Source organism: Trifolium pratense, linkage group LG1 (assembly GCF_020283565.1).
Source record: "Trifolium pratense cultivar HEN17-A07 linkage group LG1, ARS_RC_1.1, whole genome shotgun sequence".
Taxonomy (NCBI): domain Eukaryota; kingdom Viridiplantae; phylum Streptophyta; class Magnoliopsida; order Fabales; family Fabaceae; genus Trifolium; species Trifolium pratense.
The window spans coordinates 19,778,734-19,898,143 of record NC_060059.1 but is presented as its reverse complement, the minus strand read 5'-3'; the positions used below and the strand labels follow the sequence as shown (position 1 = coordinate 19,898,143).

Below are 119,410 nucleotides of genomic sequence, written 5' to 3'. Positions count from 1 at the left end.
AGACTGTTTATATGTATTAGCAATTTTTTTTATTGTCGTAATGTATATTGCGAAAATATGATCATTCAAGCATTAATTATCATCTGATGCATCATGCATATCCATGCATTTGATCAAAACAAAATCTTCCTCGCAAACAAGTGACTTTCCGTAAATGATTTGTAAGAGTTCACGTTGACCTTTCCAATTAGGAAGAAACAATGAATATCTTGTGTTAGATTAATTCAATTTGATGAATTAGATTTTTGAGTGTGATTTAATTAAATTAGTTTGAATATTCTAAGTGTAACTTGAATTCTAAAAAAGAAGTTTAACCGAACTATATTTTAAAAAGGGTCATGTTAAACAGTGCTCTCGGGCACTCGTTGAACATACTAAAAGAAATAAATGATAAAGTTAATGGAGAGAGAATAACTTTTGATATTATTAAAACATTGAATGTACAATTTACGAGATAAAATTTTCATATTTACATCCTTAACTGGTGTCCGGGGGCACCATTTAACATTTTCCTTTTTTTAAAAAAAAAGGTTAAAATGAATTAAACAAATAAAATTCAAACTCGTTGAATTAAAATTTTGGATTTATCTTAAATAATTGCTATTTTTTTTAATCAATTGCTATTGTTCTTGTTCAAGTGTTTTTTTAAGTGTTTTCTTTTTAATTGTTTTCTTTGATCTTCATAGAATTTGACATACTTATAGGTAGGGGTGTAATTGGACCGGTTTGGATAGGTTTGAGTGAATCTAATGTCCGAACCAATGAACCCTCGATTGGTTCGGTTTGGTTCGGTTTTTAGTGTTTTTCAAAAATAAATCCGAACCAAACTCATTGGTTTGGTTCCGATACTTCGATCGGTTTTATATCGCATTTTTTTCGATGCATTATTTCCGATGTATTTACATGCTATTATGTGGTAAAATACTCAAAATCAAGAACTAAGACAAAAACAAGTTATATAACTAATAGAGTTGTAACATCAAAATCAGAAATAAAAAAAATGAGAGAGATGAGGGCAGAGCAAAGATGAGATGAAGCTTAAGATGAAAATAGCGGAGAAGCTTGAGATGAAAAAAATACATCATACATCAAACATAAAAACAAAAATGGCGTTTGAGATGAGGTGAGAGGTTACCGTTTGGAGAGATGAGAGCGGAGAAGCTTGAGGTGATAAGAACAGAGAAGCTTGAGCATGTGATTTTTGTGGCTGTGAAGATGAGAGTGATGAGAGCGGTGGCTGTGTTTTTGCGTTAGGGTTTTGTTAGAAGAAGTGAAGTGAGTGAGCAGATTATTTTTTTTAAGTAGGATTGAACGTTTCTTTTTTAATAGATGTGTGGGCCGAGTTGCACTAAAAATTAACTTTTTTTTGAAGGAAAAAGACTTATATCATTTCATTATTAACTATGTTACCAATACATATGGGCACATCAATAAAGAGGTGGAAACTAGCTAGAGATGTGGCCACCCTTGCTAAGGCATGAGCAACCTCATTGGCTTGTCTCCTAATAAACTCGATACGAGAGTTTCTAAAATAAGTGTTATAGACACGTACGCAATCCTTAATAATATCTCCGAGCTCGGACGCGTTAGGTTACTATGGAAACTAGTGACAACATTTCTTGAATCAAGTTCAAAATCAACATTTTCCAGCTGCAAGTCATGGACCCAATTGAACTTATATATATATATTGGTTTGGTTCGGTTTGTTCAATGGATCTTAAAACTGGAACCGAGAACCGAACCAAACCACATCGGTTTTCAATTGGTTCGGTTCGATTTTTAATCCGAACCATAAAATTCGGTTTTTTTTCGATTTGGATTAGTTTGGATCGTCGGTTCAATTGGATTTTTCTGATCCGCTTACACCCCTATATATAGGCTTATTGGCGCGCTATGGCTTGAATGTCAATTAGGCTTTCACAAATCGTAAGGCCATAATAAAAAAGGTCAAATGTATTTAAGGGTTCTTTAATTTTACAAAAACAGTTAAATCTTTAAATTTTGGCTTAAAAGTGTAATGAGTCCCTGCAATTACACCAAAATTTGGCTTAAATCTTTAAATTTTACAAACGTTAGAAATAATGGAAGAAGTTAACAGAGTGTCACGTGGCCTAATCAATATAAGCCATGTGGCACAATAAAAAGCATCATTCAGTTGATTTTTTTATTGTAAAAAAAAAAATAAGTGAGAATAAATATTAATATTAATAAAAAATTAAAATTAGTCAAAAAAAATAATAAATAATTAAAAATAATTGCATAAAAGAGAGGTTTAGATATGGCCTTCTTCTGTTTCAAAAAATAAAAAATAAAAAATGGTCTTCTTCTTCATGAGCAGCAGCCATGGGAGATGTGCAGTATAACATATTCATATTTATTTTCATTAACAACAATCAACTTCATCTTCTTCATCAATCACCACACAACCACAACCACGAATACCACCACCACCACACGACCAGTGCCATCTCCGAGTATTTAGAGGTCCTGGACAAAAAATAAAAATGGACCCCTTATAAAAACATAATATATCTAAATCGTAAATAATTTCAATAACATCAAAAATAATCATTCAACAACAATAACATCATCATCAACAACAACTATGATATGAACTATCTTTTCCTATTTCTAATAATGAATAAAGAAGAAATTACCAATTTAAAAACGAAAACAATTGATCAATTAAATACTAACCTTGAATTTTGATTTTTTTTCTTAGGGTTATGATTTTCCCCTTTAGTTTCAGTGAGAGAGATCGAGAAAGAGAGGAGAAGGAGGACGAAAAAATTCCCCTTTAGTTTTCATGGTGTGGTGAAGAAATTGGGTGATTCGGTGAAGCCGTGAACTTGAAGGGAGGATGAGAAAGTGAAAACGCTGAAGCTGTTAAAGGGTGAAGGGGTGAAAGAGAAAGTGGTTTAGACGCAATAAGTTAATAACCATCCTTGCCTTGATTTTTTTTTTGTCTAACTATGCTTTGTTGTTGGGCCATAATTGTTATTGGGCCATTATTGTTGCTACGTAACCCCCCCCCCCCAATATTACTACCTATTACCAAATATTTTTTTTTTGTGGCCCCCTTTTTTTTGTGGCCCTGGGCTGGAGGCCTGGTAGCCCAGGCCCAAAACCGGCCCTGCACACGACCAAAAGCAGTGTCCTAAACGCTTCAGCTGTTCTCAAATGCGAAATCAGTTGCTAAACCCATAAGTTAAAAATATTGATTATCTGAAACAGGATTTTGTAAACGCAATTTGTGTAAGGTGAGTTAAGCCTCACATTTTTTGAAAAAGTTAAAGTTGATCATTTTATAAGTGAGAGGATTCATGAACTTTATGCCTTAAGGTTTTGGGATGTAATGTCCATCTCACCTATATGGCTGCTTTAATTTAAGCTCAATATGGATGATTTCCAGACTCCATTTGACTAAACAATGATATCAGAGCCGATGGTTCGTTGAAGAGTTAATCGGCTCCTTGTGTCGAAAGTCTTCCTAACACATGCGGTGAGGCAGTCCCGGTTTTGGGTCAAGGCAACCAGGCCCCCAGCCCATGGCCTCAACATTTTTGGGGCCTCAATTTTTTTTCAAGCCCATCATTTAGATTTTAGGACAAGTATTTGTTACGGAGAAAATTAAACAAGAAATGTCAGTTGGCGCAGTGGTTGGTGTTTTGTTCCTAAGTCGTTGTAGGTTGGTGAGGTATGTGTTCGATTCCATCCAGCGACAAATTTTTTTCCTTTTTTTCATTTTAAGATTTCAGAGAAAATGGGGAATTGAACCAATAATATTAAATATTGTTTCAATAAATGACCATTTATGTTTTAAAAAAAAATAAATGACCATTTAAATTTTAAACAACTATTGAATTGTGTATACGTCAAAAAAAAAAAAATGACACAAGGAATTTTAATAATATATATCAATTCATACAATACATCACATAAACTCTTTTTTTTTTTTTACAGACAAACTATTTTAAAAATTGTTTTTTTTACTACAAATACAATCACTCTATTTTTTTTTAAAAAAAAACTATATATAAGGGGTCCATTTTTATCATTTGCCCGGGACTTCTAAATACTCGGAGACGACCCTGCGGTGAGGTAATGCGTGTGTGCTGTGGCAACTATGAGTTGAGTTAAGGGCCACATTATTTGGTTAAGATGTAATGTTCAACTCACTCGTATGGTTGCTCTAAGCCAAATGTAGATGTTCCTTCAAACAGCCGTTGTGATCCAAAGGTACACCGAGAGTCCTGGCTTCACCACTAATTCATCTGCTCTTTAATTATCTTTATTCTTTGGTTTAATTGTTTGGATTCTTTTCTATACGTACATATGTACTAAATTTTTTTTATTAAGTATTAGCTAAAAATTTCACTTGTAAAATAAATAAATAAATAGAGTGTTAGAATTTACGAAGTGAGATAAAGTCGCAGAGATCATATGTACTACTAGATTTATTTTAATCAGATTGATCTTATTTCCTAAACATTTATTCAGATTCATTTTAGTTGTCATTATTTTTTTTGTTTTACCTACATTCAATAAAGAAATGCATTATAGTACCAATTTCTATGTTTTTTATCTTCTTTCTTAGTGTCTCCCCCTTTAAGTGATACAGAGATCTTTCGTGAGTGAGTGCTTTTCCCAACACTAATTAAGTAGTATAATTAAGATATACAAAATATCAGTTTTGGTGTGCATGTAGCTTCAACGTCGAATCTCTCAAGTAAAATCTTAGAGGATCGTTGGGATATACCGGCCTGGGATAATTTTAATGCCAATAACAACAAATTTTGTAAGCACTTTTTAATTCATTAATTTTATAGTGCCTTTCTGAACAATACATACGTCAACATATATTTTAACACATGCTTTTCTACATTCTATCTTTTCTTGAATAAAGTAGAAATATAATAATACGCCCAAAAAAAAAATACTCCCCTACTTCCTATAATATCTTTGGTAACTTAAAAGTTTTTACTATACTGCAAATATATATCATTAATATAACTCAATTAGCTAGTAGCTGCAAAATATTGATGTGCAGAAGTTCTAACATAGAACTTTAATATTGGATTGAAATTTTTTTCTTAATATATATTTAAGAAGTGTTCATTTGAAGTTAGGATCCTCTCTATTTATTATTGTTTTCATTTATTCTATTTTTCAATTTTTAAAATATTTTAAGGTATATAAGCTCATTTAATATAAAATACAAAATCAAGAGGATCTTAAACTTCCGCTTTTGCATTATAATTTCTAAAACCATATAATAATTGAGAAAATAAAAAAAATAGAAAATAAAATGAAGAGGATCTCAACTCGTTCACTTGTCCATATTAGGCTATTTGATCTCCAAAAAAAAAAAAAAAAAACTAATTTATATTTTTCGTCACTTGATTTTAGGTTTCAGTTTGGTCAATTTTTTTTGTCTCTTAAGTATATAATTTGGTCTTTTAAGTTTTTTCATTTGATTTTGTTTCCTTAAGTTATGAATGTTGGACAATTTAAAAATTACAAAGCGTTCTTACCATAACTGTGTTCACAATGGTTTTGCTGACCACAATGGTCGGTAGGACCATCGACAGTGGTGATAAGTTGGACAATTGATGATAGTGGTAAGTAAGACCTTAAGCAAGACCTTCAAATTAGTTATTGGAAACGATGAGTGTATTTGCATACACTTCAACGGTCAAGTCAGTTTATGTTGAAAGTGAGAGTACTAGGTTAGAATGATATTATATACAAATTCCTTAGCATATATAGACCGTGAAATAAACTTTATAATAAGAGAATTAGGGTTTTTGGACTCTAGAACCTTCTACTAGACAGTTTTTCTGATGGACAAATGTAGGTCAAAATTGTTGAAGACCTTCGATCAACTGAACCTGACAGATTTACAGGCCCTACTCTGTTGTGCCTCTAGCCTCTAGGACATGTCTACGGTGTGGTCTGTTTTGTCTAGAAAAAAAAATACCACAAACAAATTAAAAATATCATTTTATTGATGTATGTTTATATATCAAAATATTATTCACTTTATCATTAATTTTATTATAAATTCTTATTTTTCAATTATATATAGTATCTTCAATTATAAAATACGTACTTATTGTTTTTTTTTTTTTTATCTTTTGACTAAACGTACTCATTGTTTTAAAACATAAACAAAATGTTTTTTATGTATAATAAAAAAAACTCCTTTAATTTATTTATTTATTTATTGAAAAAGAAAATCATGGACATAAAATTGACAAATTCACCTAACCCTGTCGTCAAACACATTTCTTAAATTTCCTATTCCACGTCACTTAATTGGGGGCTGAATTGGTTCAATGATTGCTACTATTTGCTAGGATTCCCCAAATTTCAAACTCAAACAAGATGCGTGAGCTTCATTGATTTTGCTTCCACACATTGTTTGTTACCCAAATTATTACTACTCCGTGTAAAATGTAGTATTAGTAATCTTTATGGGACTGATGGTTTTTTCAATATCTACAAACAAAATCGTCTTACATCGTGTAAAATGTATTATTTATTAATCTTAATGAATGATGTAATTTATTAATTCAAATACTCCTACTCATCTATCCCTCTGTCCTATAAGCAAAAACAAAGTTTTCACACTTATTAAGAAAAGTTGAATATGATAATTTAAAGTATGATTTTTTGTGTTTTTCTTGAAATAAGTTTCATTGGAATATGTAAAAAGAATTTTTATTGGTTATTGATTATGAGAAAAATAAGAGAGAGTAAATTAAATGCAATTTGCATTAAATTTCATGAGAATAAGTAAAAGTAAACCTTGAAAATGATAAAAGTAAATTACTTTTGCTTATAATTTGGGACAAGAAAAAGTGATTTTTTTTCTTCTTATAATATGGGCGGAGTATATATATATATTTCATTATCCATGTGAGTTTAGTTTAGTTGGTAGAATGTCATATTTATATACAAAAGTCGAAGTTCGAACCACGTACATCTCACTTATCTACTAAAGATGTAGTTCTTCCCCACTAGGCTATCCAACAAAGGAAAAAAAGAAGAATAGATAAATTCCTGCCGATGCATATAAATTGTGATGCCTCTATTAAGTAGTTGAAAATTTCATTTATTCTTTCTAATCTTATATATAAGCAAAGTTTTATTTTTTTAGATTATTTAATAATTAATTCAATAATTTATTGTATCAAGTCTATAATATAAATTAATCTAAAAGCTCAAAATTTGTTTTTATATATATATATATGGTGAGTTCTAACATGGAAGACTTGATGAAGTCTTCCATGGTGCACAAGTAGTAAAAAACATCATAACGAATACGAATTTTACAAAATTCACTGTTGGATTAAAAGTTTATATCATATAGATCATCCATAATTTTTTTTAAAGAAATTAAAAATCATTTGATATGTCATTGAGACTAATCAAGATTAACGGTATTTAATAAAAATCCATAAACCGTTAATTTTGATCGGTCTCAATAACATATCAAATGATTTTTAATGTCTTTAAAAAAATTTATGGATGATTTATCAATCCAACGGTGGATTTTGTAAAATTTGTATTCGTTACGATGTTTTTGACTACTTGTGCACCATGGAAGACTTCATCAAGTCTTCCATGTTAGCCAAAGCCTATATATATATATATATATATATATATATATATATATAGATAGATAGATAGATAGATAGATAGATAGAGAGGTATTAGTATAAAATTGATCACCCATATTACAAAGTAGAAAATAGCCACTAGGTGGCATGTCCAAAAATATTCCCAATCCTATTCAAAGAATACAAATGTGGGATGTTTGGGTATCCTCCCCACTAACAACCTTTACATGATTTCTAGACGTGGACCCTCATACCCACTAAAAATTTCAACATAATTAACTCAAAATGAAAATGATAATAATACCCAAATATTGCTCATAAAAACCATTATATAAAGCCATGTTATCAAGAATAACCATGTATCTCAACACCACCTTATCACCCTTCATTATAGCTCCTCACTTGTTCCTTTAGCCCTTTCTAATTCCTCTCAATTCTCAATCACTTAATTCAACCGTGCTTATTGAGTCAACAAATATTGTTCACAATATATGTTTTAATTGTAGCACATTCAAAAAGTATATGATACCATAATCATAATAAAAATAGGCACACACATATATATATAAGTAGCATAATTTTATATAATTATTTAAATTGTTCATATATAATTTTTTTTTTTTTAAACTCAGCATCCAGCTCAAGAATCGACTATGGGTAACGTAGACTATGATTACCCTTGTTCGGGAATGAACAACGTTGATGAGAATCATGTGCAACGTGTGGAAATTCCACCTCCTCAACCATTTTTGAAATCTTTGAAGTATTCAATGAAAGAAACTTTCTTTCCAGATGATCCTTTGAGGAGGTTTAAGAATCAACCAGCTTCTAAAAAGTTTGTGCTTGGTCTTCAATATTTCTTCCCTATATTTGAATGGGCACCAAGTTACACTTTTCAGTTCTTGAAATCTGATCTCATAGCTGGCATCACTATTGCTAGTTTGGCTATTCCTCAAGGCATTAGCTATGCCAAACTTGCCAACCTCCCCCCAATTCTTGGACTATGTGAGTATTATTATTAGTGTTAATTCATTAATTTAATTATCCATAATACTTGATTTTTTTTACTAAATAAAATTTATTACTATAATTCGTAACAAAATGTTTTCAAAACCAAACCGGTTGTTAAACCAGTATAGTGTTAGTTCAGACAGTTTGACTAGTTGGATTATTTGTTTTGATTTTTCAAACATTTTTTTACGAAAACAAAACTATCTCATATCATTAAAAACAACATTGTAATATATTTTTTTTTTACTAATCAATAATATAAATTATTGAAAAAATAAAATTTGTCCAAAATATTTTGTTGCTAGATTTATTGAGAGAATCTAAAGATTGAGAATTCATGTTTTTTTTTTTGAGATATTCTAATATGTACCTCAAAAAAAATGTATAATGATGAATCTTTATAATTTTTAGCAAGAAAATAAATTGTATAACTAAAAAATGAGAAGTAGATATAATATTTTATTAAAATTTACTAAATAATAGGTGAGTGAGTAACTCAACTGATTTGAATTAAGGGTTAAAGATTTAAGACGTAAAGGACTCGAATTCATATCCCGATGAAGAAGAAATACTGCCGTTTCAAAAAATTTACTAAATTTATAAGAGTTCATATTTGATGTTAATTTTTTGAGGTTGATATAACCTTTTTCTTCAAGACATATACTCCCTCCGGATATAATTATAAGCAAAAATCACTTTTTAGTTTCATTGAAAAAATAATGTATCCAGTCTATGTTATTGACCAATACATTACTAATTGTATTCGGAGGGAGTATATATCTTGCTAATTTAACTTTTTGTTTTTATCAACGCAGCCCTATTCATGCATAATTAAATATTTATATATGTTATGACTATTTATTCATATTGTGTAGATTCGAGTTTTATACCACCTTTGATTTATGCTATGATGGGTAGTTCAAGGGATTTGGCAGTTGGAACAGTGGCAGTTGGATCTCTTTTGATGGGTTCCATGTTGGGAAATGTGGTTAATCCTAATGAAAACCCAAAGCTTTTTCTCCACCTTGCTTTCACAGCTACATTCTTTGCTGGGGTTTTGCAAGCTTCATTGGGTCTCTTTAGGTAACAAATTCTACAAATCAATAACTAATAATTAATTAATACACCTCTAAAGATCATTGAAAAGTAGTAATGTGTCTAAATAAAGTAATATGTTGTCACTTGTCATGAAGTAAATTACTTTTTTTTTGTTTTTTGAATGAATAAAGTAAATTACTATTGAGATTATCAAATGTTACTATGTTACTGGATACGGAAAAATAAATAAAATAATAGGAATATGGAAAAGTTAAGAATATTTTTATATCCCAAAGGCATGGCAATATTTTCTGCCTCCTTTTTGTGTTTTGTCTTGTAGAAAGATATTGCCACTTTGCACTATGCAATGAGATTCTCCTCATTTCACATCACATATAAGTAATTATTATAAGAGTAGATAGATTATACTCTCATCTCCTATAAGATCTTTATATATACAACAATATATTTTTTCTCTCTCCCTCTTTTTAAGTAAGGTAATCCATTGCATTTTTTCAAAAATAATAAAAATGATACAACTAGGAGATAATAAAAAATATTATGGGTAGACCATAACTCAGACGCTCGAGCAAGATTATGAGTGAGTTTATTGGTTTATCTTTAAATGAAAAATATGTTGTACCTAGCATTTAAAGAGAGAAGGGGTGTACATGTGGATGACAGAGTACTTTAGCTCATTTTTATACATACAATCATTAGTTATCGCATTCATAACCCGTTGAAAATTACTTTTAAAGATGATCCTTTCAAAGACATTAGACAAAAATAACGGCTACGGTGTGCTTCAAAGCCGCGGCTTCGTATTCGATTGTTTTAATATCAAAAGGTCATATCATAGTATGACCTTGAACAAATAAACCCAAGCTAAAAATCTGATATCATATTCTAATTAAAAACTTTTCTTTAGTAGAGACATACCAAGAGTGTTGCAGCGCCAATTATAATCACTAATCAATCATGTTAGAGAGATTTTTTATTCTCAGTTCCCTCCTCACTCGAGAGAATTTTAAATTATATTTTTCTCCCTTCTTATATTAAAAGCTATATTTTTCTCCCTTAATAAAATCTACACTTTTTTCTAAATAAAATTACACTTCCTTCACTTGAGAGAAGTTTGAATCATGGATTTCCTTCTCATCTTCTTCTTCAACCACTTCTAAAATTACACTCTCCCCGCTTGAGAGAAGTTTTAGCGTCTATTAAATTTATTAATTGAACCGTAAAATTAGAAATTATTAAATAAATCAATTCTTGAGTATGAGATAGATAGTTATATCTGAATTTCCTATAATATTATTGATGGTAATAATATATATAAGAAGTGGTGGTGCAGGTTAGGGTTTATAGTGGATTTCCTGTCACATGCAACTATAGTAGGATTCATGGGAGGAGCAGCCACGGTGGTGTGTCTGCAGCAGCTGAAATCGATACTAGGACTTGAACATTTCACCCATGCTGCTGATCTTGTATCAGTCATGCGCTCTGTTTTTACCCAAATTCATCACGTACGTATAATTCTATACTTTTCAAGTTACATTATTTACTTAGTTTTTTTTGAGAAATTATTTACTTAGTTATCAAGTTAAATTATTGTCAAGTAGGATATATATTAATCAAATTTTGTCATCGCGAGCAAGCTCAACAGGTAAAACATTGCATATAACATGCAGATAACGAGTTTGAACCATGACTAACTTATTTAACTTAAAAAGCAAAATTACAGCTACTAGAGAGCACAAAAAAAAAGTAGTTCTCAAGTTTTAAATTAAGTTTAATTAAATTTGGTAGGATGTCATGTAACGTCTCTGACTTAGATTTTGACTCCAATCAAAAATTTGTTTCCTTATTTATTTATTTGGTTATTCAGTGGAGGTGGGAAAGCGCAGTGTTGGGATTTTGCTTCATTTTCTTTCTCCTTGTCACAAGATACTTCGTAAGTACTACCTACCTAACACATATTCATTTGCATAAACTATAAACTATAACGTTTACTCTAACATGCAGCACTTGATTAAATTAATCAAGTGGTGCATGATGAACAAGTTAGCAATTATATTATAACGAATACGAATTTTACAAAATCCACCGTTAGATTGAAAGTTTATATCATATATATCATCTATAAAAATTTTGAAAAAAATTAAAAATTATTTAATATGTCATCGAGACCCATTAAAATTAACGGTAGTTAATAAAAAATCATAAACTGTTAATCTTGATGGGTCTCAATGACGTATCAAATGATTTTCAATTTTTTTCATTTTTTTTATAAATGATCTATACGATATAAACTTTCAATCCAATAGTGAATTTTATAAAATTTGTATTCGTTATAATGTTATCATCCACTTGTGCACCGTAGAAGACTTTCTCCACTTGTGCATGTTAGACTTGCCCATGTTTACTATTCAATTTTTTTCTCCAGTAATCTAGTGGTTAGAAACTCCACCTTTAAGATGGATAAATAGGGTGTTCGGGGCTCGAATTTCAGCTACTACATATAATATGCGACGTCCCTTACCAAATAAGCTAAGCTCGTGGGGACCTATTCAATTTTTTAATATATGTAAAAAAAATATCAGTGCAAGCTTACAAAAGTATTAATTAATTACTAATATTATCAATTCCATTTGAAAACTTGCATGATCTAGATTTCTTTGGTTGCTCAACCTTCTCCCCCAAAAACCATATGTTTACATCAAGAGCCGTGACTATGACTATGAACAGATTAAATTAATTAGATACATCTAACCTTGTCATTTCTTTTTCCTAGCTTGCATTAATTATTTTGCTAGATGTCTCTGGAAATGGAATTTAAAATCAGCTTTGATTGAGATCAATTTCTTCCCTAGCTAGTTACTTTTAGTGATAATTTAGATTAAAGTCAACAAATTTTTTCAGCTGCAATTGACGTTAATTATATTTATATCATTTGTTCATGCAGCCATGACAAAAGTAGCTAGCTAGTAGTATCATACTGTATCCTATAAATTACTATTAATATATGATAAAAAAGTATAAAACTACTATTCCATCTATCATACAATTATTTACCCTTTAAAATTGAAATTGATGTTTTGTAAAAAAAAAAAAAAAAAAAAATTTGAATTGATGTAAAGGTGGTTAATTTGTGACGTTAATTGAAATGCAGAGCAAAAAACAACCAAAGTTCTTTTGGGTGTCAGCAATGACGCCGTTGGCATCCGTTATATTGGGAAGCTTGTTGGTTTATTTCACTCACGCAGAGAACCACGGCGTTCAAGTGGTGAGTCAGCATTTCTTTGATTATTATTATTTTATGTCATCTCAGGTGTAAGACACGTTAGCTCAAATGTATTTTATGCGAGTTTTTATGTGCCGAAATAATATTTCTCTTAGTATGATTAGTTACCAAAAAATATGATTTTATCAAATTATTAGGTATAAATTATATTTAATGAATTTGCATAGTATATCTTTGTCACAACGCACTTATTCAAAGCACATAACCAAACAGTGTTTGAGTGGTATTGGGTCCAACCAATAGCACCCATGTTCAATGAGTATTCTTATCCTGTAGGACATGCTCATGAATCATTCTTCTAAAACCATCACCACATATACTCCACACTAATAATAATTAAAAAATCTTTTATTGTAAACAAATAATAATTAAAAAATCTTTTATTATAGTACATTACACTTCATGATGCAGCTATAACTGCGTCATGCAGTTATAGCAATGAGCCGTCCAATCTGAATTGAATGGCTGAAATTGATTACTATGAAATTTTTTGACAGTAATGAATTCTGATCCGTGATTGTTCAAAGTACATCTTGATCTTGATATTAAACATGCACCAAGTAAAATGCTACTATTATTTTTCTATTTTTGAGGAATTATCTATAGAAAAAGGTAAGGATCTGATTCTGATTGGCATGCACATGTTGTTTAAATTTTCAGATAGGAGAATTGAAAAAAGGACTAAATCCACCATCACTCACAGAATTGGTGTTTGTGTCACCATATATGACCACAGCTATCAAAACTGGACTTATTGTTGGCATTATTGCTCTTGCAGTAAGTACTATATATCTCCCTTCAAATTCAATATTTCCTTTATTGTCTAATACACTTTGTTACACATGTAACATGTGACATGTGACTTAACATGTGTGAACAACATAATAAAGACACACCCCAACTCTAAAATGTCACATCCTTTTACCAAAGAATAATAATAAAAGGAAACTAGACAAGGAAATAACTAACTTTATATTTTAGTGGAACTTTTTTTGTGTGTGTCAAATTCTATCATATGGTCCTCCTCATTTGATGACAATTATTTGCACATAAGTCAAATTGTGTCTTCAAGGGACAAAATTACTTAAATGCACACCAGATCACATGACCTTCATCAATAGTCATAAAGCATTGTCTTTCTGTCTATTTTGATAAACAACTTAATTTGGTGCTTATTAAGTTCTTATGGCATAATCATTTATCGTAGAGTCAAACTATTTTTCTATGAATTATAAACTGTTTTCATAAGCTATTAATGGCTGTCTAAAATTATGTTTGCTCTATTGTCTGTTTTGCTCTCCTTTTGTGAGTGCAAAACTTGCACTATGCGTAGAGTCAATAATGGATGTTACCTGGTTGATCCTGCCAGTAGTCATATCCTGTATAACTTATAGAAATAAGCCAAATCACTTATCATATAAAGTCAAACTGTTTTCGTAAGCTGTTATGTAGAACTTATAGAAATAAGCCAGAAGAAGCTTATGGACATATCATAAAATGATTCATTTAGCTCGCCCAAACGGTCGCATGTGAAATGTCTTTCTTCCAATTAACTGTCAAAACACAAATACAATACAGAGTCCTAGATATGCTAATTTGGTTAATGTAAGATTTCAACAGGATCTTGAATGATGAATGTTGATGATATTGTTCAGGAAGGAATAGCTGTGGGAAGAAGCTTTGCAATGTATAAAAATTACAATATTGATGGAAACAAAGAGATGATAGCTATTGGAACCATGAACATAGTTGGTTCTTTCACCTCTTGCTACCTCACAACAGGTAAACATCATCACCAAATGTTAACAAAAACATATACCTTTTCTACATCAATTCCTGGCATTAATGGTATAAAAAATTATGACTCTTTCAGGGCCATTTTCGCGTTCGGCAGTGAACTACAATGCTGGATGCAAGACTGCAGCATCCAACATTGTGATGTCAATTGCAGTCATGTTGACACTGTTATTTTTGACACCTTTGTTCTATTACACTCCTCTGGTGGTACTATCAGCCATAATTGTATCTGCAATGCTTGGACTTATAGATTATGAAGCAGCCATCCATCTGTGGAAGGTTGATAAATTTGATTTTGTCGTCTGCATTAGCGCATATATCGGTGTTGTTTTTGGCAGTGTTGAAATTGGCTTAGTCATAGCGGTATGTATCAATGATCTCTTTGTTCTCACACTTCTTATGTTACTCACTTTTGAGTCTGCTGATATACAAGTTTATGAAATTAATGTGTTTTCTTATGCATATTTAGGTTGCTATATCAGTACTTCGGTTACTGCTGTTTATTGCAAGACCAAGAACATTTGTTTTGGGAAACATTCCAAACTCTATAATATACAGAAACATTGAGCATTATTCAAATGCAAATCGTGTTCCCGGAATCCTAATTTTAAAGATTGATGCACCAATTTACTTTGCCAATGCAAGCTATTTAAGAGAAAGGTGAGCTACCTGAAAAGTTGGATATTTTTATCTAGCATGTAAAATATCATGGCCTAGAATAACTTGACACACAAGAAAACTGTTATATTTTATAGGATCTCAAGGTGGATTGATGAAGAGGAAGACAGAATTAAATCTACAGGGGAAACAAGTTTGAAGTATATTATAATGGATATGAGTGGTGAGTATTATTTCGGAAATATAATAAATGTATCTAGTCTATATTATAGACTAGATACAATGAACCTAACAAGGTGAATTTTGTTTATATTTTGTCACGGAGGGAGTAGTACAATAACTGAAGCATTTAAATAGATTATGCTATACCTAACCGACCTGATTAACGGGCGGAATACAATATGTACAAATAAATACAAAATGTAAAATCATTATGCAGTTAATGAAAACATGGTTATTTGAATTTTCAGTCTAACTTGCAGTGTAATTTTATTGGCAGCTGTTGGAAACATTGATACAAGTGGAATAAGCATGCTTGAAGAGATTAAGAAGATAGCTGAAAGAAGAGAGCAACAAGTAATTCTTTCTCTCATATCATTTACTAATCATGAACCAAAATTTTCTTATAGACTATTCATTGTAGCATTGTTTTTTGATCTTGAAATATTTCCATTTCTATGATTGTAGCTTGTTTTGGTCAATCCTGGAAGTGAGGTGATGAAGAAACTAAATAAATCCAACTTCCAAAAGGACACAGGTGGAAATTGGATCTATCTTACAGTGCAAGAGGCTGTTAGAGCATGTAACTTTGTGCTCCATTCAAGCAAAACAAATCCCAAAAGAGATGAATCAGAGGGTTGGAACAATGTCTAAACTATATATCTATGGATACTTTAAGGAGCTCAGAAGATTGCTTGTTTTCTTCTCAGTTATGTATTATTAGTATATTATTATTACAATATGTGGCATGAGAGTTTGTGAATCATGCCACTAAATATTTAGAGCCATAGGGAAATGAAATATGTATTGAGTCTTCAATTTTCTCAACTTGCATCCTATTTCCTAAGTTGGAAGAAATATACTACATAGATTGTTGAGTCCTTATTATGCAACAATATGGTTGTTAAACTCTTCAAGTTTAAAGCATTTACCATGAAAATTAAAAATGCCCTTTGAAAAGGTTGTGGAACTGGAACTGATTAAAGAAGGTTACTGATCATCAGTTTTCGAGTTTAAATCATTACAGTGCAAAGTGTACTGTCATACTATCTCTAGGGCCAATTAGAGATCGTTTGGGTTATAGGGGGCGCGACCCAATGTGTAAGTCAGCCCACTAGACTATGCTCGGCCTCGCCCGGATAAGCACTAGGCTAGTATGACGTGGAGCTGATTGATAGCTGACAAGGCGATGACACCCAATAGGAGGAAAATGTGGAACCGCCCTTGAGAGAACAGGGGAGATTAATTAGTAAAACATGGGAGAGGTAGACTCAGCCACTACTCCACCTTATTCTCTATATATAGGGGGATTATTCACGTATCAGAAGAAAGGGCTAAGACCTAACCTCAGAGCATTTCTGACTATAGGTATTCACATCAATAACCTTCACAAGAACACAAAGAAACAAAAATTTCAACATTATTAAGTTACACACTTATATTCAAGTACTATCAAAATATCACAATAAATCACAGAATGAAAAAAATCCTGGATTAGGATTTAGGAGTGTTGGGTGAAAACAAAATCCTTGTTTGAAGGTAAAATCTGATATGATATAAGTGACCAATCAGAAAAAAATAACTTTTTACATATTCCACTATATCCACACATGCACTAAACCAGAAATAAAGGAAGGGATTATTCAAAATTTAACATAAAAAAAAATAAGAAAAAGAAATAGCAAAGTTCCATCTTAGCCTCTTAGAAATACACGAGGCACAGAAATGTATAGCAGGATCAAAATATGATTTGTATGGCCTTAAAGCATCTATAGAAAGGAAAATATACAAACAAGAAATCTAATGTATCATATCATATGGAGAAAGTATGGTAAAAATCAATCTCCCTTGGTGGGTGGTCTTACACACGCACAAAACGGTGATTTCTTCTTCTTTTGGTGGTTGGTTCTTGTTGCACCATAGAGATAATCCCGCAGACGTACTCTCGGACTTCGATCATCCGTTCTTGTTTTATCTTTGCTTTCATTGAGTTTCAAAAGAAGAAACTGTAGTCTTTGCACCTCCAACTGAAGTTGTCCTATTTTTTCAGATCCTCTCTGCGCCTGTTCTGAAACTCTCCTCCTGCTGACATTTCCAATCTCATCTGACGCTGATTCAGCCGTTCCAGATGAAGACAATGCACCCTCTTCTACATTCTTGATCAACTTGCGGTTCGCATCAAACAACTTTGTGACGGTCTCCTGAGAAGCTTCAAGCTGCCCTTTAACCGTTTCATACTCGGAACCTTTCCCCTTTGTGCTCTTCTCAGTGCTTTCCACTTTCTTCATCAAGTCTTGTATCGTTATTTGAAGGTTTGTTAACTTCTGTGAATCAGAATCAAGTCTTTCCAAAACCTTGCTCTTGTTGCCTTCTTCACGGGGCCGTGACAATCTTCTCGAGATCTCTAACTTGTCCACGCTCAATTCCTTTTCCACCAAGTAATCTCCTGAAGGATGTTTGTTGTTGGTTTCCTTGGCTGCTCCTCTTTGACGACGATTTTCTACCGGTTCTGCCGCCATCTTCTGTGTCTTATCAGATGTTTCCCATAACTCAAGCATATGATCATCAGATTCAAGAGTTCCTCCCCTACTTACTCCATATGAGGAACATTCAGATATTTGATCAAGCATTATGTCTTTTGGCAGTACTTCAATCTCACTTACAGGATTATCTGGCCTTGACTTCCCCATCTTCTGTTCATTCTCCTTTGGTTTGAAACTTCCGTTTATATTCTTAACTGCCACTGAAATTTCATTGATCCTCCTCTGCAGGTCTTGAAAGTCAAGGAGTGGATCTGATGCCGTAACAGTATGATCTTCATCTGTATGTTGACCATTTTCAGTGTATTGGTGATTCACCAAATTTTTAACCTGGAAATGGTGATTATAGCACGAATAAAATCAAATTATATCCTTAAAAAGGCAATAATAGTTGGTTATAATAAGTTGAAAAGAAGGAAATTCATTTCGCTTTATCACAAAATCATTAAGCAATGACATGGCATAAACATAAAAGGAAGCAATAGCCAACATTTCTGTTAACAATATAGGGTTTCCATAAATAGATGGTTTCATAAAACTCAGAACAACCATTTGTCAAAACCCAAATGCACAGAATGTTTTTATACAATAAAACAAAACCATTTCTTCCTAACAACATAAAGTATTATTTAGTTGAAAAATGATAAGTATTTTACAGAAGTCTAAAATAATATGTTAATACCTCCGGTTTTTCATGTTTTGCATGTCCAAGAGTCTGCATCTCCAGAGTTGTTACACAATCATTCAAAGCACCAATAGCTGGGACATAAGCAGCTAATTGATCATAGAGTCTCCCGTTTTCACCTTGCAACTTGCTAACTAATTCTTTCAGCGGTTCACTTTCCATGTCTTTCGACTTGTTTGTGTGCTCAAGATCCTCGCATGTATCAGCTAGCTCACTGGCCTTCCCTTCAAATAGTGTTTCATTGACAACAGAAATCTGCAGTTCAGCATAGAGTGCTGCAGCCTGAGTTTCCCATTGTTCAATCTCATTCATACGTTCATGCACTTCGTGACTTAGCTTCTTTTCCTTCAGTTTAGTTTCTTCAAGTTCTTGGTGTAGGCACTTCATTTCAGACTCCAGTTTCTGGTTCGCTTCGTGAAGGCATCCAAGCTCTTCATTTTGACGATCCTTGTCTGAGGACAATTTGAAAATTTGATTTGCTTGCTCTTCAAGTTTCACCTTGGCATCCTCATATCTAACCTTCAGATCTTCCGCCGTTCGTTGCAATTCTTTTTTCTCAGTGTGTAAAGCATGAAACGTCTTGGCTGTTTCCAAAAGCACTTTTTCCTTTTGATTCAACATTTCCCTTTCATTACTAATCTGACAAGTCAATTGATCATTGACAGATTCAACTAAATCCAATTCAACATTTGACTTTACAAATAACTCTTTAAGATGTGAATTTTCCATTTCTGCATTTTCTAATTTCTGTGCCATTGTTTTCAATCTCGCCTCAAGGTTATTATTTTCAGAACAGAGCTTACCAAGTTCCTGACCAAACTGTCTAAGTTCCCGGAGTTTTTCAAAGATAATATTCTCGTAAACCACAGATATATTAGATTGAACTAATCTCTCATGGAACAGGACACAAATTTCTTCTTCCAAGTTACCCTTCTCCTCACCCAGATCTTTAAATCTTCCCATCAAGGAGTTTTTCTCTTCAAGTATCGTGCAACTTTCTTCCTTTAAGCTTCTGTGGCTCTTTTCAAAGTCCGATAGCTCTTTGCGTAGATTCTCTATTTCAGATGTCATTCCTTCCATTCTCTCTTCTCCTTTGCTTATTGTCAACTTCAACTCCTGATTATTTTCCAATACGTTTTGGAACTCTATTTGCAATTCAGTGAACTTCTCTGACTGTATCCTGGACTCCTCATCAAGCGCACCTTTTTCTGTCACAAGATTTTCTACCTTTAGTTGCAACTGCTCAAGAAATGTAATCAGAACTGAATTCTCAACGGCCAAGTTGTGTCTTTCATCGAAAATTGTGTCAAAAGACTTTTGTCTCTCCTTAAGTTTTCCATGTATATGGTTCAGGAGAGTTTGGTCTTCATCAAGCATATCTTCGAAGAAATTTTTGCCGTTAATGTCAAGAGTCTTCAACACCTGAAGCAGCCCAATCCTTAGTATTTTAATTTTCTCAGACAAAGAATCCACATCATATTTCTTATGAATATTTTCAGTCTCCAACTTAGAAATCATTCTGTCGGACATTTTGGACGCTTCCAAAAGACTCTGGCACTCGACTAGAAGGGAAAAGTTCTTTTTCTCCAAATCTTGGATAAACTTCTGCAAGATGAAAATTTCAATGTGAGAATGTATAGCTCTATCCAGTTCCTCATTGTATTCCTCTTTCCGGTACTTTGCATCTTCTTGCATAGTATGAATTTGCAATTCCTTGTTCGCCAGTTCATCTTCATTCAACTTCACAACTCTGCAATGTTCTTCCCTTTGGGAATATAGGGAAACCAATAGCTCTTCCACCTTTTTAAGTGCAGACTCCCTTTCTCCTTTTAGCTCCGAATGCATTAATTCCAATTCACTGTGTTGTTTTTCAAGATCTTTCAGTGTTTGGTGTGTTGTGTTCAACTGTGTAAATAAGGCTTCTTTCTCCGAAAAGATACCGGACTTCTCATGTTCAAGTAACTGGCATGTGTCTTCTAAGATCTTGGACTTTCCTCTTAATCCATCAAGTTCAGCGTTGACATCAAATAGTGAGTTTTCCAAAAGGTTGTTATTTTCTGTGAGCTTCTCCAGCTTTTCAGTTGTGGCTTGTAATTGAGAAAACAAGGTGGCCTTCTCGGCAGCAAGAGCTGATTTCTCCACAAGCAGCGACTGGCATGTTTCTTCCAACACATTTACCTTTCCTCTGACGCTATTCAATTCAGCATTCAAGTCTGAAATGGAATTCTCTAAAACAGAATTTTTCTCCAAAAGTTTCTCCATGATTTCCAATTTTACCAAAAGAGCTGCTTTCTCATCTTTGTCGGCCTCACATGTCTCCTTCAGCTTTGAGTTCTCTTCTTGCAAATTTTTCACAGATGCGCCAAAGCACTGAGGGTCTAAGTCAGCTGACCTGACCTCCTCGATTATAGCATCGTGTTTTTTATTCATATCGTTAAGCTCCTCTTTAAGACAGTAAATTTCTTGCTGAAGAGCGTTTCTTTCATTAAGTCGCAGCTCAACCTCCTGTTCAAGTTTCTCTATTGTCTCTTTCAAATTCAATATCTCATCCTGCAAAGTTTTTATAGACAAAGATGAAGAAATTTTGAGCTCATTTAGAATTTTGTTTTCCTCATTCACTCTGTGCACTTCATCCTCTAGAGCCTGCTTACGTGATTCCACATTTCCGAGTATTTCCACTTTACTGTGAAAGTCAGAAGCAAGAGATCTAAGCTCTTCCTGAGATTGAGAATGCAAATGCTGAAGAGTTTGGAAAGCAGTTTCAGCCTCAATGAATCGCAGTCTCTCCTCTTGCATGCAACTCCAAAGTTTACTCAATTCTTTCTGCTTCTCATTAAGTTCTTCACTTTGAGACCCCATCTTTTGTGCCAAAGACTGTAATTCAGAATGTAGAGCGTGATTTGATGTTTCCAAAAGAACACACTTCTCCTCAGAACTATGTAACTTTTCAGCCTCTTCTTCTATCTTAGAATTTAACCTACACACCTCCTCTTCAGCACAAGAGAGTTTATGTTCCAAACTGGAAATTATCTCCAAGCATTGCTGATACCGGAGAGCAGCGTCTTCCTTCTCTTCATTAAGTTTAGTAACTTCCAGCTTCAAAACCTTGATTTCATTTTCAGCTATATTAGCTTGCTCATTAATCCTTCTAGCGTTCTCCTCAGATTCTTTTAATCTCTCCTCCAGTTTCGATATTGTCTCCAAGCACTGTTTATATTTAACAAGGGCAGCTTCCTTTTCAGCTTCTACTCGAGCAAGGTCCTGCTTCAACGACTCAACTTCAGTTTCAGCTCTAGTAGCACGTTCATTAAATTCTCCTGCATCCTTCTGAGCAAAAGAAATATTTTTCTCCAGATCGGTTATTTTCTCCAAGCATTCCTGGTACTGAAGAAGACTAGCTTCCCTTTCAGCCTGTAATTTGATTACTGCGTCCTTCAAATCTTGAACTTCGGCTTCTGCTTTGCTTGCTCGTTCATCGAGTCTTTGAGAATTCTCTTGTGCAGAAGATACTTCTGATTCAAGATTAGACAATTTCTCAACACTCTGCCGATACTGAAGCAAGCCAGCTTCCTTTTCATCTTCTAATTTGGCAAGGGCTTTTTTCAAGGCCAAAATTTCTGCTTCAGCTTTTGTCACGCGTTCAGACTCAGACAAGACTTGATTTTTAGTGCCATGGCTTCCATTGTTTTGCTCGCCACTCTCCTGTGTCTCTAAAAAATTGAGCCCCCTTCTAGCATGCCCATCTGCAAACTTTGCATGCTCTCCAGGGATGAAGAGGTCGTTGAGCTGTCTTAAACCTGTCTTGTTCAAAGAAGAATTAGGCTCTTCACCATGCGCTCCATTTCTTTTGATAACATGAGAATCCTTTTCTGAATCCTCTGAGTCAACAAATGCATGCGAAGGGTGATGTGTTTCTGGCGTGCGTGGCTCAGTCTCCATGGGCGGAACCGCAGAAAAATCATCTGTGATCATCATAGGATTTTGATTAGGAAATGCTTCAGACATGGTCCGATGGGCATGGCGGATAACTCCAGTTGCATGATCATATCTCTCAGCCAATGCTCGGTATGCCCTATAAAACTCTTCAACCATTTTCATAAGCTCTGGGCGTTTTTTATAGTACATTTCTGCTCTCCTGGCAAAGGAATCTGCATCTTCTTCAATGAGCTTAATCATTTGCTTCACCTTGACATCCATATCTGTGCAAAACAAGATATCATCGTGATAAGTACAAAGGATGGATGATAACAAAATATATATATATGATCATAACCTTCTTGGAAAATAAGCTAATAAATCATATAGCTAATAAATTATATAATTTAAGTTGTGATAAAAGAAGCAGACGTGGTTTAACATATATACAGACTACTGCACGAACTGAATGCAACTTATCCCCAAAGGAAAGAACCGACATTTTCTAAAACAAAATAAATCATGTCTCCTCATGCTTCAACATCTATAGCTATAAAAGGAAGAGAATTTAGAACAAGATTGAAAATAAGAAAGATGATTAAAATATACATGTAAATAAATACACACTTGCAGTTTTGAAAGAAAAAAAACGCGCCCATAAAAATTCATATAACGGCTTTATAAAGTCTCAACTTGAGTGCGTCATATAACTGTCAGAAAATTCCAAAGTGAAACTTAAACAGATATAGATCAGATTATACCACTTTACCAGACATTGATAAGATATACTTCTATTGTCCATTCCACAAAATACTACCACAATAATTTTAAGGCAATATAGCAGCCTCAGTAATCAAGTATGACGGCAAAAAAAAATTATGCTCAGTTAAACTTCCTTTGAAGTTTAATGTCAAAACATCAATTTCCCTTATACGATAGATAAGAAAACAACAATAAACAATCCTCGTGAGCTTAGCTCAGTTGGTAGGGACATTGCATTATATATGCTGGGGTCAGGGTTCGAACCCCGGACACCCCACTTATTCACCTTAAGGGTGGGAATTCTAGCCACTACACTATTTGTGAAGAAAAAAAAACAACAATAAAAGGTGCAACTCAATAATTGTGTTAATAAGTTAAACAGAACTACTACCAATTACCAAGTCGAAAAGATCAGAAGCGTTACCTGTAAGATTTTCTTGGAGCCATTTTGAGTTCTTAGGACTTATGTGGCTATCCCACCACCAAGAATACATTCTCCTAGAATCTGCGTGAGACCGATTTGCCATCACGGCTTTGTCTTCTGATGTTGTAGGAACTCAATCAATCCTTGAAATACATGAAGTGAAGCAAAACCTCCACATGAATATGCTTTTGACTACAAAGTCAACCAAGTCATCACAGTTTCTGCTTCTGTGTATATCCATTGGAACAAACAAAATGAAAAGATTATTGATTGCTCAGTTTCAGATAAATCAAAGTCATGATTTTTTATTTTATCAAATTGATCTGAAGGAGTAAAAACAATAAAATTGAATAACTAATCTATCTGGTCTATAATATTATAGACCAGATATTCAATGAATCTAAAAGTGAACTTTTGCTTATAACTGTGGCCGGAGGGAGTACCTGATCGGTTAAATTTGGATTTTGTTTCTCAAATTCCAAAATTGAATGAACAAAATTCTGATATTCTTGAATGAGTACAAACAACCTGATCATCCAAAAATTCAACAGAAAATGACAAAATATCAACCATCAGAATTCGGCAATTCCAACAACAACAACAACAAAAACTATAATACTTTTGTAAATCAATAATAACAGTTTTGTTTTGAAGCATTAAAAGAATACAAATCAATGATCCATTTTCAAACTGTAACCAAAATTATGATGAATTGATGATATAATAAATCAGATGGAAGGAAACCATATAACTGAAAAACTACATAATCAATCAAATCAAATTGATGAAACTGAAAATTAAAAAATAAAAACTTAAGGTCAGTGTAATAAACTGTAAACCTGAATTGAGCAGAGGAAAAGAACTCACACACACAAAAAAAAAAAAAAAAAAAAAAAAAACATAATTCATTTATGATGTTAACTCACCAAAAAGAAAGTAAAAATGAAATTTTGAACAATTGGGTTGTGATTTCCAATGGCGGCGATGAACAAGTTCAGCTCTTTTTATTTTCTCTGTTTTTCATTTTTTTTTATGTTGAATTTTATGTGTCAGTCACCCCATCCCAAGATGTTATTTAGATCTCCGTGCCTTGCGCACAAACACAGCACACAATGTTGTCTGTCTCTCTATGTTTCACTCTCTCTGTGTTTATGTTATGTTCTCTCTCTCTATTTTTTTTCTTTTTCTCTTGGCGTTTTTTTTTGTTTTTTTTGTTTTCTCTCTGCGTTTTGATTTTGGTTAGCTGGGTTGGTGGCAATCTGTCCCCTCACCAGCGAAGAGACAAATTGGCTGCAAAAGGTGGGTGGATGTGTGGGTGGTAAATTAAACTCAAATATGATTCATCGATTCTTAATATAAGAAAATTTTTATTTTTTTAGAGAGGGAGTAATATTAATCCTTCTTAAATTATCTACTTAATTTTTTATTTTATTTTTTTGACTAGACTTTTTATTTTTTAAGCAAATATTTATGAGTATAGTTTATAACTTTTCCAATTTTATCACTGTGATTTACTTGAAAAAAATTAAATGTTAATTAAAAATATTTTTATTATATCACTTTATATTTATAAGTTAATCTAACAGCTAATTTTATCAAATAACTTATTAGTTATAAGTTCGTCCGCTATAAATTAATTTATCGATATTCAACTATTTTTTATGTCATTGGTATTAAGATTTGTGAAAAGTTACTGGTCAAATTCAAATGCATTGAAAACACTTTTTTTTCGTTCAGTGTTTAAATAGAAAAATGAATTGTATTAGGTGGTGAGTGTATAAGGTATGTTTTGATAAATTACGACTCAAAATTTCTTTTCAACAATTTCGGTCAAAAATATTGTCTTTTGAAGATGTTACCATTTTTCGTTAAGCAATTCTTTGAAAATAGTATTGAAGGTGGACTTGAACTTTTAACTTTTAAATTCTTTGAAACATAAGTTATATGTTTATTGTTGGTATGTTATATATTTTTCTTGACAAAAGTAAGTTATATGTTTGACCATGATATATCTCTACTAAGGAATTTGTGCGGTATATAAGAAGAGTTATTTTCTCTAATTAAATTATTCTTTATACGTGATAATTTGAAATCAAACTTATATATAACCACCTACTTAACATTTCAATGTCGTAACAAAATTGGTTCCGACAACTCTAATGATTTTAAAAATTTAGATGATAATAAATGTATAATAGGTGTTGCTAAAAATAATTCTAGTGTGCTGGATCACAATTCACAAGATAAAAATTTATGATCACTGTGAACAGTAATATTGAGAATCTATGTTGATGTTTTAGAAACAAGCTCTGAAGACTCTCAGAAGCTATCAATTTTCAGAAGTTGTAGAACTTCAAATGATGATTTACTCAGACTCTGAACAGCAAAGTTGCTGGCATGTGTCAGAGGATGTTACCTATTTCCAATGATTGAAGAATAATCATCAAGACATCTGACAGTACAAATGATGGAAGAATAATCACACTACATATCCTTTAAGAATTGAGCGTATTATACTATTGTACTATTTTACTCTAAATGGTAGAGCATTATTTCTTCAAGGGTAAGGTAGTGAAATTATATTACTACTTGTGGCAAAATATTCAAAATTCCTCTACAAGGACCATATTATTCTCATTGACAAACATATCTTCTCAAACGGTAATTTTCAAACGTCTATATTCATTTGTCTATAAATAGAGAACCTCATCTTGAAGAAATGACTACTGCACTGCACAATATTGCAATGCATACACAAGACTAATTATCAAGCTCTGAACCTCTGAAATATTCTTTGCAAACATTTTGCATTCTTATAATCTTTGTATCTTAGAATTAAGTGTTATAGTCTTGTAAGCTTTGTAATTTTGTGAACAACATATCAAGTATTCAATCACATCTATCTTAAATTATTCAAGTCAGGGAAATCTCTTGTTTTAGTGCTTGAGTATAGGAAGTCTCTTGTCAGTGAACATGAACAATAAAAGTCTTTTTTTTTTTACGCAACAATAGAAGTCTCTTGCTTATGTGTTTGACCAATTTGTAATCTTTAGTGATTACAGTGAACTCCCTTGAAAGAGCAAGAAGATTGGAGTATTATCGAATTGTGAGGAAAATCAGTATAAATTTTGTGCGTCTCTCTTTATGTTTGTTTTATCCGCTGCATATCTCTTTAAAGTCTCAAACTCTTTAAATTAGAAAAAAAAAAAAAAAAAACACAATTCAACCCTCTTGTGTTTATTTTCTTAGATTTTTCAACCTTAGACTAATTTTACATCCCACTTTCTCATTATAGTTATTTAATTTAATTCTCTTGACAAATTATAATTATCATTTTAAATTTAAATCATACCAGTCAAATATTCATCAAATCAATTCTTATTAGTAATTAATTAGCTGACTTAGATCATAGATCAAATTATATCATCCAACCACAGCCACTTATCAATATTTCATAATAGATAAACTAATTTTAATATTGTATCAGTACTAATAATAATGTATATTATCAACTAAACAAACTCAACTTGACTCGATATATAAATCAGAACCTCTTATAAAAATTAAATAGCCGTAATTAACAAATGTGGGCGGTCCCTGGAGTATATATATTAGTACTTATTATCAAATAATAAAAAAAAAACATAAATGATTAAAAAATAAGGATTGAAAATTATGTGAGGAAAAATGATGACACATACACTTGGTTGGACACAACCCCAAATGAAAATATTTGGGCACAAATACAAAACCAAGAAAAATTTAAAAGAAAACAAAATTAAAATATATCAATTAATGTGACTAAATATTTTTTATTTAATTTTGTTAGTTTATGTGAGTGTGTCCAAATAATATTTATTTAGAGTTGTGTTAATGAAAGACTTTCTCGGAAATCAAATATGGTATAGGAAAATAGGACTGTGCAAGGGATAGTGACTTGTTGTTCTTACTCATTCATTATTATACAATAGTTAGTATTATATTATTGGACACAGTTGGTGTTGTGGCTAAAATTAAAGGCAATGGCCGGTGATCCATCTTTATAGTATGGGTCACCCATGACTCATCATCACTAACTATTGCGACTCAAGGGTGGGAATTTCGTTTTTCAATGTCACATTATTTTCGTGGGGAAAATGACTCACTTGGAATCTTGTTCATTTGTTGAAACAAATGTATGATTTAGTAGGTGTTAGTGTTACGACTTATGAGCATACAATCTACAATATTTTTTTACTATATAAGTGTTAAATTCCTTTTAAGTTAGTATCTAAAACAAATTGCTAAATAGAGTATATCCTATCAAATTGTACCCAAAAAAAAAAATTGCTATAGATTGTGTAGCGCCCAGTCCCGACCACAAAAAATGAGAGGAGCGGAGCGGTCCGTTAAGGCGCGGAGAGTGTAAAGTTTAGGCCGAGGGAAGGACTCGGTAGAGATCCTGACCATCAGCCCACCCGTACATAACATACACTCTAAATAAATACCTATCACAACCCAAAGGAAAGGAAAATAAATCCGACAAATAATTTTATATCATTATATTTTAACAAAACTTGTTTATTTTGATACAATTTCTTAAGTGTTGCCACGAAAAAAGTGAACAAAGAGAGTTTATGTGATTTTGTTCCGGATTAGGCTAGGGCCTATAGATTTTCGATTATCCAAACTATACTTATAGCTTAATAGATCATACAATGAATAAGCTCTAAAATGCATGCAATTACCATTCTCATTTGTTGAGAGTGGACCTCCAAATTTTTCTGCCCTGCCAATACTTGTCCACAAGACAAGGGTCCAAGAGAAGATTCTACGTTCCCCTAAACCCTAATTTTTTTTAAATATAAATTTGTTTTATGAACTAAGTCAAATATATCATATGTAACCCTAAATACTTATCTCATATGTAGCTTTAAATATTTTTCACCGGTATTAACGATGACTAATCTGCACACAAGGTGAATTATATTCTTGAAATAACACTTTTGGAAACTTAGTATACGGAGGATAAATATTAATCTGGAGATTAATTCCACTATTCAAATTGTCACTTTTACATAACAGCATAGTTATATTTTTTCAACTCCATCTAATAAACATAACACATATTTATCAAACAGTCAGTGGAGTGGTGCATGCATCGATAATTTGTGATTGATATTACATACATTAGGTGGTGTATTTACCTTTTGTCTTAATCTATTTATTATCAAAGAACTTTGAAACAACTATTCACAATGCTCTTTTTGTCAAATTGGAAACGTAAAGAATGGGTTAACCATGGGTCCTCCAATTTACATTAGTCCAAACTTGGATAACAAAATGTATAGATATTGTTTGATTATTATTAGAGATAGGGATGGAGAGAGGGGTAGAGTGGGCACAATGCACATGTCATGCCAAAACACTTCATTCATAGTGTACATTGTTGTCTATAGTGAGATGTGAAGGAATATATGATGTCTCAATCCAAATTCCCAAACGTGGAAGATAACAAAAGCCATCCAAAATCCTTTCATTCTCATCAACATCATGATCATGTTGTTGTGATTTTAAAGCATGATGATCATTATTTGAATGCTAAGGACAAAGTGGGTCATACATTTCTTAGTCCAACAACTGTTTTATGTTCCTTCCACGGTACCACCCCATGTGTAGTGTACTCTCTCTCCCTAATCCATCACATACAGCTTCTTACTTTCCTTCTTGTCGCAACAGTTCCTTTATACGGCAAGTGAGGAACTTAGTCGCAAGCCTAAATTAATTATTCTTAAGTATACATATAAAAATAATAAAAAAATAAAGATGATGTGACAAATTATTTATCTTTAAATTTTTCTCAATGATGTGTGTGCGCCTAAATAAAATTGATTTAGAGTTATGCCTAAGTTAGTATTTCCCGACTTTAAAAGGTTCAATCACGCGGTTAATAAATTCGAGATTGTTCAATAGAGAATTTTTTATTATAAAGTCAATATTTACACTTTTGAAAAATTGAACACACCTTTTTTAAAATAAAATTTACATTTAATCCAAAAAAAATAAATTTTTCATTTTTTTATTCTTTAACATGTGTCTAACATTTTCCTAAAGTTAAATAAAATAATTATCATGTGATTCAAACCATCTAATCTTAATTGGATGGTTATGAGATGTTGAAAGCAGCCGATTACATCCAAATTTCAACCTGACTCCCCTTAATTTAATTCCCATTTTTTGGGATATAAAAGTTAGGGTCATGCTAAAAATGAGAAATTTGAGAAAAATAAAACACCCTCCTTTACACGTCCGTGACTTAAGAGTGAAAAGATAAAATAAGAAACTAATAGGACGTGCGAGAAGGTAGTAGGGTGACAAAAAAACTCTCTAATCTAATATGTAATTGTAAATGGACATTCTGAAATAAAGTCCAATGTTATTTGCTTCAACAAATGAATTTTTCTCTTCCCACCCTCGATGTTTCTTCTATACCCCTGTTTTTCGATTTTTGCCCCTGTACAAAAACTTCGGGACGCGTTTTTCGTAGTTTTTCTAGTTTAAATTCGGAAAAAATTTGGAACACACATTCAGAAGTTTTTTCCATGGTAAATTTTTGTTGGAAAATACGTTCCGAAATTTTTATTCAAGGGAAAAATGGAAACACAGGAGGTGGGGGGAGAGATATTTTCAACAAATGAATCTTCTAAATTAAGGCCCAAAAATTTTAAGCTAACCCTTTGGGCCCTTTATATTACAAGGTTTGTCCCTCCATAAATTTTATGTGAAATTTTCCCATGCCCACCGACCCCCTACTGTAATTTGTTTTTTCTTTTGGCAATTTCATCCTTTTGAATTCTATATATCCGATGAGTTTTTTCTGTTTATAGAATTCAAACACATCATACATATAATTCAAATGCATCTGTTTCATGAGATCAACCTATTTTAAAAATTCGACTTTGTTTAGTTTTTTAACATTATTTCGACAGTTCAATTTAGTTCGATTTTTTTCTAATACAGTTCAATTAAGTTTGAACTGAAATGCATTATTAAATGTTTGATTTGATTTATGATGTGAACCGAACCATCAACACTCTATATTGTTATAAAATCTATTTGTAAAGTGAAGAGTGAGACTGATTTTTTTTATAGACGACATTTGCAGTAACTTACTCTGATATGTTTTTAAGTGAGAGTAAGTTAGCAACCCCTATATATATACATCTAAATATATAAATGTATAAAATTAAATATATAAATTCGCATGATTTGGCAATGTCGTCCCTATCCATTTAAAGATTACAATATTACATTCCAGCACATGACACTTATCACCAACACGAAGACATTGCGTTGAGTTGCGTCAATGATCAAAACACTAACTCAGTACTAACACTGTCTAAAATAATAAAAAATTCATATTCATATATTCACTTCATTTCTATGAATGACAATGCAATAACAAACCATGGCTTCAACTTTGTTATTATTCCGGCGAGATGCTACCACCAAGATCAAAACCAACCTCTTCCACTTCAACTACTACCACGTGCCCACACGTGCCTTCTCAGAACAACGCATACAAAAAATTCTAATAGCTAACAGAGGTGAAATAGCTTGCAGAATCGCTAGAACTGCAAAGAGACTCGGAATTCAAACCGTCGCTGTTTACAGTGACGCCGATAAAGACTCTCTCCACGTCGCATCTTCCGATGAAGCTATTCGAATCGGTCCTCCGCCTGCTCGTCTCAGTTACCTCAACTCTAACTCCATTCTTCATGCTGCTTTGCGTTCCGGTGCTCAGGTATATATAATCATCAACATTCTTCACTTCAATTCATTTTCTTTGCTAATTGTATGATAATTGATTGATTTGTGTGATTGATTGTTTAGGCTATTCACCCTGGATATGGTTTTCTGTCTGAGAGTGCTGATTTTGCTCAACTCTGTCAAGATAATGGTATTACTTTCATTGGACCTCCGGCATCTGCAATTCGTGATATGGGTGACAAGAGGTATCGTTATCGATTTATCATGCATTTGTTTGTAAGTAACTGAATTGAATTCAAAATAATCGCAGCTAAAGCCACTAGGTTTGGTCCAGTGGTGAGGAGTTTTGGCAGTATGCTAGAGGTCTGTGTTCGATCCTCAGCTCAATTGTAAACCAAAAAAATAAAATAATTGCAGCTATCTCTTTCGAGTTGGATTTAATTTGTATACACTGACTGTGCAAAGCCTTTTTAGACATGCATCCAATTAAATTATGCTGTGTAGGTGTTTGTGTAGATAGTTTAGGAACTAACCTATAAAAGTTGCGCTGTGATGTGATTTGATTGGATGCATGTGTAAAAAAGTTTTACATTGTAAGTGTATAGAAATTAATTTGGTTTGAGTTTGTTTTTTTGATAACTTGGAAGGGAAATGCAATGTATTAGTTAGAGATATGCTATGTAGCATTGACGGTTGAGATGGAAAGTGTGTCCTATTAGAGATGTAATTAGTTATTAGTTAGTTGCTTACTTGATCTCTGTATAAGTTATGTAACCCCTTTGAAGTAAACTCACTTTCTAATTGTTAATCCTATTTAATTTTATAGTTTGTGTATATGTTATCTCTTCCATGACATCTATGAAGTCTTGTAATTGTAACATGTTGGTGTTCGACATGTGTCGGTCTCCTATATCGACACACACGTGGTTACATTCGAACACTTTCGCATTTTAAAATTATTAACGGTGATTATGTGTCAGTGTTGTGTATGGCGTTTGTATATGTGTGAAACATTATTAGCTGATCATTTGTTTTTGGAATGAATTAATCAGTGCATCGAAGAGAATAATGGGGGCTGCAGGGGTGCCGCTTGTGCCTGGATATCATGGACATGAACAAGATATTGATAAAATGAAGTTGGAGGCTGATCAAATTGGGTGTCCAATTCTCATAAAGCCAACTCATGGAGGTGGAGGAAAGGTGTTTCCTGGTGCTACATTCATATATTTATTCCCTTTCAATTTAGTACTCCCTTTTATGATCCTTCGTTTCAGGAATGTGCTAATTTTCTTTCCTGTATACTCAATTTACTCTCTTACCTGGATGTTCATCGTAGTACTGAATGATAGTGTTTGCTCATTTTGGAAATTTTGTTGCCTTGTGCATTTTGTCCAATTAATGGTAGGTTTTCACATTGTTATGTCATTCTCATCTTGGGTTGCTGCTTTCGTGGCGTTGTTATTGATTCTGTGAACCTGATTCATCCTGTCTTCATTTATTGGTTATAGCACAATGAGTATCGTAATTGTAATGTGGGTTACACTTTTAGGTTCCTATATGTTTGAGAGTTGAAAATCTATTCTAAGAATTGCACATTTCTTTTATTATCGAAAGTCAAAACAGATGTCAAAGAGATCAATAAAGACAACCTTTGTTGCTCATGAGGTTACAGTTTCATTCTATTGAAATCCGTACAATGTGAATATTGTAGGGTATGAGGATTGTGCACACGCCAGATGAATTTGCTGAATCATTCCTTGCAGCACAACGTGAAGCAGCTGCTTCTTTCGGTGTCGACACAATTTTGCTGGAGAAGTATATTACAAAGCCAAGGCACATAGAAGTCCAAGTAATTATATTGATTTTATCACTCATCCTGCTACGTATTTTTAGAAGCTTCATTGGCTGCTTACTTTTCTTCTGAAAAATTCAAAGTGCCTCATAGTGGATATTCTTTATCTTTAGTCCTGGGACTTTTTTCAGTTCTTCAGAACTTAAAGGGAACATTGGAATTCCAATAGCGACCATTAATAGAAAAATGTCCATTTGTCTTGGACTTGAGCTTATAAGTTATAACACATTTCTTTGTTTGATATCATAGATATTTGGGGATAAGCATGGGAATGTTCTACATTTGAATGAGAGAGATTGCAGTGTACAGAGAAGACACCAAAAAATAATTGAAGAAGCTCCAGCTGTAAGACTTACATTCCACAACCTAAATATTTGTTTTTGTAAGGTTTTACTATAGCTGTGAACTTGTAATTACACATTTGCAGCCAAACATTTCTGCTGAATTTCGAGCACACTTGGGTCAAGCTGCTGTTTCTGCAGCAAAGGTATGGTCCTTTGGTTTCAAAATGCTAACCAGTATTTTCTCAGGCACTTGCAATTACTTCTTTAATCTTTGAAGGACCTGAAGTCGTCGGTTCGTTGTCTTCTACCAAGAATGGAAAACTTGTAGATAAGTTGTATTCAATGCTTAAGATGAAAACATCACAGAATGTTAAAATTCTATACTTAAAATTTTCAAAAAGGAAGTTCCATATTGGGTCTTAGCAATAAGGTTTATTTATATGTGTAATACATGCATAGTATTTACTATTTACCTCTCAACTAATTTATTTATATAGTTGATTAGTTAGCAGTTTATAAATAGTTACTCTGGTATCATTTAGGACCTATGGAGTATTTCATAAGTCAGCAAAGTTGCAAAAGTGTGACGAAAGGAGGTTAGTGCGGCATTAGGGGGAAGAGGGAGAACTTTTCGATTTGGACTGTGTGACAGAGGACTATCTTCCTTTTAAGAGCCTTGGCTCTGCACTCTTGTAGTAATTACTCCTGATTTGGTTTCATTCAGTCATTTGGGGGCTAACTTTAGGTTTCTGTTATTCATTCTGTTTTGGTATCTTAACAGTAGAGGAGTGCTAAGAACACTCTCTCTAACACTCACTTTCTTATTGGGTAAAATCAATGTGGGTCCCACACTTTGGAAATGGGTCCCACATAAAGTGGTGGGATACACATTAATTTCATCCAATAAAAGAGTGAGTATTAGTGAGAGAGTTGAAAAGAGAGTGTTCTCGGCATTCGTCCTTAACATATCTTTGCAGTTTTTATGACATTGGTCGGCTTTAATTTTTCTGGTTTATTTTTGTGCTTGGTGTTGAGCATCAGATATGGTTATGTGGGGTTTCACTGTGCTTACATTAAGACAAGAATTACTAATAATTAATCTTTTCCTTTTTGTTTTAGTTAACCCACAACATCACGTGGTTTGAATATCTTCATTCTAATCAATATCATTTATTGATTTCTTGTTTTTTTCTGATGGCTGAAGGCAGTTAACTATTACAATGCTGGGACAGTGGAGTTTATAGTCGATACAGTCTCTGGCCAGTTTTACTTTATGGAGATGAATACCCGTCTTCAGGTGCTTGGATTGATATTTACCATCATTTTGACCTAGAATTGTGGCTTACCAAAGTATAACATGGGGCATGTTAGTACAGGTTGAACATCCTGTCACAGAGATGATTGTTGGTCAAGATCTTGTTGAATGGCAAATCCACGTTGCCAATGGAGACCCTCTTCCATTGAGTCAATCACAAATACCAATATTAGGTATTCAGTTTTTCCTGTCTCTCTTCATTTGGGGGTGGGGGTTAATATATTCGTTCCCCTCCTGTCTCTAAATTTGGTTACTTTCTTCTAAGACACGGTAGAGAAAACATCAGCTTAAGAACAAAATTTTCTGCGTGACTGAGGTGATTGGAAGTCGAGTATTAGTAATATTTACTCCTAAATTTTTTTAAATTCTTTTCAAGGAGTTTTTTTTTTTTTGGGGGGGGGGGGGGGTGGGTGGGTTGGGTAGCTCAACAGGTTCGAGTTAAGGGTAAAGGAGTAGAGGAATCAGGTTCAGACCCCAGTGAAGGAAAAAAATACTAACTTAACAACTAATTAGTAACATTGACCGTTTCATAAAAGAAAATGAAGAAAAAATTCTTAATACTATTTATGATTAATTGCTGGAGATGGCCATCTTAGTGACATGACATCCTCTAAATTTTACCCAAGAATTACACAATAAGAACTGGATTTTCGGAAAATGAGATCATATAGAATGTTGTATAAGCCATCAGTTAATGATTTTGAGCTTGTTAATTATTTATTGTACTATTGTGAGATCGTGTGTAAAGTTCTGTCTTTTATGCCTAGACTTTGAAGTTTATCTGTATTATTATAATTCTATGCTGTGAGAGCAGGTCATGCTTTCGAAGCTCGAATCTATGCTGAAAATGTTCCAAAAGGGTTTCTTCCAGCAGCTGGAGTTCTACACCATTATCACATTCCAGTCTCATCTGGAGGTCAGTTGTGCAAAGTTAACCTAGTAATTAATTTATGGTTAATCTGAAAATTTATCCTACTTTCTACTGTTGGAAGAGCATGAAACTCCATGTTAGATTTGTGGGACTTTCCTTTTTTAGTAACTGAAAATTTACTACCTTGGCAGTCCGGGTGGACACTGGAGTTAAAGAAGGAGATGCTGTTAGTATGCACTATGATCCAATGATTGCTAAGCTTGTGGTGCGGGGAGAAAATCGTTCTGCAGCATTGGTCAAACTGAAGGATAGTTTGTCAAACTTTCAGGTATACTTAATATTTGTGTTGCGTTTGCTATAGCAAATGTGATTTTATCATGATTGTAATTGAGGCTTAATTTGAAAATTTACTGTTTTTGGTATTGAGATTATACAACTTGCCCTTTGTTAGACCCTGTATTTGTTATCTTTGGGTCCAAGGGTCAACATGGTGGGGTTGAATAGTGTTAGATAAGTATGAAAATCAGACATTTCACACCACTTTTCATAGAAGAATGAAATTTAAGTAATCTTAAATCAACTATAATTCCTAGCTGCATTCCATCTTTTACAATACGTAAATTTCTAACATCTTGCACAGGTTGCAGGTCTACCAACCAATGTCAACTTTCTTCTAAAGCTCGCTAATCATTGGGCATTTGAAGATGGCAATGTGGAGACTCATTTTATTGATAATTACAAAGAAGATCTCTTTGTTGATGCTAAAAATTCAGCATCTGCCAAAGAAGCATATGAAGCTGCTATACGCAGCGCATCCCTTGTGGCTGCATGTCTCATTGAGAAAGAGCATTTCGTATCAGCCAGAAACCCTCCTGGTATTGTCTCATTCTTGCTGTATAATGTTCTAGTTTTTTTCTTTCTTTCTAGGTAATTACATCTGTCAGTATGTTCAGGTGGCAGCAGCTTACTCCCTATATGGTATGCTTCACCGCCTTTTAGAGTCCATCATCAAGCTAAGCGTACAATAGAACTTGAGTGGGATAATGAGTATGATAGTGCTAACTCTAAGGTCCTGAAGCTTATTATCACTTACCAGCCTGATGGGAGGTACCTGATTGAGGTATCGCCTTACATATGGAATAGTAATTTTCTCTACATTTTATTGTGCACCAAATTCTCTAAAAATTGATTCAAGATCGTATTATATACTTCCAGACAGAAGAAAATGGAAGTCCTGCTTTAGAAGTTAAAGCAACATATGTAAAGGATCTTGATTTTAGAGTTGAAGCTGATGGTGTAATCAACGATGTTAACCTTGCTGTATACTCGAAGGTATTTTGCCTTTCTCTGCATAGATGATTTTGGAGTGTATGTAGATTGGTTTGGTAAAAACAAAATTGCTGCTATATTTTCTTGATTGTCAAATATAAAATTTTTGATATTCTCTTTATTTCCTTCCCTCTGGATTTAGGAGCAAATGAGGCATATTCATATTTGGCAAGGGTCCTTTCATCATTATTTCCAAGAGAAACTAGGCCTCAAGTTGTCAGATGATGAGGAATCCCAACATAAACCAAAATCTGATTCATCTAGCATTCCTCGAGGGGCTATTGTGGCACCCATGGCAGGTTTGGTGGTTAAGGTTCTAGTGAAGAACGAGACAAGAGTAGAGGCGGGACAACCCGTGTTAGTATTAGAAGCAATGAAGATGGAGGTTTGTATGGTTTCTCAGTAAATGTTGGAAACTTCTGTGTTTTTGTTTATCTATTTAGGAAGTTATAACCTTTGCACTTTCTCTAGCATGTTGTAAAGGCGCCATCATCTGGCTATGTGCACGGGCTTCAAGTTACAGTTGGTGAACAGGTTTCTGATGGTAGTGTTCTTTTCAATGTAAAGGTTAGTTATCTATGCTATTCTTCACATTGGCCATGTCTTGCATATACTAGAAATATTATTGGCACTTTTATTATGCTTCATTAAATTGTTCATTTACATTATCTGATACATTGTTCTTATACTAGTCGATTACCATCCTTATATCAGTTTGACTTATGGGTTTAGCTATCATGAATTGAAAGACGTTCGTTTAATTTATCTGATAAACACATTGGTCATCTGCTCCGAAACATGAAACATGAAACTTGAAAAGAGTAATCGTGTTCATGGCTGATATGTTTTGGATTATAATTTCAAATTCTAATGGGATGCTTGTTCAAAAAAATTCTAATGGGACACTTTCATTTTGTTGTATCTTTGTGTCTTTATCAGTATCCACACCTATTAGGACATCAGTAGTGTAAATGTTCATTACAAACCATCTTGAGAGTTTTGCATATGGGCAGGATCAATAAAATTATACGTCAATACAGCTTTAGCCGGCAATTTGGTAACGAGACCTGATTCTGGATGGATGATTAAAAGTGAAGTGATTGTGTGTGCTTCTACAGAGACTGCATATGCTGCTTACACAGATGAATGTACAACACCTGCAAATTGATTACTTGTTGTAAAAATCTGTGTAATCCAAATCCTCAAGTTACAAAAGATGAAATAAAACAAAAAAATGCAAGTAGTTCCTCCAGTTATTAATAACACTTAGAAATTGCTTCATTTTTATATTTGCTTCAATTGGGAGTCGTTGCCTGCTCTTTCAATATATCTCAATTTATCCTTCTTCTCCTAGGATGACTTTTCTTTTATGCATGATGGATTAACACTTCAAATTATGCACTACTGCAAATCCAAGACACATGATTAATTTATCTGAATCGGGGAAACAAAGATTACAACAATTAAAGAAGTAGGAAATTTTATGGATTTGTTTTTATTTTAGTTATTTCAATTTGGTTTGGATCTCTCCTGAGGGTGAGTTGTTTCCTTCTTCTAAAGGTCGGACTGACCATGGCTTGGTATTTGTGTTTGATACAAAGAAATTTTATGTTATCACTCATCAAGATTGCATCACTTCGAAGAGAAATAAGATGCAAGTAACAACCTTTTAATTGAATAATCAAGAAATTACTTAATTAGGAAATCCGATAATAATTTTGATAATTCATAAATTCTCAGTTGGGTATTTTCAATCATTTTGATTGACAAGTTTTATCCCATTCTACCTTTGAGTTTGCTAAAATTTTAATGGATGCAAAGACGAGATTTTATCACATGCTATCTTTGAGTTTGCTGAAATTTTGATGGATGTGAGTTACACTAAGTTATTCAGGTAGACATGAAAATTTCAGGTTAAACATACAATTATGTCTACATGATGAGATCTCACCAAGACGATACAAGTTAAACTTCTGTAAATACTGCAGAATCTTCATTAAACATACAATTATGTCCGCATGACGAGTTCTCGCTGAGGCGATACATAAAGAAACTTCGGTAAATTAAACATACACGGTAAATACTGTATTTGAGAAATTTGCTATGTGGGGAGATGTAGTCAAATGGGATCGAGAGGTTGAAATTACCAACAATGTCACTATTAATATCACTGCTACGTGGGGAGACGTAGTCAAATGGGATCGAGAGGTTGGAATTACCAACAATGTCACTATTAATATCATTAGGTCAAATAGAAAGACTGAAAAAGAGAAAGAAGTGACAAGTTAATTTTGAGTTGTGACAGAGGTGAACAATATGAAGTTGAAAGTTCAACAACAAATGCAACTAAAAAGTGTGGTTGTCCATTCAAAATTAGAGCATAAAAAAATGTTCCAGGATTGAAAGTTGAAGTAAAATGTGGATTTTTCATAACCACAAACTACCTGACCAATATGAAGGTCATCCTCGTGTGCGGTGTTTAACTGCAGACAAGAAGAAACATGTTGTAGATCTGACAAAGCGTCATGTAGCACCAAGACAGATACTTTTGTAATTTAAAAAGCAAATTCATAGAGTTTTACTCATATGACCCAAATATATAAGAACAGAAGTATTTAACAAAAAGGGGAAAGAGGTTCTAGAACAAAGATATAACATCTGTTAAAGTTGTTAGATCATGCAAAATATGTCTGCCGGATTAGAAGAAGAGATAATGACTCAGCTGTTTTGAGAGATATATTTTGGGCACACCCAGATTCGGTCAAGTTGTTGAGCATATTTTTGATTGCTTTGATTATGGACAACACATACAAAACAACGTACATAGACAACCACACCAACAATTTCAAGTAGTGGTTGTCTGTATCTGTTGGTTTTGTATATGCTGTCCATAATCAAAACAATCGAAAACATGTTCAACAACTTCATTGAATTTGTGGATGTGCCCAAAATATATTTCTCAAAACATCTAAGTCATCATCTCTTCATCTACTCCAGCTGACATATTTCGCATGATCTAACAACTTCAACAATTGTTGCATCTCTGTTCTAGAATTTCTTTATTCTTTTTGTTGAATACTTATGTTCTTATATATTTAGGTGATATGAGTAAGACTCTGAATTTTGCCTTTTCAATAATAAAAGTATGTGTCTCGATACTACATGACGCTTTGTCAGATCTACAACATGTTTCTTCTCGTCTGTAGTCGAACGCCCCACACGAGGATACCTGCATATAGGACATGTAGTCTGTGGTTGTGAAATCCACATTTTACTAACTTTCCATCCGGAACCTTTTTTTGACGGTGTTGCTCTAATTTTGAATGGACATCCACTTTTTAGTAGCATTTGTTGTTGAGCTTTCAACTTCATATTTTTCACCTCTGTTACAACCCAAAATTAATTTGTCACTTCCTCTTTTTCCAGTCTTTCTATCTGGCCTAGTAATATTAAGAGTGACATTGTTGGTAATTCCAACCTCGAGAGCCCATTCGACTACAACTTCTCGTGTAGCAAATTTCTCATTAGTTGTGAATAATAAGATTGAATTGTACTACATAAGATTGAATTGTACTACCCGTCTGAGAACTCATCATACTTGTTTTAAGCGGAAAAAAAACCAAACCGAAAAACATAATGAAACTTTTTAAGTTCTTTCTGGGCACGCATTACAAACCGAAACACTTTTTCAAAGTGTAAGTGTTCCGGTAAACTCATAAAAATTTCAACCGAAACACATTTGTAAAGTGTTCCTGTATAGACAGAAAAAATTATAGAAAATGTAACAAATCGGAACACTTCTGGAAAGTGTTCCGGTAGAAATTTTGGAAAATGTAACAAACTGAAATACTTGTTAAATGTTATCTGGTAAAATTATCAGACCGGAAAAAAAAATTGTGTACCGAAACACAATAGTGAATAGGTGAATAAGACTTCCGAAAAAGTTGAAATGAATGGTGAAAAAATTTTGTAAAAAAATGATAAATTGGGAATAATTATTAGGTAATTTGTGGGGGTGGAGAGTAAAATGTAGGGCTGAAAGGAAACATTTTCTAAGGCTTAATAATGTGCAACCCAATAAGTCAATAACAAGTAAATTGACCTTATCTAACCCATTTATGCAATTAGGCCCATGTGGAAATCTATTAGTAGTGAATTTCCCTTCCCCCTCCAAAGTCTCTCGCACCCGCTGATTTTCCTTAAAAAGCTTCTCTAGGTCTAGAATCTGAACTGAGTTAGTGGCCGGTGGTCAAGGTCTTGGCCCTCTCTTCTCTCAACTATCTTATTGTCGGTTCTTTTCAAATATTCTCATCGTTGTTCTTCATGAATAAGAAAATTTCCCTCACAACATGCATCCCTAGTATAAGGGAGGAACTTTATCACCCCTACCATGACTTTGAATCTACAAGTTTGAAAGAAGAAAAAAAACCATAGATTTTTTTTGACAACCATAGATTTTATGTTGTCCAAAACTACAATTTCAATTAGAATCATCCAAAAGTACAATTTGAACATCATAATATTAACAACGTATTTGACACCGTGTATGTTTATCTCTATCTCTCTTACTTTTTATTTTATACACTTGACACATTTAAAAAATATGCACAAATTACACTTACAACAATTTGACAACAATTTTTTGTTGTACAAACATCATTTCCCATTTTGAAAATATGTGTTTTTTAACAAATGTAAATGGGAAAGTTCCTCCCCTAATATAATTATTTCCATATAGTGTCATAAATTTCATATGTAATTGTTATTCTACAATATTAGAATTCCAACACTCGTTTTAATAAAATAAAATAATTCCAACACTCCATAGCTCATAACTTGTTAATTGTTAAAGCACCTCAAGGGGGTAAAAATTTTAAATATGAAAAATAATTCCTTGCACAACGTTCTAGTAATTTTTCTTCTGGTTGTGCTAGTCATTTTTCATCTGATTCAAAAAAGGGGGCATAATTTTATCAAATCTCAGTCATTTATCATGTAGAATGGTTTCGACTTAACAGGTGATATTATAGTAAACATCTCCAACTAAACCAAATCCTTTCAGTACAACAAAATGACACAAGATAGTACCTTTATACAAGATGTAGTAGATTCTAGCCTCGCATATCAAGTATCAAAACCAGAATAGACTCCATTGTCCCTCAACAGTCTCTTCTCTTCTTCAACATAGTTTTTCCCCCTGCTTGCTTGACCAAGATCCCTTTTCTTCTTTTCCTTCTGAGAAAAGGAAAGATTCTTCTTTTCATTCCTTGTAAGAACAGTTGGCAGCTGCTCTCCTAGGGAAAGAGCCTCTCTTGTTTTCTTTCGCTCTTCATATGTTTCTTCAATTTCCTTGTTGACACGCTTTTCCTTTCCACTGGACCAGGACCAATCTTTCTTTGTGTCATCTTCTTTGGGTGGAGGTACCTTTAAGACCGACGGCCCACCTTTATACCCGTATCGCTTCAGGGCATCAAAGTCAATTGGAGCAGTTTTCTGCTTTATAGATTTACCTGTAGACATGAAGCTCACTAAATTAGTAAATAAGCAACAGAAGGCAATGACATTAGTGAGAATTTTCAAGCCGACAAAGTTTACAGGAAAATGAGTATGAAGCTATCGTAATATAGATTTCAGAAGCTAATAACCTTTATGAACTAACACTAATCAAGTCACAAAATATGGTCAAACAAAGACAGAATGATATATTGCGAATGGAGGTTTAAAAACCCCAATATTCTAAGTCACTGTTTGCTGGGAAAACTCTACTCTAGTTGCTAAAGAATTTCTGTTAAGACAAAAAACATAGTATTGCATTAAGCATAATTGATTGCAAATTTGAGTTAGTCAATTATTTTTTAAGTACTCTGATAGTCTGATTTAGGATATCATTATCTGTCTACCACAACTGTATAGCAGGGTAAGGAACCATCTTGCATTGCACTGAATGAAGTACTCTGATGGGTATATATCCCCAACAACTAAATCTAAAACAGTGATCACAATACAACAGTAACAATGAAAACAAGAAATCTCTTCTGCAATGGGGCATCGTCAAATTGTGCAATTTCTTTTCCATAACAGTATTCCTCAAGTATCATTTTGCTTTAGCCAGAACTTCTATTCTATTGCATTAGATGCCAGCCACAAAATAATCTTCAGGTAATTACTACCAGTATGCATGTTTAAGAATTTTGGAGGCTGCAAATGAGAAAACACAATTTCCAATAGTTTTTTTTTCAACGCAGCTCAAGGCTTACTTACATTGGAATCAATTATTGAGGGGTCCAAAATCTCATACAAACAAGCTTTACATAATTAGACTGGTTCATCAGTGTCATTTTATCAAGTTATGAACTAATCCACCCTTAGATGAAGCCCAATTTACCCTTATCAGACATATTCAAATCAAGACCCCAAGGAACTAGCAACACCAAGGTTTCATAGCTTGGTAACTATTTTCTTTAGTCTTCCCTTGCGCTCCTTGTGCTTAAATATTTAATATTATTTAGTATATTCAGAAAAATGGTTTCATAGGTTGGATGAGTGTCAATTCATATTCTAGCGTTGAGATATTTACTAAACAGACCAGCAACACAAACACTAATTGTGGGGCACAATCACATTAAGAACTATGCACATCCTAAATACTATTTACACGCATCACACACTCTATAGCACTGCCACTTCAGAATGAACGCATGATGTCCAAACACCGACACGACACCAACTCATCAAATTATTACCAATATCAAAGTGTCGGTGTCATGCCTGGTGTCTGTGTCAGTGCTTCATACAACACACACAAATTCATTGCTGTCAACAAAATCTGCTAAATGTCCCACACCACTTAAACAGAAAATACAGCATAGCTATAAAAGGCTGCAAATCAAATACCTTTGGATTTTTTCCCTCCATTTTCACTATCATGTTCAGAGTCTGAATGTAAAGATGATGATTCATCTGCAGATGAGTCATCACTCTCATCATCACTCCATGGCATTGTCCTCTTCATGGTATGGTATATTAATTAAAAACCCTGTTAATTAACATATAAAACTATCATTAAAATCTGAATATCCAAAACTGATAATAACAATTCAAAATTGCTACTCTACAAATAAACAGTAATTAAAACAGTGTTTTTAATCTAAACATAAAAACAGACAAAAACTTAATTAAAAAAAAAATAAAACAAAAATCAATTATTAGGAACTGATGAGGTTGCAATCAAATTTTGAGAAACTGTTGTGAAACAGACAAGTAAAAACTGCGCGTGCAGTAACATAAGGGGAATAAGCAGTCATGAATTTTGGGGGAAAAAGGACGCAAGAAAAAGCATAAAGCTGGAAACATGAAGAGATTACCGAGAAAGCAGGGACAGTGATTCTGTTTCTACTTTGTTGATGGTTTTGAAATTGGAATTTGGATTTCTGATTGTTGCTGCTACGTCCTCGCAATCATAAATCCCAATTACAGATTTTTAGGGTTTTCCATTGCGATTCCAATGCTTTTTGTTAGTTACACCTCATCTACGTACTAGTTACACTCTCCAATCCATTCACACAATTTTTTAACTATAATGTCCAATATACCCTTGACTTTATATTTATTTTTTAAAATCCACTTATATTTTTGGCTTAATTAATAAAATGGTCCCTTAAAGACATTTTTGGTTTCAGATTGGTCCCTTAAAGAAAAAAAGGTCCAAATAGGTCCCTTAAAGAAAAAAAAGTCCGAATAGGTCCCTTAAAGACATCTCCGTTAATCAGTTTGGTCCCTAAAAAGAGGTCTAAATAGGACCAAACTGATTAACAGATATGTCTTTAAGGGACCTATTCGGCCTTTTTTTTCTTTAAGGGACCTATTTAGACCTTTTTTTCTTTAAGGGACCAATATGAAACCAAAAATGTCTTTAAGGGACCATTTTATTAATTAAGCCTATATTTTTTCATTAACATTTTTTATTTTTATTTTTGATAATATTTTTTCATTAACATTTCATTGTGTATATTTTTTGCATTTTCGGCTCATTTATATTTATATATTTTTTTGGTAAGCTATATTTTTGCTATGTTCAAGTTCATAAAAAATTACATAAAAAAATAAAAGTTCATTAAAATTTAGTTTTTTTACGGTTTAAGTTTAGAGATATGGTTTGGAGCTATTCTTACCTAGGCACAAGCCTAAAGTAATTTTTCTTAGGCACATATACATAAGTTAAAAAAAATTAAAAGATAAAAGAATTGATTAATATAATATAAGATGATGTGACTAATTTATTTATCTTTAAATTTTTTTTCAATGATGTGTGTGTGCCTAAATAAAATTGATTTGTGGTTGTGCCCAAGTTAGCATTTCTCTATGGTTTGCGAATTTTAAATTTTTATATGTTACATGAACTATATTCGCATATAGGTATCTGAATTTAGTCCATATATCATTTATAAAATAGAAATTCATTTGTAGTACATGAAGTAATTTTATGTCTTTCTACATCATCTTAATTCTTGCCAATAAACGTATCTTCATTTTTTATAATTGTCGATTAAAGGTTTAAAATAGATTTTTCTGAATTAAATAATCACTTTAACTAAAATATCATCTTATGTTTTTTAGAAAAGAAATTGATATCATCTCAATTTTTTTAATCGTTCCGCGACATCTTCTTACATTTAAGAATTGGGTTTCTTTAATCATAATGTAAATGAGCTAAGCTATTCCTAAACTCTTTGGACCCAGCTTGCTAAATATTCGATTAAACTCACTTGTTTATTTAAATTAAATAAACCACTCAATTGTTATTTGGTTTAATGGTAATTGACACTGATTTTGATAGGGAGGACCACAGTTCGATCCCCGCAACTGCGATTAGGAGGGGGCTGAAACCACTTGATGTCAGAGCTGACCCCCGAACCAGATTAAACTGGTGGTAAAAATAAAAAATAAAAAATAAATTAAATTAAATAAACCAACCAAGTTTAAGATTAGATCGATTAGCAGCGCAGCTTGTTGCTCGTTTACCTTTCATTCAAGTGTAATTATCTTACATCCCTTCTCTTAGCTTTCAGTTATATCCCTTTCGATACATAGGATGTAAGTGTGAAAAAATGGCAAAATTTTGTAAAACGTCGTTCGCATACTACACTGCAAACCGCATTCAAAAGTGAAGGACACATGGTCAAATGTGATTGGCCACGTATGTGGTTGTGCCATGGCTCTAGTCAACCAGAATTCATTCTAATTTCTATAAATAGACATCATATGTGCCTTTTTTTTACACATTCTCCCTCGTTCTCTCATATTCTTTCATTTTTGTTTACTTTGTTGTGTTTATTTTTCTTATTGACCGTCATCTCACGGACCATGTCCTTCTCATCTAGTCGAAGTCGCTCAACATATTTATGACCTTGAACATTTGAGTCATCTTGTGATTGTCTTTCTCATTGACAACATTAAAACTCCACTGTCTACTGCTTAACAAATAACTCTTCACTTTAAAAGGACAACCATATTAAAACTCCATCTTGTGTTTTGTTCCTTGTGAACGTACTTCCTATATATACCGTCTCTTTGACATCCAATCGTAACAAATGTCTTTCTACCATTCCCCCCATAATCATACTTTGCAATCACACCAAAAAAAATCCTAACTTGCTAAATCATGAACCCATAAAATCATCCTTTCTCGATCATCAAACTTCCTTTCCGTCGTTAATTCGATGCGAAAATCAACCTTAGATGGTTCGTCGGCAGACTTTGCATCAACATTATGTTGTTCTTCAACTTTATGTTGCTTGAACCCACTTGGGGTTGGTCTAGTGGTGTTGGTTTGGGTCCTTTGAGTATGCTCCTCTCAAGGTCTTAGGTTCGATTCCCCCTGGTGCCAATTTCGGTGGGCTAAGTCCATACAGAGCAAAAAAAAAAACTCTCGTTTTAAATGGGACCCCCGCAAATGGACGGTGGGATTGGCTCCCTTGGATTAGTCGATCTTAGAGCCGGATACCAAAAGTTTTTTTTTTTAAAAAAATTCTGTTGTTTGTCTAACTTAATATCAACTTTATGCATATCCTCTTTGCTAGCCTTTGAATCATCCATAACAATTACTTAAATTCGAAAAAATATAACAGTTTTTAGTCCTAGAATGGTTCGCTAAACAGGGTGCAAACGCTCTCATACTAGTTCGCACACTAGGGTGCTAAATGTACCGGTGTGCAAGTCATTTGACGTGACTGAAACAAAATGATTAAGAAATCAAATGAGGAAGGTTTTAGAGTGACATTATATTTGCATTCAATTCAATGTGATGTCTGTACGGAGCTCCTTGATGCTTGGATTGCGATTTGGAAACAAGAATTCGTAAAAAATGGGCATTTTTTTGAAGGGTTTGGAGGGGAAAAAAAGTTGGTGAAGTTGTGTGCTGTTTATGTCTGAAGGTTCATGCATGTATATATAGGCACCATTCGCTATGTAGAATGCAAAAGTCTGGAAGGAGTTCGCATGGCACATAGCGAACATTTTTTTTCCAAAATTCTCAAGGTGGTTACAAGTGAGGTGACTACATTTTGAGGGTGACCCAACGATCACATCTTTGTCACACTCTCTTTCTAGGATGCGAAACAGTATTCGCACCCTACATTACGAGTGGGTTATTCTGAAAATTTCAGGGGCACGAGAGAAATAGTAGAGGGCGCGAAAAGAAAAAATCATTCATCTAAGTGCTCATTTTAAGCTTACTTTGAAAATAATAATAATATTCTCTTAATCAGATTTTGAGCGAAAAAGACTCTTTGATTTATGGATTGAAACTAGATAATATTTATCAATAACATCCCTAACATTGTAGCAAATCCCCTTTCACTTATAAATCATCTTGATTATTTGTTTTCTCCTCTTTAAACTTTGACTCAAAAAATCATTTGGTTAAGATTTTTCAACTTATATCACCAAGTTTCTTAAAGGGTCAATATATTTGCCAAAAAAAATCATTAAAATAGGATTTTAAATTGGTTCAAAAAGAACCGATTTATAAAAATAAGGCGGTGACATTTTTGCAACTATATATCATCCTGATTGTTCTGTCTTTTGATACAAATACAACTATTAATTAGTATTGGTCACTGTCATCACATAATTTTTCCTTGTCACACACAGTAGTACTCTTTGTTCCTTGTCTGTCTTTTATGCTTTTGATCATCACTTGCATATTTCTGAAGTGAATTTTTCAGCTCTGGACTATGAATGAAGCACATGCACTTTGTATGCAGCGGCAGTGAGCCAGAAAAATGATAGAGTATGTGTAAAATTTCACATGCAACATAATATATATATATAATTCAACAAAAAATCTCAATTTTTCCTTAAACTAACCCTTAGGGTGCGTTTAATTTGCTAAAAAATAAGGGACCAGACATGACAACTTCTGTTGTACTGTGTTTGATTTTAAAACTGTTCCTGATACTGGAAAAAACTGGGGGCCAAGGGACAGGATAAAAATTGAAATTCTTGTCCCCAGAGAACCACAGGACAACTTTTTTATCCTCAGCACAACTTGTCTAAAATACCAAAATAACATTTTATCCACCAAACATCGTACAACACAAATATGTTCAATATCTTAACTTTTGTCCCGTGGTGTTCTGTCTTGTACTGTTCTGTCACGTATTTATATTTTGCAGATCAAACGCACCCTTGAACATCTCAGTTTTGAATTTTTTTCTTCTGGTTTTGCCATAAATTAACCTCTAAAAATCTCAGTTTTGCTCTAAACTAACTCTTAAAAATACCAAAATTTTTGGCCAAAGAGGCTTGTTGGGCCTTGGCTCCGCCCATGCTTGTATGATTAGGCGTGTCGTCGTATCCGACACGCGTCGATGTTCTATACTCGTATGACACGTGTCGGACAGTTTCAAACATGTGTAAAAAAAAATCATTTTCTCCTTTACTCCAACAGTTCTTAGATCGGTGTTCAATACCTATAAGACACTAGCGTGGGAAGAGTGTTCCCAAAAATTAATTTTTCACTCTAATTTTCACCCCTCAATGTTTTTAGTCTCATAACCCTATGACTACATCACTGCATGTGAATACTAATTCTAGAGAGTGACAGTGGTCCTGCAAGAAAAGCATATAATTCAGAATATTTGCCTATCAAATTAAGTATGGTTAGTTAGCAATGCTTTTTATGTATATATAGGACATGTACTATAAGTTCAAGCTAAATTATGATTACTTATTCTTCACTTTGTAAGATTCTGAAATTTTGTAAGTCAATTCAATTTCAGACTGCTTATCATTATTCCATTGATTCGTTACTCTTATGGATTTCACTCAAGTTACTAATTATTTTTGTGCTCATGTTTCATCAACACACATGCTGCAATATGAATACCATTGTGGCATAACCAATATTAATTCCTTCCCTATTATGTAGAGTAAATGAACTGCTACATCGATCTATGCATTGATATTTATATATTTGTTTTAAATTTGGTGGTTGTATGTTGTTATAAGTAATAAAGTTTACAATAATGTTTGGAATATCTTGATGCAGTTAGGTTGTGTAACATCCATGAAAGAGACATATAGTTCAAAATAACATGGCGGGATGTTATGCCATTAATAACAATTCTATCTTCTTTCTTATTTTTATTATACCACAAAAATTGTGGCTCTATCTAATTACTTTGATTAAGACAAAGCAATATGTTAAGTAAGTTGCAGAAAAAATTAGTCAATATTGGACTAATCATAATATTATAATGATCAGACTGTGTATGAAGTACCAGAACAAGTCTAGCTGGTATTTCAAACCAAGTCAGTTGCGATGGACCTGAATATATATATGCTTATAAGTGCAGACAATCTTCATATGATAAGTCGGTTTTGTAGAGTTGAGTTATATCTAACTCTCAATTTTAAGATGGTATCAGAGCCTCTTCCACGATCCGTTGGGCCGCTTCCTATCAGGTTATTAGTGTTGGGCGTGAGGGTGTGTTAAGAGACTCATCGTTGCAAATTTGCAATATGGCCTGAATATATATTTATAAGACAATCCTCACGAGTCTCACATCGTTGCGATATAGCCTAATATGATGCAAGGTCTAATAGAACATGGTGTGTATCCATTGGATAGATGAGCTTTCGGTTATTTGTAATTTAAGCTTATGACTAGAGAATATTGGCAGTAGTGAAATTCTTTTGTTCTGTTTAATCAATTGGAGTGGCTGAGACTGAGACAACTATAAACACTGAACTTACAACTATTAGTTTTGAGAGAGCCATATGAATTTGTTTTGTTTGGTAAAATTTTCTAGAACACTTAAAGAAAATATATCATTGGCCTCATTATTTTCTTTGCTATATAATTTTGTTACATTTTTTATATAGGAAAAGAATACAAAGTTTCTTTTAAGAAAGATATACAAAATGAAACAGTCATTGGCCTCATTATTAAATGAAAACATAGGAAAAAAATGATGAAAACTTTGAAAATGATATATATGAAAGACAGTGACAAGATCTTTTACCTGGGTTGCTACTTGCTAGCTCAATGAAATGTGGACAAAGCTTAGGTAAAAAACAAACCTCATTTTCTACCCCACATTGAAGTGAAAAGTTTCACATCAGTATCAGTCTTATATGCTTTTAGTTGTGCCACCAATAAATAATAAGAGACTCTAGTCAACTGAAATTAAACATTTTTTATTTTTAGGACATTTCTTTAAGTTTTCAAACAAACCACAAGTAATTTATGTTTCTTAAGTTGGCAACAATTCTGTCCACCTTAATGTTGGCTTCAAAAAGCATACAATATATATATATACATCCTCTTATCCTATCCTGGCCTCACACCAAGGTTTTTTTTACTGTCTTGTTTCTCTTCTGCTCTATTTTGTCACTTGGATGTTTCCCTCACTCTTTATTCCTTTTTCTATACATTTTTTCCTCTATGTTTCTATTCCAATTGACACCAATAATGATAGTGTTGCTTTTTCTAAAAACAAATAGTGAAATAGAATTTTAGATATGATACACGTGCATAGATTAAATTACACCGATATAATTTTATGCTTTTCAATAAAATTGTACTAGTTTTATCCTGTGAGTTTACCTCAGTTAGTAGAACATTGCATTATATATGCAAGGGACCGAATTTCGAATCCCGGTCATACCCACTTATCCACCTTAATTTCTAGCCACTAGACTACTTGATAAAAAAAATTGTACTAATTTTATTTTACAAACCTGACCGTTAGATTGAAAATTAATATAATATCGACCATCTATAACAATAAAACTAATCAGTGAACTTAGAAGAAGGGAGATCGACACTTCGGTCTGCGGATATTCTAGTGTATAGATGGGTGTGAGGGAAACATGCTTATGTAGATTTGATTGGAGTTTACCCACTTGTAAAATTAGGGGTTAGGGATTTTACTATGGAACGGGCATTCACTTCCAAGAGAATGAAACTCGTGACTGTAAACTTTAAAGATGTAGCACTACAATTAACACTGAAATAGGCATATCAAGAGAATGAAACTCGTGCCCATAAACTTTAAAGATGTAGCACTACAATTAACACTGAAATAGGCACATGATTCAATCACATCTGAACACAAATATCTGAGTGCATGAAATTCTCCACTATCACCACGAAGTATTTAAATTGACCTTGCATGTCCTTGCTCGTCTCTTGATTTGTGGATTTGCCAACTCTTCTGCTTTAAATTCTCCGAAATCCCTTGTAAATTTGTGACAGAATGAAATTTTGCTCGAACCTGCTGCTTTTAATGCAACACCGTAGATAAATTTTCAGAACAAATTAATATGATCAACTCTCATCATGTTCCTTTGATCTACAAAAAGAGTCATGGGCCTTATAAATGTAATCTTGACCAATGCTAATATAGGCAATGTGTATGCTCCTCTTAAGATTGAATTTAAAGACTCCCTTATAAATTTCTATTTGTGACATGGAGATTTGGGGATAATATGTATCTTAAAAATGCAAGGAATTTGGGATGAGAAATGTTAAGAAGTCTTACATCGGTTACGGAATTGTATGAATATATGTTTATAAGTGAGGACAATCCTCACCTTATGTATCGTTTTGGCCGTAAGTCCTCTTTCTCTTTTTCTGAATGGTGTTTAGATCCTATTGTATGTCTTCAAAGCATACTATAATTTGCTTTATATTGTGAGGGATTGAGTACCCCTTTGTACTCCTTTATAATATATTGTTTGCTTATAAAAAAAAAAAACTCCAAGAGGAGTGCTAGCAACACACTCTTTAACAAACACACTCCAACACACTCTCTTTTATTGGTTGAAATTCACATGGGTCCCATAAAAAAATGTGGACCCATATCCAATTCTCAATTCTAAGATGGTATCAGAGGCTCCTTCATAATCCGTTGTGATGTCTGCTATTAAGTCTTTGATTGAGTCATCCACCAATTATATATGTGTCATAAGCCTAATAGTGTTGGATGAAAAGTTATTTTAAGAAATCTCACATTAATTATGATAAGATCCTGAATATCAAAATAAAAAGCAAAAACAAAAGGTTTTTTCTAATTAACCCTCACATAAATTGAGGGTAGGTGCCCTATGATGATGTGGCACCAATGAAATTCATCCACATTTATTTAAGTCAAACATAATTAATTTTTTACCATAAATTATTTTGACTACTTTTATTTTCAATTAATTATATTTTATGTATTATATTCTATGAATTTATATTTTGGACCTAATTACTTTTGATTTGTTTGCTTCTTCTTCAAATTGTATTACATCTCAAACAACTTTCTTCTTCGCGTAAAAAAAAAAAACTTTCTTCTTATCGTCAAAAAACTTTCTTATTCTTCTTAATGCTTTCAATCTCTGCCGCAGCCTCCACCACCATGTTAGCATTCTACGGCTCCTCCGCTTTTGTGTTATCCGATGTCAATCTTTACTGCAGCTTTCGCCACCGATCTACCGGATTTATTCAAGATTCTAAAACTTGTGATTTTCAATTTCTTAGATGTTATGTTTTTTAGCGTATTTTTTCCTGTTTTTTTTCCTTATTTTTTCCTGTTATGTCATAGAATGTGATTCCTATACATCGTCATTTTGTTTTTGTTTGCTTTGGTTGTCCATATCGGGAAAAAATTGAAAACAAAATAGTTTAGAGAAGACAAAACGAAATTAGGAAGACAAACTAATTCTTGAACTTGTTTAGAAGTAAAAATATAAATAGTTCATCTGAACTAAAAGAAAGGTCGGACCATTGTCGGAAAACATACACACGGGAGCTCGCCCGATCACAAGTGCGGTCTACCTGAAATTTATCCGATCAAAATGAAAAGGTTCGACTATTATAAGAAGACGAACTAACTCTTGAACTTGTTTAGGGTTTAGGGTTTAACTATTGATCACAAGTAAAAATATAAATAGTTCATCTGAACTAAAAGAAAGGTCGGACCATTGTCGCAAACCTAAACCTAATTACTTAACCTAATTTTTTCCCCTCTTTTTTCTAAGATCAACATCATGTCAACCAACGTTAATCTATGCAATGATTTAAAGAGATTGAAAAAATAAATACTATATACTCCCTCTGTTTCAAATTACTTGTCGTTTTAGAAAAAAAAAATTAAAAAAGTGTATTTTTGCACTTAATTTCTTATTATACCTTATTTTAATTCACCAATAAGCTTAATTTGTTTTTTTCCATGCATTTTATCTTTCCAATAAATTTAATATGTTATGTACCAATTTTTAAAAAAACAAACATTTTTTTTTTGAACTTAAAAAAACAAACTTTAATTTTCCAAATATATAAATCTTTTACGGTTTCGACTACTCCTAAATATTTGGAATTTACATGAGTGACTTAGATAGTTAACAATTTTTTTTTCTAAAACGACAAGTAATTTGAAACGGAGGGAGTATTTACACCGGAATAGCATAAATTATTTGTTTTGATTTTTTTTGAAGCATTATTTGATTTCATTTAATAAATGTACAAGTGGAATTGTGTATTTAAATTAGAGATATTAGTTTTTTTTTCTTTGTTGTTTTTGTTCTCTTATTATTTTTATTTAAACTAACATTGATATATATTTATTTTTTCGAGCCTATAACATTGATTTTATTTTACTAATAACATTGATATTTAATTTTAGAATCAATATATAATATTTAGAAACAAGCATTAATGATCAAATTAATTCTAATTATATTTACACATTGTCTAAAATATAATTAAAGAAAACTAGTAACATAAAATATAATTAATTGAAAATAAAAGCAGTCAAAATAATTTATGGTAAAAAATTAATTATGTTTGACTTAAATACACGTGGATGAATTTCATTGGTGCCACATCAGCATAGGGCAACTACCCTCAATTTATGTGAGGGTAGAGAAGTAGTCACCAAAACAAAAACACACAACAGTTTTCATATATCAATCTCATTATAAAACTACTATTTTGTATTATTATTAAGATTATGATCAAAGAGAATAAAAATCAAATAAATTAAATAAGTAAAATAAAACCTTCCTTGACCAAAAATAACCTTCAAATTTTACAGTTACGAAGACAGTGTAGGATAAAAGGGAGTGGTGACTTACATATTAAGGGATGTTTCAAAGCTGAAAAAGCAAAAGAAACTCATATTACATCCTTGTGAGAAGAAGATACTTTGGCCAAAGTAGTAAAATTTAAAGATATGCATCTTTGACTGCCTCGTTAACCTATCATTTTTTTGCCTACTTAATTCATAATCAACATGGATGGAAAATACACTTCAAATGAATTTTTCATTTATCAATTATTGGATTAAGAAAAAGAGAGAAAACATGAGAGAAAAATTGGAGAAGATCCAAATCCTAAGCATACATATGAACAAATGAAAAATTGTAGATTCGAATTCGAGCCTTAACATTAAATATTACTGCAGTTAATATTTAAATTGTACTTATGAGATAATATTATGAATTCACGTTGTTAGTTTTATGTTTTGATAAGCCCATTTTTTTCTTCCACATATAGTATTATGAATTTAATAAACAAGAAAAAAATTTAGAATCACAAATCTAAAAATGATGCATTGGTCGGAAGACGCTCTCTGAAGGGTTAGAGATAAACTTAACAGTAATGGAACACTTCATTATAAATAGAAGTAAAACATTACAGGATATGTAGATGGATTTTACGAAACTCCGATGAAAGATGAATGAAAGACTACTCTAAAAAGGTTGGAAACTGTAATGTTCTTTATGTTGAGATGTGGAAGAGATGCTTTTGGGTATCAATATTAGGGCTGGGCATCGGTTCGGTTCGGTTTGATTTTCGGCTCAAATCCTAGAACCAGTCGAACCGATGGGTGACATATGCATAACCATAGCGAACCAATTAAATACTCGGTTTGGTCGGTTTCTCGGGTTGACTCGGTTTCGGTTCGGTTCAACGGTTTAAACCATTTTTTAAAAATTTTGTTTTTCTCAAATTTTTAATTAAAATTGGTCCAATACAATTGCAGGTTACTTGTGTCATTTGTTGTTCAAACTTTTTTCCCCCAATTTTTAGGCTTTAAATTTAGCCATATTGTCAGCCCATTATTTTCTATTTTTTTATCCAAATATTTTGTCCAAATCTTTGGTCTAAATTTTTAATTACTTGTTTTTTCAAATGATTATGCTATTAGTAGCTATATGCTTGATAATAATTAATAATAATAAATTAATAACGGTTCGGTTTCGGTTGCTTCATCCCTCCCACTTCCCCGTCCACCACATCATTGGTGACAACTTTTTGAAGTTATTTACAATTTACAAAGTTGACTCTTTTTCATGTTATTTGCAAGTTTTTATTTTATTTATAATTTAAATAAATTATAACTCTTTAAATTTTCGTGTTTTTTTTATTAGGGGTCCGATTTTTAAGATGAAAATAGAGCTCCAAATTATGTGAGACTATTATGATACTATCGAGTCCAACTTACACGTGTTGGTTCATTTAGCTATATGTATTACTGATTTTAATGGATTAGGAAACATGAAAGTAAATAAAACAATATATAAAGATTTGGGCGACATTAGACCTGACCCAGGTATGAAAATACATCGTGATAAATAAAAAACAATCCTAAATCAAACGTAACAGATAAACACTCTTTTCGAGCGCAACCCAGCAAACCTGCGTATGAGCGCGAAATCAAGTTAAAAAAAAATTGTGGAAATTTACGGCGAGCATCCAGGATTAAACAGGTGATGGAACGGCTTCCAACACGGAATCCAGAACCACGTACCAACAACTCCCGAAACGAATCACGGGGACTGTCACGGGGACTGAAACAGATAAGCACCTAGTACTTGAGTGGAGGAAAACTTACCCGTCAAGAAAAAAGAATGTCTAAACAAATTAGTACTACTAGTATATCGTGAAAGATAGATGATTCTGTGTTGATTTTATTCCACCAACTTTTTATTATTTCTTATCTTTTTTTAAAAACAAAATATTTCTTAGGATGAAGAATCAACATCAACTTTCATTCATTTTTAAGATAAAGAATATTTCATTGATTTTTTTATGATAGAAACATAATGGCGGTAGTATGACAACCATGTGCAATATACAGTTTACGATTTTTGTTAAAAAGTAATAATAATTCAAAATAAAAATTATTTATATTATAATTATTATTATCATGTGGAATAAGAAATATATATTTAACAACAATACTTAGGTGTGAATTCGAAACTTCAAAACCACTGAATTTCTATAAATATACAGTGTGACGGCCTAGTGCTCTGCTAGGGTTTGTGTTTACTTCTCCAAGTGAGAAGCTTGCTTTCTTTCTATAGTTCACCAAAGCATCCTTAATTATTAACAGACTTTCACATAGCTTTCTATCCAGTGTGTTTGCCTATGGCTCATCCAAATCTTGAAGGCTTATCATTGCATGAAGAGGAGGAGGAGGGATTTAATTTTGAATTTGATGAAGAAGGGGATGAACAAGGGGATCTACGTTGGTGCCTGATAGGGAGGTTTCTTTGTGAGAAAACCATTCACGTCAATTCCATGACAGTGAGAATGGCTGACCTTTGGAAGCCGCTGGAAGGTGTCACGATAAAAGAAGCAAAGGCTGGAATTTTTCTTTTTCAGTTTGCTCATCCTTTCGATATGGAGGCGGTGCTAAACGGAGGTCCTTGGACATTTGACAACAATATGCTGGTGCTGGAGAGGGTACAGGTAGGAATGCCGATTGAGCATATTCCTCTGAATCATGTCACCTTATGGGTCCAAATCCATAACCTTCCGTTGGGGCTGATGAAGGAGAAATTTGGTGTTCAATTGGCCAACTATATAGGAGAATTTGTGGAATATGACAAGAACAATAATTCAAGTTTCTGGAGACAATATATGCGGATTAGAGTCAAGATAGATGTCCGACAACCACTAAAGAAAGATACCAAGGTGAAGAACAGGGAGGGAGGTTGGAGTATTATAAATTTTAAGTATGAAAAGTTGGGAGCTTTCTGTTTCGTTTGTGGAATTCTGGGCCACACGGAGAACAGGTGTGTGGTTCGTTATGCAATGGAACAAGATGATGGGAGAAGGGAATGGTCGGCAGAAATTAGAGCGGAACCACGGAGACAAGGTGGTCGTTTAACTTCACGGTGGTTACGGGAGGAAAGGGGCAGCAGAGATATTCCGGCAGGAGGAGATACAACTGTACATCAAAGCAGTCCGGCAGGAAATTCTAGTACGGGTCCCACAAGCTCTGAAGTGGCGGCTGGTCCACAAAACAATGACACTAATTCCACTCTTGCAGCCGTTATTCCCAGACAAAGTCAATTAATTGACAATCATGAAACACTGGCCCACCACCATTTACCTAGTACACAAACTAATCAAATCCCACCTTTCACCATTCAATCCGTTACAAAACAAATTAATCCCATAATACCAATTCATATCAATCCTAAAACCGCTCCATCATTAAAGCCTGCCGCCAGCTATATTACTTCCTCATCAAACTTGTGTCTGCCAACTTTAACAAGGCAATCAATACCTATAACCATTAGCCGACCTGAAATGGAAGTAATTGACCAACCATTAATGCCTAATCATTCTCTTACTTTCAATAGCCAACCATTCAAATCGGCCCCACCACAATTAACCCCCACCAATCAAAAATCCACACGAGGATCCGCCCACCTGTCTTGGCCCATCCGTAACAATCCCAAACCCATACCCGAACCTACTTTGACCCGACACAGTTCCAAAAATATCCAAAAACAAACAAAACCAACCACGAACCCGACCCAAAAATCAGAAACCCAAACACATGACCCGAAAAACATGGAAGTTATGGAGGGACAGAGTGAGAAGAAGAGAAGGAGGGAGATGGAGAATTCATCAAGTAGTGCAACATTGACAATATCGGAGCATTTTTTAGCGGCAGGTCCTGGCAGCCAGGCCTGCCGGGACCAATGAAAATACTCAGTTGGAACTGCCGGGGATTGAGCACACCGAGTGCAGTTCCTAATCTTTGTAATATTGCTCAAGGGCACCAGCCAGATATCTTGTTCTTGTCTGAGACGCTGTCTAAGGCTCATAATATGGAGCGGATACGTGTGAGATTAAATTACAATTCCTGTCTATCGGTAGATGTTGAAGGTCGCAGTGGAGGCTTGTCGGTTATGTGGAAAAGTAGTATAAATTGCAGAGTGTTGAATTATTCAAGGAATTTCATCAACCTGATGGTGGAGGAGGAAGGAAAAGGAGAATGGAGGCTAACATGTTACTATGGTTACCCGGAAAGGAGTAGAAGAAGTCAAGCATGGGCGATGTTGCGGGAATTACGGGATATGTCGGATTTACCCTGGTGCATAGTGGGGGACTTTAACGACTTATTGTCCCAAGAAGATAAAAAAGGAAACCACCCTCATCCTAACTGGCTATGTAATGGCTTCCGAAATGCAGTTAGTGATTGTGATCTCACAGACATTCGGCTGGAAGGTTACCCGTATACTTGGATGAAAAGTGTTGGCACTCCTAATATGATCGAGGAGAGACTTGATAGAGCAATGGTAAACTCAGCGTGGCTGTTAATGTATCCGGAAGCCAAACTTGTGAATATCATCGCCTCTCATTCTGACCATAGTCCCATTCTACTACATAGTACTCCTATGGAACGGAATGTAAACACGTACTCCTTTAGATTCGAAAACACTTGGCTTCAAGAGGAAGATATTGGAGATGTAGTGGAGGAAGGCTGGGGCCGAGAAATAGAAACTGACATTACTACTAAAGTTGCTCGTTGTGCTGATAAGCTCAAAAGATGGGGAAGGAGGAAAAGAATGAAATTTAAGCAAGAGGTGGCTGAATGTAGGGATGAAATGGAGCGGATACGTGGTAGCAATGACCAATTTAATTCAGTTCGATACAAAGAAGTACAAGAGGAACACGTCAGAATGTTAATCCAAGAGGAAACTTACTGGAAACAAAGGGCAAAAATGCATTGGCTAAAAGAGGGAGACCTGAATACGAAGTTTTTCCATATGTCAGCTTCAGCAAGAGCTAGAAAGAAGAAGATTACAAAACTCATGAATGAAGAGGATGTTGAAGTTGTAACGCAGCCAGAAATATGTGAGGTAGCGTTGAACTACTTCGATCATTTGTTTAAAGCTAATGCAACAAACCATGACCCGATATTGTCCTTGGTTGCACCGAAAATCAGTCAAGAGGAGAATGAGAAACTTGTGGCACCCATCACCAAAGAAGAAGTACGGCAGGCTTTATTCCAGATGCACCCGGATAAAGCTCCAGGACCCGATGGTTTCAACCCAGCTTTCTACCAGCATTTTTGGAATTTGTGTGGCAATGATATCTATGAGGCTGCGAAGGGGTGGTTGGAGAGAGGCTATTTCCCCTCATCGCTGAATGAGACTAACATTTGCTTGGTCCCGAAGTGTGACAATCCTATCTCTATAAAGGATATGCGGCCTATTTCCCTTTGTAATGTTCTCTATAAAATGGTGTCCAAATTGTTGGCAAATAGGTTGAAGGATTGTCTTGAGAAGTGCGTGTCAGAGGAACAATCAGCCTTTGTTGAGGGACGTTCAATTTTGGATAATGCACTCATTGCCATTGAGATTATTCATGCGATGAAAAGAAAGACAAGAGGTTTGAAAGGAGATCTAGCTCTTAAAATTGATATTAGTAAAGCATATGACAAAGTTGACTGGGGTTTCTTGCGAGGTATGCTTGAGAGGTTGGGGTTTGCTAATAAGTGGATATACTGGATGATGCTATGTGTTAGCTCGGTTACTTACTCAGTTTTGGTGAACTATGAAAAAGTAGGGTCTATTTTTCCAGGAAGGGGGTTGAGACAAGGAGACCCTCTTTCTCCTTATCTCTTCATTCTAGTGACTGAAGGCTTATCATCTCTAATCAAGGATTCAGTTGCGCGAGGAGATATACATGGAATAAAGATTTGTAGAGGGGCACCCCCGGTGTCCCACCTTCTTTTTGCTGATGATTGCTTCTTGTTTTGCAGGTCTAATCTAGATGAAACTAGACATTTGATGAACATTCTCAAAACATATGGCGAAGCATCGGGCCAAGAGATCAATTTGACCAAATCAGAGGTATTTTTTAGTAGGAATATTAGTATTGCAGCCCAAGAAGACCTTTCTAGAATAATGGGTGTTCGTCATGTGCTTGGTACCGGAAACTACCTTGGCCTACCGTCTATGATTGGGAGAAAGAAGAAAGCTATTTTCTCATATATCAAGGACAGAATTTGGAAGCGCATCAATTCTTGGAGAGGCAGGGCGTTGTCAAAGGCAGGGAAAGAAGTGATGATCAAGTCAGTCTTACAAGCCATACCGTCATATGTAATGAGTATCTATCTTCTCCCGGAGTCTACTATACAGGAAATTGAAAGAATGATTAATTCTTTTTGGTGGGGAGGCGGAGCAAACAACAAAGGTATCAAATGGTTGGCTTGGGATCGTATGACATACTCAAAAGCTCTTGGAGGCATGGGATTCCGAGACTTCCACCATTTTAACTTGGCTATGATAGCTAAACAAGGTTGGAACATCATGACAAAACCTCATACTTTAATGGCACAGATTTATAAAGCAAGGTACTTTCCTAAATCTTCTCTTTTTGAAGCACAACTTGGGCATAATCCTAGCTATGCATGGCGTGGTATTTGGAAATCTCGTCAAGTCCTAATGAATGGTTGTAGGTGGAGTATAGGAAATGGTGCCAACATAAAAGTCATGAGTGACCCTTGGCTTAGAGAGAAGGATGGAATTTGGGTCCAATCGCCGCAAACACAAGGTGCGTACAACATAAGAGTTAATGATCTTATGCTTCCACATATGAAAAGATGGGATAAGGATAAAATTGAGGCTATTTTTCCTTTGGAAGTAGCAAAGTGCATTCTTGATATACCTTTACTTGATGAGATTGTGGAGGATAAATTAATCTGGGCTGACAGCTTACATGGTCTCTATAGTGTCAAAAGTGGATATAATATGTTGCTTAATGATACAGGTAGGAGTGTTAATGATCTACACCAAGATGGGTGGAATTGCTTATGGAAAATACATGCTCCTCCAAAGGCCAAACACTTAATTTGGCGAATATGTAAAAAGTGTCTCCCTACTCGAATCCGGTTACAAGAAAGGTGTGTTCCTTGTCCTACGGAATGTCCTCTTTGTAATAATAATGTCGAGGATGATTGGCACTTTCTATTTAACTGTAGTGATAGTGTTGAGGCAAGAATAGCTGCTGGTTTGGACTGTATAATAGCAGACCGAGTGAGGCACATGAGCACAGCCGAGGAAGTGCTCTTGGATATCTGCAAAAATGAAGATAGAGATGTTGCTGGCAAATTTGCTATGCTGGTGTGGTTACTATGGAACAATAGAAATAGTAAAGTGTGGAATGGTGAACATGATGGTGGGCGGTGCATAGGAGTAAAAGCATCTCAGCTTTGGCTTGATTGGAAGATAGCACAGGATATTCAACAACCACATGCACATCACGATGAACAGCAGCAACATGTTATTAAGTGGCAGAAGCCTCCTTTAGGGTGGTTTAAGTGTAATGCAGATGCCGGTTTTCATAGCGACTCAAATAAAACAAGTGCGGGCTGGATTTTGCGAGACCATACGGGCCAATTTGTAATGGCAGGGACTTCTTGGAATCAAGGTAAATGCTCTATAGTTGAAGGAGAGGCATTGGCATTACTTGAAGCAATAAAAGCGATGGAGCAAAAAGGCATCAATCATGTCATATTTGAAACAGATTCTAAGAATGTAGTTGACGCTATTTACAACTTACGTGTTGGTAACTCAGAGTTTAGTACCATCATTTGTAACATTAGGAATGCATTGTCTTTAAATTCAAACTTTGTGGTAAAGTTTACTAAGCGACAAGCGAATATGGTGGCTCATACGTTAGCTAGGACGGCCATTTCTTGGGCTAGTCGCTATGTGTTTGATGTATTACCTCTTTGTATTTTTCCCTTATTGAATAGTGAAATGATATAAGTTTTTGTTTGTCAAAAAAAAAAAAACAACAATACTTAGGTTTTATTTAAGGGGACAACAGGTATTTAGTTAAAAACGAGTACGTACAAGCTTTATATAAAAAGGTCAAATAATGGAGCTTTCATTCTTTTTTCTTCAATTATTGTCAAACAAAATTCTTTTTTCTTCAGACTCCTCCCTTATGATAGAAACGGTTAGAATATATTGATTTTGTCTCTATCATCAATTGCAATTTTAATAAAAAAAAGTTAGAAATATAGTTATTTAAGTTTTTTTTTTTTTACAATCATATAGTTATTTAAGTTAAAATTGATTTTCTTTCGAAATATCATCAATTTGACTAAGAGAGGGTTTAGATGAGGGATTTTAATGAAGTAATGTAATTCTTTTTAAGGAATTTAAATTCTTCTCCTATGTAAATTTTATTGTATGGATGAAAAATTTGGAGATATAGAGAATAAGAATAAGGGCAAATAAAACTTTCTTTGCTCCCTTTCTTCAGGGAATCTGAGTCTTTGTGAACATAGCTCAGTTGGTAAGGACATTATATTCCATGTAATATACATGGATTGAAGTTCAAATTTTGATACTTTCACTTATTCACATTAAAAAAAAATTATACTACTTGACAATATAAAAAAATATGGAACACAAACTCCTAACTAAACCCATTTCCAATTGATTGTCTCGTATTCACCGACTTGGTTAGCTTTTTTTTTAAGAATATATGTGGTGAATTACACTAACATTCAATAAAAATACACTATTTTGACACATAACTCCACTTTTATAATTGTATTCTATTATTAGTTGTCAATATAAAACTATTATGTTCGGAAAAAAAATGTAAGACTAATTGATAATGACAAATTGAAGCATAAATGTTAAGGATTTGGATCCTTTTCAATAAAAAAAATTCTCCTATCATCTCTATTTTTTAATCCAATAATAAATCACAAAGAGTAAAACCACACTTAAGAAGAGAGCAAAGTGAATAAAATATCTTGGTTACCTAATTCAGATTTGTTATTGTTCTCATTTTTAAAAGTGTGCATTATCAAAGCACTTTAGGCCCAACTTAAATATTTATTGAAAACTAATGTCTTACATACAAATGATTCCTAATACTACTAAAGGATAGGAAAAGAACAAGTGCATATTTTAAATAACATGGTCAACAACTTAATTAAGCAAGCACAAAAGAGAGGAATCTTTATGATTGATCAAATATAGGCAATAATACTAACACACAAGCTATTAATAATTGACAAAATCGAGACTCCCCTAGATTGGTGTTACTTCTCTTCTTTCCTCTATATTTTTTTTTATGCAAAAGTACAATAGGATGCTAAGTTTATTTTGAGACAACCACATGGACAAAATCCTTGACAACCTATGAATATAATTAGGACCTAATGTTTAGGTTTATATGGTAGTTAGCAGATGATTAAGCTCAAAGCTTTCTGCCGTCAACTCTATTAGTTTAATCTCAGTAGTTTTTTCTTTCATCATTTCTTGAAACATTTGTAGTTGTGGTATTTGAAATTTTAATAGACATTTTTTTGTCAAACTAAATTTAGTGACAAAAAATGCATAGAGAATTTAACAAGAGAAAAGAGGAGAGAAGAGATTTTAAAATTGTTTGTATTTTTAATTTGACAATAGAAAATATTTGAATGAAGCAAAAGTGTACAATTATACTATTTAATTTATTTAATATTATTGTTATAAAATGTCATTTAAGTATGAATATGAAGAGAAAATAATTGTGTTTTTCTCTTCTCTATACATTCATGGAAAGACGGTTAAAATTAACTTTCCTTTTTGACAAATGGTTAAAATTAACTTAACAATTGATTATAATATAATATAATTTAATGTTTATAATTTATAGGGACTAAAAATAAAATTTGGTATATTTAGAGGGATCAATAATGACATATTTATGTAACAAAAAAACGACATATTTAACACTAAATTTTATTATAAATTAAAAATATACTTTTATATTTTTATTGAACAAGCCAAATGTACTTTTATATTATTTTACCTTTGCAATTTCGCCCATTGCTATAGCATGGAGTCAATTTTCAAGTATAACAAATTGATTAGTGTACATGTATATTTTAACGTGTGAACTATATATATGACATTAATAAATTTAAATTACTTTCTTAAATATAAAATTGATTTTTAATTAAGAATATTCTTTTATGTCATTTTAAATTTTATCAACTAGTTGAACTACTAATTTTACCAAATATCTCAATTAATTTATGAACTATAAACTAATTAATACCTCCGTCCACCCCTTTGGAAAATTTTCTTGTCACTTTTTATAAGATCTTTGAATTTTCAACCACATTACTTATTTTTACCAAACATACCTCTAACTATTCTACTCTTAAAGCAGATAAATGGGTGTTTGGGGTTTGAACCTCAGCATCTACACATAAAATGCGATGTCTCTTACCAATTGAGTTAAGCTCATATCTTTACACTAAATATCTTGATAAAATATAAAAAATGTTCTTTATTAAAGAATAAAATCAACTTATCAAGACTCGTGATTAAATCAACAAAATTCTATATTTAAAAACGAAAGTAATATAAACTATCAACCATCAATCATTCACAATTTTTACTAAATGTAGAAGCTAAATAGTACTCGTATTAAGCAAAACCCAAAACAAACACTACACGAACAATTGGAGAGAGTAGTAGGGATGACAATGAGTGTCCATGAGTGCGAGTTTGATACTACCCAAACACACATCCATATATTCGGGTGTCACCGAAACCCAAACCCAAATGTTGTTCGGGTGTGAAAATGAAACTCACACCCACACCCGATGGGTTCAGATTTTTCCACCCAAACCCGAAACCGGTAACAAGAACACGCATAATTGATTATCTGCTCAAACCCGACCCGAACTATATTTGATAAAATGCAAAATGTAGCATAATTTGGTAATATAGTTTGTAAATTTCAAAATAGTTTTTTTTTTATAACTAAACAATTCATCAAATGTTATCATCATTACAGCATGCACCAGTATATCATTCAAACACTTAAAAGGGAGCAAAATACATAGGGGTAAATAGGTAAGTTAATATATAAACAGATGAGTGAATAAGTTTCGGGTGTGAGTTTGATACTACCCAAACTCACACCCATATATTCAGGTGCCACCCAAACTCAAACTCAGTCAACTCGAATTTCGTCCGTTGACTTGAATTTTGGTTCAGATAGATCTATCGGGTTTGAGCTTTCCTTCCGTTCCTTATAGAGTAGAGTTGCTTGCGAAAAGAAAAAATCATTGGAAAATGTGGACTTTACAATCTTCCATACGTGCCATGTTACTAAGCTAGGAGTATTAAGATTGCACTTAAGTGCTAACTCCATTAAAGTATGATTTTTTATTGGGTACAGCCATTAAAGTATGATTTTATACTATAGTTTCACTTCACAACATCCCTAATGGCCTAACGAGATCCTATATTTATGCAAAATGAGAGAATAACTATTTTTTTAAGTTAAAAAGAAAAATAACTAGTTTATTGGTTAACATGAGTTAATTTTATGTTTAAAAAAAAAGAAATTGAATTTTTGTCCTGAGAAATTAATCTCTTCATCTAGGACATTGATATGTACACCGTACCATGTCAAAAACCAAATTGTATTGAAATCAGTAGTTTCCCCACTTTTCTTCACCAAAGATTCTCTCTAACCTTAGCAAACATATACGTACTCGTAGCCTTGTAGGAGTACTGTTTATTACATTAGATGAAGAATTATAAAACTAAGATTTAACATTTGCTGTAAACCAAAAAAAAAAAATTAATATTTGTCTCACGAATTAACGTTTAAAACTCTTTTAAAAGAAGGGTTTATATTTAGTGTCACCTATAAATAAAATATTATCTTTCAATAAAGACAACTTACAAAGATACAAAAAATAAGTTGACATGTAATTATTTATCATACCTCAAAAAAAAAAAACTTTACCATAAAAAGCAATTATTTTGGTAGATGCTTCAAATAAAAATATAAAAAATTGAGAAAAAGTAAATAACAATCAATTACATCTTCATTTGACGTCAACACCGTATTCTTTTTCTAATATCATTTCACACATTTTTTATGTTTCTATAAAATTTTATTCTCTCTCCTCAAAATCCATCAACACTAAAATTGAGCGTATTTTATACTGTGTGCGGTATACAATTTTGGTTTTTGAGTATCCAATTATAAGTGCTTTTACACGCGACAATAAATTATCTCAAATTTTCTTTCCTCGTATTTTTATGCGTAAAATTATCACTTTTAAATTCATCTTTTCCATTTTTTCTCGCTCTCCTCTCCCAAATCAAGGGCCGAAAAAAAAAAAAAAACCGCATTCTCATGTCACCTACTCCAATCTTCTCCCCTTATATACATACAGTACATAAACATAATACATTGTACTTTTTTTTTTATATATATATAATAACAATAACTTTTTAATTAATTTTAGTCAAAAAAAAAACTTTTTATTCAATTAATTAACTAATCTCTGAATCCCATCTTGTTTAATTACTTTTGTGTAATTGAAGACCAAATGTAAGAATACAGTACTAGTGTTGGAGTATTTATATTATATAAAGATGAAACCTTACTTTACTGACCCTATTTGTGTACAACTACAAGTAGCTTAATTTTACAAGTGCTTATTTTTAGTTTATTTTAGAGAAGATAGTTTGTGTGTGTGTGTTTTATGTTTTCAGAATCAGACAGAGCATTGTGTTTGTGTGTAACCAACAATATACTACTACTACTAACACCATTCTCTCTCTCTCTCTCTCTCTCTCTCTCTCTCTCTCTCTGTGTAAGATTGTTGTGTTGTTGAACAAAACAAGTTCCCAAGGTTGGTTGGGTCGGACATTGGATTTGGGGTTTAAAAAGTCCTCGAGAGAGAGAGCGAAAACTTGTTGCTTCAACTTTATTCTTTTCTCAACTCAACACATTGTCTCTTTCTTCTTCTATTTCATTGTTAAGTGTTTTTGATTTTTTCTACATTGTTTCTAAATTGTGTAACACAAGATCATCACCAAACCAATTTGTTCTGTTCTGTTTTTTCATCATCAAAATCAGAACTACAGAAAGAGAAACAGAATTCAACTCAGACCCGTATTCTAAGGGTTCTTTTTTTTTTTTTTATTACTACTTGTTGTACTTTCTCATTCTACTTTTTCAACTTCATTCAACAAGAACAAAAAAGCTATATGAATTTGTACCAACAAGTCAACAACAATGAGAGATGAAAACTTCAAGAAAAGCAAGGTTTGTTTGATATTAATGCTTCTTCAAATTTATTTGCATTTTCTGTGTGTTATGTTCTCTCATTGTTGTTCATGTTTTTCTTATGAAGCTTTCATGGCCAAAAACTTTGGTTAAGAAATGGTTCAATATTAAGAGTAAAGCTGAAGATTTTCAAGCAGATGATGATGATGTTCTTTATGGAGGTAATTAATTAATTAATTGCTTAATTTAATGTTTCCCTTCAGTTAAATAATGTAATTAATTCAAGCTTATTGGATTTGGAATCTGAGAAGCTTATATTGTTCTTCTATTACAACTTGATTTGTCTTTGTTTAATTAATTTTGCTTAATTAGTTCAATTAGTCTTCTTCAACTCGAAACCCGAGATCGGCACCTTGTTGTTGTTGTTACAATTCTACTTTTAATTTTGTATTGTGTGGTTTGATGAATTTACCAGTGGAAAAAGCACAGCTTTATTTACTTTATGGTTTATCTTTTTCAGGTGTTGATGAAGAGTGGAGGAACAACTATTCAAAGAGAGAAGAATGCACTAACAAGAAAAGCAAAACAGGTTCAGTTTTTACTCTTTTTTTAGGACCACACCATTCCTAAACCCCACCTAGAAAAAGATCAAATTCAATTTAGTGACCACTAATCATCTTATACTGTTTCACATATCTTTTTGTCTTTGTCTCCTTCAGACTTATGATAATTTATAATATTTAAATATACAGAAAGAACAAAGAGAAGACACTCGGAAAGAACGCGGCGATGTAAGATTGATCACGATGCAGCTCAGGTTACGGATGTGAATAATTATAGGTATATATGTTTGTTTAATTTTTTGTTTTGGTTTTCACCACCGGTATCTGGCCCACTGGACTGCCTAATCTCGTTCGTGTGGCATATGTTTGTTTCATTTTGCATAGTTGTTATAAGATTTTGATTAATTGGTTGTTATCTTATTGAGTTCTTTCTTCTGTATGCAGAATCTTTGCCGCAACTTGGAATGTAGCCGGAAGATCTCCTCCAAGTTATTTGAATCTCGAAGATTGGCTTCATACTTCTCCACCTGCTGATATTTATGTTCTTGGGTTAGTTTCTGATTATGTAAATTTTAATGTATGTCTTCTTTTTTAGCTATATATAATAATGTTCATAAATAATCTGAAATAATTTGTCTTATATTTTATTCAGGTTTCAAGAGATAGTACCTCTCAATGCTGGAAATGTTTTGGGGACAGAAGACAACGGTCCTGCTAGAAAATGGCTAGCTCTTATACGGAAGACACTGAATAGTCTTCCCGGAACAAGTGGTGAATGCCATACTAATTCACCTCTTCCAGATCCTGTTGTAGAGTTAGATTCTGATTTTGAGGGATCGATGAGGCAGAAGGCTACCTCTTTCTTCCATCGAAGGTCGTTCCAATCTTTGAGTCATAGTATGAGAATGGACAATGACTTGTTAGTGCCACAGGCATGCCTCGATCGCCGTTTCAGCGTCTGTGATAGAATGATATTTGGTCATAGCGCAGGTGACTATGACCCTAATTATAGATGGGGGTCCTCAGATGACGAAAACAGTGAATCTCCTGTTATATCGCAGTATTCACCAATGTCGTATAGAGGGTTTGCCTCTATGGAGGATAGAGATAGACAAACAGAGAACTCGAGATATTGTTTGGTTGCTAGTAAGCAAATGGTTGGGATTTTTCTAACTGTTTGGGTTAAAAGCAATATAAGAGACGATGTTCGCAACATGAAAGTGTCTTGTGTTGGCAGAGGGTTGATGGGATATCTTGGAAACAAGGTAAATTTTATCAAATTACTTTAAGAGGATAGTTCATAAGGAACTCCGAGCCGAGGTGGAGACAATCTCATTCATTTTCTTTTGCTTTTCAGGGTTCAATATCAATTAGCATGTCTTTACACAAAACAAGTTTTTGCTTCATATGTAGTCATTTGACTTCTGGACAAAAGGAGGGTGATGAGCTAAGGAGAAATTCAGATGTAATGGAGATTCTTAGAAAGACGAGGTTTCCTCGAGTTAATGGCATTGGTGATGAGAGTTCTCCTCAGACTATTCTGGACCATGAGTAAGCCTTTCATCTCTATTCCTTAATCTTTTTCATTCATATGTCTAAACTTTTATCCTGTTCTAGACCTTAACTCGGTTTAATTCGTGTAGTCGAATAATTTGGCTGGGAGATTTAAATTATCGGATAGCCCTTACTTACCGTGCTGCAAAAGCTCTTGTTGAGATGCATAATTGGAAGGTATTGTTAGAGAATGACCAGGTATGATACTTTGTACTTTTACAAAATGCCAAAGCCTTGCTTCATGTCTCAATTATCTGTATTAACAGCCCGACAATTTGATTGTTCTTTCAGCTGCATATAGAGCGAGAACAAGGTCGCGTCTTTGAAGGATGGAATGAGGGGCAAATATATTTTCCTCCCACATACAAGTACTCAAACAATTCGGACAGATATGCAGGTGATGAAAGACAGTCAAAACAAAAGAGAAGAACTCCGGCGTGGTAAGAATACTTGTAGCAGCAAATGTAATGCAGGAAACTAATGAACGTTACTAATACTTTCATTATTTTAAAACTATAACATTGTTTATGTAAATCTGATTCAAATCTTGGTTGATGAAGGTGTGATCGGATCTTATGGTATGGAAGAGGCCTCCGCCAATTATCTTATGTTCGTGGGGAATCAAGATTCTCCGATCATAGACCAGTTTGTAGTGTATTCTTAGCAGAAGTCGAGTCTGTTAGCCGTAACCGAATCAGAAAATGCTCTAGTTGCTCCAGTTCAAGGGTTGAAGTAGAAGAGTTGTTGCCTCATTCACATGGCTACAATTATACCGATTTAACATTCTATTGATGAAATGCTACCAATATTTATTCTTTCTTGTTAACTTGATTAATTGAAGAAACTGATGTACAAAGTGTAACATACAAGGTTAGTTGATTCAATTAGCACAAGTTCATAGATTTTCATTTGACCGTTTCTATCTATCTTCCGATTCCGAATAAAGTTATTGGTTGAGATTCTTGCATGTCTTATTCTTATCCTTAATTGGTTTTGGTCCCCTCCCTCTCTTGTAGGTGGGCATTGCTAAGAGGAATGCTAGCTAGCCCCAGTTGTGATGTAGACATTCTGTTATTCTCAAAGTCTCAAAGAAGGTTGTCCTTTGTCTTCTATCGTTTTCTCGGCATCTCTGAAAAATTTCTTTCTAAAACTCTCCTCCATACCTCTTTGTTGCAGCTGCAGAGTTTGGTTTTTTGTCTACAATCACAAACATTGGATTTTTTTGCAGCTAACAATCTTTTTGGCAGTTTCTTTAATCAATACAAATAGCATCTCAATTCTCATTGAAAATAAGGTAATGTAATTGTTATTTACACAATTACACACTTGTTTTAGTACTTAATGAAAAATTAGTAACAAAATGTGACTTTAAGTCCGTAACACAATGTCAAAAAATATTAAAGCAGGTAGGAATACTAGGCCCTACTATGTTAGAACCTAGTTGAAGCACAGATACTCTTTGAATTAGGCATGTCTCGGTACCTGACACGCATCAGTGTCCAACAGTAACACTGACGCATATGATTACATTAAATTATGTCATTTTCTCAAACTACTATCAACGTCGATGTGTCAGTAATAATGTCGTGTTCGGTGTCTGTGTTTGTGTCGGATGAAACTTGCATAATCATCTTACTCGCTCTTTGATCTTTTGCAGAAACAAAAAAAAGAAAGAATGCTGTGAAGGGTGGTCATTTCTTTTTCTTGTGGGAGGCTAATGATTTCACTGAGAACTATTAAAGTGAATGAGTAAATTTGTAGCTTAGTTTTCAACAATTTTTATTTTATTTAATTTTTCTGAATAAGATGAAAGTTACTACCAAAAGGAAATAATGAAGTGACCACAACATACATTGCTTTATTGGCTTTTATCAGCTAGTAATAATTTGTACCCAATTCTAAATTATGACCCTTTTATTCTTTTGAATTTTCTTTTACTTTGATACTGATTCTAGTATGATTCTTTGGGTAACCTCAACAACTTTTTCCATCAATTTTTACCAAATATAAAATATAGTTGAATTCATCCCATGCTTAATAAATATTAATTGGTTCCCCCTTTATGGTTAAATCATAAGGCTTTGGAATATTTAGTGTTAGAATTTGGATAAATTATCCAAATAAAGAATGAGATAATGTTATAGCAAATGCAATAAAAAGAAAGGGACTACCAAATGCTTTGCTCATCAACTTATGATGACTCTTTCAAAGAATAAATATTCATACCAATAATTATGGCTCAAAGTTAAAGTTGTCAAATCTATGTGTACCATCAAAGATGCAACCCTCGTGTCAAAAAAATAAAGATTCAACCTCTCTGTTTTTCTTTTTGGTACAACAAGATGGAACCTCTCTAGTCTCTATACATATGATTTTTATTATTATTTAATTTTTTTTCCATTTCAAAAAATAAATGGTAATTGTTTTTTTTATTATAATTTAGGTTTTATTAATAAATAACTTTAACAGGATTTTTTTTCCAAATTAGCACTAAAATAAAAAATTTGACAACAATGTCCAACTTTTACAGAAAATTTCTGCAATGTCGTATTTTTTTGAGAGAATCACTACAACAAATTAAGGCCTTTAATAGCGCTTTTTTTAGCTTTTAATAGCGTTTTAAAGCGCTATTACTGATACCGCTATTATAAGTTCGGTGCCTACAATAGCGTTTTATAAGCGCTATCAAATGTCCACTTTTAATAGCGCTTCTTGCAAAAACCGCTATCGTATGTAAGTTGGCGCCATCTACTAGGACTTTGGAAGCGAGTTTTAATAGCGTTTTATTCTAAAAGCGATATTTTATGTCAGTTATTTAATAGCGCCCGTGTGTAAAGCGCTATTATAGTCCTTCCAGCAAACAACTTTTAATAGCGCCCGTGCCTAAAAGCGCTATTATAAGTCCTTTTTCAAATTAAAAAAAAAAAAACTTTTTTGTCTAAATTTTGTAATATACTGTACTTTGATAACAAAAAAAAAAACTAAACAAATTTTATTAATCAACAGCACATAAAAAATAAGTGACGTGCACTACAACATAACCATGTATGGGATATAAAATAATCCAACAACAAAATACAACTCAAAATTTCAAACTTAATCAATCCTTTGCTTATAGCATGTATGAATGACACCACTCAGTTTCTAAATCGTTGATCTAGTACAAGAGAAAAGCCTTAGTTTAGCTCATGTGGTGCCTGAGTACTAATGCTTAGAGGCATATGCAATTACACATAATCAACAGAGTCACCTAAAATGTCTACATATGAGTGCTACGTGGACCATTTCTTCCCATTTAACAAAGTCACTCTGTCATTAGATCTTTTTCAACTATTTGATTTAATTTTTCCTCTGGATGTAGAGCTTCTTAACCTGAAAGTTATTCATAGTATACAAGGATACAAGAAAGAATTTAAATTCAGTGACTCCCTAGGGGTTACAATTGAAGAAAAATCATTGGCTCAGAATATGCTAAACAAATTTGACATACCTCTAGAAAATTGTCATTGAACTACCCATTACATCAAATGTCATTTGACCTTCATCACATCAAGCTAATTCTTTGAAAGCTATAAGACAAGCTTGTAACTCTTTAAAAAAATTACTGCCAAAGAACCAGAAAATCCATCACTTAGTGTTCAAACTTGAATGAAACATAACACATAACACTAACAAGAAAATAAGCTACTCACAAGTCATGTCTTTGGGAGTAATATTGAGAAGTTTCACAATTAAAAAGAAGCATGCTAAACTTTAATATCGGGAGACACCAACCAAAAATATAAAGTTCTCAATGACCTTGCCAAGTGAATGCTCTAATAGGCTAACAAGAAAAACAAGAAGCCAGCTCAAAACCAGAAATATAGGAGAAATTGTCAAACTAGATAAACTACAAGCTTTATTATGATATCATTGCAATGACTTATTGGTTCGAATGAAGCACCTTCGACGGTGGCTGGGCATATCAGAACTGTTGCTGAGTAGATATTGATGTCATTTTGAATCCACAACCCTCAAATTCAGGGCTTAATCATAACAAGACTTTCAAATGTCTTGAAACAAAGACTACAATGAACATGAATGAGAACATGAAGTTATTACTATTATCAATTACTCATGTGATATGAATATAACAGGTCCTATCGAGGCATTTGGCAGTTAAAGAAAAACTTGTGAGCGTTTAAGATGTGCCAAATATATTCAAGACATAAGATAACCCCCCGGTCTCTGCTAGAAGCAATACGTGAAAACTTTGATTGCTTCTGTATCTCTTGTTTATTGTTTTCCTCACAATTGAACATGGTTATGTTCCGAGACTTATCTTAATTTACTAAAAACAAAACATCCAGCACACATAAGTGAGTGATACTTTGTTTCCATGACTAAAGAAGTCCAACATTAGAGAGCATACCTTGACTAAAGAGTTCTTTGAATATAATAATAACTTTGAAGTAAAAGACTAGCTATGTGGATATTAAAAGAGAAATCATCATTTCTAACACAAATTGAATCACTGATGTACATTAAAAAAAGGCTCAAAATACACAGGGTTATCTAAAGCCCCTGCATACATTTGGTCGCACTTATGATTAGAGGAAATGATCAACTAAAAGTGGACAAACAAATTTTATCCTACAATAAATAAGTCCAAATCAAACACTTGAAATTTATAACAACACATAAATTTAATGAGAAACTTATGATATACAGAAAATGGTGAATGGAGTGCATTAACTTAATCAATTTAGGACATGTGCAGTGTAACTGAAACATGTCTAGATTAATAACTTCAGCTCATTCCTACATCAGTATATAGTAACTTAAATAGATGAGTGGAGTAAAGAAAACTTGAAAGAGCAGGCATTCCAAAAACAAATCAGCAGATACTCACAATAGGATGGGCAAGTAGCTCTCTAAAATTGTAGTTGTAGATGTTTTCTCCCAGCAGGGCAGAAAGAGACAAGTGATGAAATGCCAAATCCTAACAGTTCACAAAAAATGGTGCTTTCAATAATATCATATATGCAGATATATAGAAAATATATCAGAGACTACTATGAACTATCATGTAACCTCTAAAGCAGAAGACCATTTGTTTCCCCAATTGAGAAAGGAATTGCCTTAGCTACAATATTTTCCTTAATTATGGGGAGTAATTAGTAAAGACAAAATGATCGTAGGATCTACAACTAATTGCAAATATAACAAAAAGGCTATATCAATATATATCATGTCATGCAAATCTACTATATCCATTGTTACCTTGTTTAATACAAGATTGAGGCAGTTCTTTGCTGCATCAACACTTATATTATTTGACAGAGATGTTCAAAATATACTCAACACAAAAGCAACTAATTAAATTGTTGGAAAATCACTCTATCAATGAATTATCTTCAATTCTACAAAGAGCAAAAAAAAAAAAAGATGGTGAATTAGAGCAAAAGGAGGGAGAAGAATAATATCCAATTTCAAGGACAAAAAAATACAGCTAGCTAGCTGTATTTTTCATTTCTTTACTACAATTATATAACCAACACACTTATTTTCAGATTATTCTTTATTCATAAACCAAATATTAAGATTAGTTACACAACATACGTTTGGCAAAATGAGTTGCAACCCTTCTATCTTGTTGATTTGCTTTCACAAGAGACACACCACACAAATCTACAAAACATTGTTAAAGCAAATGAACTTAAAATTAGAAAAATATAAACATTGCGAGCGAGACTGTGAGGAGAGCTAAATAGAGATGAGAGTGATATTGTGTGAGACTATGAATGAATGAAACTGTGAGCATAATGGTGACGCAATTGTGGGTAGACGCGAGGCAGGAGATGTCATAAACCAAATAAATACTCTAGAAATAAATTAAGTGGTCATTCCATGACATATAAGTTTTCCTTTTCAGCCGTTGATAAGTTGTAAGTAACCATTTCTAACTTAACTAGGCACAAGAAAACAGTATCATACTTTCATAACATTTATAATAATAAAATCTAAAAGATACATGTTAACTAATCAGGGAAGTAGAAACAGCAGAATATCATAAGCTATATTGCTCATAATTGAAACAAAAACACACACTTGAGCATTGGTTTTAAGAGTAAGATTATCATTCACGTCACACTTGATTCTTGCAGTTACCCTTCCATATCAATCAATGTTCTCCAAATTAACACCAACTGCAAAAAAAATCACCATTGTTATGAATTCAAAGTAATAGTATATAGTATAATAAAAAAACTGACTAAAAAAAAGGTCATTACAATACTACTCACTGTTAGCAGTTGGAATTTTAATAACCTCCACAGACTGAGAAGGAATGTCAAATTATGTTACACAAATAATAGAGACAGCAATGTCAAAAATCAGTCAGCACAAAAGTGATCTAGAATACACAGATTGCATATAAAAATTTATTATCAATCAATTATAAATAAGAAAATAAAATCATTTTTTTTCTCACACAGAAGAAGAATTAGAGAAGCCCAAATACCTAGAGACGGGTTCTAACGAGACGAGATTCAATTGCGGTGAATGATGGAGAACGATGAAGAGTTTCTGGGCTCAACGACCTCTAGAACGATGGACGGTGGTGATTTTGTGTTCAACGACCTCTGGAACGATGGACGGTAGTTAATGATGGGGAAGATGTTTTAGGGTTTCAACGAGTTCTAGGTTCTGAGTTCTGATTTCAACAGGTCTTAAGATTTTGGGGTTTAGGATTTCAACGAGTTCGTGAGTAGGGTTGAGTGACGAGGAAAGAGAAGAGTGAGGGTTGGGTTCAATCGATTTAGGAGAACGATGGAGAATGAGTGAAAAATGATGGAGGATTTCTAGTTTCAATTGATTGAGTGAGAAATTCTGGGTTCAATCGGTTAGGTGAGAAGAAGAGGATTCCTAGGTGTGAAAGAAATTTTGATTGGGTTCCGGAAGAAATTTTGATTCCTGAGAGAAAATGGTTCGCGAAAAATAAAATAAAAGAAGGTTCTAGTTAATTTGCCTAATTATTATTTTATTTAAACTAGAAAGACGTATAATAACGTTTTCAAAGAAAGTGCTATTATAGCGTCAAAAAAAAAAAGAAAGTGCTATTATAGACTTCTGAATATTTTGGTTGATAACATATAACAGCGCTTTTAGAGAAAGCGCTTTCGTAAGGATCACCTATAATAGCGCCCGACCAGAAACAGCTATTATATGTATCTCTGTGCAATTTTTAATAGCGTTTTTTGAAAAAACGCTATTAAATAGGCGCTATCATAAAGCAAAATTGTAGTAGTGAATCATGCTGTGTTAGATGGCTACACCGTCACTTCCACCCAAGGTTGTCAGAATCGGACCGGTCATCGAACCGGCGAGCTCACCGGTTCAAGGTTCAATTGGTCGGACCGGGTTCAACCGGGGTCGAACTGTTTTTAATTAAATATATATTTTAATTAATATATAAATAAAAATATATGAATAATTGCTCAATATTTCACAATTTCACACATTAAAAAGATAAAATATCACAAGTCAAAATAAAATAAAATTTATAATTCAAAACAAATTAGAAAATTATATAATAAACTAAATTCAATAACACAAAATAGCACCATAACATCAATTGACAACATACTGCCTTAACAAAAATCAATTCCTACGATGAAAAACAAACTTTTCCTATTCATACGACGTGTTGTTTTGTTTCATATTTTTTTTTTAAAAAAAAGTTAAAACGACGTCGTAACCGAACTATTTTCATGACTGGTTCACGGTCCGACCGGTCCGACCGCCGGTCTGTTCCGGTTTTGATAACCTTACTTCCACCATCTAAGTGGAAATGGAGCAACTCCTTGTGTCACCGTTGGTCCACCTCTTTCTTTTTTTATTTTATTTTTTTATTTTAAGAAGGATATTAAGGCGATACGAATACGATACAGATACATATTCAACAGGAGAAACATCGTCATCTTTAATAACAACACTTCTTTTGTTATCAAAATAATTGTATAAATATTTCTTAGTAAACTCAATAACAACATATCTACCCTTATGAACAATCATGTATCCCATTATATGACAAGTTCTAATTCCATTTGACTGAAGGTCATCATTTCGAGCTTTATCTATTTCACAAATTTGACGATAAGAGGGCGATATATGTGTTAGCTTGGATGTTATTGTGCTACCAACGTTGTAGGCCTTGGAGAACAATTTTCTCTAAACATCTTTCCATAGAGTATCAGAGTTTTATTGCAGGTAATATCTATCTTGATAAACCAAGTTATTAGACTCAAGTGGTTAATGAACTTTTCCAAAAAGTACGGATTTTAGGAAAAACTGGGTTCACTTCTTCTAGGAACCAGAGGGTTAAAACAAAAATAAAAAATAAAAATATCCTGATATGCTCTTGGAGTGGTGCAGTGACAAATAGTGACTATGATCGAGATCCCCATCTTGAAGTGGTGCATATTTGGATATTATTGATATTAAGATATAATTTTTTACTTTTCTTTTTATTTTTCTTTTCTAGGTTAGGTTTATATCCTCTGATGTTTTGTTGTTCCTTTTTCTCTTTAATAAATTTCTAACTTATATATAAAAAACTATTCTTGGTATATTTATTTGTTCTAATTTTTATTTTTGCATTTGATATTTATCTTACCTATTATATTTATTTTTAAGATATTAATTGTATTTGTAAATTTAAATAATTGCAATCTAATATACTTTTTTTTTTATTGACAAATTGTTAATTGTTAGTATATTACAATGTTATGCTAGTTTTTCTCTTTGTCAGAACTTGAACCCTAGACCTCCAACATCTCAATTCTTAACTGAATTAGCATAACCAGTTGAAATACTCATTCCGTCTTTCAATCCAATATATGTGTATCGATATAACCTTACTTAATATCTAACCTGGACAACGTCGGATCTCTAATCTTAGTGTAAATAAAAGTTGAATACAAAAGTTTATATACATCAGTTTTTTAGCGGCGCAGCTTGTTGCCCGGCTACCTTGTAATTTTATCATTATAATATTACAAACTACACTAGTACTGTATATTCTTACACACGGAGACAAAAACACTTTTTGATCTGGGAAGACAATCTTGCAATGTTTCATCTGAGAGGCACTTCATAGAAAAATTAACAATGTAATTTGAAGAGAATCTCTGGCGGGTTTTCTTATCGTGTATTCATGTTTCCACTTTTTTTAGCCACCACCCGACTATAAGACGTGATGCTGCTCCCTGGTTCCAAATATGCTTCTTATTTACTACAAGTATAGCATTTTAAATGTTCTTAAAAAACTCCACAAATTATAACTCAACTGTAAAAAATGTCGACGTTGTTAGTGTCGGACGTTAAAATCGGAATTCAAATCCCGATCACTCTATAAAGGAATGAATAAAGTTGTATATTGCATTACTTTTGAGAGTTTACAAGAGGTGTATATATACACAAGTATAGTAACCTAATTGGAGTAAATTAAGGAACAAATATCTCCAACAATTAAGGTGATTGACTCTATAGACTTTATACAAATCCTAAAATAATAATGATAATAATTAAATACTAATTATGCTTGATATCCCCCCGCAAGTTGGGCGACCTGGAAGAAAGATGCAACTTGGATAGTAGAAACTCGAACCGGGGGCGAAGCAGAGGCTTGGTGAGAATGTCAGCAAGCTGGTCGTTGGTAGAGACGAAGGAAACACGAAAACGGCCACGTTGAACGTTTTCACGGACAAAGTGATAAGCTAAGGCTATGTGCTTCATTCTGGAGTGGAAGACAGGATTAGCACTCAGATGTGTAGCACCAAGATTGTCGCAGTAGATGACAGGACCAGCTGTAGGAGTGTGACCAAGTTCAGTGAACAAAGAGAGTACCCAAAGGAGTTCACTGGCCGTGTCGGCCAAGGCTTTATATTCAGCTTCAGTGGATGATCGAGCAACCGAGCGTTGCTTGCGGGAACTCCAAGAGATGGGGGTGTCGCCAAGATAGAGCAGGTAACCAGTGGTAGAGATGTAATCATCTTTGTCACCCGCCCAGTCCGCATCTGAGTACGCATGAAAGTTCAGGGGAGCAGTCGCGGAGATGAAAATGCCTTTGTCGCAAGAGCCGGCCAGATAGCGAAGTAGGCGCTTGAGAGCCAACCAGTGCATGGTGCTCGGGTTTTGCATGAACTGAGCAAGTTTGTTGGTCGCGAAGGCAATGTCTGGTCGAGTAAGACTCAAGTATTGGAGACTTCCAACTAGTGCTCGGTATTCAGTCGGGGAGGGCAAGGGATCACCAGAGTTTTTGAGCAGCGGAGGAGTAGCAGTTATTGGAGTGGACGCTGGTTTAGCTTCTGTCATGCCCGACTTTTGAAGGAGATCAGTGATGTATTTCCGTTGTGAAAGAAACATGCCCGCAGCGGAAGGAATGACTTCAACACCCAGGAAATAATTGAGATAGCCAAGATCTTTCAAAGAGAAACGGGCAGCAAGTGTAGCAATGAGACGAGACAATTCTGTCGAGGAGCTCCCCGTAACAATGATGTCGTCGACATAGACGAGCAAGTATAGTGTCGCGCGTGGTGTCCGCTGAATGAACAAAGAAGCATCGGCGGTGGAATTGACGAAGCCAATGGAGAGCAGGAATACACGAAGTTCCATATACCAAGCGCGAGGAGCTTGCTTTAACCCGTAGAGCGCCTTCTTTAGGCGACAGACATGATCAGGGAAGCTTTTGTTAACAAAGCCAGGTGGTTGAGCCATGTAGACCTCCTCGTTGAGCGTCCCTTGAAGAAAGGCATTGTTAACATCAAGCTGGCGGACGGACCATCCTTGTCGAACTGCCAAGGCGAGGATGATCCGAATTGTCACTGGTTTGACGACGGGGCTAAATGTTTCTGTGTAGTCACAACCAGGGCGTTGATGGAAACCCTTAGCGACCAATCGAGCCTTGTACCTATCAATGGACCCATCTGGATTTCTCTTGATGCGAAAGACCCACTTACAACCAACCAAATTTTGAGCAGAGGAACGACCAACGAGTTCCCAGGTGTTGTTGCGATGTAGGGCATCAAATTCAGCCAACATGGCGGAACGCCAGTCCGGATCACGAAGGGCTTGGGTAATAGTACTAGGTTCCATCGGGGATGAGGGACAGACATGGAGGTTGAGTTTGTGGATGGGTTTGACGATGTTGTTTTTGGACCGGGTGATGATCCCACCGCCATGGGGTTCAGTGGTCGTTGTGGGGGGAGAGGTCGTTTGTGGTTGTGGGAGCAATGTTGGCTGAAAGGGGGAAGGGGGGTCACGATGATCAAGGGAGAGGATTATGTTACCAACTTTAATCTATAAAATCTCAATTAACAATCCAAAATGTCTTAAGTGAAAGTTAATCGATCAATTATTCCTAGATCGATGATTCATTCCTATCGTCATAGTAAAATAAATCATTGAATTCATCATATAAGTAGCTAATTCATATAAAGCATTAAGCATAAGGAATAATCAAAGAAACTAATTTCGTAATTCATATATCAATTCAAATGAGAATCACATAGTTCAAAAGAAATAATAATCAAAATCCCCTAAGGACCAATCATGAGAATTAGTTACACATAGTAAAATAAAGAAACAAAGGGAAGAAGAAAATTGAACCAAAGAACTAAAATGAGTCACAAGCCTGCAGCCATATTTCAATTCCTCGTGATGCTATTTTCATTCTCCATCTTGTGCACTGTTCCTCCGTTTTCTCTTTCGTTCGTGATGCGTGCCTCTTGATCCCCCCTTTTCCTTCTGTTCCAGCCTTGCTGCGTGTTCCTTCCTTCGTGATGTGTTGTTACCTTTTTCTTAAAAACCCAAAGAAACCTAATGGTTTCTATTATTTTTCTCTCGGGTCAACAACAACAACTTAAGGCCCACGTGCTTTTTTTTTTACTTGGCAATCCGATGCTTTCTTTTCTATTAAGACCAACTCTACACTTAATATTATTAGGATACTTTTTACTTCTAGACAATTGATCAATAATTTCACTCAATCATCAACCTGTTTAAGTGAACAAAGAAAATAAGATCTACATAAAATATCATATTAATAGAGAAAAATATATAATTGACTTAATAAATAAATAAAAACACAAGTTATTAAAAATGACTTTAAATTAAATACTAAACCAATAAAATTTAATTAAAACTTAATTAAAAAGACTCTAAAATAGCGACTGATGAGGATTCATCACTGGTCGTTTCATTGCTCGTTGTATTTGAGGACGAGGATTGGGATGTGGTCGGGGAGGAAATGCCAGACGGGGAGGGAGGCTCAACAAGTGAGGTATCCGGGGATGTGGGATTGGTGCTCGCAGTAGGTGGAGCGATGGTCGGCAAGACGGGCAGTTGGAGTGGACCAGTCTGTGAGGTCGTGGACGTGATCGGTTGGGCCACCAGTGAACGGAAGGGGAATTCAGTTTCGACGAACTTGACATGGCGAGAGGTGTAAATCCGTCCAGTTGAAGGATCGAGGCATAGATATGCATGTTGATCAGCTGAGTAACCTACAAAAACACACATAGTAGACTTTGGAGCAAGTTTATGGTTTGCATAAGGTTTAATCCAGGGAAAACACAAACATCCAAAACATTTTAATTTATGATAATCCGGACTAATGCGGATGAGTTTAGAGTAAGGTGATTGGTGCCCGAGGATTGGGGTAGGGAGACGGTTAATGAGGTAGGCTGCAGTGGTCATGGCGTGAGGCCAGTAGGTGAGGGGAAGGCCAGCGTGGTGAAGGAGGGAGAGACCGGTTTCGGCAATGTGCCGATTCCGCCGTTCAGAGATGCCATTGTGTTCGGGTGTATGAGGGGGAGTGGTGTGGTGACTTATGCCATGAGTACTTAGAAAGGAACGAAGACCAATGTATTCGCCACCATTGTCAGTGTATAGGACTTTTATTTTGTGTTGGTAGAAGTTTTCAACTAGTGTTTTAAATTTGGGAAAAATAGATTGCACATCAGATTTTAGTTTCATGGGATATAGCCATATATAGCGAGTATAATGATCAACAAACAAACAATAGTAACGAAGACCATCAATAGATAAAACAGGGGAAGTCCATACATCAGAAAAAATTATTTCTAATGGATAAGTAGATGTAAGAGTAGATTCATGAAAAGGAAGTTTATGACTTTTATTAATTTGGCATGAATTACAATCTGATTGCGGAAATTTATTTGAACCTAAAGAAAAATGATGTTGAATAAATTTAAAGATGGAAGTTGAAGGGTGTCCAAGCTTGTGATGCCAGGAAGCAGAGGATTCCACTTGGACGGTGTGGGCGGAAGGTGAGGTCGTGGGCAACAGATAAAGTCCATTCACACATGAGCCTTTATGGGTTGTTTGGCGTGTCTGCAAGTCCATGACATAAAAAGAGTTTGGTAAGAAAACAACGGCAGAGTTAGTTTGTTTGGTGAGTTGAGAAACAGAAATGATTTGTTGTTTCATGGAGGGAACATAAAGAGCATTAGACAAGGATAAATCATTAATTAAAAGTGTTCCAGAGTGAGAGATGTTTAAACCTGAACCATTCCCCATGAAGAGGGAGTCGGGGCCAGTGTATGGATGGTGAAGTGCCAGATTTGTAAGGTCGTTGGTCACATGATGTGTTGCTCCACTGTCGAGCAAAAAACCAGGCGAGGATGTGCCAGCAGTAGCGGTGTGGGCCTGGGCCTGGCCAGTGGTGCTCGGAGAAGAACGAGGAGGTGCGGGGACGCTGGGGTGTTGGGTCCGAAAGAGTTGGCAGTCAGCGAGGACGTGTCCCTTGGTGTTGCACCATTGACATCGACCAAGGAATGGTTTGCGATCACCTGGGCGTTGGTTGGTCGGTGCAGGTGCCTGACTGAGTCGAGGCTTGTTGTTGGTCGACCTTGCCTGAGCGTGCAGCGCAGTAACAGGAGCAGGTGATTGGCGTTGAGCAGCAGCAAGAGAGAGTTCCTGGATGAGGAGCTTTTCGAGGAGATCATCAAAGGTGATTGGAGTGTCCCTTGCGTTGACCCCATCAATGACTGCTCGGTAACCGTCATCAAGGCCGCGCAAGACATGGTCGGTCATGTCCTCGACGGAGACAGCAGATCCGAGAGAGGCGAGGAGATCAGCAGTTTGCTTCAGAGAGTGCATGTAGGTCGTGATGGATTGAGTACCTTTCGAGGCCATCCGAAGACGTTCCTTGAGTTGTTTAAGGTGACTGCGGGAGGCTTTGGCATAGGTGTTCTTGAAAAGCTCCCAGAGGTCGTGCGAGGTCTTCGTCTGGGACACCAAGGAGGCCACCTCGTCGGAAAGAGTGGTGAGGATGGCACCATAGATGAGGCGATCCTGGCGACGCCATGTTTGAAAAGCAGGGTTTGGTGATGTTACCGGAGGCGTTGCGGTGGTGGTGATCGTTGCTGTCGGCGCAGGGAACGATCCATCAGTGTATTTGAGTAGATCAAAACCATCAAGGAAGGCTTCTACCTGGAGTTTCCAATTGAGGTAATTGGTAGGGAGAAGCTTGGTGACACCGCTGAGGGTGATACACGCAAAGGGTTTGGAGGGTTCATAGGGGTTAGCTATGGAGCGAGAGCCATCGGAAGCCATGGGAGGCAAAGTGTTACGGCAAACGGAGAAAAAACGGCGTTTTCTGGTTTAACAGGGTAGGGCTGGAACGTTACCAACTGATACCATATAAAGGAATGAATAAAGTTGTATATTGCATTACTTTTGAGAGTTTACAAGAGGTGTATATATACACAAGTATAGTAACCTAATTGGAGTAAATTAAGGAACAAATATCTCCAACAATTAAGGTGATTGACTCTATAGACTTTATACAAATCCTAAAATAATAATGATAATAATTAAATACTAATTATGCTTGATACACTCCACTTTATATATGTGAGTTTTTGATAGTTTTGTCATTTCATCTGTCAATAAAAAAAAAATTTTACAAAAATTATAGTATTTTAATGAAAATCACTTATATTTGTAAATTTTGTACATATTCTTTTCAAAAAAATTATTTCAGGTAACGGATTTGCATATCACGCAAATGTCAAAAATTAGAGACAAAATGTGCATCCACGAAATGTTAAGTAGTTTTTCTTGCCTTCTAGCTACCAAAACAATTTTACCTGTATATCTTATCATAAAATTCATAGCAAAAAATTATAATTGTTCTATTAGTAACACAAACACTATATATCTAGCTATATTCTTTGCTCAATTAATTTAACTAATTAAGAAATTAAGGAATTACTACAAAACACTGATTTGGTACGTTCTACACAAACAAACACAAACACTATCTAGATCAAACGTTTGACTTCTCTAATACAATAAAGTAATTAAGTGGTTGTCATTGTCAAATCTTCTCAGTTTGTTTGTCACTGTCAAATCTGAGCATCACGAGTCGCCAAACAGACCAACAAACAGTTTAACACACCTTAACAAAACAAAGAAAAAAATATACACAAAATGCTAACGAGTGCTCTCTCTTGCAAAACTTTTTAAATTTCATTTTAAATAAATTATTTATTCAAAAATTAAATATTTTAATTTTTAATATATTAACTTTACACATTTTTATAAAAATTTCATAAAAACCTATTGTACTATTTAAAATATTTAAAGACTATCCCGAAAATATTCTTTAACAAAGCCCAAAATATAAATATATAAAGCGTTTACTAATTAACCTTCAATTAATTTTTCTGTAAATCAAACCTTTTATTAATTTTGAAACATTTTCACTATAATTCAACATGGAACAACTCTTATATGAACAGTGCACACAACTCCTATTCATAGAATTTGAATTGTCTTTTGTAATTCCTTCGACCGTCTAAAAGCTATTAGACAATTCTGATTGATCAGAATAATTTTGAACACTGTTTTAATCTCAGACATTTATTTTTTATCAAACGATTGATAATAATTACCGTGTTAACGCGGTAAATATGTAATACTTTCCCCAACTCAAATATATTTGGGCGCATGTGTTGTTTTGTTTGTTAGTCATTACAAAACACAAGCGGCTTTCTTTTAAGGACTATGGTTGAAAGGATTTTAACTTGGATTTAACTTGTAAATTGAGGATTACTGATGACGTATCGTCACACTCTCATAATCCATGCTTATTTGAGGAACATTAGACTTATTTTAGAGTTTTTAAGCAATAAATCAAGAGAAAATCGACTCGGAAACAAGATTACTTGATACACAAGAAAGCAGGAAAATAAGCAGGAAAAATCTCATTTGAACTACACTAGGGGCGTAGCCCATCACGCGCCGCGTGATGAGGGTCTCAGAGAGCCCAAGTTTTCACTCTGATCACGCGCGGCGTGAAGCTTTGATCAAGAAAGGATTGCTCTCTGACTAGTGCCACGCGCGGCGTAGCATTGATCACGCACGGCGTAGGATGAAGATCAGCAACCACGTGCGGCGTGATGGATCTGACGCGCGGCGTGGTTGCAATTCCTATATAAGAAAACTTGATTTTCTGCACCTGGGTTCGAAATTTTCTGCACTGGTTCATATTTTCTGAGATTTTGAGCAAGAACGAAGGCCTGGTCCTAGAACGAAGGGTACAGCTGCAACATCTTCAACACAATGGAGTCAAGAACCATGAAGTTGAAGATAGAGGCTGATCGGAGCACGACGAGGAGCTAAATTCTTCATCGAGGTAGGAGCTAAATTCACAGGTTTTGTGGTTATCGATGTCAAGTCGTCGGTGAAGCTCTGCTCTGATTGTGACACGGGAAAAGGTTTTATATTGTATATAAAGTCTATTGTCTAGGTTGTTTTGTATAATCAATAAATACATTATTTGATTCAAAGATTTGTATAAACACTGTTTTTACTAATTAATTACATTAATATTATTTTGATTGAAGAGTGTAATGCTCGAACCATGACTTTTATAATAACAAACTTTGATTTTCCGCCGCGTATTTTGAAAAAGATTTTACTAAAGGTAGAAATATATAAATAATGGGTTTGGGTCTTACAGTGAAGCACATATTAGTATATATATGTACATAACCACCTACACCTACTTATTATTTCCATTTCATTTTATTATTTTTTCTCTTTATTCAATTTTTTTATGTCACCTTTACGTAATAGTTCCTCGTAAATTATTAATTTTATAGAAATATAATTTGATGCAAGTGTAAATAATTTTTACATCAAAACTAAATATCAATTAAGCTCTAGATTGATTCATGTAAAAAAAATATTGAATAAAATTAATAAATTAGAAACTTAATTATTTTTTTTAAGTTTTAGGTAAATATACCCCTTTTTGTTAAGCTTACACATTTAAATATATTTTTATAGTAATTTATCTATTAGATGATAATATTTTTATGTTTATATTGATGTTTTTTTACAAAAATGACATAAATTTGATTATAAAGGGCAGTCTGAAGCCCAATGGTTTAGCCCGATTATCATATAGACTACATGAGTTTGGTCCAAAAAGGCCTAATTGCATTTTGGCTATGTTTTTTTAGGCTCATCCACGATTGTGGGCTAATAAGCCGACCCATCAGCCCGACCTATTTTTGATAGCTCTAGTAGGAACATTACATTATATATACATGATTCGAAGTTTGAATTATGAACATTTAACTTATTCTTCTTAAAGGTGAAATTTCTAGCCTACTATAATACTACTTGACAAAAAAAGTTAGTTTTGTAAAAGAAAAATGCTAACATGTGCTCAGTGACATGTAAAGAAGAATATTTTTATATTTATATGTCTTAATATGTGACTTAAAAGAACACGTTAACATAATCCGTAGCAAAATTGTTTATCTTTCTACAATACCATTATATTTTTAATCTGTGTGATTAAATAACACTCATTTTAAAAGAGAATGTGTAAGAAAATAGAAGGAGTAATAAAAAATACACCTTGAGATAACTTATGTTTGCAATTTTGATACAATTTATTTATAACACAACCCTTCACACATTTAGGACCAAAATTACTATTTAGCCCTTATTAATGTGGTTGAAGTTGTGTCGTTGTCGTGTGTATAACAAGAGTTCAGAGACAAAAACAAAAAAGATTTTGCTTGCTCCATATAATAGTATTAATAAGTTTAAAATGACTTAATTTCAGCATCTGGAAATAGAAAGAACAAGCCTGCAAGCACGGAGGAAAATAAGCAGAGAAGACTCTATTTGCATTGCATGCACGTGGATGCACCAAATACTCATCGATGTGGCAAAGGTTAGCAGTAATCCTACGCCAACCATGATATCACTACACTCGCTCACTATACATATACATGTATTACATGATATTTTGTACATTTTACTTTACTTATATAGGTACTATACTACTCTACAATTTAATTCACCCGAGTCAGGTCCTGCACTCTCTGCACTGCGTACCATTCTACTACGTGTGTAGTAAATTATTGGAAGAAGTGGTGAAGTAGTAGTAATTAAGAGGAGTACTATTATAAACTTTAAATTGTCATTGCCCTATTGAGTTGAGTGTACTTTGTCAAATTATATTAATTGTGAATAGTTTTTAAAATACAGTATGATTCATTTAATTAACTTGTTACTAGTAGTAATTTAATTTATTATTCTGGCAACTGACACCTTGTTTAACAAGCAAAAACAAGCAGAGATTTCAGATATAACATGAGTGTTGGTGCTCTAATTGTGACATCACAGTTACATTATTATAGTACATGATCAATAATTAAGACCGATAGTACATTAATTGTATGCACGTGCTCTCTCACACTTCATTATCTCATCATCAACTCCAGTGGTGAGTGCGCCTATTGTAATTTTGTCATTCTACTCATTCATAAAGATGACGCGCATAAGTTACGAAGCATAAATACTCCTTAAATTAGACGTATTTCAGTGTTGAATATACCTTGGTGTCTAAAATCGACACAATACCAATATTTATGATCATGATAAATTGTTATTTTCTCAAATTACGTATATTCAAATGTTGGCAGGTCAATATCTGTATCGTGTTGGGTTTCTGAGTTTCATAGCATATATAACTAATAATTATGTACGTGGTTTTTGGATTTTGCTGTTTTGATGATATCAACAAGGTGGCACACACATTTACTGAGTTGTAGGGTAGTGAACATGATGATCATTTCCATTTCAAAATTGCTTCGACCCGTGTACTTTGTGACTGGGTATATATATATATATATATATATATATATTTTATTTTCCTTTAAAGGAATGGTAAATGTATAATTTGTTTTGTTTTTGTTGAGGGAATGTAATTAGTATCTTAATTAGTATATGAGTGGAATAATGGTCAGATGAGATAAGCTTTTGATATCTTAATTCCAAAGGCAAATGAACTTTTATCATACACATAGCTCGCGCTTTCTCCAATTCTCAAGCGTGAGTGTCAATTTGTCAGGAATCAAAATTCTCTCAAACTTTGAACCTTTATACAGAATAATACTCCTAATCCTAATTATGCATCTCAAACTTGTCAATTTTTTGCTTAAATGGAACTGCATTCTTTAGTTTAATGCACATCGTGCGAGAGAGAGTAGCACTTACAATTATTATCGTGAATCCAACCAACTAACTCAAAATTTATTTGAAATTCAATTTGATACGAGTCTATGAATTTTTTGACCGACCCATTGGAGAGACAGTCTATGAATTTTCACTTGTACAAGTGGGTGGAATGAAAACTTGCATGTGTTGTGGATTGACTACCGAGGATTTTACTATAGGAAAGACAGTCCTCAAAGCTATCTCAAGCAAGTATTTGACATTTTTGCCTACGTAGCATTAGAGAGCATGAATCTTCTAAAAAGAGTTTGAAGAGTCATGCATATCAATGTTGTGTCTCATATATCTCTACATGTAGTATTTAAGAAAATTGATTTTGTCATCTAACAATAATTATCTTACATCTTACATGTATGAAATTGAACTCAAATTAAAAATTGAGTTTATTAAATACGTACTCATGAAATACAATTATGTCTAATTTGACATGTTTAATTCATAAATCCACTCAAATAATGAAGTCAATCATGGTGCGTCATTTTTTTTCCTAGTTTTTTCTGTATATTTTCCTAGTTTTTTCTGCATAGTAGTATATATTTACATTTGATTACTAATAATTATGATATATATACTACTACGACACTGTTAAAACAATGATAGAATCATGAACAAAGAAGCCATACGTTTGGCACAATCATATCATAATATAGGACCATTCATCAGAGCTCAGCCCACTATCATATGGTTATAAAGTATCGAGTCCAGAAAAGTCCAAATGTTCAAAATTGGTGCTGTGACAGAGCCCTTTCCTTATTCAGCTGTGTAATTAGAACACACCAAAAAAAAAAAAGAACACACCATTTGATACAAAAGGGTCCCCTCAAATTAAAAATTCTAGTTAATGTTGTGTGAAAAAAATATTTGAGTTATTTTACAAAATTATCTCATACCGCGTAGTATATATGAAGTCCATTGTGAATCCTCTGTTATATATATAACTATTTCTAATTATTACTCCCTCCGTCCCAAAATGAGTGGGCCATTTTGACTATATACACTATTAACATATCTTACTTTGACTCTATTTTTCTACTAGTAAATAAAAACAAATATTATAACATATAAGATGTTGTTGATTCATCTCGATGAGTATTTTCGAAATATCATATTTTTATAATTTTTACTATTATACAATTAAAAATATTAATCGTCAAAGTTATGCATTGACATGCATGACGCAGTCAACTGACTCACTCATTGTGAGATAGAGGGGTAGAAGTTAAAGTCACTCAACAAAATGAATATATTGGTGCGTTTCAAGTGTGAGTGGTTAAGTTCCACGTCAACTATGAATGAGAAGAATGTTGAGTTTATAAGTGAGATACCCATTAACATAATGCCTTAAAAACGTTTTGGGTGGAAATTAGGATTGGGAATAGGCCAGGCGGCCTACAGGGGCCTTCGGCCTGGCCTGTATAAGCCTGGCCTGGCCTGGCCTGATTATTAAAAATGTCAGGCTTAGGCTTTGAAAACGGCCTGTTTACATAAATAGGCCAGGCTTAGGCTTCTAAAAAGGCCTACAAAGCCTGATAGGCCGGCCTGTTTATAATAATTATTATTTATATAATATTATTATTTATATCTTATAAAAAAAATATTATTTATAATTATTATTATTTTTCGTAATCGTATTTGTTATTTTATTAGTGTTTAATTATTGTGTTAATCATATTATTAGCTTTTTCTTAATGTTGTAGAAATTATAAAAATTTAAATGTGAACTTTTTAAGGCCTGTTTAGCCTATTTAAAAAAACTATATAGAGGAGCTTTAATGTAACACAGGCTTTTAAACAGGCTACAAGGCCAGGCCAGGCTTTTAAAAGGCTCAGGCCAGGCCAAAAAAATTAACATTTGATAGGCCGCAGGCCAGGCTCAGGCCTGAAAAAAAATCGTAGGCTAGGCTCAGGCCTGTCAAGGCCTGGCCTGGCCTGGCCTGTTCCCAACCCTAGTGGAAATGTGGTGTCTCCCTCTCTTATGGTCATGAAACATTGATCCTATTGTTTCTCTCAGACTCCCCAACGTATATTTTGTCAAAAGTTTAACCAAATACATGGTACATTAATTTGTGTTGACTCACTTTTACATATAATTAGAAATAGACAAGTACAATGCACTTAAGTGGTTAATGAACTTCATCTAAGATGATTTGTTCGGGAGAATTCGAATTTGATTTTTAATAGCAAATTTATTTTAATCAGATTTTATTTATCTTGTGACCGAACTTTGGGTTACCGATCCCCTTTTAATGAGATCCAAATGGTTAATAAAAAAGAAAAAAGAAATAGAAAAGTACTCCAAGCTCACACAAATGATATAGGACCTTCCATCAGAGCCATACAAATCACTTTTGATTAACTTTAACGGTAAAGAGTCTACACGATGAACGGCTGAGATCATCTACATAAAAAATGTCACCATAGGAGTATCTTGGTTCCATCGTCCCATAGGCATGTCAATTTGGAAATGATTAAGTGGTCCACTTAAAAAAAAAAAGACTAAACTCCGAACGAAGCGTATCTACCCTCCCCCTCGCATGCATTACGGTCGCATAACCAATAACAGTGCATAGGAGTATGTAATTTTGTAAACAACATTTATACCATGAAAAGCTTACAATGTATCAGTCCAAAGCATGCCTTTCTCTGTTTCTTTTTCAATAAAAAAATATTGTTGTTCAATTTCACTAATTACGTGGACGTCTCAAAATATAAACAAGAAAATATGAGTAAAAAAAATTTTATATTTGGTTAAAAATTTAAACGAAATACATTCACTTTTTTGACAAACTTTTACTTATATTTTAGGACGGACGGAATATACAAGTAGTTAAGTATTTTAGGATCATACTAATACCAACTAGTAGTAGTACTTTTGTATTAATTGAAAAATTAAAAGAAATAAATACATACAGGATTAGTTTGGTTGGGAAAAAAGAAAGTAGAAAGAAAGACAAATACGAAAATAGAAAAATGAACTTAAACTAATGATTTGTTTGGTTTGACAGAAACAAGGAGGACAAAAAATTATGGAAAATAATGAATGAATTTGGACTAAAATTGATCCAAATTCATTTATTGATTTCCGTAATTTTCTTTTCTCATTCGTTTTTTTCCTTCAAACAAAACACACCATAAATCTTAATCCAAATTTATTTCTCTATTTTTATATTTTTTTTTAAGAAGTCTCACATCGGTTGCGAGATGATCTGAATATGTATTTATAAAGTGAAACAATCTTCACCTTACAAGCCGGTTGAGTTGGACCTAATACTCAATTCTAAGATGGTATTAGAGTATCATCCACGATCCGCTGAGCCGTCTACTATCAAGTTCTAATCGTTTATAAAGTGGAGATAATCATTACCTTACACGTCAATTTTATAGGATTGACTTAAACCCAATAGTGAATTCTAAGATTCTCTTCCTATAATTCCCAATTTTTTTTCATTCTTACCAAGGGGACCTACGGTTATCATTTTCCAATATGTTACTCTATCGAAGAATCCAATCCTCATAACAAAATAGTGGTAGTGGCTATATATTACGTCACGTGGTAAAAATGATAGTGTAACACATTGGAGATCATAGATTCACGCAGAAACAAACAGTGACAGCGTCAGCAAAGGTTAGCATGGGAATGGGGATGTTCTGCTTCCCAACCTGACCTGACGTTATTCAACGTCCATTGTCCAACCAATTTTTCTGGGAAGTGATTGCAGTTATTTACTCACTTTTGGATTTTTCTTCCACTAAAGTGTTTTTTTTATAAGCAAAATGTTAAAGAGTGTTACTATGATATGATACTTGCAAAAGAAATTTGAAACCTGCAAAGTTAATTAATATTTGATTTTATGGTGATAAAAATTAATTTTAAATATAGTTTATGTGATTGCTTTAAGATGTGTAATATTGTAACTTTTTCATGAGTTTTGGAATTTGGGAATTATTTGACCCAAGTTTTCAAATTTTTTTTTTTTCAAGGAGTTTAATGAATAAAATTTTGCAAATTCACTTTTAAGATTAATAAGTGAAGAATCTCATATCCTTATCCCCTATATATATTACAATGTGTATACCAATTAAACTATGTTCACGGAAGTTTTTTGAATGTTAAATTAATCCTTATCCCCTTGATAATTTAGGCTTATTTGCTCAACAACCAATGAGAACAAGTCACATAAGTAGATTTGCATATGGTATTTACAAGTAACTTGTAACCGACTTTTATTTCACATGCATATAACTTGTTCTTATTGGTTGATAGCTAAATACTCCCAAATTATTGAGGTTTATATTTATTAGCTCACAGTTAAAATGTTACTCAAAAAGACAGAAAATGCAACTCAAAGGATAGCATGTGACAAAATTAGTGCGTATGTAGTAACCCCTTAACATAGCAAATTGATGGGTGTGAAAAGAAAATGAAGATTTGTACCCCTTTTCAATAAGGCACGCCCTGGTTCCAAATTATGGGCTTTTTACCGAGTACTTTTGTGTTAGAGTTTTTCTTCTCACACCCCCCATGTGACTCGCGCCGCCTAATATTCTTTATTTACGGATTTAAAAACCATTTAAAAACCGTTTAATGGTGTTTATATAAAGCAGCCAACAACAACCAAATATAATGAGAACTATGTTACATGCTACGTAAAGATTCAAGCTTAACCTTGAAGAATGCCAATGAGAATTTTCTCTTTCCTTCTCAAGTATGTTAAGCATCCATTTACAGGAGTCAATTTCCATTGGAGGTTCATAAACATCGCATGATAAGGGAATGTTGTATTAGTAAAAAACAAAAGACAAGTAAACAAAAACGAGATCACTGAGGGGAAGTGAGTTAATATGCACACACTTCACTTCATGCATCAAACTCGCACAGTTACAGTTGCATCCAATAGACAAATATACTCATTTGCTTGAAACAAAATTGACTGTTACGTAGTGTATACGAACTATCAGTTTAGTCATTGAAAGCAGCAATAACAAAATGTCAGTAATACAAAATGTTTATCAGAAATCACAAATCCTAGATACTTCCTATTTCCTAGACTTCTTTCTTGACTTGGATGAAGGCTTGGCTTGCTCAGAAACTGCACCTTTGGAGGTAGTTGCCTGGTTTGACTTTGGATTTGATTGATTAGACGAAGCACCAGCGTCGTGCTTGTCTCTAACTACAGCACCCTGTGAGCCTCTAACTTGAGCAGCTCTTTTGTCCTTCCTCTTTGGCCTAAAAGTTGATCTCTCTCTCTTGGGAAGCCACCTTTCGGGATCTGGTGGAGGACCTGGGTTTGTTGGGTTAAACCCTTTAGGATACCTTGGCTTTCTCTTTCTCTTTTTCTTAGTTTTTGTTTTATTCTTTCCTTCCTCGTTCGTTTCAGCGACACCCACATGTGGAGGACCCTCAACTCGTTTAACTCCAGAAGTACGCTCCAAGCTGTCTACATCAATTCCCTTCAATCCAGGTAAGGTCTTTAGTTGCTTTTCGTATAGCTCTGCCTTTACAACATCAAGACGCGCAACTGTTGTTATCAGCCCAACTAGTGCTTCTATGCTTCCCTGACTTTTAACCAGCTCCTCGTAAAGTTTAGCGGCATCCTCTTCCCTTCCATGCCTTAGCTTGAATGAGGCAGCCTCTTGCGTTATAATATTAAGCTTATTGTCCTCGGTCATAGCATTAGACCACCATTTGGTGGCTGAATCAAGCACAACAGCTGCACCTTCAACGTCATTGGCTCGCTCTTTTAAAGAGACAAGGGTGGCAACAGTAGCTGGCATGTGTTGAATATCAGGTATCTTAGTGAGAGAATCGGCTGCAATATGTGGGTGACCAGCCGCAGCAGCAACCTGAGCCCTGGCTAAATAAAGAACCTGCGACTTCTCAGGGAACTTTCCAGCAGACTGTGCCAGTATTTCCTCAGCCCTTCCAGCTTTGTTCTCTCTAACCAAGAGGGCAGCCTGCAGCAATACTGGAACAACACTTTCAGGAAACATGTCAGGCAATGCAGAAACAAGTTCTCGAGCCTACAAATTGCAAGGTAACAATATCATTAGCAGCATGTTCCACAGCCAAGTTCTAAAAACAAATAATAATGATATATAATTGATAATTTAAGGACAAGACACGGATAAAACACCTGGTCAATCTTGTTAGCATGAAGAAGCAACAGAACTCTATTTGCATATATTGCTTCCCTTTCTTTTGCTGAAAGTTTCAAGTCCAATCCATGAGCTAGGCGAAAGCTTTGTATCTCTTTTTCTTTTAGCCGATCAAGTTTCTTCAGGCTATCAGAAACATCTTTTGGACCTCTCAGTGAAACAAGATTATTGACTGCCACTGCAATGGATGATTCATCAGCCATATCTCGTTTAATCATGTCCAAGTAAGCTTCAATAGCATCTTGTTTACGCCCAAGAAGCTGTCAATCAACAATTGATTAAAATTACTGACTCTTAAAATAAGTAATTTTTGCTTTAAAGATAGCCAGATTGTACAGCAATAATTTTTTGAGAAGTTAGAACTTCTACCTGTTGGACATAGCCCAATTGTACAGCAATAGGAGACAACTCATTTTCTATATCTTCATCAGGCCAGTTATCTTCCATCAGGCTCTCTTGACCAATTCTGATAAAAAAAATATGAATAATAACTTAATAAGTATGTCATTCATGGATAACTTAACTTCCCAGGTAATAAGTTTATGAGTTAATAGGTTAAATCATTGAAGTCATGACAACTAACTGATAAGCATAATTTGATTATAGCAATTAACTTTGTCCATGTTTTACAATAAGAAACTTTTACTCAGACCAATGAACCTTGACTTGCCAACAAATGAAGCACCTATTACTAATGGGTAAGTATAAAAATGATTTTTCATCATGACTCAAAAGTACAAAATAAATTATAAACAAAACTCTAAAAATAACAAACACATAACCATGAAGTGCGGTAGATATCACATCTAGCCACTGCTAAGATAGATATATGGTAGTACACTCTACACATCACAAATAATAAAATTGAATATTGTTAGACTATAATGTTACATGTTACGCATGAAAATATTTAAAGTAAATTTGGTCAATTTCATGATTCCCACAATCAAAATATCACATCACCTTCGGCCAGACAACAAGAGTTGTTCAGCATCTGTGTACTTATTCCTTTGAATTAAAGAACAAGCAGTATTGTATGCCAATTCAAAATTGCTTGTTGCTTTAACCCGAAATGAATCCAGCCATCCTTGAACTTCGGATGATCTCCCTGCCATAACTAAGGCAGCAACATAATTTATTTCCAACATATCAATCTTGGACTTTTGAAGCTTCTGGTAGATATTCAAGCATGCATCCATTTTTCCAAGACGATACAATATTTGAGATTCCAAAAGCATTGTTTCATCATTTGTCTCATGTTTTTGCAAAGAGTCCAAAGCTTCATCCAAATTGTTTTGTTTGTATAAGCAGTATGCCTATTTAGACACAACACAATAAAAAAGAATTCATGGTAAGCATTTTCACACTTGCACCATAAACTCAAACAAAGTTTTCCATGAAATGTGTGCAATGTTCCAGTACATATATGTATATACACAAGATTTAATTCGGATTGGGTTTGAGTGCAGCCATGCAGTCGCAAGTTCGTAGCCGTCTGACCAAGATTAGACAGTCCAGATTTCAAACTACAAATTTATATTAAACAAAAAATAAAAGGTGAATTCTTCGGTACACATTTAAATACTGTCTTAATATCTCAACTGTTCAAGGTGCTGCACGTGACTGCACCTTATCCATTTCCATTTAATCCATGCATAATGTCAGTGTAAAGATCTTTTGCACGGTCAATCAATTGTAATCATTAAAAAACCCGACTTTTATCATAACTACTTCTAAAGTCACACATATGATTGACCCGTAATTTGTTGACATTGTAAGATATTTTATACGAACAATGTATCGAAATTTAACTCGTACATAATTGGCTCATGTACATGGACCAAATACCTACTACTAGAAGAATACACTAACATTTGTCCTCATGCTTTCGCTTCATAATTCAATCCCTAATAATAAAATCTACAATCTCATAGCTATAAGTATAACACTATCCTGAGTTCAACATAGTTCTGAATCTCGTCAAATAACCCTATCGGAGTTCTGAATTTCGCCAAATAAACCTATCCATAATTCAATCTAGTTCTGAATTTCGCAAGAAAAAAAGAAATCTACAATCTCAGAGCAATAACCGTACCCTCAAATTCGATTAACGTACCTTAAGCAAATGAAAATCTTCAGGAGGAGTCCGAGAAGATTGAATAGCAGAGATAGCATCATCAAATCGATCATCTTTGATTAGTGCGACGATCTTGCATCGGAGAGCGTCTTCATCGCCAGGTGCAATTGTGAGAACTGCGATGAGATAAAGGAAACTGTTAACATGATAAAATATAATTGATTAATTGAAATTAAAGGAGTTTGAAAATTGACAGACTCTGATCTGTGAGTTTGACGGCATTGGTGAATGAAGAAGCTTGAATGTGCTTGTTGAGTGTGGTGAAGAGATCTTCGAGTGGAGGTGGAGCTGGAGGCTGTGACGGTGTCGGTTTCGGCTTTGGAGCCATTAGGTCCAGTTGTAGCAAGCTCGAAATGAATGAAGAAAGGTAATATTATATGCTGTAAAAGAAAGGATAATTTACAAGTTATTTCAACACCCAGGTCTGTTTGTAAAAAAATAAATAAAACAAGTCCAGGTCTTTGTACCCAACCAAAAGAAAACCTAGATCTCTATCATTGTTGTTAAACAAATTGAGTAGCACCTGTCACCGATTCAGCGTCTATAACAAACATACCACAAACAAATTCTCAGCAGAAATCCTTCACTCCTTGTTCTCTTTCTTCTTATTCTTGAACAACAACAATAGGTGGCAGACACTTATAAAGGGTAATAAGGGAAGATACCTTGGAAAACAACAAATGAAATTCAGAATCGATTCATGTAAATGCAAACGATCAACAGTAAAATGAAAGTGGCTGCCTCATCTCATCTCATCCATCAGCAAGAAGCCAGAAAATTGGTCTCTTAATTGGGTCAGTGATCTTATTCTACAAATTATCAACAGTAGTTTCTTGGCAACTGATTCTACAAATTCCTCTACACAATTAAACATAAATTTCAACAATAATGATGTGAAGTGATGTTTCAAAGACTGGTTATTTTATATGGTTGAAAACAGTGATTCCCTAACAATTATTTATGATAGCCATATGGAATGCTAGAAACTGTAAAGTTTTTGAGGAAAGAAAGAAATGTATGTACCTGTTCACAACTACAACCTTGGCAAAAATTCGAGAAAGGAAAAGCTAGCTTCAGAGCAGCAAATGGGTTAAGCTACAACCTTGGGGATTGAATGCAAATTGCAACACCACTTTGACGAAGGAGGGTGTGTGGGGGTTAGGCGCTGTGATTCGCGATGACTCCGGCACGGCGGCGAACTGGCGTGAGAAGGGACACGCTGATGAACGGAGGGAGTATATATATACTCTTTAAACTGTTGATATAATAAAATCTATAATCTATAAACAAGAATATAAATAAATTAAAGAAAAATGGATAAATCAATTTGTAAAATTTTAATTAATAAAGTGTAATTTCCAAAAATATAAACCTAACATTACGACCGTGAGTTAGAAAATTTAGTAGGAATTGGAATTGAACGTGTTCAGTTATTGTTAGAAATAATATAAAACCATTGATATGGCTCTATCCTAACACCTTAAGGTTTTGGGATAATCAGTTATTTGACATGGTATCAGAGCCTCTATGACTAAATGGTCTAGAGTTCGATCCCCGCTCCCCTCACTTTCTAATTAAAAAGTGGAATTTAAGCATATGGTAGGTGGGCCTATGCATTATCCACGCTTCAAACCCAAGTGGGCTCTTGCGTGAGGGGGCGTGTTAGAAATAATATAAAACCATTGATATGGCTCTATCCTAACACCTTAAGATTTTGGGATAATCGGTTATTTGACAGTTATAAATAGAGCATCAAACAATAGAGTTCTTTAACATTTAGCATTGCAATATGCTAAGAGAAACGTCATAACGGATTTGTAATTCATCGATCAACCCAACACATACATTCACAAACAGAGGTAGTTTTGATTCTCACCAACCTATTGTAAAATAAGCCAAAACAAGTTATATAGTTGCATTGAAGTTTCTGTTTAGATATTACTTCAAGTAAATAGAGCATGATGGCTTTAAATACACACATGACTGATTGTGTCTAAAGCTCAATTTGACTAAAAGTGATAACAGACTAGTATAATGAGTCACAACTTTGATTTATTGCAAAAATAATAATGTATTATACATCCTTGGAAGATCAATATGAAAATCAGGATAAAAACACACCACCTTAGTTTAAGTCATGCATGCATAAGAGCTATACCCTTCTTTTAATACTTGAGTTCTGATATTGTTTGTCAAAGACTCAACAATAGATTCAGTTTTCAGGACAATCTAATATTATGCTACACAATGAACTAAATGGAGGTAAATCGTGAAAATTTTCTTTCATCATGCCAATAGTTTTCACTCACTTTACTCTAGTAGTCAAACTAATCTACAAATATCAAATAGTCTCCTTTTTTGTATTCTACATATTTCTGCATGTATAATCAATTTCTATTAATCATTTCTTCTTGCCACACACTAGGTAATACCCTTAGACACATATAGTATCACAATAATTCTCCCAAATTCAAGGAACTAACCATATTAAAATATCATAGGATATCAATTCAATGATAACCATAACTTATCTTTTCAATAGCATATAGCAGTAACTATTAACTAAGACAAACCAAAAAGAAGGAATTCTACAACATTTTTTTTTATACTCACAAAAACAACTATAAAAATATCATTTGGCTCCAATCTCGGAACGGGATCATAGCTCGATAGGGAGGGTCCCTGGTCGGAGCCACCGCGCGGTATATGATAGTGGTGGCATCTTTTTTATGATAGACGGTGTTATTTGTTGGATTTTAAGAAAAGTAGTTGATCAAATTCACAACAAAAATAAACCGGAGAAGAAAACTCACATTAACTTAAATAACAACTTCTGATACAACACAAATAGTTTTGCTGCCATAACAGGCAGCAATTTGTGACACTTTTATTTCATTGACATTTACATGGATCCATCCCTCCATGTATATTATCTAATTTACATCATAACCACTGTGTTGTACTACTGCTCCACAAAACCCTCTTCAAACATCAGCATGACCACGATCCTCCTTGCTCTCATCCACATTATAAGAGAAAAAGAATTCCTCGTCTCTCTTAAACATCTCATCCACCTTCTCAGCAGCTAAGCCGAATGCTAGCTCCTTCGCTGTCTTGTCCAATGCAAGCACAATGTTCTTCTTCCCTGTTTACACAATCAATTTATAATTATGTTTTATACTAAATCATAATCAAACAATTAATCAAAAGTAGCCCCGAGCACAAGCCACAGGAATGGCCCATGCCTGACATTGTTCGAGCAATAATGGGAGATGGCACTCTTCAGCACCATGAGGCCTTAGTTATAGAACAAAAAAAATTACATACGACTTTATAAAAAATAAATAAAATAAAATATCTAAACATGGCTAAAGTCAAGGATTGAACTTGTATCTAGGAGAATTCGGGACCTTTAACTTTACTAATTGAAGGAAAGAAATAATTGAAACTTAATTGTCCTATTATTATTATATATTTATAATAAAATAAAAAATTTGAGGTCTTTTTTAGGCCAAAATTTTGAGACTTAAAACCCTTGGCTTGACCCTTGAAGGGGCCGTGGCAAGGACGAAAGCTGGTAGCCATCATGCAGACCTTATGTATAAAAAGAAGAGTGATGGAGATAATGTACGTACCTGCAAAAGCAAGCTTCTTGTTCCTTTGTGCATTAACCTCAAAGCAAACAATCTTGAGATTATTGTTCTTGGATGCAATGGTTACAAAAGGATGACCAGCTGGAACAACAAACACCATTCCAGGCCTTAACCTTGCATTCATCTTGTGGTATGCACTGCTACTCTTTCTATGTTTTGATGACATATAATGTGGGCATGCCATCTCAAAATATCCTTCACCATCAACTACAAATGCTATTTTGTTTGCATTTGTGTTGTAGTAAATAGTAGACATAGATCCCTTTGTGATGTTGGCAAAGCTAAGCATTACATTCAGTCCTTCAAGACCACTTTTTGATTCTGAAGGACCAATTTCAAACAGACTACCAAATTGGTTAGAGAAAGATGGTTTGTTGCTGAAAATATTGAATGGACCGTTAAATTGTCCACCAAAAGGCCAAATACTTTTCTTAGGAGCCATGCCATGTACATCTTCTTTTCGTATTTTGAAAATCCTTTCCTTCTTTTGTTCTTCCAAAACACTTTCTAACTTCCCTTTTGAAGTCTTGAATGCTGCTTGGAGCACTTTGGAGCTGAATGCTGTGAGGACAGATTCTGGATTTCTCCCTGCAGGCCCAAAAAATGCCTACACCAATAACACATATTACATAATTTATGTATCTGTACAATATACTACTCTGGTCTTAAATATAAGATCATATTCCATGTGAGTTTAGTGTACTCAATCATTATTTAATCTTTTAATATATTAGTGTTAAGAACTTGAGCATGTGAAATATTTATTAGTGTGACATTAATGATAAAAAAAATGTTAGAAGTTGTAACCTCAAAATTTAATGGAGCAGAACCAGGGGAAGATGGCATGTGCAAAGCTGCAATAAAAAGCTTCTCATTCTCATCTCTATTAACCAAGTATATAGGTGTCCCTGCAGGTACCCTTATAATGTCACCAGCTTCAAGGTTGAATCTCTCTGTATTATCTTGCTCCACCAACCCAATTATGCCTCTCCCTATAGTAATAATAATCCAACAAGTTAATAAAAATAATAGATTATAGCCAAAATTACTCCTATGGTCCCTTGAAGTTAGAAGGCCAAAATAACAAATTTGTAAAAATTAAATAAAACTAGTATAATATATCCACGTTACAGGAAATTAATCTATTATCCCTAATATTTATTTATATACTCAATATATAGTACATATATACCTTTCATGTTGAAGAAAATAACCTCAGAATCAAAGTGATGTGGAGAAACAAAAGCATGTGCTTTAGCTTCTAAAACAGCCAAACCATAATTCTCAACATTTCTTAGTAGCTTTGATTTTTGATCAAACATATTTAGAACCGAAATTCTACCATCCTCAGTATCCAATATAGTATCAAAATCCTTATATTCAAAAACATAAGGATTTTCAACTTCTTTTTCATCATCTTTATCTTCCTTATGTTTCTCTCGTTCTTGCTTCATTTCATGATATTCATCACACTCCTTCATACATATCCGTTTATCATGTTCATCATATTGACGTTGTTGGTGACATTGGTGTTTACATGTTTTGAGTTCTGGGTCTGTTTCTTCTCTGCATATGGCTATGTTTATGAGGAAGAAGAGGAAGATAAATATAGAAAGCTTGGTTTTAATTGCCATGGTGTTCAAATTTTTCTTACTCTGTTGTTTGTGTTACATGGAAGAATTTGAGTGTGTTATTTGCTTAGTTATTTATATATGAAAAATTGGAAGAAAAGGGTATATGGCAAAAACATGCAGGGTGACATGTGTTAATGTACGTGGCTTATGAGAAATTAATAACAATACACCAATTGCTACCATGTGGAAAATAAATTGATATATAAGCCAGCAATATATTCTACTAGAGTTTCTCGGTTTTTCTACACACCTATAGTTACTTGTGTTTGTCATATTTACCTATTCCTGTGTTTTGATATATATGAACTCAATCCTAAAATTCCTATCATGTAAAAGGTCCAATAGGAAATAAAAATTTGAGGGAAAATTTGAATTGAATAATTTATTTTTCTTACATTGACTAATGAAATTTAAATATATAGGACCTACGCTAGCTAAACACTTCATCACTATATTTAATATATTTAGATTCTCTACGTTCAAAAATCTTACGTACTTAACATAGTGGTTTTGGATAATTTGACTTAAAACAATCATAAAAATTTCTTGATAATTTTATTTACTATAAAACACGAACACTTATGATATCAAGCGTAAGCACAAACTTACGATATTAAGAGTATCATGGTATCTGACCGTGTCGGTGTTTAATATTTGTGTACAATACGTGGAACAATCAAGACAAGTGTCCCAAAATATATTGTTATTTTATTTACTTTGATACTTTTTTAATCTTTATCCAACACTTGTTTGATGTTTGAATGGCTCATATTAGACAACTCAGACAAGCAAGGGTTCTCACGTGGAGTTTTATTTGTAGTTTTATTTGACTCTTTTTTTTTTATCTTATCTTAGAGATTATTAAGTTTTGGTGAAATATGCTTCTGATACCTTTTTATTTTTCTGAACTTTTTCTTATATTTTTTTCGTTTTTATATTCATATATAACTAGTTTAAATACCCGTGTATTCGCACGGGTCTATTAATTTTTATTTGATATATAAGTTCGTCATTATATTAGAAAATTTATTTAGAATTAAATATTTAAAAAATTATTCTATAATATCGTTCAAATATAAGTGGAATTATTATATTTTTCTAGTAAATTTATTTATTCAATTTTTTATATTTCAGTGATAAATAATGGTTCCGTGTATATTTTTAATAAAAAATTATAAATTTTATTAGGAATATTTAGGATAATTTAGTACTCTAGTTTGATACTATTGAACTTTATTATTATTATTATTAGTGGTTGCAATGTTTTAAAAACCGGACCGGACATCGAACCGGTGAGGGTACTGGTTCACTGGTTCATTGGTCGAACCACTGGGTTACTGGTCGAACTGCATGACAAACCGGATTAAACCGAATTAAATCGGTGAAATAAACCGGTCTCTATATAATTATTGAACGGGCTGCTATATAGTTAAAAAAAAATCATAAATTATATGAGTACAGACCCCACCATATACTTTTTTTTTTACAAACCCCAACCATATACTTGATCCCACCAATTTATATTTTTTTATTTTCATTTAATGTTAATAAATGATAAATATAATATAAAAAATTCTAATACTAAACTATGGTATTATAATGTAAAATCGTTTCCCATTTGCCTTTGAACAACAAGCTCTACACATTCTTTTTCTTTCTCAGGAGAATTCTAGAACCCCAAAAGCAAACACTTTCAACTTTCACCCAATCAAACATGCTCCATACTTTCTTTCTCCTTAGTAAAATTCAAACTTTCACCTCAAAACAAAACACCATATATCAAATGCTCCTCTCTTCTTTAATCTGAGTATCACAACAAAATGAGGCACTCGTGCAACGACACCGGAGACCTGATGGGATGACGACGTATATGCAACAGCACGACAAAGAGATGGTGACGAAGATGAATACAGATCTGGATTTATCTTACCTTTCTCCATTTTCATAGATCTAAGAAACGAGAAAAAAATATATCAAAGATCTGGATTTATCTTACGTTTCTCCATTTTAATAGATCTGGATTTATCTTACCTTTCTCCATTTTCATAGATCTAAAAAAATGATATCTTGAAAAAGAAAAAAATATACAACAAAACGACATCGTTTTCGGCTAAAAAAAAAAGGGTGTAATCAAACCGCCGGTTCAGGGAAACCGCCGGTTCACCGGTTTTCTCGGTTTTCCCGGTTTTTTCCGGTTTCCACCGGTCCAACTGCATGGCCGATCCAACGTATGAACCAGACCGGACAGGCTCCGGTTCCCGGTTCAATCAGTCCGACCGGCCGGTCCGGTCCGGTTTTTAAAACACTTGTTTGATGTTTGAATGACTCATATTAGACAACTCAGACAAGCAAGGGTTCTCACGTGGAGTTTTATTTGTAGTTTTATTTGACTCTTTTTTTTTTATCTTATCTTAGAGATTATTAAGTTTTGGTGAAATATGCTTCTGATACCTTTTTATTTTTCTGAACTTTTTCTTATATTTTTTTCGTTTTTATATTCATATATAACTAGTTTAAATACCCGTGTATTCGCACGGGTCTATTAATTTTTATTTGATATATAAGTTCGTCATTATATTAGAAAATTTATTTAGAATTAAATATTTAAAAAATTATTCTATAATATCGTTCAAATATAAGTGGAATTATTATATTTTTCTAGTAAATTTATTTATTCAATTTTTTATATTTCAGTGATAAATAATGGTTCCGTGTATATTTTTAATAAAAAATTATAAATTTTATTAGGAATATTTAGGATAATTTAGTACTCTAGTTTGATACTATTGAACTTTATTATTATTATTATTAGTGGTTAGTAGTAAACTTGAAAGTAACATTGTTTATTTTCTTTTCTTTTTTTATAAAGTATTTTTTTATTAATTATTTCTATATTCTTATTTTTATGCGGTTTCTTCTTATTTTTTCTATATTCTTTCTATAATTTTTTTATTGACTAAACTTTTTATAATGTTTTTATTTTTTTTTCCCCTATTTATATGCACATAAATTCTTTTGTTTTATTTCTATCTATAATTTTTTTTTTCCTATTTTTAAGCTAGCATATCATTTTTTTATTTATCTGATATTTTTCTATATATTTGTTTTTTTTCGTATTTATATTATATTCTTTCTATATATCTTTTTATTATTTTTTTTAGTGAAATTACAATAAAGGATATAAAACTTGCAACGTGATTAAAAGCAATAAGGATAATTTAGGAACTTTGGTGGTAATCAATTTTAATATATTACTAATAGATATATTTGCCATTGAAAAAAAAAAACAAGTGTTTCAGAAAAATTATGTTTTCTTCGTTTGTACATACCTTAAAACATTCTTTAAACACATTTCACACACATCTATAGAAGTTAAAGAGGTGTCAAATAAAGTTAAAATGAATATTTTCATTTGCAGAAATAATTTAATTAATAAAGCGAAGAATACTCACAAACTCATTTTGCTTCATGAATCATCATATGACAACCTCATATCAATGCAAAATGCAATTGGATGACATGAGGAAGAAGAAGAATAATATGGAGTACTATATCTTAAGAAAACATAAAGACTCCAAATTTCATATGAAAATGGATACAAACATTATTATAGTTGATTATCAGAAACTCAAGAGTACTAGCTAGCCAACTTTTTGAAGTTTTCGTGGATGAATTTGCTTCAATGGTGCTAGTTTTGCTGGTGCTGGTGCCATTGTTGAATGTAGAATCGTTGATTTGGGAGCATCAGATATCTCAATGGTTTTAGGATCAGCTGCATTGAAATTTATACATTAAGTTTTTTTATTACAATAAATTAAGCTAGATAGCTAATAGAAGAAAATAAATAAAAATGCAACAATCCTTAATTTAAGTTGAGTTAATCCTAAGTCCCTACTTTCATTAAACTCTCAATTAAGGATTTTTTATTAAACAAATTGAGCTTCATAGCTAATAGAAAGAAAGGAAAAAAAAATGGTGCAACGATAAAGTCTGGACAAGAATTACTTTCACCAAGAATCGAATTCGGGTTTTTTCAAACGATTTGTTTTAGAGAGAACTCGTTAACCACTTTAATCTAATGACTTAGTTTGCGATCGTTAATTTTAAGTTAATCCTAGGCCCTACTCTTTATTGAACTCTCAATTAAGTAACTATAATTCAAAAGTGTTTAATAAAGTATCAATAGTTTCAAAATTTTGTATATAAAACCTGATACTGATGGTGAAAATAAAAAAAATAAAAAATAAAAACCTCAAAAATCAACTGGAGTATTACTTACTATTATGATGTTGCCCCCTCAAATTTTAATGTACTATTTCTACTACTATTAGTATGCAATATACGAACGCAAGTGTTTGGTAAGTTGTTGGGGGCATCAAACTCAATTTCTTTTGTATTGATCCTCTGACTTTCAAAGGAAATGAAGCACCGATAATTTAGAATTTAACCACGAGGTAAATAAAGTGTAGTTAAGAATTGTTCTCACCAAAAATTGAACTCGGATTTTTCCATATATTTCGTCTTTTTGAGAACTCATATTAACCACTTGAGCTCAATCTTTTAGTTATCAAACTCAATTTTTATTTTAGGTAAAACCTTTTTAAAACATAAACCTCTTTTTATAGGATTTTGAGGAGGGTGCGAAAGAAAAACTCAATTATATTACCCTGTGGGCTCAAGGGAGAACCATTAGTTGGCGGGAGAGACGGGACATTTGATCCAAAGATGGCTGGGCCTGCCAACAAAATGTTGAAATAAATTCATTGGCTTCATGGTAGAAAAAATAAATTAGAGTAAAGTAATAAATATTTAAAAATAATTCAGATCTTAAACAAATTAAAAAGTATTAGTAAAAAAAAAACAATTAAAAAGTAACATAATGAGTATTAATTAATTAATACCTGGAGCTGGTAATGGAGAACCAGAAGCTGCAAATGTACAAATTAAAACAATTACTAGATTGCTGTAAAAAAAATTACTAGATTAACTATTTATATTTTGTAACAATTTTTTTTCTTTTGCATTATCAAATAATTTGTCACAAAAGAAACACGATTAATTATGTACCCTTGCATTGTGCAGGCAATCCATTAAGGTTACATGCTTGTGGAAGGAAGATTGAAAGAAGTCGATTAATAGGTAATAATTGAAATGGAACATTAGCTGAAATTAAAAGACAAGCACAATCCATACTAGTACTCATCATAGACTCTAATGAATCACAACAACTACTTGATGGTGTAATTAAACCATTATAATTAGTGCTTCCTGTAATGAAATTTGCACATGGTGTGAAACTACTAATCATAGATGTTGTACAAGGTGTACTAATTTGTCCTAAAACAAATTTTACTGAAGTGATTAAAAGAAACATTGATATCACTTTCATTTGAAATAAACTTAGTTGTCCCATGATGGAATATGATGTGTGAGTTTTAGCTAGGACGGTGATGGGATTAGATTAAGGATGATAAGGACATTATTTATATATTTTGCAACATTTAAGAGGAGAGTATAGGTAGATTTGAATATGCATATAGGAGTTCAACTACCTTAACTACTAAAGTTTTTATTTTTTTCTTGAGTTATAGACTTATAGTTTGGTAGAGTTGGCTAGAATTGAGTGTCTTATTTGGAAACCAAATTTTTGAAATGACTCAATTTAGTCATTGACTATAAAACTGCATATATTTAAGTAATAATTGAGAATTAGTTTTACAGAGGAGGTCCAAAATTCTTTCTTTGTTAGTATTATGCATGTAACTCTGGTCAGTGACGAAACTAGAAAATTTATAAAGTTTGGATAAAATCTCAATATTGAAAAAAAATGATTTCTACCATAAACTAACTTTTAAAAATATTTGTTTTGTCCTAAATTAACCTCTAAAATACCATTTTTATTTTACCAAAATCTGGGCAAGTGCCCTGGCTGGCCGAACCGTGGATCCGCCACTGACTTCAGTCTCTAATAAATAACCACTATAATTTGTTAAAAATTTATAACCAAGTTATTATTAGGAGGAAATATTCATTAACTTTATTGATGACTAATCTCTATTAAGAAACTTGACTGACCATCTTTAGTGAAGTCTCTTCTAATCTCATTTATTTATTTACAAGACTCAAACCAATACCTTACTAAATAAATGAAAGTCGGATCAATATAATGTTAGTAAACCGCAACAATTTCATTAATACATTTAATTTATTATAATTTGTAAAAATAAACACTTCCATTTAAAGGAAAAAAGTTTTCCTTTATATGTTCAACACAAGAGGGTCATATAATTGACAACGGTAGGCAACCTGCATTTACTTGTCCTTTTCCTTTCTTTTATAGTATATTCTACCAAAAAAGAAAAAAAAGAACTTCTATAGTATATATAATAACCTATTCTTTCATTAACACTCAAACATTAATCAGTATCACCAAATAACAAATATATCAACTAATTAGTTCAAAGATAAAAAGGACTAATGGCATTTAAAGGGTATGTCCTATGTCTAGTTATGATCCTAGTGGCCAATATGATGACTCAAAATGAAGCCCAATCAAGCTGTACTTCTACACTCACTAGCTTGAGCCCTTGTCTAAACTACATAATGGGGAGTTCATCAAACCCATCAGCTTCATGTTGCTCACAACTTTCAACTGTAGTTCAATCTTCTCCACAGTGTCTCTGCTCCTTGCTTAATGGTGGTGGCTCTTCTTTTGGAATTACCATAAATCAAACTCTTGCTCTGTCTCTCCCTTCTGCTTGTAAAGTTCAAACTCCACCTGTTAGTCAGTGCAAAGGTATGTAAAAAAATGTGGGAGTAACATAGACACAAAATTGGACACGACACAATACTGACACATAGATAGCAATAATAATTTGAAATAATGAAAGTGATTTAATGTAAATACATATGTCAGTGTTGGACAACAACGTGTGTTAGTTGGACACTCGGATACGTCTTCGATCTGAAGTGTTATTAGTGTTAAACCGTTAATTAATTTATTGTGATGGTATGAATTTAGGTGGAAATGGACCAATATCTCCTTCAAGTTCAAGTTCTCCAGTGGGGTCTCCTGTTGATTCACCAACTGATTCTTCAACTGAATCACCTGAAGGCTCAATAACACCTTCTGCTTCAAACTTTCCCTCAGGTATATATTATAATTAGTTTAATGCATAAATAATCATAATTAGTTTTTGTGCTATGAAAATATAGAGTACTATATTTTTGGTGACATAGTTTTGGTAAATTGCAGCAGGAGGAGGTTCAAAAAGTGTCCCATCAACAAACGGTGGCTCATCTGATGGAAGCACCATTAAAGTCTCATTCAACTTTGTTCTTTCTCTTCTTGCCATTGTGTTTTGTGTTGTCACCAAGTTTTAATTTTGTGTCCTGAGATTTGAGCACTCAAGTTTATATTTAGCTTTCTTTTACCATAGAAGATATATGTAATGTGGTTGTATAAATAAGGATTATTTATTCATAAGAAGAATTTGACATGGAGTTACTTAATTATTCAAGCCAATAGTAAAATTGATGTGTTATGCAAAATTCCAATTGATGAAAATAGATAATCTTTTTCCAGAGCAACATAATTGAAATTCCAATTTTTCTGAGTTGAAAAATTGAGTTGTATTCTCAGAAATGTTATCATTTCCTTGTTATTCATTGTTACTACTACTAGGATGCTTATATCATCTACTATAAATACGAAGGTATGACAATAAAAGTTGAGATAGAAGCATTAGAGTCCCATATCGGACAAGTCCTATAAATTTAAAAAAAAAGTCCTATAAATTTAAAAAAATTGCAAATTGACCTAACAAGACCTAGTAAATTGACACCTAATTTTTTAAATTTTGCAAATGGGTTAAATTTTCAAAAGTTGCAAATGCATTTCTATTTTTCAAAAAAAAAACTTGTAAAGAAAAGTAACCCAAAAATGTTGACAATAATTTTTTGTAATATTCTATCCAAATACATTTACAAATGAAGTTAATTGGAATGAATTGACATTAACAGGCATGGAAGCTAGCGTTTCGTAATGGCCGATATTGGAATGAATTGATATTAACTGTCAATCATGATTTTTCAGGCATTATTCCAACAATCATTGATAACAACACTACTAGAAATTTGCAAATTTCCTGCGGAAAAAAATCTACAGCTATTCCTAAGGATTTACCTGCGGATTTTACACTAAGATGTTATTTCCTGCGGATTTGAGGTTTTCGGGAAAATCCACAGGTATTTCCAAGTTTATTAATATATGATTAAAAATATAAAGTCTCGTAGAAATCAGAAAAAAATATAGGTTCTCGCATTAATATCTGAGTATAAATTTAGGTCCTACATAAATTATTAAAGATCAGGAAACCTTATTAATAAGAGGAAAATCATAGGTCCCGCAGAATTCACACAAAAGATTATGTCCAGTATAAATACATGAGTATAATACGTAAAATTATAAAAAAATAAAATAAACAACTTTATTAATATATGATTAAAAATATAATGCCCGTAAATATAACAAAAAAAGGGTTCCCGTATTAATATGAATATAACTAGTAAAATTATTGAAAAAAAAATATAACATAATATATTAGTAAAAACACAAGTTCCGTGAGAGTCACAAAAAATAGTAGATTTTCGTATTAATATATAGGTATAAATATAGATTTTGTTGATGGTCATACATTCCAAAAAAATGGCCAATGTATTGATTACATAAAATATTACTCCCCCCGTTTTTTTATAAGTGTTCAGTTTCATCGAATTTAGTGTTTCTAATCAACTGCCCAGTTTGTGTTTTAAGGATACGACTTGTCAATTATACCTTTTGTCAATTATTATTATTATTATTATTATTATTATTATTACTAGCTGGATACCCGTGCGGACGCACGGGAGGAGCGGCGTTGCCGCTCCAGAATATGTACTATAGAATATAGATTTATTGGTTAATAATAAAATATAAAGGTGAAAAAATATGTTGGCAATTTTAAAATCTGAATAATGTATATAAGAAGGAAAAAAAATGAAATAAATGTTTTCAATAATTTTTTAATGTTATAAACGAAAAGTAAATATGAAGTTAAAAATATCGGTGAAATAGTGAAAAATATTTAATGACGTAGGCCTTGAAGTGTGGCTATGTGAATAGTGTGAGTAGTTAATTGTTGTAAATATAAATAAAATTAAGATTCCTTTTATAAGAAGGAGACATTTAGGTTAGAAAACAGATGTGGTAAATTGATTGCGGCGAGAAGTTACTACAGATTTTATGGAGATCTCCTATGTTGCCTCCGGGTATTTGAAGAATCAGATTTCGGTTATTGATTAGATAATTTTTGTTGGTCGGTTTAATAAATGTATATGATATCTAACACTGTACATTTAAATGTTTCAAATATTAAGGGAGAATGAGGAAAATGTAGTTCGTTTTGAAAGTAATGGTGTCCGAACCCCTGTGGTATTTATGTGGGAACAAACTGTTTGTAAATATGAAAGCGAAGGACATGGTGTGATTGTAAGAAATTTTGTTTTGAACAAATTGTGATGTATATATAGTTTAGAATCTATTTTTAAAAATTGAATATTATTATTTGTGGGTTGTTTCAGGAATTTCCAAAGCGTGTTGTAGAACAGTGTTTGCTGAGGGATCAGAAGTTGATAACATTGATTGATGAGACAAATAATAAGTCATATGAAGGCTTAATTAATAAAATGGTCCCTTAAAGACATTTTTGGTTTCAGATTGGTCTCTTAAAGAAAAAAATGTCCAAATAGGTCCCTTAAAGAAAAAAAAGTCCGAATAGGTCCCTTAAAGACATCTCCGTTAATCAGTTTGGTCCCTAAAAGAGGTCTAAATAGGACCAAACTGATTAACGGATATGTCTTTAAGGGACCTATTCGGACCTTTTTTCTTTAAGGGACCTATTTATACCTTTTTTTCTTTAAGGGACCAATATGAAACCAAAAATGTCTTTAAGGGACCATTTTATTAATTAACCCGTCATATGAATGTGATGTTGAGACTGTTAATGGTGGAAGTAATGAGAAATATGTGGCTAAAGGATGGTTCGAATGTTTGGAAGATATGAGATTGAAAGATGGGGATAAGTTGTTGTTCGTTGTTGAAAATCCCCCAACGAAAATGTATGTTCATCTTCTTGTATGAAATTGATGTAATATTTATTTATGTGGGTGGTTAGGTGTTTTGATGATTTCAACTGTTTGTCAGGTATGATGTTATGTATTTTATAGAAGTTGTTAAAGTTTGTAATGTGTTGTATAAAGACGGTTAAATTAAGTTTTTTTTTTTTTGCTTATAATAATTACCAGAGTACATGATATTGTTTGATATGTATAAAAAGAATTCAAAAATCCATATGAAGTTGTCTGAGGTAGCTATAGCATGAAGGAATAAGTGGTTCTATTAAAATCATAGACTAAAATCCAAAAAAGATGTGCACATAGAATATAATACTTAAAAGCATAATTAAAAACGGCATTGGTAAATACAATAAGTCATGTGATCATGTAACTATTACAACCTTAACAAAGTATTGCACCGTTTGACAAAGGCATTAGTGATATTTATTGATACAAAAACTTGTATTGAATTTTACAGCTGATTGTAGAAACATTTACTACTGTTGGCATTGGTTATACTCCATATGTTGCTGACTGCTATTTGTTCAAAACGAAGAGATTTCGCATAATTTTCTGTAAAGTAAAGTTAGTACTGTCATGATATTTAGATTAAATATAACGATGTAATGAACATAATGAAATTAGACTAACCTAAAGATTATGAAAGATTTCTTTGAAGACAACATTCGTTGTTGAGTTAGGTTCATTTGAATTTCCATTGTTGATTAAAATCTTCAATCCTTTTTAGCTTTTAACTCTAGAAAGAGCGACGTACAATTGACCGTGACTAAAAACTGATTTTGGTAAATACAGTCCTACACTGTCAAGTAACTGACCTTGTGACTTGTTAATTGTCATTGCATATGAGACAACTATAGGAAATTGTTATAATATTAGAGATTAATAATTTGTACCACCTCATTGTTTGGAATTTGATCTTTCAAATACTGAATAATAGTTTCTTCAGTTTTGTAGTTAAGAACTGAGACAAGTTTGTAGTAGGGTTGTGTCTTTACTTTAAATACAAGCTCCTTGCCCATCATGTCATCCAGGTCAGCAGGATATTCATCTGAATCAAATTCACCAGCCTAGAGTAATAAAAATAACAAAAAGTGTTAACAACTTGTGCCGAGGGAAAAATTCAAATAAAAATAATGTAATGATGTACCTTAACCATAATATTTTTCAATTCCTCGGCAGTTTTGCCAATCAATTGTTCACATTCTCGGTCCCAGAAAACAAACCGGACCTTTTGATCTTGAAAACGAACTTCAACTTCAACCTTATATCTGTAAAGGATATAGGTACAATGTGACGAAAGAGACTATGTAAACAACAAATTTAAAAAGTTTAATGGCAAAATTTAGTTATAGAAAAAATATATAATAAACTAACTTGATTTTTGGATTAGCGGTAACATGTTTGCTCGAGCATTCATATGGAGGAGAGGTGGTGATTATTTGTTTCTTACAATTAGCACATGTTAAGAGGAACCAACCGTGTGTTGCAGTCAAGACATGGTGTGGGGTTCCAACATTTGTAACAATTTCATCCTAAACAAATTGAATGGTAAGTAAAAGATGATGAATGTAGGCATGGTATGCACTTCAGCACAACTCATAAGTTCAGAAAGATGTTTAGGAGGTGCATTAAAGGCATAGTGTGATGCAACTGAATACTGAGAAGCTTGAGAGTTTTGTGGTGACTGCGTGCTCCAATTAGAGTTGAACTTCCAAAAGCAGCAGACAAACTATAGAATGAAAAAAAATAAGTCCAATTTAAATAAATGTGACATTATAAAGGTTTTTTTTTAAAAATAGAGTTAGATGTAGATGACCTTTTTTTGAAGTCACATATTTCCTTTAGCTGAGGATCCAACATTAGCTTACTTCCGGTCCATGCATTTGAAATACATAAATCATATTGACTTTGGGGTTCTTTGATTTGAGCATGCTTAATAATAATGACTATTGGTCCATCATCAGATTTTTCATTGACAAAGTCCATGAATTGAGTTCCAAAATCGCCCCACAAAGTACATGGTAAAATCATTCATACTACAAAAAATATTGAAAAAAGAATAAATTTCTTAGATTGAAAACCTAAATAAAAATGGTCAAATACGAAAATAATGTAAAATAAAATATTATACTATGCATCTCTTAAAGAAAACCTTGTAGGTTGTTTTTTTTCCTCCAGCACTTTGCTTTGAAGGTTTGATATCATAAACAACTCCAATAATGTCTAAACAACAAAGCAAATTAAATGATTAATATATATATATATATATATATATATATATATATATATATATATATATAAAATGAAAACACATATTCATTCTCAAGGTTGACATTGGTGGACTCACCAACTAAAAGTTCACGGCGATATTTGACAGCCATAATTTCAGGAAATGACTTGAAATGAAGTTTGTAATGAGGGATATCAGGCATGGATAACGGAGTGATTTTTGAACCTTCGTTCCCTCCAACAAAGATTAATTTAAAAGGATGGACACATGACATGACAGAAAAGTCGTTTTTGTGAACTTTGAAGTTTTTCATGACATATATTTCGCCTTCTTTTAAAGATGTCTTCCACATCGGACAAATTTTATAGGGTAAAAGTACCTGAATCTGGTCACCCTTGATACACAGAACAAAAAAATATTAATGAATTGAATATGAAGTAAAAAAAAAAATACATTTGATAACAAAAAAAAATAGTTATGTTTTTGAAACATATATGAAACTTATTATACATGTTTGTCCAATATCAAAAATTCAAGATGCTCTTTTCCACCATTAGTTACTGACCAGATGTCTTCAAGCCTCACAGCAAGTTTCCATAACTCTTTTGAATCATTGACAGATTTCACGTCATCAAAAGCCCTTGACATCGTCGGTTCTACATTTGAACAATGTTATCTAAGAAAGTTTTAACATAATAATAGAAAATGAAGTAGAAAAAGGAGAAAAAGTCTTAAAGTATGAAGAAAGTATCAAGAAATAAAGTAGGAACAAAATATCAACAACAAAAAAAAACAAAAAAAGGGGAAACTTCAGTATAAGAACAATACATGAAATAGAAAAAAAAAATTATTTCTGATAACTTCAGTATAACAACAATACATGAAATACAAAAAAAAAAAAAAAAACACACACACAAAAAAAAATCATGATTGTACCTTCTAAAAGATTGATACAAACACCAGATATTTCAATATGCTTATGCTATGTTTAAGTTTCTGATAACTTCAGTATAACAACAATACATGAAATACAAAAAAAAAAAAAACACACAAAATAGAAAATCATGATTGTACCTTCTAAAAGATAGATACAAACACCAGAAGTTTCAATATGCTTATGCTATGTTTAAGTTTCCAATCATAAAGGATTGAAGTAGAAGAAAAATAAGTAGAAGTTAAAATATGAGTAACATAATGAGAAGTTTTTTCCTACAAACTTTAAGAGAAGTTTTTTTCTACAAACTTTAAGAGAAACCATCAGATAATGGGTAGTTATTTTATACTAACTTTGAATAATGACACAAATAACCCTGAATTAGATTATGTGTCAAAAAATTAAAAAGGACAAATTAGAGTTTTCATTAGTATCTTGTTTTCTTGGATAGTAGATTATTATTATCTTTTTCAATAATTTATATATATATATATATATATATATATATATATATATATATATATATATATATATATATATTTGAAAAACTAAAGTTTTTTTTTAAAAAGAAATTTTGTTCCTTTTTTTTACGATAGTAAAGTTTGTTTCTTCCTTATTATATTCATATTTAAACAGAATTTGTTACCAATTTATTTTTGTATAAAAATAAATTTATTTGAAAGAGTGCAAAAAATAGAATTTATTGGTAAATTAAGATGAGGGTATAATAAGAAAATAATGTGCAAAAATCCACTTTTTTAATTTAGTGTTACCATTCTAAGTGAACACTTATAAAAAAAACGGAAGGAGTAAAATATTAAAATGGAATTAATCACCTCAAGAAAAATTTTAAAATATTGAAATTATTTACTAACTTTCAAATATGACAAAAAATACCCATAAAAGTGATGATGTGTCAAATTATTAAGTAGGGGGGGGGGGGGGGGTAACATGAGATTTTCACATGTATCTTATTTTCTTAGGTCCCTGTATTAAATATATATATATATATATGAGTGTGAATATAGTCCTGTAATTTTTTTTCTTCATATATGAGTATAAATATAGGTCCTGCAGATGTTATAAAAGAACGGCCAAACTTATTAATTTGAGTAAAACACATAGATCATGCATAAATCACACAAAAATTAGGCTATCGTATTAATATATGAGTATAAATATATGACACAAAATATTAAAATGGAAGGAACAACCTAAAGAAAAATATTAAAATATTGAAATTAGTTATTAACTTTCAAATATGCACAAAATACCCTTCAAAATGATGGTGTATAGGATATATCGATTCCTAGTTAATAATTGATTTTTATTTAATAAAAAAATTGATTTTTTATAGAGTGAGGTAATTTGATTTTGGGTTACATACAAAAATTGGATTTTCAGATAAAAAGAAAAAAATCGTGGGAGAAGTAACAAATAAATTGGAGTTTTGTGGTTACAATTGGGCATTTGACTCATATTGATTATATGTTGGTTCCAAAAATATAATAAATTAATTCATATGCCTTAGTGGTAAATACAATAAGAAGTATAACTAAAAGGTTAAGGTTAAGGTCAATACAAGTCTGTCATTTCCGTCAAATTTTAGGTTAATTTCTTCTAAAAATTCCACGTGAGACTCGCCTAAGTTGTCCACGTATTCAACTCTATTAGCCACATGGACAATTTAAACATAATTTTGACTAAAATGACAAACTTATTGTTACGTAAGGAGTATCTTGAATTTTTTTAAACGTAAAAGATCAAATTGAAACCTAACAAACATGAGGGACCAAACATGCAATTAAGCGTATATAAAACTACTTTGCATCGAAAAAATAATACTAAAATGCCATATTTTGGTACACCTAGTAATACCATGCCAATTGAGATGGAGTTATTGAGTTGAAACAGTGCAAGTACAATCACGACAAACCCAATGGTGTGACTGTATTGTTTTTTTTCTTCTTTCTATATATCTATTCCGGACTAGGCCAAGGCTCATTCGCGAACTAAATAGGGTCGCATAAACCACACTTATCTAAGCGGACCATACAGTGGACACACCCTAAATCGCATGCGACCACCACTCACTAGGACACGTGGATTGCTGGATTGTGTCACTCTGCCATTAGATAACACCTGTCCACATGACACGTGTCCCAAAAGACGGTTCTAGGCTCCCATAGACCCTAATTCTCCACCTATATAAATTTGCATTATCAGATCCGGAGATGATCATTGACGACGTTACTTGGGAATCACACCCACATTTCATATCAGATGGTTAACGCATGCCGAGCAACGGTTAACGACGCATCCGCAACCTATCACGCTAACCACCAAAGAACGTCGAACCAGTTACGATGCATCACAAACTAGCAAGCATCGTTGTCGCTGCAACCAACAAGCAGATAGAATAATAACTTTGTCATCTTCTTCACCGAAACTTGTATGTCATAATCAAATAAATGGAGAATTCCTTCAGGGAAACCTTCAGATCCAGGAATTCGAAGGAAACACTGACACAAAAATACCCTAAATTCAACCAATTCATAAATTTTCGCCCCTAGA

The 119,410-nt window shown here is 33.3% G+C and overlaps 9 protein-coding genes and 1 long non-coding RNA gene across 22 annotated transcripts; 4 read left to right on the top strand and 6 right to left on the bottom strand.

The window, feature by feature from the left end:
* The first annotated feature begins 7,956 nt into the window (after positions 1–7,956).
* On the top strand, positions 7,957–16,505 carry LOC123884640 (sulfate transporter 3.1-like). Its single transcript, XM_045933785.1, has 12 exons — positions 7,957–8,630; positions 9,512–9,719; positions 11,029–11,200; positions 11,563–11,628; positions 12,847–12,960; positions 13,639–13,755; positions 14,634–14,760; positions 14,852–15,138; positions 15,245–15,435; positions 15,531–15,616; positions 15,893–15,969; positions 16,081–16,505. The coding sequence occupies exons 1-12, from the start codon at positions 8,279–8,281 to the stop codon at positions 16,264–16,266; spliced, it is 1,983 nt and encodes a 660-aa protein (XP_045789741.1). The 5' UTR covers positions 7,957–8,278; the 3' UTR covers positions 16,267–16,505.
* A 636-nt stretch (positions 16,506–17,141) lies between these two features.
* Positions 17,142–25,376, bottom strand: LOC123902723 (protein NETWORKED 1D-like). 2 transcript variants are annotated; one of them, XM_045952510.1, is made up of 6 exons: positions 24,865–25,271; positions 24,382–24,466; positions 23,939–24,165; positions 18,835–23,036; positions 18,456–18,482; positions 17,142–18,422 (listed from the first exon to the last, which is right to left on the bottom strand). In XM_045952510.1, the coding sequence occupies exons 3-6, from the start codon at positions 24,039–24,041 to the stop codon at positions 17,451–17,453; spliced, it is 5,304 nt and encodes a 1,767-aa protein (XP_045808466.1). In that variant the 5' UTR covers positions 24,042–24,165; positions 24,382–24,466; positions 24,865–25,271; the 3' UTR covers positions 17,142–17,450. The 2 variants fall into 2 exon arrangements, with proteins under 2 accessions (XP_045808466.1, XP_045808465.1); XM_045952509.1 differs by having other exon boundaries at positions 17,142–18,482; positions 24,865–25,376.
* A 5,812-nt stretch (positions 25,377–31,188) lies between these two features.
* LOC123910608 (methylcrotonoyl-CoA carboxylase subunit alpha, mitochondrial-like) lies at positions 31,189–38,682 on the top strand. Its single transcript, XM_045961768.1, has 16 exons — positions 31,189–31,721; positions 31,811–31,932; positions 32,740–32,887; positions 33,399–33,536; positions 33,789–33,884; positions 33,967–34,026; positions 35,028–35,120; positions 35,200–35,311; positions 35,953–36,054; positions 36,201–36,337; positions 36,650–36,884; positions 36,963–37,129; positions 37,225–37,341; positions 37,481–37,723; positions 37,810–37,905; positions 38,352–38,682. The coding sequence occupies exons 1-16, from the start codon at positions 31,386–31,388 to the stop codon at positions 38,358–38,360; spliced, it is 2,211 nt and encodes a 736-aa protein (XP_045817724.1). The 5' UTR covers positions 31,189–31,385; the 3' UTR covers positions 38,361–38,682.
* On the bottom strand, positions 38,609–44,889 carry LOC123910616. Of its 4 annotated transcripts, none has more exons than XM_045961787.1 (4): positions 44,703–44,888; positions 44,233–44,374; positions 42,427–42,848; positions 38,609–38,742 (listed from the first exon to the last, which is right to left on the bottom strand). In XM_045961787.1, the coding sequence occupies exons 2-3, from the start codon at positions 44,348–44,350 to the stop codon at positions 42,463–42,465; spliced, it is 504 nt and encodes a 167-aa protein (XP_045817743.1). In that variant the 5' UTR covers positions 44,351–44,374; positions 44,703–44,888; the 3' UTR covers positions 38,609–38,742; positions 42,427–42,462. The 4 variants fall into 4 exon arrangements, with proteins under 4 accessions (XP_045817743.1, XP_045817747.1, XP_045817756.1 ...); XM_045961791.1 differs by lacking the exon at positions 38,609–38,742 and adding an exon at positions 44,399–44,421 and having other exon boundaries at positions 42,086–42,848; positions 44,233–44,360; positions 44,703–44,889; XM_045961800.1 differs by lacking the exon at positions 38,609–38,742 and adding an exon at positions 44,399–44,407 and having other exon boundaries at positions 42,086–42,848; positions 44,233–44,360; positions 44,703–44,889.
* Positions 44,890–67,481: 22,592 nt separating this feature from the next.
* LOC123902585 (type I inositol polyphosphate 5-phosphatase 4-like) lies at positions 67,482–71,605 on the top strand. Its single transcript, XM_045952350.1, has 12 exons — positions 67,482–68,233; positions 68,322–68,415; positions 68,715–68,783; positions 68,947–69,034; positions 69,202–69,306; positions 69,410–70,022; positions 70,115–70,308; positions 70,401–70,509; positions 70,603–70,751; positions 70,872–71,181; positions 71,328–71,405; positions 71,488–71,605. The coding sequence occupies exons 1-10, from the start codon at positions 68,204–68,206 to the stop codon at positions 71,101–71,103; spliced, it is 1,683 nt and encodes a 560-aa protein (XP_045808306.1). The 5' UTR covers positions 67,482–68,203; the 3' UTR covers positions 71,104–71,181; positions 71,328–71,405; positions 71,488–71,605.
* A 1,766-nt stretch (positions 71,606–73,371) lies between these two features.
* Positions 73,372–77,271, bottom strand: LOC123896510. Its single transcript, XR_006804556.1, has 8 exons — positions 76,814–77,271; positions 76,596–76,629; positions 75,913–76,499; positions 75,203–75,292; positions 74,255–74,376; positions 74,004–74,134; positions 73,802–73,915; positions 73,372–73,683 (listed from the first exon to the last, which is right to left on the bottom strand). It is a non-coding gene; the product is annotated as an uncharacterized LOC123896510 (long non-coding RNA).
* Positions 77,272–94,801: 17,530 nt separating this feature from the next.
* LOC123883973 (signal recognition particle subunit SRP72-like) lies at positions 94,802–99,493 on the bottom strand. 9 transcript variants are annotated; one of them, XM_045932945.1, is made up of 9 exons: positions 99,233–99,449; positions 98,875–99,067; positions 98,677–98,750; positions 98,408–98,589; positions 98,189–98,325; positions 97,036–97,388; positions 96,442–96,538; positions 96,051–96,332; positions 94,802–95,937 (listed from the first exon to the last, which is right to left on the bottom strand). In XM_045932945.1, exons 4-9 carry the CDS (start codon positions 98,535–98,537, stop codon positions 94,954–94,956), a joined length of 1,983 nt encoding a protein of 660 aa, XP_045788901.1. In that variant the 5' UTR covers positions 98,538–98,589; positions 98,677–98,750; positions 98,875–99,067; positions 99,233–99,449; the 3' UTR covers positions 94,802–94,953. The 9 variants fall into 9 exon arrangements, with proteins under 9 accessions (XP_045788901.1, XP_045788904.1, XP_045788910.1 ...); XM_045932948.1 differs by lacking the exons at positions 98,677–98,750; positions 98,875–99,067 and adding an exon at positions 98,766–98,874 and having other exon boundaries at positions 99,233–99,493; XM_045932954.1 differs by lacking the exon at positions 98,677–98,750 and having other exon boundaries at positions 98,766–99,067; positions 99,233–99,484.
* Positions 99,494–101,174: 1,681 nt separating this feature from the next.
* LOC123897328 (sucrose-binding protein-like) lies at positions 101,175–103,846 on the bottom strand. Its single transcript, XM_045947927.1, has 4 exons — positions 103,055–103,846; positions 102,670–102,854; positions 101,845–102,469; positions 101,175–101,354 (listed from the first exon to the last, which is right to left on the bottom strand). The coding sequence occupies exons 1-4, from the start codon at positions 103,494–103,496 to the stop codon at positions 101,194–101,196; spliced, it is 1,413 nt and encodes a 470-aa protein (XP_045803883.1). The 5' UTR covers positions 103,497–103,846; the 3' UTR covers positions 101,175–101,193.
* Positions 103,847–106,884: 3,038 nt separating this feature from the next.
* LOC123885575 (non-specific lipid transfer protein GPI-anchored 16-like) lies at positions 106,885–108,942 on the bottom strand. Its single transcript, XM_045934861.1, has 4 exons — positions 108,564–108,942; positions 108,398–108,424; positions 108,163–108,231; positions 106,885–107,268 (listed from the first exon to the last, which is right to left on the bottom strand). Exons 1-4 carry the CDS (start codon positions 108,907–108,909, stop codon positions 107,138–107,140), a joined length of 573 nt encoding a protein of 190 aa, XP_045790817.1. The 5' UTR covers positions 108,910–108,942; the 3' UTR covers positions 106,885–107,137.
* A 961-nt stretch (positions 108,943–109,903) lies between these two features.
* LOC123884706 (non-specific lipid transfer protein GPI-anchored 5-like) lies at positions 109,904–111,008 on the top strand. Its single transcript, XM_045933871.1, has 3 exons — positions 109,904–110,292; positions 110,518–110,646; positions 110,752–111,008. The coding sequence occupies exons 1-3, from the start codon at positions 109,974–109,976 to the stop codon at positions 110,877–110,879; spliced, it is 576 nt and encodes a 191-aa protein (XP_045789827.1). The 5' UTR covers positions 109,904–109,973; the 3' UTR covers positions 110,880–111,008.
* The last annotated feature ends 8,402 nt before the right edge of the window (positions 111,009–119,410 follow it).

Bases quoted from the DNA above. Each gene is read 5' to 3' on its own strand.
- LOC123910616 (XM_045961791.1), bottom strand. From the start codon at position 44,350: ATGAAGAGGACAATGCCATGGAGTGATGATGAGAGTGATGACTCATCT. The intron at 42,849-44,232 runs GTATTTGATTTG...TCATGTCTACAG, and splicing joins TGGAGGGAAAAAATCCAAAG to GTAAATCTATAAAGCAGAAA.
- LOC123902585 (XM_045952350.1), top strand. From the start codon at position 68,204: ATGAGAGATGAAAACTTCAAGAAAAGCAAG. The intron at 68,416-68,714 runs GTAATTAATTAA...TATCTTTTTCAG, and splicing joins TGATGATGTTCTTTATGGAG to GTGTTGATGAAGAGTGGAGG. The intron at 69,035-69,201 runs GTATATATGTTT...TTCTGTATGCAG, and splicing joins ACGGATGTGAATAATTATAG to AATCTTTGCCGCAACTTGGA.
- LOC123884640 (XM_045933785.1), top strand. From the start codon at position 8,279: ATGGGTAACGTAGACTATGATTACCCTTGTTCGGGAATGAACAACGTT. The intron at 12,961-13,638 runs GTGAGTCAGCAT...TTAAATTTTCAG, and splicing joins AGAACCACGGCGTTCAAGTG to ATAGGAGAATTGAAAAAAGG. The intron at 15,436-15,530 runs GTGAGCTACCTG...TATATTTTATAG, and splicing joins GCAAGCTATTTAAGAGAAAG to GATCTCAAGGTGGATTGATG.
- LOC123910608 (XM_045961768.1), top strand. From the start codon at position 31,386: ATGGCTTCAACTTTGTTATTATTCCGGCGAGATGCTACCACCAAGATC. The intron at 32,888-33,398 runs GTGTTTCCTGGT...TGAATATTGTAG, and splicing joins CTCATGGAGGTGGAGGAAAG to GGTATGAGGATTGTGCACAC. The intron at 37,130-37,224 runs GTATCGCCTTAC...ATATACTTCCAG, and splicing joins ATGGGAGGTACCTGATTGAG to ACAGAAGAAAATGGAAGTCC.
- LOC123883973 (XM_045932948.1), bottom strand. From the start codon at position 98,537: ATGGCTCCAAAGCCGAAACCGACACCGTCACAGCCTCCAGCTCCACCT. The intron at 97,389-98,188 runs GTACGTTAATCG...GTGTCTAAATAG, and splicing joins AAGATTTTCATTTGCTTAAG to GCATACTGCTTATACAAACA. The intron at 96,539-97,035 runs GTGATGTGATAT...TTTTTTTATCAG, and splicing joins CTCTTGTTGTCTGGCCGAAG to AATTGGTCAAGAGAGCCTGA.
- LOC123902723 (XM_045952509.1), bottom strand. From the start codon at position 24,041: ATGGCAAATCGGTCTCACGCAGATTCTAGGAGAATGTATTCTTGGTGG. The intron at 23,037-23,938 runs GTAACGCTTCTG...TGTTTTGCACAG, and splicing joins GCTCCAAGAAAATCTTACAG to ATATGGATGTCAAGGTGAAG. The intron at 18,483-18,834 runs GTATTAACATAT...CACCATTTCCAG, and splicing joins CAAAACATGAAAAACCGGAG to GTTAAAAATTTGGTGAATCA.
- LOC123884706 (XM_045933871.1), top strand. From the start codon at position 109,974: ATGGCATTTAAAGGGTATGTCCTATGTCTAGTTATGATCCTAGTGGCC. The intron at 110,293-110,517 runs GTATGTAAAAAA...GTATGAATTTAG, and splicing joins ACCTGTTAGTCAGTGCAAAG to GTGGAAATGGACCAATATCT. The intron at 110,647-110,751 runs GTATATATTATA...GGTAAATTGCAG, and splicing joins TGCTTCAAACTTTCCCTCAG to CAGGAGGAGGTTCAAAAAGT.
- LOC123897328 (XM_045947927.1), bottom strand. From the start codon at position 103,496: ATGGCAATTAAAACCAAGCTTTCTATATTTATCTTCCTCTTCTTCCTC. The intron at 102,470-102,669 runs GTTACAACTTCT...TTATTGGTGTAG, and splicing joins CTGCTCCATTAAATTTTGAG to GCATTTTTTGGGCCTGCAGG. The intron at 101,355-101,844 runs GTACGTACATTA...TTGTGTAAACAG, and splicing joins CAAGAAGCTTGCTTTTGCAG to GGAAGAAGAACATTGTGCTT.
- LOC123885575 (XM_045934861.1), bottom strand. From the start codon at position 108,909: ATGGGACAACTAAGTTTATTTCAAATGAAAGTGATATCAATGTTTCTT. The intron at 108,425-108,563 runs GTACATAATTAA...GTACATTTGCAG, and splicing joins ATTGCCTGCACAATGCAAGG to CTTCTGGTTCTCCATTACCA. The intron at 108,232-108,397 runs GTATTAATTAAT...TTTTGTTGGCAG, and splicing joins TTCTCCATTACCAGCTCCAG to GCCCAGCCATCTTTGGATCA.